We start from the raw sequence: 143,104 nt of genomic DNA, 5'->3' as shown, positions 1-143,104 counted from the left end.
CACAGCTTTACTACATTAATCTACAGGAAAATGATCTTTATTTGAATAGTCTAGTGTTGGTTTCTCATCTTTCTTCCCTGCAATATTTTTATGCAAGTGGTGTCAACTTTCAAAGGGAAAAAGAAAAAAGTTTCAGGTAAATCAGCTCCCTTTTCTTTTTCCGTTATGGTCATCTTAATGCCAACTTTATGACATGCATTGATCCCTGAAAATGTCAATTTTCTATCCCTTGAAGAGCTTAATCTTTCCATTTTTTTTTTTTAATAGTTATGACAATGAGAGATTTGAACCCTAGATGTCTCCGTAGGAAACACCATGAGGTGTCAATTGAGTTACAAAGCTCTTGGCTAATCTTTCTATTAATCATTTTAGTGCCACAATAATAATTGGTAATAAACTTTCAAACCTGTCCTTAGACTCCAGTAATCTACAACGCTAAGTATCGAGTACCAAACCAAATTTTTGCAACCTTAAACATGTATTTGTCCAGCAGTCAGCTGTCTGGGAAAATCCCAGATTCCTTAGGTCATTTTAGGCATTTTGCTTAAATTTCTTTCTATATACAACAACTTCTTGTGTAGTCCCATCCTGAATCTCTTAGAAAATTATTAACATTGTGGAAATTACATCTTCACACTCTATTGTCATGAATGTAAGCCCTAATGGGGCTCCTACTTTTGAACTCATCATAGTGAGTCCACACTTCCTGCATGGTTACCAAAACAGAAACCTTAAGCAGTTAGACATCTCACAAATAGGAATTTCAGATAGTTCTAAATTGGTTCTAGGTACATTAATTGATTAATCTCCCTAAGAACAAACTTGATGGCAAATTGGAAATGTATCCAAGGTATTGCTAAATTCTGAACTCATTAACTGAGCTCCAACTGTTTCAAAGGTCAGCTACAACGATCATCTCCAAATGTTACAGCTTTGAATAATGCTTTTCTAGAACAAGATCCTCATTTTGCGCAAAAACATGATTAGAAATATGCCTGATAGTTCTTGACATATCAGATAAATCTCTATCCGGAGAACTTCATCATTGACAGATGCATTGACTATTTTTGACTGATTAAACTGGGAACAATAACCTTTCAGATGTGATTTACAATCACAACTCATTGGCTCCCTTATATAAGCTTGAACCCTAGTGCTAGAAAAACAATAACTTCTTCATAATTGTACCTTTTTCATTACAGAACTATACACATTGTGGGCTCCTTGACCTAGACCGAAATATGTTCACAGTGAATTGTACCAAGTTAGATGGTTGAAATGATACTTGTCCAAACATATGGCAACTTGCTTCTTTTTTGGTATTGGATTTTTGCCAATTATAGCCTCAAGACATTGACCAAGTGTTCGAATGAACTTGAACCTTACATTTACATTTACTTTCTTTTCTCTAGAACTTTTTAAGTGTCTTTTATTATTCCATATTTGTAAGGAGCATATATGATATACCTTTCAAGTAACTCCCGTATCAGTTTCCACTAAGGTCTTACTGGATTTTGTTTCTTGAACTCATCTCAAAGTTGTTTGATGGGAAAGATACTCGAAAAAGTCGAAAACATAATATTGTTGGACTTCCCAAATTAAAGTTGAACTGGTTCCTTGAAATATTGAGTGAGCTGGTATATAAGTTCAAGTCATCATCTTCTACATTCTAGACTTCAAAGATATGTCCTCAATGATAGTTGTTGACGTTAGAATGTAAGTAAAAGGAATCATCTTCTATGAGATATACTCCTAAACATTATGTCCTTAAACAATTGTTTGGTATTGTTGATGTTGTAGGCACTGCACTGCAAATGTGATTGAATTCATATCTAACTTTCTATCTTGTGGGTTTTTATTTCAGATATATGCTGATACTAAAATGAGGCCAATATTTTCAATTTCTAGTATAGTTTTGTTGACTATTGCCATATGAAACAGACTAGGCACTATAAGGAGTTATTCTTCGCACATTTGTATCGTACACTTTTGTACTATAACGCACATGTAACAAGCTAAAAGCTTACTGTTAGGACATATGTGATTCACTTGCTAGGAACTATATCACTATTTTATGTAATTGGCTAATTCTTTGACAAAACACATTACTTGTAATTAGGTAGATCTAGCTGTCGAGAAATCTTGTTTCAAGTTCAAGTGTTAAAACCATGCAAGTCTATCCAAGATTCAAGTGCAAAAAGTGTTGTTCATTAACGCTCGACAGCTAGCATCTATCGAGACCAGTAGAACTGTTCAACCCCATGACTCAACAACAGCTCGATAGATAGGCATCTGTTGAGGTTTATGAAGTTCTATTTTTTAGGATTGTTTTGACTCCAATCCATGATTATATGTTTGTACTTTCTTTTCTCATAACACTAAACATATAAAAGAATTGTGTAAGGTTGAATTTTATCAACCATCTTGTTGGCTTTATTCCGTGCCAAATTTGCTTGTATTTTAGCAATTAGTAACCCTGTATTTAGGTGAGAATCATGTAAGGGTAGTGAGTGAGAGAGTGTGAAGAAATGCTCAAGATTGTGCAAGAATGCAGAGACTTTTGGCTGGAACTCGCAGCTGACTCATGACTGACAAGCCGCCAAAGCTGGCACACGTGTGAAGCATGCAAGGGAGCTGAAAAGTCATGCTAGCTATTGCACTACAGGACAAAATTCTCAAGCTAGATAGGCTGTTAGCTCGCGACTTGAACTCACGACTCAGTCCAGTCGCAAGGCCAAGTCGCCAGACCACCCTGTTTGGGAAAAACTGACTCTTCACATTCCTTTCTCACCCCACTATATATAGGCCATTATACCCACGAAACATAGAGAGCTTTCAGAGAGAATTTTGAGAGAGAAATCCTAGAGAAAAACAAGATTTATTCATTCACAATCTTCACATAGAGACTCTTCAAATTCCTCTACTCTCTTCCTCTCCATTGTTACATCCTTGAGAAGTACATTACCAAAACCTTTTCTCACCATATCCATATCTGTGAGAAGGCCATTTGGTGCTTTGGGAAGTATTTAAGAAGGGACCAATTTCATATTGGTTGATGCTATGGTCAAGTAGTGGAATCCGATAAACTAAAGAAGAAATAGGTTTGGCGTAACCTCGTTGGAGTAGGAGCTTGAAGGGCTTAGATACATTGGATAGATTAGGCTTGGAGGGTCTTTTACTGTTCATGTATCCCAACTACATTCTTTAGTAGATTATTTACCGCTTGAAGGGTGGTGAAGAGGTTTTATACTGAGGGCTTCGATTTCCTCTTCGATAACACATCGTGTGTTGTCCTTGTATTTGCATCTCTCTTCCCTTAATCTTTGCCATTTAATTTCTACTGTGGATGTAATTTTATTTGGTTTAGATTGTTTATCAATTCTGTATTAAGTTTATATTCATATTCCGCACATTAATTGTTTGATATTAAGCTTGAATTGGTAATTTGTAAATTGGGGGTCTAAACGTTCATAGTGTTTTATACACTAATTGAACTTTCAGATTGTTTTAAGGGCTGTTAAAGGTGGAACAAGTTGCATAAGGGTTAAGCAAATCTTGTTCAAGCGAATTGTGACTGGAGACAGAATTTGCCCTAATTCATCTTTCTTGTAAAGAAACTGTTGTGTTTGTGCATCGTAGGGTTTTGTAACCAAGGAGCTCCACAATCTTCATCGTGTGATGAACTGAAGAACTTTGCAGCCAACAACCTTCTCTAGTTAGTGATTGAAGCCGCGTACTGGGATTCGCGCAATTGATTAATCACGTACTAGGAGCCGTGCATTATAAGGAGAGATTGTCACTACAGAACAAGTTCAATTGGATATTGGGGTAAGGGTTCAACTGTAGGTTGGTATAAGGTAATGAGATTCCTTTACATGTAACCATTTGTTTTGATAATAATGGATTCTCGGGAGTGATGACCTTAAAATCACCCAATGGGGTTTTTGCCATGTTGGTTTTCCTCATTCATAAACAAATCACTGTGTAAATTTATTTTCAGCTGTATATTTAGTTTATTGGTGATTTGTTTGTGCTACCACGCGTTTGCATGTTAATTTGATTAATTAATAAGCTTGACTAATTAATCAATTAATTTATCACAAGGGGTTAATTTGTTTTTGGCCTATCACTTACACTATGGCAATAATATTGACGATTGCAATTCTTTGTTGTGCATGCTTCGGAAGGTAGCTCTAGTTCATGCTTTTCAAGCGGCCAAAAAGATTAGTTTAAAATTGTAGTAGGTCTTGTTACCTCCTGAATTTGTTTTAAACTGTGCTTGAATAAATTGCTAAGGATTATGATTTCTACATGTGATATGTACAAACTATTTATAAATGTAGTGGAAAGTCATTTCACTTTGCATAAAAAAGAATAGAACATTAGGTTATTTGTTTATATCTTTCCAATTTTAAGTACGTTTGGAGACAAGTAGATTTACTTATCAATTCCTCAAAATGGGCTACTTCTTTTTCCCCCTTTTTTCTAGTCAAAGGATGGCTAAATCCCTGGTTAAGGGGTGGGGGGAGGGTTGGGGGTGAAGTTTTTGATGTGCTAGCAAACATGATATTTTTGACAAACAACCTAAAAAGTACTAATCAGTATAGGTGAATACATAGTGTGACATCATACTACAAGTTTAGTATAACCCCATACAACACTACAAAATAAAACAGTTCAAAGGACAAAAACAATGCTCACATAATGTAATTGTGTTTTGTAGTTGATAGGAAGGGCTAAACATCAGAAGGGTGGAAATGAGAAACAATTAAAGTGCTCGCCCTTTTATAATGTCAAGGCTCGTTTCACTAGGATCTGTTGCTTGCAACTCAACTTGAATGCGGTTAGGATATATGTGATTCAATGTTAGGAATATATGTCAACATTTTATGTAATTGGCTAATCTTTTGACAAAACGCACTTTACTTGTAATTGGGTAGATCAAGGATGAGTTTAATGCTTTAAGAAATAAGGTTTCAAGTTCAAGTGTTAAAGCTATGCAAATTTGTTCAAGAATCAAGTCAAAAAGTGTTGTTTATTAAAACTCGACAGCTACCATCTATTGAGATTTAAAGAGAGTTGTTTCAACTCGTGGCTCGATAGCTAGCTCAATAGATGGCTATCTATCGAGGTTTATGAAGTTCAATTTTTCAGGACTATTTTTCATCAAATCTGTGAATGTATGTTTGAGCTTTCTTTTCTCACAACCCTAAACATATATAAGGATTATTTTAAGGGCCATAAAAAGGTGACGCAAGTTGCACAAGAGCACAATTCCATAGTGTGAAGAAGAGTGTGACTGGAAACCTAGTTTTGCCCTAGTTCATCTTTTTCTTGAAGAAGCTACTGTGTTTTTACACCGTAGGGTTTTGTGACCAAGGAGCTTCTTGATTGTCATCGTCTGGATGAATTGAAGAACTTTGTAGCCAACATCCTTCTCAAGTTGGTGATCAAGCCACATACTGGGATTCACGCAATTGGTTAGTCACGTACTGGGAGCCGTGCATTAAAAGGAGGGATTGTCACTACAAAATAAGTCCAATTGGGTATTGGGGTAACGGTTCAACTATAGGTTGGTATAAGGTACTGAGATTCCTTTATTTGTAACTGCTTGTTTTGATAATAATGGATTCTCGGGAGTAGTGACCTTAAAATCACTCAGTGGGGTTTTTGCTGTGTAATTTTTCCCTATTCGTAAACAAATCACCGTATTAATTTATTTCCCATTGCATACTTTAGATAATTGGTGATTTGTTTGTGCTACCACGCGTCTTGCATGTTAATTTGATTAATTAATAAACTTGGCTAATTAATCAATTAATATATCATAAGGGGTCAATACATTCTTGGCCTATCAAATGCCATCCATATCCCTCTTGAATCTATCCTTGGAGCTAGCATAGACCATCTTACTTCTCACCTTTGATGTATTAGGTGACTTGAAAAACAAAAGAGGTGAACTTTCTTAGGCACCATTACATACTAAATTGTTTATTGTTTTGGCCTTCAATATAATCGCATGCCTCCAAAGATATGGCCTCAAGCCAAATATAAATTGGAATCCAGTTTCTAGTTTCATTGTGTCATTAGCATTTTGAGTACTTTCATTACATGGGAAGCAAATTTTCCCGAGTGTTCTTTGAGTGCTAATCAAGATATAATACACATGGTACCTTTATTCTTTATTTCAACACGCTACTATGTACACCAAAGGAGAAACAATAATCTTTATGCATATAGACTTGTTTGAGGAAAAGTAGAATTACCATGCAATGAAAAAAATCTTGCTTTTCTGGCAATTCTCATCAGTGATGAAATCAAAATCATAGACAGCATAGCGGCACTCATTGGTAGGCAGATACTCAGTAAAGTCGTCATAGGTTTCATCTAGGCTTCCTAGTTTCTCCACCACCACTTCTTGATCCTCAATCTTGAAAATAATAAACCGGTAATTCCTCTTCGCTTTTGACTTCACGAACTTCAATTTACATTTATCATGCACAGCCATTCCAAATGCTGCATTCGCCTAACCCAAAGATTTTATTTTGGTAGAAGGAAAGAAAGATATGTATCAATGATAGAAGGCCTAATAGAAATCATCATGCATATTATACAATAAAGATAATAGGATTTATTTGTTTCAGATGAAAACAATATCAAGAAATGCATAACAGCACTTGGTTTAGTATATTGTGTCATAATTTATTGGACAAAGCATATTGTCATTACTAGATTGCATCACAAACAAGTGGACTAGTTTTGATAGTGGCATTAAGTATAAGAGATGATAGAAATAGCTACCTTCTGTCCATTTTGTAAAAATGTTGGCACCATGGAATGCAAATAATTTTACTCTTCCATGCAGTGTGTACAGGATGTGATCAATAAGTTTACATGTCTAGAATATTTCCAAAATTAAAATAACAGGAAGCAGCCAGCAATGTTCATTTTGGAGAATTAGAGTACATCAATCAATCTATATCTATCTATCTATATATATATCTAAAAGATGCTCATTAGAGTAAAAAAAAAACAAATATTTTAGGTTTTCTGTGAATCACTATTGTGGGTTCACCTTCCTAGACACGAGATTGTTGCCCAAGAAGTAAGCCTTTGCCAAATGGACTATAGTCAAAGAGTTTGGAGTCAGCACTTGCTTTAGGTCTAGGAACTAGCTTTAACGGCTTACAAAGGTCTACGTACCAAATATAGGTTTGAAGTTAAGGAACGTCTTGAGAAGGTGTTATAACAACTAACAAACAAGCTACATGAGCTACTAGATACTGCCCATAAAAGAGCAGAGAGATCAGGGGCTTGCAGGTGGCATACGGAGGAGAAAGGGACTTTTAAATTCTCATGAACTTCTCCTAGTACCCTTAACCCAATCCAGGTATCCTTAATTGGATTATTCCAACCTTTCACCAGAAGATGATTTATCGTCACGATGATAAGGTTGACACTTTAGTCCATATTTATTTTTCGTTATTTTCTTTTCCTAAAGTCATTTTAGTGGCCAAAGGGATTAGTAATTTGACTTTTAAATCTATAGTGATTGTGGTTCAAGATCAATGGTAACAAATCGAGTATGAAAAGGCCCAATCGAATGAAAGCCCCAGGTGGAAGTACAAGATTCGAAAGAGTTCAAGAATAAAAACCTTGGATTTATCCTCGTTTTCTCTTCATTTCAATTCACATTCGCTTGCTTTCGTTCTCAATAATTCATATATATAGTCAACCAAATTCATCTGGCCCGTGGCCGACCACTATTAGTTTTTCTACTAGACTATATATTTAGATAGGAATTTAATTATTAAAAGAGTCCTAAATCCAAATCATGCATTTATTTCATTTTTAAAATGACATACAATGAAATATCAATCACATTAGATTATAGCACATAAGGGAGAAAGTTATGTATGCATAGACATGAATCAAGTTCCAGGTTGGGCCAAGTCGACCGATATTTGCCACATGATTTTCTTAATTAAAAAAAAAGTATTTGCCACCAGGTATGTCATGCAACAAATAATTACTTGATGTGAAATGTATTATTTTGAATTCACTACCCATATTAAGAAAGAATTCTGCTCAACAAATTGATAGTTGTTTAATAATTATAAAATATACAAATCCCAACATTACTAACCAAAACAAAATAGCACAAACACAAAGGAGTTTAGTCTACCATTTAAAATTTTAATTAAAACAAACACACAAGTTTCACTTCTACACAATATCAATGTCAAAAACAAAGAACAAAATTACAAATTCTCCATTGGATAGCTAATTTGAAAAAAATAAAAACATATAAAAAATTTACACCCTTGAAATCGAATTTCATAATTTAATATTTTGAAAAATAATCTAATAATTGTATTTAATTTTACAGTGCACTATATTTGGCACTCTATTTCAATTTAGGAATATACATCAAAGTTTGAATGTTTACTTAGTTATACATGGTTTCTTTTATGAGGATCATGTCATTGTTAAATAACACACACTAAACATCATCTTTTACTTTTGGCTATGGACTATTAAAAATAGTCCTAAGCATCCATAATTTATGTTAATTTCATTGATATACTTTGGTTTCACTTTTTTCACACTTATGATTGCTTCTCATAAATGTCTATAATTTCAAATATATGTTTTTGACTCTACTACAACCAAATTATTTTGGCAAGTATTTTGTCATTTGATATCTAAAAATCTTTATTATTGCATTATTCAAGTGAAATTAATGTCACAATCATTCATCTTTCAAGTCGCTTGCATATAACTAGATAAATGTCTCACCACACGAGGGTGTGGCTTGATGGTAGAAGTCCTTATTCCAACACCCAGAGTGGAGTGGTTCGAGTAATAACTTCAGCAAGACCCATGTGGTACACATAGTATTATCCATTGTTGTTATGTAGATGGGGTCAATGAGTCCACACCAGAAACCCTTTTTTTTAATTAGTAGGAAAAAAAAAAAAAACTAGATAAATGTCTCAATTGTTTTCTTGAGACCATAGTTTTTGAATAGCGTCGTCCAAAAATTATTAAAAATTGAAGTTAAAAAATAAAAAAATAAAAAACATAATAATAATAATAATCACGTGACACAAGAATTATATTTGTCAAATGAGTTTTTTAGTTGTGCACTATAATGCCAAAAATAAACAAGTAAACTAATTATGTCTTAATTTAAAAAATAGTTTTAAAAATTAGGTTGGATCACAGGTTAGCTGAATCAGGTTGGGTTGTCGAATCCCAACCCGTTTTGCCAAGTCCATATGCATATTGTCTCAGAAACTCAGTTTTTAGGACTCTTTCATATTCATTTAGATTCACATATCTTTTAACTTGTTCAAACGACTCTTTATCTAAAACAAAATAAAACGCAACAAATTAATATTAAAACAAATCAAGATCTATTTTACCTGCATAAATTCTAAAATTTACTCAAGAGTAATAAAACACAAAATAGAGCATGTTCATAATTATCCAATCCGAAGTAAGAGTCATGGGGAAGACTTTTATTGTTTGAAGATATATCACAAACTTGCAGTTCTTTAACCGTCCCCCAGTGCCTACACAACATGACTAGATTGAGATTGCAAAAGGTTAGATTGAGACTGCAAAGCAGTGGCGGCGCTACACTTTGTTAATGGGTTCAAATGAACCCCCTCACTTCAATTTTTTTTTATATATATAATTTTTTTTTTTTTGTTAGTTTAATACTTTAATTTATTCTTAAAAATATTATTTTTGCACACCCTTGCCTAAATTTTATACACTCTTATTACAAATATTTCCAATTCTAAAAGTAAGAGTAAGTGTTTATGGATTGTAAGTGACACTCTTTATCATAAATTTATATTAGAGTAATACTACAACCACAAACTATTTTACAACTTTTTTACAAAATGTTGATGTGGCCAATCTCTTATTGGTTTTCATCTAGACCCACCATTAATATCACTTTTTTCATTTACTAATAATCACTTACCACATGCATCAACAGTTTGTAAAAAAATTTGTAAAATATTTTGTATCTCTAGCATTATTCTTTATATTATGTGTGTGAGTGTATCTAATATTAATTGTGTGCATTACTTTTTGATATAATGTTATTTTTGTAAATAATGATGTGTGTGGAAGTTTGTGTATACAACATAAAATATAAGGGAAATGTTTTGACAATACTTTCATGGGAAATATAACAATTACCCTAGGGGTATCTGTAAACATGACCCTAAATATAATATAATTTTATATAATTTAGTAATTAGGAAATAGAGATGGTTTGTTGCATGTGTGTGTATTGTTATCATGTTATAATAACTTTTTGTTATAAAGTCAGAAAAATTTAAGAAAAAAAATTGTAAAGTTAGTGATTGTTCAAGTATTTGATTGGTTAAGCAGATATATTATTTATGTATGAATGATTGTAGTTGTGTGCGTCAATAATTAATACAAAACCAATTTGTTGAGTTCATTCATTTAGTTTAAAATATTGTTATAGAAACAAAGACAAATAGATAATAACAACTACATAAAGATAAAAATGTTAGACAAACTAAAATGGTCATAGCTACCAACAATATGGTATTAAATACTCATAATGAACTATCATATAACAATTCAAAATTTGAAAACTTGTAGAAGGAAATTGTAAAACTTCAATTTTTTTTTTTTTTTTGTCAATAACTTGATATATTCAAGTTCTCTTTTTATTAATTTTTTTTTTTCATTTAAGTCTTTTAATGACCGACCCCCTAAACAAAATTCCTAAAACTGCCACTATTGCAAAGGGAAACTGAAGCATGCAATAGAACTTGGATGATAAAAAATTAAACAAAATTAAACTTTCAAACTAAAGGAATGGCTTAACAAGAAGCTCCATCTCTTTTTCACTCGAAAGCTTTCTTGAGCACTTGATTGCTTTCTATTTTGAGTGTTTCATACTAAGGACTCTTATCAATAGACAAGGCAACTAGTGAGAGTAAAGAAATTTTTAGAAGCTTTCATACCTACTATTTGTTTATGATAATGAATCTATTCAACAACATATTGTAAAACACACATTTATACTTATATATCTGAGATTGGTTAGTGTGTGGATATATATATATATAATTAATTAAAATATTTAAAAAACACACACAAAAACACAAACAAAAAAAGGGAAAACAAAAGAAAGAAGACTTATCTCAAAGCAAAGAAGAAACTCTTGAAGTTTGATTGGTCCCCTCGCTCTTTGAGCAGTTATTCTCTCAAACAGAGCACAATCATCTTAGGGAACTTTTAGAATTAAATATCATCATCCGCATAGAATGGCAAAAATAAAACTTTCAAACTAAAGGAATGGTTTAAAAAGAAGCTCCATCTCTTTTTCACTCAAAAGTTATCTTGAGCACTCAATTGCTCTTTTTTTTTTAACTGTTTCATACTGATGAAAATGACCTACTCTTATCAGTATACAAGGCAATAACTAGTGAGAGTAAAGAGATTTTTAGAAACTCCATACTATTGGAAATAGCAAACCAAAATGTGTCTCTTGCTTTTCCATAACTGTTTGTGTCTATTATTGTTCCGTAACATTTGTGTCTTCCACATCCTAGAATTTTCTGTTTTGAATTGAAAAGTCATTAGAATAAAGACAACTCCTATAATTTCACTTAGTTGGAAACTATGTAAAAAGGAGGTAAAGGTATGGTGTGAATGTGATGCAAAAAATTACCCTAAGTGTAACTTAAATCTCACCTCATCAATTTCATGTTAATTGGATATTTTTTATTATCTAATTCATAAACTCATGCTTTGTATATATTAAAATTAAAAATACTTGAAATTTTTTTTTATGATAAAATAGTTGTTGATCTCTGATCATCTTGATATTTGTAAGTATGCAAAGTATAGCAAAACTATGTAATTCAAACATTGATTTGTCGAAATATTCCTTAAAAAAAATTGAATGAATGATATAACATGTAGTAGGACTTGTCGGTAAATTAGAGTCCATACACGGAGGCAAAGTCATAAATCTAAATAAGGGTAAATAGCAAAGTAAACTCCTAAAGTTTAGGATTGCTCAGATTTTATACCTTAAAATTTACCTCTATTAGCAAAAGCAACCCCTTCATTAGTGGGCTGGCCTACATGGCAAAAAAAACTACACATAAGACGCACATTTGACAGCCACATAAGCGAGTCCACTAATGAAAGAGCTGTTTTCGCTAACGGAGGAAAACTTCAGGATGTAAAATTCAATTTTTCAAATTTTAAAATGTAAAATTCAAACAAACTCAAACTTTAGAACTATACCTTGCAATTTACCCAAAAAAAAAATATTTAGAACCGCTGGAAAAGCTTCCTTTGTATAGACAAATTATCCTGGATCTGTAGCTCTATTGGTCGTTTTGTTTAACGGAATCCCCATTGCTTATCTACTGGCCGGATTGATTTGTGCTAATCATTTTTTTAGTGGAAAGTGGATTTGTAAGCTTCAAACTTTGCCAAAGATTCAGACATTCAAGTGGAAATGTTATTCATCTCAGTCATCCTGTCAAATCAGTCTTGGCTGGGAGAGGGTTGCATGGAGATACTTCCTGTGATTTCTGTCTAGAACTAGAGATCATTATGCATGTGCCTTAGGGATTTTCAGACTGCAAAGGAATTTTGGCTTGGGTCTGGGTTTTCACCTTCTTTTCCTCCAGCTTAGAGGTACGGTTACAGAGTAATGCTTGTGATGTATTACTTGGTACAGGGCCGGCCCTAGGCTTAGGCCCTGGGGCCCCCTTACTAGTGAAGGCCCCAAATGTGGGGGCAAATTTTTTTTATTTTTTTATATATAAATATTTTTGGGAAATATTAAAACATTTTAGTTTACCTTTTTTTTTTCATTATTAAGAAAGTTCAAAGAATTAAGTAATGTTAGAAATAGAGATAAGACAAATTTAAATAAATAGATCTTACAAATAGACTTGTTATTTTTTTTTTTGAGGAAGAATAGACGTGTTATTAATCACAAGTAATTCAAATAGGAAAATATTAAAAATACTATAAATTTTACTGCATAGCTTTTATTTATTTATTTATTTGTATACAAAATAAAAATTCTACTATAGCCTACTCTAAGTGTATATGTGTGCAAAACTCTCTTCTAGAAACTTAAATCTCGGTCATTGCCCCCATACCTCACAAGAACTTATATTTGTGAAGTGATTACTGAACCAAAGGTGCGTGGTGGTCACCATAACTTTTATAATTTGATGTGACAATGAATATGATAGATGGATTTCAACAAACTATTGAATACATTTTTGAATGAATAATTGTGATTGGTAATATATTTTTGTAATTCTCATGTTGTAAATTTTATAATATTTCTAGTATTTTTGTAAGCTTCAAGTCATGTCATTGATCACATTTATTGCAACACTGATTTGTAGTTAAATTTGTTATAACTTTAGCATTTTCTCAACAAAAAAAAAAAAAAAAAAAAAAAAAAAAAAAACATATTAAAAAGTAAAGAGAATGGATTTTAAAAAAAATATTATATAAAATGCTAGTTAAATATCATTCAAGTGATAACATAAAGGCCCCATTTGAAGATTTCGCCTTAGGCCTCCAAAACGCTTGGGCAGCCTTGACTTGGTACAACTTTTTTCTATTTTGGTGTCTGGCTGCTTTGGCTACAAAGAAACAAAAGAGTATTTCAGCAAGTATAATCTAATCCTAAACAAAACATGATCAAGGTGTGGTAGTTAAACAGGTCAGGCGGGAAAACCTAAGCATGTGATGGTTTAAGTTCAATTCAAATGGCTCGGCTATTGATAACTCAGGAAGAGCAGGTAGTGGGGGCCTCAATAGGATTCAACAAGAGGAGTGCTTAAGAGGATAATTTCTCAAGGGAAATTGATTTTTGCTACTAGTTTTGAAGCTGAATTATGGACTCTTAAAGAGATGGATTAACTCTGTGTTTAAGGATTCTGTAGTTTCTAGGATTTCGGATTTTGCAATAATTTCATAATGTTGGCCTCTTGTTAAAATTATAATCATGCGATCTTTCTGCATGACCATCATGTGTTTTGCCTACAGTCATGAATCAAGTAATAAAAACTAAGTGGTGAGGAATTTGCTTGAGCAGTGTTGAGCATTGTTTAATTTTTTTTTATTCTAACTTTTCTTGTTTTATTATTAGCTTCTCTAAATTTGATTGTGATCTTCTTATTTAGGCAATCTGAAGAATTGGTTGTGTTTGTGTAACTCGATTCTGATGGACTTAATGGTCAAGTACTTGTACTTGTTAGCATGACTGTATGAGTCTACAACATTCTATATATATACCTTGATGAAAGGTCCTCGTCTTTGCACCATGGTCTCCAATCACAATAGGTTTACATCAAAGTTTAACTTTAAAGTTTACGCCATAAGGGAATTGAATCATAGGGTTTCCTCAAATAAATAAATAAAAACCATAGAATTATCAATCCACATAGACCTAATAACAAATATAATTCAATAGAATTATGGGCTATTCGACGTGGGCTAACCATGATATGGAAATTGGGCTATAGGAATATCATCTTAGAATCTGACACTGAATTATGTGTGATGTTAGTATGTCTCACTAGCAATGTAAATTATGTGTGATGTTATAATTTTTTTTTTTAAAGAAATAATGCTTGCTTAATTAGTTCAAATATAATAAATAAATAAATAAAAATTTAAGTCTATCCTACCTATGTGATGCTTGAGAATTTAGGAGCCGTCTGGTAATATTATTCTAGTAACGTTGTTTGTATTTTTTAGAAATACATGTGAGTAAAAAAATGTGAAAATATGTGTAGGTGAAAAAGTGTGAAAATATGTGTAATGTTATTTAAATACTAAAAACTATTGCTCAAAACACCCTACAAAATAGCCCCTTAAATTCAAGAAAACAAGGATTGTTAGTCCATTGTCTTTTATTTATCTATATTATGTTTTGTCTTATGCATTTAGTACTTTTTTTAGTATTTAAAAAGGTCATGTGATTTTTTTTTTCTTTTTTTGAGAAACAAAAGATCATGTGATTTGGTTGCATTGGCATTGGCATGAGACTTTTGATGAAGTGACTATTGATGAAGTGGGATGGTTACAATTTAATTGTCAAATGCATGATGAAGGGAATAATTTCTCTATTTTAGCCAACATCAAGTCACTTTTTTCACTTTTACATGCATTTGGATTCCACTTCTCCAGCCAACGTTTAGCTTATTTTGCGTACTGTTTGCGGAGCCCACATCACTATTTTTTTTTTTTTTTGTTCTTTGATTTAAGCCTACCCTTGTTTAGAGCATCTCCAACAGTTTAACCATATTTTGGTATTATTTGGAGAGTAAACAATTATTTTTGCCTTTTCTCTACATACTTTTTATAAATTTACTTTCTAACAAACTCTCTATCATTCCCATCAACTATATTGATAAAAGATAGAAAGAAGTGGACAGAGGAAAGAGAAAATATTAGTTCTTTAATTCATCTTTACGAATTTTTAAGCCAAAAAATTTGTTTACTCATCTATAGTAACCTCCAGATAAAGAGTGATTGTAGATGAACAAAAACAATTTTCCTAATTTGCAGATACTGCTAGACCTAGTTTTTAAGGCTTCACTCTCTACTTTGCCTATGATTTTGGTTTTAGCACTTTTATTGGAGACGCTCTTAGCTCTCTTTTTTTTTTTTTTGCATTTTTGTTCAGGTCCCAAGCCAATGATGTCATCGAACGGTAATATCTTTGTTTCTTGCTTAATATATCTTTATTATCTCTTTTAAATTTTTGTTTATAATACTTTTAGCAAAAAAAAAACAATCAACTTGTTTTATTTTGCTTTTAGCTTTTATCTATAATACTCTTAACAAAAAAGCTAAATAAGCGGTATCCAAATGACACTTTAATTGCTCACTTTCAAAACACATCCTACATGTTATTTTCTATTTTACACTATTTCCACTGAACCAATCTATTTTCAACACACATAGCAACAAACCACCAACCCAGCTCATATCAAACCTCGACCCCAAGCCGCAGCCACAAACCACTATGTCGCACTGACTCATCAAATCGCCCTGCTATAACTAACTTCTTCATTTTTAATTAGCATATTTATGGAGGAGACTCAACTCAACAAGATTCAAATGTAATTAAGGATGAGGTTGAGCAAAATTGAGAGATGTCAATCAAGCAAATTTGTAACGGAAGTGTAATTAAAAAGATCTTTGTTCTTCTTCATGCTCATTGTAATTGTTTAGCCAATAGAACTCCTTTCAGCTGCACCACTCATACACACGGATCTTCTTATGTTACATTTATGTTTGCAATTTGTTGAAGTTGAGTTAGATGCAAAAGTAGTGGTTTCATTGATCTCTAACACAACTGAAACTGGTGGTGAGATCTCTACTCTTGTTGAAGATTGCAAGTGATGCTGCTCTAGTTAGGAGGGGAGTGAATTTGCAACAGGATTTTGTGGTTTTTGATCATCCCCCTATGATATTTTGTTGCTTTAAAATCGAGACAGTTTCGGTCTGTATGTTGACAGAACTTGTGATGCTAGGCCTTCTAGCTCCTAATTTCTAAAAACGAATTCTAGTTTAATATATATAAGATTCATAGTGCGAAAATTATAAGAACAAAGAATCTTTAATGTTCAAAATTCAAATACTTAGAAGAAAATACGCTTTTAATATTCAAAAATGCAATAATAAATTGATTAAACATATTTTCCGTACTATATTTATAAAAAATAAAAATAAAAAACTCAGAATTTAACTTAACATTGATATTCCTATCGCGCTCCTTTGCTTAAATTGGAGGGCTTGGCAAGCCTATCTAAACACATAAATACAAGAACGACAAATATACATAAGAGTTACAACAAGACCAGCCCTTAAACAATATTCACTATGCGTGTATATTTTTTATATCAACATAACCCTGCAGGAGACGTGGGACAACAATCCATCAAGGTGGATGTGTGTCAAATTTGGCTGACTAGCTTCTTTCATCTCCCACCCAATTGTTCTTTTCCTTGGGCCCAGTAGGACCTTCCTCTCTAGATAACTCAATAGGTAACTTATCAAATATATTCTCTACTGAATATCTGAGCATCACAGGCAAAAGATTAATTAGCTTATTCAGCTCAGTTCTTGAATCATACACAATAGTTGGACCCCATTCTCTCATAAAATGCAACCAAAAAGGCACTGTAATAACCTCATCTCCAAGATACTCTGCTGCAACAAGTTCATAATGGATGCTTGAATCCACATACAAATTACTCCGAGCACAATCATTCCTCACTCCAATCCCGAGCTTTGCAGACCCCTGGAGATACATCCCAGGATGAGGGTAACTTGCATGTCCACTCTTTGATGAGTAAACAACAGCTTTATTTCCCTCTATGTACTCTAAGTCATAAGCTTCCACCCATTGACCACCACTATGCTGTGAAAAATATATACTCCAAAGCTCACCAGTGAAGTTGCATATACGAAGTGTGTAATGCTCCCAATCACCCACATGCTCCCCAATCTTGCTAAGAGCAATATTCAATAATCCAACTTTCAGTGTGGCAGGGCCATTGAAGGGGCAGAAAACCCACATTGCAATGTCAGTAAAAGTACCGCCTAGAGCTGGCTTCACATGAACAACAAGTTTTGCACTTTCTAAGTTCCCATGTTTGACAATCTCTCTGCGATCATCACTCGGCAAGTCAATCCAAAATTCCCCATCATTCATTCCCCCACCTGGCAAATTTGAGCCATTTGCATCAATATCCTCACCATATAGACTGCCAGCTTTGAACAATTGTGCTCCATTTTTGAAAAACCATGTAACAGAAGATGGCAAGAAGATCTCTTCAGGATGAAAGAAAACAGTGGGTCCATAGTGGTGGATAAGTGCGTGAATCTGATCAAGATTTGGCATTGCAGGTAGAGTAGGATTTAAATTCTTCAAGCATGCAATAGGCATATCTTCTCCAGGAATCCAGTAGCTACTGCAGAAATATGTCCCCACAGGAACTCCTTTCCCCTGCATGCCCCGGTGATGGGGTCTAATACTCCAAACTCGGAACGGCAAGTTTGGAAATTTGTACCCGACATCAAGTATGAGGCGGTAAATTTCACATTCATCTGTTAGGTCACTTCTGACACATCTCACCTCATCCAATTCAGGCTTCTCTGGCTTGTTGGTAACCAAATAGCCCATGGGCTTGTAACCCTCAGGTGGTTGAGGTAGCCAAATATAACCACAGTCACCATATATTTCATCACCCCCATCATTAGGACTCCACACTAATGTATAATCAAGAGGCACTTGAAGGGCCGGAGGCTTAATAGGGTCACAAGTATGAGCATTTTCTGGTGAATAACTAGGTACTTCCCTAGCCACAAGAACAAAACCTCGTAACGGCAGGTTGTTAGGTTGGCAATAGTGACCAAGGCAATAGAATCCGTCTGGTATTCCCACTGGTTTGTAAAACGTAACACCTTTCTTCTTGTCTTGTGATAGGTTGTAGCCCCAAATGAACTCGAACTTTGTGATCTTGATAACTTGTATTTCTCCAAGACTTATTCTTCCAGAAGCAAAACTTTCACCTGAGAAGGCAATCATACAATTAAGTAATTTATATGAAGAAGCTGAATTCTCATTCTAAAAAGAGGAAAAAAATGCATAATAACCTTTAGACATGAAATCAATATATATATATATATATATATCTGTGTGTGTGTGTGTGTGTGTGTGAAACATTGCCTGTAAAGCACAATAGATACAAAAGAGCCCCCCCTGTCCTAGCATGACATTTTTCCCCCTTCTTTGGAGTCACTTAAACATGAGAAGTACAAAGAAAATATAGTACAAAACAAGCAGAAAGAATAGTCATTAAACCATTAATTCAAATACTGGAGCTCTGAGGCTAGAAATCTATACACAGAAAAATACAAAACCAAGATTATCTAGATTCTTAAAAAGCCACCTATCTCTACAAGCTTTGACAAACCAATAACACCCTCCAAGGAACTTTAAACAGAATTTAAAATGGAAAAATATAGGAGTACTTAAAAATTTTTAAATATATATATACATGAGCACACTAAAGAAACTTGACTTTACATGACCTCGATTATTACTTCTGATAGAGCAGAAAGAATTTATACATGTGTATATATATATATATATATATATATGAGCACACTAAAGAAACTTGACTTTACATAACCTCTATCAGAAGTAATAATCATATTACCAAGTTGTCCATGCTAAGAATTTAGAATCACCCGCTGTTCCAAAAGTACAAATTGTAAGAGCAGAAAGAATTTATCAACACTACTTTCACACCCTTGGTCTTGTCATCACATTTCATAGAAGCATACAACTGATCGGATACTCAACTTTGAATATCTTTCCACAAAGTACACACTTCAACAGCAACAATTGAAGTCACAATAATGGTAGTCTATGTGCGTAGAATATTGAGCAAATGAAATGGCATTTACTTTCTTGTTTCTTTTCCCTCACAACAAAGTAGCCTCCCGACAAAACAATACGAACCACCTTACCAAAGAAAAGGAATACAGACAGCTGGAAATTGAACAATTAATAAGGGCCCCTTTAGCACAAATGTAATATTTTTCTCATAGTAAGGAGTAAGGTAAAGCTACACAATCAATCTCAAATTGAAACAATCATTAAACTGTCCACAAGAAATCAAAGAAATTTGACATATTTGATAAGTTCAAGCTCTTTCTGCAGTACAAATCTGATTGACCACACAAACAACACAGAAACATTGACAAAAACAAAAACAACAATAACCAGAACAAACAAACATAACTAAAAAAGAACTTTAACCAATAACCCATCCCTACAAGCCATAATTCAACAATCCAGAAACACCCATTAACCAGAAAAACAAAATCTCAATCAAAACGATATCTTCAGCAACAAAACCCACATACCCATCAACCAAAAATACATAATTTACACAAGAAAACCAAAAAAAAATTCAGAACCCAAATTTTATTTTCAGAAAACAAACAAACAAATAAATAAATAAAACCCAAAAGCCTTTACCTTCAGGCCATTGAGGAATGGGAGCTGGCAGTGAATAGGGTTGGGGCTGAAAAGGCTGAGAGAAATCGGAGGGTGTGTTCCAATAAAAGCATTTGCACCCAAACATAATCGCAAAAAGCTCTCTCACATACAATAAAATGGCTTTCAAAGCTTTGATCTTTAAGGCGTCTGAGACTGAGAGTATATTTGCTTTGAACACCCTCAGCATATTCCAAGAACTCCTATGAGATTGGAGGGTGGGTTCACGTAGTTTGAACCTCTTACACAATTATTTGGTTTTTGATAGTGATAGAGAGAGCGAGATCTCTGTTGTCTGTGTTGAAACTCTAACCATTTTGAGGGTGGAGGAGTAGTATTTGTCGAAAGGGGTAGACATGGAAATGGCGTGGAACATTTGGAATGAAAAGGTTGGTTTTGTTAGGTAACTGAGTTCAAAAATATATTTATTAATAAAAAAAAAACTGTCCTTTTTGTGGGTGGTGAGTCACCATGCAATTTTTAATGTATTTATATATATGGCCATATGGGTGCAATCAAATGGGTTGGGTTGCATGTTTTTTCACGCTTAAGTCAGTGAGTGGCCAAGGCTAGGAGGGACATGGAGAGCAGGGCCCCTCAAGTTTGAAAATTTGGTTCATGTTGTCTACACAAAAAATAGAATTAAAAAAAAAAAAAAAAAGTTGCAGAGATATTTTCCTCCAAGCCTAAACATAAGATTTGAAAAAAAGTATTTATATATATTTTTAGAGAAGTACAACATTTATAATATTTTTTACAATAATTTCATAATAAATTTTAAATAATAAGTTGTTACAGATTATTATTGATAGATAATAAAAGTAATTTGTATAATAGTCTTAAATTAGAACTAGTAATAATTTGCCACTTAAGATTTGTTAAAATTATTGTGAAAATATTATAGATGTAGAATTTCTCATTGTTTTAATCATGTCATTTCTTAATGAGTCATGTGACTTATTTAAATAATACACACAGATAACCTTATTAATCATCATGTTATGGATTAATTAGAGGAGATAATTTCAAATTGGTCTGAAACTAAACTTTGCCCATTCTCTCTGGGACAAATTTGTAGCCAAAGACCACAACTCCGATTAAAAAAATTAACATGGTTACATATTTTAATAATTTAAACGTTAAATTACATGTTTTTTATGTTCTTAACACATATCAAATTTCATGTCAATTGGATATTATTTACTATTTAATCTATAAACTTGTTTTTTATACATAATTTTAGACTACAAAATTTTGAAATTTAAACATTTAATTGATCGCATAGTTATTAATTTTTGATCTTCTAAAAATTTATAAACATGAAGGATATAAAAAGAAAACATGATCCAATGGTGAATATGTTAAAATTCATATCCAATAAAAAAAAATATCCAGTGGATAGCTAAACTTTGTCATTGTTTTTGGGTGCTAAATAAATACTAGCCAAACTATGTCAAATTAATTTTTTTTTTTTCAAATTAAAAATGGGAAAGAAACCAAATAAAATGAGAAGTTTTTCTTTCACCTTCATCTTTCAACTTCATTTTTACAATAAATTACCCAAAAAAAAAAAAAAAATAGTACCTCTCAATCATTTTCAAAACGATGCGTTACTATCTTAAAAGAGTCTTACATGCACCTTAAAATTCAACAATTCTATCGTCTAACACCGTAGGGTTTACCTTCTTCTTTAAATTTTATTCCAAATTATAATTTTTTCCCCCCTAAAGAGGGGATACTTGTATAAACAATCAAAAATTAGTAGAAAATTAATTTGTGAAAGTAGAAAAACAGAGGAGCTGAGAGCAAAGAGAGGAGTGGCTAGGAGTAGAGAGAACTAAAGAGAAAAGAGGGATGTAGGGTTTTTTATATATATGAGCACACTAAAGAAACTTGACTTTACATAACCTCTATCAGAAGTAATAAGCATATTACCAAGTTATCCATGCTAAGAATTTAGAATCACCCGCTGTTCCAAAAGTACAAATTGTAAGAGCAGAAAGAATTTATCAACACTACTTTCACACCCTTGGTCTTGTCATCACATTTCATAGAAGCATACAACTAATCGGATACTCAACTTTGAATATCTTTCCACAAAGTACACACTTCAACAGCAACAATTGAAGTCACAATAATGGTAGTCATGTGCGTAGAATATTGAGCAAATGAAATGGCATTTACTTTCTTTTTTCTTTTCCCTCGCAACAAAGTAGCCTACCGACAAAACAATACGAACCACCTTACCAAAGAAAAGGAATACAGACAGCTGGAAATTGAACAATGAATAAGGGCCCCCTTAGCACAAATGTAATACTTTTCTCATAGTAAGGAGAAAGGTAAAGCTACACAATCAATCTCAAATTGAAACAATCACTAAACTGTCCACAAGAAATCAAAGAAATTTGACATATTTGATAAGTTCAAGCTCTTTCTGCAGTACAAATCTGATTGACCACACAAATAACACAGAAACAATGACAAAAACAAAAACAACAATAACCAGAACAAACAAACATAACTAAAAAAGAACTTTAACCAATAATCCATCCCTACAAGCCATAATTCAACAATCCAGAAACACCCATTAACCAGAAAAACAAAATCTCAATCAAAACGATATCTTCAGCAACAAAACCCACATACCCATCAACCAAAAATACATAATTTACACAAGAAAACCAAAAAAAAATTCAGAACCCAAATTTTATTTTCAGAAAACAAACAAACAAATAAATAAATAAAACCCAAAAGCCTTTACCTTCAGGCCATTGAGGAATGGGAGCTGGCAGTGAATAGGGTTGGGGCTGAAAAGGCTGAGAGAAATCGGAGGGTGTGTTCCAATAAAAGCATTTGCACCCAAACATAATCGCAAAAAGCTCTCTCACATACAATAAAATGGCTTTCAAAGCTTTGATCTTTAAGGCGTCTGAGACTGAGAGTATATTTGTTTTGAACCCCCTCAGCATATTCCAAAAACTCCTATGAGATTGGAGGGTGGGTTCACGTAGTATGACCCTCTTACACAATTATTTGGTTTTTGATAGTGATAGAGAGAGCGAGATCTCTGTTGTCTGTGTTGAAACTCGGCGAAAATGGATAAATACCCGTTAAAAACAAACTATTTAGTTAATAGGATCCGTTTACAAACTATTTATAATTTTAGCAACTCGAGTCTCAGAAACTCGATTTTGGGCCCCTAAATCGACTCTTAGAGGCTCGATTTTCATGGGTTGTTCCTGTCTGATGTGGCACTTTTCCCACGTGGCGCCTACATGAAAATCGAGTCTTAGAGACTCGATTTACATTTAAAATGAAAACAAAAAAAAAACCACAAGGGCAGCAGGAAATCCACAGCAACGCGTTCATCAGAGAAGAAAGAAAAAAAAAAAAAAAAAAAAAACCAGAGAAGAATGTTCATCAGAGAAGAAAAAACCAGATCGCACCGCGAAGAGAAGAAGAAAAAAAAAAAAAAAAAAAACCCAGATCGCATCGCGAAGAGAAGAAAGAAAAAAAAAAAAAAAAACCCAGATCGCGGTGCGACCTGGGTCGCGCGGCGACCTGGGTCTCGCGGCGACCTGGGTCTCGCGGCGCGACCTGGGTCGCGCGGCGACCTGGGTCTCGCGGCGCGACCTGGGTCGCGCGGCGACCTGGGTCTCGCGGCGCGACCTGGGTCTCGCGGCGCGACCTGGGTCGCGGTGCGACCTGGGTCGCGCGGCGACCGCGGCGACCTGGGTCGCGGCGCGACCTGGGTCGCGCGCGACCTGGGTCGCGCGGCGACCTGGGTCTCGCGGTGCGACCTGGGTCGCGCGGCGACCTGGGTCGCGGTGCGACCTGGATCTGTCTGTGTCGCCATTCCTTCTTCTTCTTCTCTTTTTTTTTTTTTTTTCTTTCTTTCTGCTTTTTTTTCCGCTGGTTCTGCATTTTGGGTTGTGGTCATTAATATTTTATTTTTGGGTTGGAAATCGAGTCTTAGAGACTCGATTTCCATGTAGACGCCACCTGGATAAACTGCCACATCAGACAGGAACAACCCATGAAAATCGAGCCTTTAAGAGTCGATTTAAGGGCCCAAAATCGAGTCTCTGAGACTCGAGTTGCTAAAATTATAAATAGTTTGTAAACAGACCCTATTAACTAAATAGTTTGTTTTTAATGGGTATTTACCCATTTTCGCCGTTGAAACTCTAACCATTTTGAGGGTGGAGGAGTAGTATTTGTCGAAAGGGGTAGACATGGAAATGGCGTGGAACATTTGGAATGAAAAGGTTGGTTTTGTTAGGTAACTGAGTTCAAAAATATATTTATTAATAAAAAAAAAACTGTCCTTTTTGTGGGTGGTGAGTCACCATGCAATTTTTAATGTATTTATATATGTGGCCATATGGGTGCAATCAAATGGGTTGGGTTGCATTTTTTTTCACGCTTAAGTCAGTTAGGGCTTGTTTGGTTTAAAAAAAATGGTCACTCATCACTTATCACTCAGTTTTCATCATCCATCACTCATCATTCATTATTCATCACCAATCACTTAAAATACCCAAATTTCCTACCCCACCTGTTTGGCATATTTTTTCAGTTTCTCATCACTCAATTTTTTTTACTTTTTATGGGACCCATGCCTGAGCAACATATCATAAGTTCTGTTAGCCTACCCGCCTCATCCTCACTCTCTTCAATTCATTTTCTTCCCCTTCAGTCACCATTGCCCTGTTACTCTCAATGAAGTTGTCCTCTTTCTCTTTCATTTCTCATGTACACACACATCAACAAGAACAATCCTATCCCAAACCTACGGCCAAACCATCATAAACATACAAACACAAATGAATACAAAGATAAACTCATAGGTACCCACAGATGTTAAAATCAAAACCCACAAATACCCAAATCAAAAATCACAAATACAGACCTTATGCCCAAATCAAATCCAAACCCACACCTCAAATCCTCAACCCATTTTGGCATTTCGGACCTAGGCATCTCAAAGAATCTCTCCGGAGATGATGACGACAACGATGATGAGTTTCTCTGGTGCCGGTCTACGGCTGCGTCGCTCCAGAACTCCACCCATCTCGATGTCCTTGCTTCGGCCGATCCACCTTGGTCCAGACTTCTCCGCGAGAAATTGGACGACAAATCGGCCGATTTCTCGCTCACGGATCTTTGCCTTTTGAGAATTTGAGGATTGGACAACTCAGAGCTCCGGAACAGAGACTCGCGCTCAAAGAAATCGGATAAATCCAAACCGCAACAAAAGATCCAATTCTCGTCCATGAAGAAAATCGGGTTCCCGGCTAAAGATGGGTTACAAGGAATGTAGCAATGGTTGAAGATAGGAATCAAATGCGGAGCTCTCTTTAGATCGTAGAGCCTCTTCTGGGTGGGACGGTCTAGGTCCCCAAGACTTCGACCAGATCGTATTCCGAGCGATATTCATTTAATTCTTCATTTAATGTGAGATGCAAAGGGAAAAGTACAGATAGAGAAGAGAGAAAGGAGTAAAAAATTTATGAAGAAATGTTGGTTTGTTGCTGGGAGAAGGAGAAAGGGGAAAGAAGAAAGAGAAAGGGGAAAGAGAGAAAGAGAAAAAGTCATTGGTGCTTAGGACTTGTCCCTGACACGGGTCCCACAAAGATGCATGTATTTACATTATTGCCACCGTCACTCGTTTTTCAGAAATTGAAAACAACTGAAAGTTGTTTTCAATTTCCGTGACTCAAACTCAATTTTTTGAGAATTGAGTCACGGAAATTGAGTTAGGAAACTCATCCAAACAAAGCAAGTCTCTGTGGGGCCCACAAAATTCAGAAACTGAGTGATGAAAACTGAGTATTGGATGATGAAAACACTTAAACCAAACAACACCTTAGCGGCCAAGGCTAGGAGGGACATGGAGAGCAAGGCCCTCAAGTTTGAAAATTTGGTTCATGTTGTCTAACCAAAAAATAGAAATAAAAAAATAAAAAATAAAAAGTTGCAGAGATATTTTCCTCCAAGCCTAAACATAAGATTTGAAAAAAAGTATTTATATATATTTTTAGAGAAGTGCCACATTTATAATATTTTTTACAATAATTTTATAATAAATTCTAAATAATAAATTGTTACGAGTTGTTATTGATAGATAATAAAAGTAATTTTTATAATAGCCTTAAATTAGAACCAGTAATAATTTGCCACTTAAGATTTGTTAAAATTGTTGTGAAAATATTGTGGATGTAGAATTTCTCATTGTTTTAAATTTTTAATCATATCATTTTTTTAATGAGTCATGTGACTTATTTAAATAATACACACAGATAACCTTTTTTTTTTTTTCAATAGCACAGATAACCTTATTAATCATTATGTTAAGGATTAATTAGAGGAGATAATTTCAAATTGATCCAAAACTAAACTTTGTCCATTCTTTCCAAGACAAATTTGTAGGCAATGACCACAACTCCAACTAAAAAAATTAACATGGTTGTATATTTTAATAATTTAACCATTGAATTACATGTACTTTATGTTCTTAACACACATATCAAATTTCATGTCAATTGGATATTATTTACTATTCAATCCATAAACTTGTTTTTTATGCATAATTTTAGACTACAAAATTTTGAAATTTAAACATTTAATTGATCACATAGCTATTAATCTTTGATTTTCTAAAAATTTTGCAAACATGAAAGATATAAAAAAAATAATAATAAAAAATGTGAGAAGAAGCTAGTACTGTGGGTGCATGAAAAAAAACACTCTTGGTGAGAAGAGTCTGCATTTTTCTTGCAAATGTCTTTGAGAAAAAGAGAAGCTTTCACCATAATAGAGCAAATGATGGGACGTTACCTCTGCAACATTTCCACTACACAACAATCATCAAGTGATAAGCCCTATTTATAACACACATGACACCTTAAATTTGTTTATTGCTTTTGTGAAAGGAAAATGAAAATGTTAAATCTACAAAATTATTTTACAAACTCCTGATGTGATGAGTAATTGTTAGTAACTAAGAAAGTGATGTTATTAGTAAACCAAGATGAAAATTAATAAAAATTTGTTACAAATGTTATTGTTAGAAATTGGGTTGGTTTTGGTCCAACCCATAAACCATGGCCCATGGATCGTCCACATGGGTTATCTGATAAGTAAGTTTAAATTTGAACTTAACAGATATTGATATGAGTTATCAATATCAGTAGTGGAGTCATTTAAATTTAAAAGATGAGATCTTTTAGGGATCACATATATCTGATAGTAAGTGAATCTCTGCTAATATTTAAATACTCCTACATCAGTCAAATAGGGGTTAGACACAGTAAGTGAACATACGTATAGTTTTGAGTGCTCTCTCAAAATAAGTCATCTCTCTAGGACATCATCTACTGTTCCCTAGAATTTGGAGCGTGGAAAATAGGAGAGACTCTAGTAGCCTTTCCTGCGACTTGGAGGTGTTCCATAAAGGAGATCGTGAGGAGTTCGTAAAGCAAGCAAAGAGAAAGATCAGGCAATTTGGTGATCTGTTCCACCAAAGGTATGTGTCTACATGACCTCTAGTAAAGTATATATTTATTCAACATTGGTATCAGAGCCATTTTATGCCTGTTTTCACTCTTGAATGATGCCATGATCTTTGAAATATATAATCCTATATGCATGCTAAAATTAAAAGTTTAAGTAATTTTTTAATTTTTTCAGATCTGTAATTTTTTTAATTTTTCAGATCTGTAATTTTTTAGGCATGTTATGGCATGTAGAGAGAGAAATAAAAAGCTGTAATTTTTTGATTGTTTACATGTAATCCGAAATTTACAGGCTTATTTTGACCCATTAAATCTTGTTTAATGTCAAATATTTTTTAATGATTTGAAAGTACATTCCATAAGCTTTAAAACGACAGTTTACATGCTTAATTTAGACTTTAAATGAGAAAGTTATGGTCTTTTAAAGATTATGGTTGTATTTGATAAAATCTGAAAATTTGATATCTAACGTGGAAGACGATGAACAATAAAAGGAAAATTGTTTTTGTTATGGTGTACCGTGCGGGCTCCACTAACCACTAATTGTTTGAGTGGTTATCTAATATAATAATAAAAAAAATTATTAGAGCCCCACGTTGATGTTAGTGTGTTAGTTACACTAGAAGTCTATAACACTATCCTTGTTTCAGATACACACAAATATAAGGGCCCCACGCTACTGTATTAGTTACACCTTGATAAAGATAATGTGCATATCACATTGGTGTATCACATATTGTTGTTGTTTCCTTCAACAAGGAAACTGTGCAAGCGATAAGCCACATGCAAGTGGCTGTGTGGGTTTGTAACATTGTTTACAAATACTGTGTGAGTTTATAACATAGTTACAAAGGAATTGAGTTAAATGAAAACTTAATATATTACTTGCACAGTTAATCATAACTCGTACAGTGGGCTTTTTTTTTTTTAATTTATAGTAAAACTATATATATTCTTAATTTTGTTTAGACCACATTTTTTCTTATGTGACATATGTGTAGTTGTAGTGGCAATTTTTTAACTGTGATGTTAAAATATAATTGTGATAACATGAGAAAATTGTGAAATTAGTTTTCTAATTTTCTGTATAATTATGCATGTTTTTAATTCTTTGAATTAATTTATGATGTCCTTTTAACATATTGTGATATGATTGAATTGATATTATATGAATGCATAATGTGATGAATATGTATCCAAAGGGTTTATGAAACTCTTTGGCTCATCTCTATAGTTAAAGATTGTATTGGTAATTTATGCAACATGTATATCTTTATTTATTGTTATTATGGATGGATAAGACAATTTTGAAATTATTTGGTAACGTGGCATCCCCAATTTTTTTAATTACAAATAGAATCGTTGTAATAGGATACTTGAATATGTAATTTTTTGGGCCAATGTTTTTTGGCAATTTTTTGGGCCATTGTTTTTGGCAATGTAATTTAAGGCTATGTAATTTAATTTTGGAAGCCATGTAAGGGGATGTGTTTCACGGTTACCTATAATTTTCAAATTTTGTCTTAGCATGTTGTATGAAATTACCAATAGGGCTTAGTGGAGCCCACGCACAATGTGTTGTGCACAAAAATGTATGGACACATGTTATATGTATGATTTAATATGTGTATGGTGTGATGTTTTATTCTTCACAAAATTTTATTTAAAAATCAATTAGATATGTTATTCCAATTTACATAGTGAGAGATGATTATGAGCTTAGCGAAATTTTTGATCTTACTATGTAGAAAGGAATATCATGGTCGAGTTGGATTTTTTGGAAATAAAATCTAAAAATGTATGCGCTAATGTCAACTTGTGTAATGAATGTAGTGAACATGGCCACTAAGAATGTAGTTGCAAAATCACTCCCACTATCTTTGGCGATTTCAGGATGAAGTTGTGATTCTCCACCCTCGCCCAAAGATGGTACGACATTTTCAAGTTCTTGCAGCTCATAAAGCTGAAGATCTTGTATTGCTTCACTGATGCTTGGAAAATCATCTTCAATGAAGTTATCACGAGACTCTATCTTTGTCATTCTACCATTAGAATGTTCACCATACATTACATACCCCTTTGAGCTTTTTGAATATCTTATAAAGATTTTCTTACTTGCTCTAGGGCCCAATTTCCCATACTTATGGGAAGCACTGTGAACAAAACCTGCACAACTCCAAGGCCGCAAGTTCTCCAAATTGGGTTTTGCACCAGTCCATAACTCATATGGTGTTGTGGGAACTGACTTAGAAGGCACACGATTAAGAATGTAGGCAGCAGTCATTAATGCATCCCCCCAAAACGAAATTGGAAGGTTGGCTTGCGCCATCATCGATCTAATCATCTCTAATAGAGTACGATTCCTTCTCTCCGCAACACCATTTTGTTGTGGAGTACCAGGAATCGTCAATTGCCTACGTATCCCTTTTACCTCACATAGTTCCTGAAACTGTTTAGACAAATATTCACGACCCCTATCAGATTGAAAAACCTTTAGGTTTCTTTCTTTCTGATTCTCAACCTCTGCCACAAAGCGCTTAAAGCAATCTAATGCTTCAAAGCGAAGAGAAATCAGATAGACATAACTGAAACGTGAATAGTCATCTATAAATGTGAGAAAATAAGAGGCATCATGGCGTGCCTTAACATTCATAGGTCCACATATGTCCGAATGGACGAATTCCAAAGGATGAGTTGCCCTTGGAGCCTTACCAAAAGGCTTCCTACAGGCCTTTCCAGCTAGACAAGGTTCACACATAGGTAGGCTTACATTAGTGATAGACCCCAATAGGCCTTCTCTAGCTAATCTAGCCAATCTATCTTTTCCTATGTGTCCAAGTCTAGCATGCCACATTACAGAATCAGAAATATCATCATTATGAGCAATGAAAGAAAAAGAGGAATGATCTAAATCCAACATAAAGAAATTATTAGATAAATAACCATGTCCATACAAGGTTTTATTTAAATAAAAATTCAACTGAGAACCATCAAAACGGAAACTAAATCCAAGTCTAAGCATAGTAAGTCCTGAAAATAGATTACATTGGACACCAGGTGCATGAAGCACATCATGAAGAAGTATCGTACGTCCCAGACGCAATTTGAGTTGGTAGGTTCCAACTCCTATGACTTCTTCTTGAGCTCTGTTACCCAAAATAACGTACTGCGTGCCTGTTGGTATCTTTTTGTAATCCACACATCGAACTCTATCTCTGGCTATATGTTTGGTTGCTCCTGAATCTACAATCCACCCAGGAATAGTATGAGCAAGAAAAACATGTGTACAAACATAAGTAATAGCAGAGTTGTTAAGAATGGATACCTTCTTCGGCTCAGTGCACTCACGAGCGAAGTGACCCTTCTGACCACAGTTGTAGCACTTGATCTTTGCCTTGTCCTTCTTCGGCTCAGTGCACTCACGAGCGAAGTGACCCTTCTGACCACAGTTGTAGCACTTGATCTTTGCCTTGTCCTTCTTAGCACGCTTGCCCTTTTGGCGCTTTGCTATCTTGCCTTCTTTAGGCCTAAGGTTACCAGCTCCTTTGGCATTCCTCCCTTGTCCTTTGCGTTTAGGCCTGAATGCCTTTCGCTGCCCAGATTGGGTGACAAGGAGGGTGTTTTTGGTGCGCCCCCATGTGCTCTGCCTCAAGCTCGAGATGACGAGAAATATCAGCAAAAGTCTTGATATTCTCACTATGTGTCAAAACAAGCTTCATTTGCCCCCAAGTAGGTTCAAGCAGTGAACGTATCACCGCTGTGACCTGTTGTTCATCAGAGAGATTATTACCAGCAGCCTTTAGGTCAAGGATCAACGCTGACATTGTCCTTAGATGTTCAGCTATGCTATATTTTGAATCCATAACATATTGTTCAAACTTCAAAGTAAAAGCTCGCAACCTAGTTGCTGAAGTCCCTCCAAAGGCAATCTTAAGCTGGTTCCACATCTCTTGGGCATTTGGGTAGTTCTCAAACTCCCCAATAAGATCATTGTGCATGCTACTTAGCATAGTGAAGCGTGCACAACGATCTTTCTTAACCCAAGACTCATAGGCCTCTAAGTCACGGCAATGTTGGGCAGTATTCCCATTTTCAGGTTGCATCATCACATTAGTTAGGGTTTCAAGGACCTCTTGTTCATTAAGCAAATATTGAATTTTTCTATGCCACATATCATAGTTGGTTCCATCTAGTTTCTCACCCTTAGTTAGATCAGCAACTACATTCTTAGTGGCCATGTTCACTACATTCATTACACAAGTTGACATTAGCACATACATTTTTAGATTTTATTTCCAAAAAATCCAACTGGACCATGATATTCCTTTCTACATAGTAAGATCAAAAATTTCGCTAAGCTCATAATCATCTCTCACTATGTAAATTGGAATAACACATCTAATTGATTTTTAAATAAAATTTTGTGAACAATAAGACATCACACCATACACATATTAAATCATACATATAACATGTGTCCATACATTTTTGTGCACAACACATTGTGCATGGGCTCCACTATAAGCCCTATTGGTAATTTCATACAACATGCTAAGACAAAATTTGAAAATTATAGGTAACCGTGAAACACATCCCCTTACATGGCTTCCAAAATTAAATTACATAGCCTTAAATTACATTGCCAAAAACAATGGCCCAAAAAATTGCCAAAAAACATTGGCCCAAAAAATTACATATTCAAGTATCCTATTACAACGATTCTATTTGTAATTAAAAAAATTGGGGATGCCACGTTACCAAATAATTTCAAAATTGTCTTATCCATCCATAATAACAATAAATAAAGATATACATGTTGCATAAATTACCAATACAATCTTTAACTATAGAGAAGAGCCAAAGAGTTTCATAAACCCTTTGGATACATATTCATCACATAATGCATTCATATAATATCAATTCAATCATATCACAATATGTTAAAAAGACATCATAAATTAATTCAAAGAATCAAAAACATGCATAATTATACAGAAAATTAGAAAACTAATTTCACAATTTTCTCATGTTATCACAATTATATTTTAACATCACAGTTAAAAAATTGCCACTACAACTACACATATGTCACATTAGAAAAAATGTGGTCTAAACCAAATTAAGAATATATATAGTTTTACTATAAATTAAAAATAAAAAAGCCCACTGTACGAGTTATGATTAACTCTGCAAGTAATATATTAAGTTTTCATTTAACTTAAATCCTTTGTAACTATGTTACAAACTCACACGGTATTTGTAAACAATGTTACAAACCCACACAACCACTTGCATGTGGCTTATCGCTTGCACAGTTTCCTTGTTGAAGGAAACAACAACAATATGTGATACACCAACGTGATATGCACATTATCTTTATCAAGGTGTAACTAATACAGTAGCATGGGGCCCTTATATTTGTGTGTATCTGAAACAAGGATAGTATTCTAGTGTAACTAACACACTAACATCAACGTAGGGCTCTAATATTTTTTTTTATTATTATTATATTAGATAACCACTCAAACAATTAGTGGTTAGTGGAGCCCGCACGGTACACCATAACAAAAACAATTTTCCTTTTATTGTTCATCATCTTCCACGTTAGACATCAAATTTTCAGATTTTATCAAATACAACCATAATCTTTAAAAGACCATGACTTTCTCATTTAAAGTCTAAATTAAGCATGTAAACTGTCGTTTTAAAGCTTATGGAATGTACTTTCAAACCATTAAAAAAATATTTGACATTAAATAAGATTTAATGGGTCAAAATAAGAATGTAAATTTCGGATTACATGTAAACAATCTTTCGGATTACATGTAAACAATCAAAAAATTACAGCTTGTTATTTCTCTCTCTACATGCCATAACATGCCTAAAAAAATTACAGATCTGAAAAAATTAAAAAATTACTTAAACTTTTAATTTTAGCATCCATATGGGATTATATATTTCAGAGATCATGGCATCATTCAAGAGTGAAAACAAGCATAAAACGGCTCTGATACCAATGTTGAATAAATACATACTTTACTAGAGGCCATGTAGACACATACCTTTGGTGGAACAGATCACCAAATTGCCGGATCTTTCTCTTTGCTTGCTTTACGAACTCCTCACGATCTCCTTTGTGGAACACCTCCAAATCGCAGGAAAGGCTACTGGAGTCTCTCCTATTTTCCACGCTCCAAATTCTAGGGAACAGTAGATGATGTCCCAGAGAGATGGCTTATTCTGAGAGAGCACTCAAAACTATACGTATGTTCACTCACTGTGTCTAACCACTATCTGACTGATGTAGGAGTACTTAAATACTAGTAGAGATTCACTTACTATCAGATATATGTGATCCCTAAAAGATCTCATCTTTTAAGTTTCAAATTGCTCCACCACTGATATTGATAACCCATATCAATATCTATTAAGTTTAAATTACCCCACTACTGATATTGACAACTCATACCAATATCAGTTAGTTTAAATTTAAACTTATTTATCAGATAAGCCATGTGGACGATCCATGGGCCATGGTTTATGGGTTGGATCAAAACCAACCCAATTTCTAACATCTCCCACTCGTCCACACTGGGTACTACAGTCAAAACTGGTTCCTCTCAATCTCTTGTCCAATCCTCTCTTTATACAGAAAAATGAAGTGTGTGACCTGACGAGAAGGTGTAGGGTAGAAGTACTATATTAAGTCACCATCTAAACTAACATAGTACATCACTTATAGTATCTCGTCTATGCCCCAGATTATTTGATCACACCTGATCAAGTTTCTTTAATCCCTCATGAGTTCAAAACTCAAAAGCAAAACTTGATCCAATACCATATAATATGCTCATGATTATTTTGAAAAACAAATTCCTCATAATCGACCGGGCTATGAGCCATAAAATAAATGGTGTGTTCCAAATAATCTTCCCCAGACACTCATGTCAATTCATTTACACTTGACCGCTTTCCGAGACATGCTCCGCGAGACCGTATATATCATGGCCTTGAGATGACATGCTAAAGTAGCGACATCAAACATTCACTTCATGACATAGTTCTAGGTCGAAAAAGGGCACAGAATGGACCATATAATGGTCGACTAGGGCTCACATAGTGACGGAGTAGGGATCTTTCCAATCACTCCCTTAATTGGTCGGCTATAGCACATACAGTATAATTTGTATGCTACGGTGGAGCTCCCACTCAACTGGGCTTGTCACACTCAAACACCGTACAAATCTTAGTCCAATTGCCACAAAAGCAACCAACCTGAGTTTCTCAGCACAGTTACACATCAAGTTCCTGTCCAAGATCTCACATTTGGCTTTATTCAAGCTTCATGAAGTTGTGGATAAACTTCAAGTGCGACTCCCATAAGTCTCATCTTAGCCTAGCTAAGGCGACATTCATTATATTATCTTGCACGCCTCCCTAAGCGTCAAGGTGATCACTTACTTGATTTACAGAAAAACAAAGTGATCACTATGTCTCATCCTGCTCGCTACTCAAGCGCTAGGGTGATCGTCTATGTGAGTAGACCGATCTAAGCCTGGTGACATATTTTCAAATAACGTGTGCTTAGTATGCAATATCAATTACATCACAAGATGAATAAAAATGAATAACATCATTATTGCATAAAGTATGAATAAACATAAATGTCCATAAGGTATCCAAAAAACATATCAAATCCTATAAAGTCCCAAACTCCTAACATGAGCCTGAAAGGCATCGCTAGCAATGGCTTTAGTAAGTGGATCAGCCACCATCCTGCTAGTGGAGATATGTTGGAGGATCACCTCTCCTTGTGTAATAGCAAGATGAATGTAGTTATAACGAGTCTGTATGTGTTTGCTTTTGCTATGATACTTAGGATCTTTAGCATGAGACAAGGCTGCCATATTATCACAATACATCTTTACAGCTTCATCTGCAAGAGATGTCACCCTAAGGCTTTGGAAAAATCTCTTTAACCAAACAGCTTCTTATGCTGTTGCTGAACAAGCAACATATTCAGACTCCATTGTGGATAAAGCAATACAAGATTGTTTCTTACTGCACCAAGAGATAGCTGCACCACTAAGTAGAAATGCATAACCTATAGTGGACTTGCGCTCATCTCTATCACTGGCCCAGTCAACATCAGAATATCCTCTCAATCTCAAATCTCCACCCTGATGGCAAAGAATGAGATCCGATGTCCCACAAAGGTATCGAAAAATCCTCTTAACTGCTTGCCAATGAAGAGGTCCTGGATTACTTCGATAACGACTAACCATACGAACTGCAAAACAGATGTCTAGTCGAGTACACAACATAGCATACATCAGACTTCCAACTGCACTTGCATAGGGAACTCTTGCCATTTCTCTCTTTTCCTTTTCTGATTTAGGGCAATCTTCAAGGCTTAATGTATGTCCCTTCTCAATTGGAGTGTCTATGGGTTTGGAATTATGCATACGGAATCGCTCTAAGATCATCTTTATGTAAGTTTCTTGAGACAAACCAAGAAGCTTCTTTGAGCGATCCCTGAAGATCTTAACTCCAAGCACAAAATTAGCCTCTCCCATGTCCTTCATTTCAAAAATAGAGGACAACCACCTTTTGGTGGTGACAATCATCTCCATGTCATTTCCAGCCAACAAAATGTCGTCCACATACAAAGACAGGATAAGTAAACTCTTTCTTGATCGTTTGACATACACACAATGGTCTACTTCCATCATTTCGAAACCAATCGAAATAATAGCCTTATGAAATTTGATATACCATTGTCTAGACGCTTGCTTTAGGCCATAAATGGAACGTTTAAGGCGGCACACTTTGCGCCCTTGTTCCTTGACCTCAAAGCCAATAGGTTGATCCATATAAATCGCTTCGTCTAGTTCTCCATTGAGAAATGCAGTCTTTACATCCATTTAGAAGAGTTCCAAATCCAAATGTGCAACAGTAGCCAGAATAAGGCGAATAGAGACAAATCTCACTACCAGGGAGAAAGTCTCTTCATAGTCTATCCCTTCTCTTTGGGTATAGCCTTTCGCCACGAGACGAGCCTTATATTTGTCAATCGATCCATCTGCCTTGCGCTTTATTTTTAACACCCACTTGTTTCCAATGGTCTTGCGCCCAGGCGGAAGGTCAACCAACTCCCAAACTTGATTCATTGCCATAGAATCCATCTCATCCCTCATGGCAACTATCCATTCATGTGAAGCAGGTGAAGCTAATGCTTCCTCATAGGAAGCAGGCTCATCAAGGTCCAGTGACTTACATATAAAGGATTCCCCCTAAATCTCAAAATGACGACGGGGAATAGTTCCACGTTCACTTCTACGTACCTTGGATTCTTGTGTGTCACTATCTAGTGGTTTGCTCCCACTAGGAAGTGATGATCTTGACGCTTAGAGAGGCGTGCAAGATAATATAATGAATGTCGTCTTAGCTAGGCTAAGATGAGACTTATGGTAGTCGCACTTGAAGTGTATCCACAGCTTCATGAAGCTTGAATAAAGCCAAATGTGAGATCTTGGACAGGAACTTGATGTGTAACTGTGCTAAGAAACTCAGGTTAGTTGCTTTTGTGGCAAATGGACTAAGATTTGTACGGTGTTTGAGTGTGACAAGCCCAGTTGAGTGGAAGCTCCACCATAGCATACAAATTATACTGTATGTGCTATAGCCGACCAATTAAGGGAGTGATTGGAAAGATCCCTACTCCGTCACTATGTGAGCCCTAGTCGACCATTATATGGTCCATTCTGTGCCCTTTTTCGACTTAGAACTATGTCATGAAGTGAATGTTTGATGTCGCTACTTTAGCATGTCATCTCCGGGCCATGATATATACGGTCTCACGGAGCATGTCTAGGAAAGCGGTCAAGTGTAAATGAATTGACATGAGTGTCTGGGAAAGATTATTTAGAACACACCATTTATTTGATGGCTCATAGCCCGGGCGATTATGAGGAATTTGTTTTTCAACATAATCATGAGTATATTATATGGTATTGGATCAAGTTTTGCTTTTGAGTTTTGAACTCATGAGGTATTAAAGAAACTTGATCAGGTGTGATCAAATAATCTGGGGCATAGACGAGATACTATGAGTGATGTACTATGTTAGTTTAGATGGTGACTTAATATAGTACTTCTACCCTACACCTTCTCGTCAGGTCGCACACTCCATTTTTCTGTATAAAGAGAGGATTGGACAAGAGATTGAGAGGAGCTAGTTTTGACTGTAGTACCCAGTTTGGACGAGTGGGAGATGTTAGAAATTGGGCTGGTTTTGATCCAACCTATAAACCATGGCCCATGGATCGTCCACATGGCTTATCTGATAAATAAGTTTAAATTTAAACTAACTAATATTGGTATGAGTTGTCAATATCAGTAGTGGGGTAATTTAAACTTAATAGATATTGATATGGATTATCAATATCAGTGGTGGAGCAATTTGAAACTTAAAAAATGAGATCTTTTAGGGATCACATATATCTGATAATAAGTGAATCTCTACTAGTATTTAAATATTCCTACATCAGTCAAATAGTGGTTAGACATAGTGAGTGAACATACGTATAGTTTTGAGTGCTCTCTCAAAATAAGTCATCTCTCTAGGACATCATCTTCTGTTCCCCAGAATTTGGAGCGTGGAAATAAGGAGAGATTTTAGTAGCCTTTCCTGTGACTTGGAGGTGTTCCACAAAGGAGATCGTGAGGAGTTCGTAAAGCAAGCAAAGAAAAAGATCCGGCAATTTGGTGATCTGCTCCACCAAAGGTATGTGTCTACATGACCTCTAGTAAAGATCGCCGTGACTTAGAGGCCTATGAGTCTTGGGTTAAGAAAGATCGTTGTGCACGCTTCACTATGCTGAGTAGCATGCACAATGATCTTATTGGGGAGTTTGAGAACTACCCAAATGCTCAAGAGATGTGGAACCAGCTTAAGATTGCCTTTGGAGGGACTTCAGCAACTAGGTTGCAAGCTCTTACTTTGAAATTTGAGCAATATGTTATGGATTCAAAACATAGCATAGCTGAACATCTAAGGACAATGTCAACGTTGATCCGTGACCTAAAGGCTGCTGGTAATAATCTCTCTGATGAACAACAGGTCACAGCGGTGATACGTTCACTGCCTGAACCTACTTGGGGGCAAATGAAGCTTGTTTTGACACATAGTGAGAATATCAAGACTTTTGCTGATATTTCTCGTCATCTCGAGCTTGAGGCAGAGCACATGGGGGCGCACCAAAAACACCCTCCTTGTCACCCAATCTGGGCAGCGGAAGGCATTCAGGCCTAAACGCAAAGGACAAGGGAGGAATGCCAAAGGAGCTGGTAACCTTAGGCCTAAAGAAGGCAAGATAGCAAAGCGCCAAAAGGGCAAGCGTGCTAAGAAGGACAAGGCAAAGATCAAGTGCTACAACTGTGGTCAGAAGGGTCACTTCGCTCGTGAGTGCACTCAGCCGAAGAAGGTATCCATTCTTAACAACTCTGCTATTACTTATGTTTGTACACATGTTTTTCTTGCTCATACTATTCCTAGGTGGATTGTAGATTCAGGAGCAACCAAACATATAGCCAGAGATAGAGTTGGGTGTGTGGATTACAAAAAGATACCAACAGGCACACAGTACGTTATTTTGGGTAACGGAGCTCAAGAAGAAGTCATAGGAGTTGGAACCTACCAACTCAAATTGCGTTTGGGATGTACGTTACTTCGTCATGATGTGCTTCATGCACCTAGTGTCCAATGTAATCTATTTTCAGTACTTACTATGCTTAGACTTGAATTTAGTTTCCGTTTTGATGGTTCTCAGTTGGATTTTTATTTAAATAAAACCTTGTATGGACATGGTTATTTATCTAATAATTTCTTTATGTTGGATTTAGATCATTCCTCTTTTTCTTTCATTGCTCATAATGATGATATTTCTGATTCTGTAATGTGGCATGCTAGACTTGGACACATAGGAAAAGATAGATTGGCTAGACTAGCTAGAGAAGGCCTATTGGGGTCTATCACTAATGTAAGCCTACCTATGTGTGAACCTTGTCTAGCTGGAAAGGCCTGTAGGAAGCCTTTTGGTAAGGCTCCAAGGGCAACTCATCCTTTGGAATTAGTCCATTCAGACATATGTGGACCTATGAATGTTAAAGCACGCCATGGTGCCTCTTATTTTCTCACATTTATAGATGACTATTCACGTTTTAGTTATGTCTATCTGATTTCTCATCGCTTTGAAGCATTAGATTGCTTTAAGAATCAGAAAGAAAGAAACCTAAAGGTTTTTCGAACTGATAGGGGTCGTGAATATTTGTCTAAACAGTTTCAAGAACTATGTGAGGTAAAAGGGATACGTAGGCAATTGACGATTCCTGGTACTCCACAACAAAATGGTGTTGCAGAAAGAAGGAATCATACTCTATTAGAGATGGTTAGATCGATGATGGCGCAAGCCAACCTTCCAATTTTGTTTTGGGGGGATGCATTGATGACTGCTGCCTACATCCTTTAACCGTATGCCTTCTAAGTCAGTTCCCACAACACCATATGAGTTATGGACTGGTGCAAAACCCAATTTGGAGAACTTACGGCCTTGGGGTTGTGCAGGTTTTGTTCACAGTACTTCCTATAAGTGTGGGAAATTGGGCCCTAGAGCAAGTAAGAAAATCTTTATAAGATATTCAAAAAGCTCAAAGGGGTATGTAATGTATGGTGAACATTCTAATGGTGGAATGACAGAGATAGAGTCTTGTGATGTCAACTTCATTGAAGATGATTTTCCAAGCATCAATGAAGCAAAACAAGATCTTCAGCTTTATAAGCTGCAAGAACTTGAAAATGTCATACCATCTTTGGGCGAGGGTGGAGAATCACAACTTCATCCTGAAATCGCCAAAGATAGTGGGAGTGATTTTGCTCCTAGTGGGAGCAAACCACTAGATAGTGACACACAAGGATCCAAGGTACGTAGAAGTGAACGTGGAACTATTCCCCGTCGTCATTTTGAGATTAAGGGGGAATCTTTTATATGTGATTCACTGGACCTTGATGAGCCTGCTTCCTATGAGGAAGCATTAGCTTCACCTGCTTCACATGAATGGATAGTTGCCATGAGGGATGAGATGGATTCTATGGCAAAGAATCAAGTTTGGGAGTTGGTTGACCTTCCACCTGGGCGCAAGACCATTGGAAACAAGTGGGTGTTAAAAATAAAGCGCAAGGCAGATGGATCGATTGACAAATATAAGGCTCATCTTGTGGCGAAAGGCTATACCCAAAGAGAAGGGATAGACTACGAAGAGACTTTCTCCCCGGTAGTGAGATTTGTCTCTATTCGCCTTATTCTAGCTATTGTTGCACATTTGGATTTGGAACTCTTCCAAATGGATGTAAAGACTGCATTTCTCAATGGAGAACTATACGAGGAGATCTATATGGATGAACCTATTGGCTTTGAGGTCAAGGAACAAGGGCGCAAAGTGTGCCGCCTTAAACGTTCCATTTATGGCCTAAAGCAAGCGTCTAGACAATGGTATTTCAAATTTCATAAGGCTATTATTTCGATTGGTTTCGAAATGATGGAAGAAGACCATTGTGTGTATGTCAAACGATCAGGAAAGAGTTTACTTATCCTGTCTTTGTATGTGGACGACATTTTGTTGGCTGGAAATGACATGGAGATGATTGTCACCACCAAAAGGTGGTTGTCCTCTATTTTTGAAATGAAGGACATGGGAGAGGCTAATTATGTGCTCGGAGTTAAGATCTTCAGGGATCGCTCAAAGAAGCTTCTTGGTTTGTCTCAAGAAACTTACATAAAGATGATCTTAGAGCGATTCTGTATGCATAATTCCAAACCCATAGACACTCCAATTGAGAAGGGACATACATTAAGCCTTGAAGATTGCCCTAAATTAGAAAAGGAAAAGAGAGAAATGGCAAGAGTTCCCTATGCAAGTGCAGTTGGAAGTCTGATGTATGCTATGTTGTGTACTCGACCAGACATCTGCTTTGCAATTCGTATGGTTAGTCGTTATCAAAGTAATCCAGGACCTGTTCATTGGCAAGCAGTTAAGAGGATTTTTCGCTACCTTTGTGGGATATCGGATCTCATTCTTTGCTATCAGGGTGGAGATTTGAGATTGAGAGGATATTCTGATGCTGACTGGGCTAGTGATAGAGATGAGCGCAAGTCCACTACAAGTTATGCATTTCTACTTAGTGGTGCAACTATCTCTTGATGCAGTAAGAAATAGCCTTGCATTGCTTTATCCATAATGGAGTCTGAGTATGTTGCTTGTTCAGCAGCAGCATAAGAAGCTGTTTAGTTAAAGAGATTTTTCGAAAGCCTTAGGGTGACATCTCTTGCAGATAAAGCTGTAAAGATGTATTGTGATAATATGGTAGCCTTGTCTCATGCTAAAGATCCTAAGTATCATAGCAAAAGCAAACACATACAGACTCGTTATAACTACATTCGTCTTGCTATTACACAAGGAGAGGTGATCCTCCAACATATCTCCACTAGCAGGATGGTGGCTGATCCACTTACTAAAGCCATTGTTAGAGATGCCTTTCAGGCTCATATTAGGAGTTTGGGACTTTGTAGGATTTGATATGTTTTTTGGATACCATATGGACATTTATGTTTATTCATACTTTATGCAATAATGATGTTATTCATTTTGATTCATCTTGTGATGTAATTGATATTGCATACTGAGCACACATTATTTGAGAATATGTCACCAGGCTTAGATCGGTCTACTCACATAGACGATCACCCTAGCGCTTGAGTAGTGAGCAGGGTGAGACATAGTGATCACTTTGTTTTTCTGTAAATCAAGTAAGTGATCATCTTGACGTTTTTGTATCCACAACTTCATGAAGCTTGAATAAAGCCAAATGTGAGATCTTGGACAGGAACTTGATGTGTAACTGTGCTGAGAAACTCAGGTTGGTTGCTTTTGTGGCAATTGGACTAAGATTTGTACGGTGTTTGAGTGTGACAAGCCCAGTTGAGTGGGAGCTCCACCGTAGCATACAAATTATACTGTATGTGCTATAGCCGACCAATTAAGGGAGTGATTGGAAAGATCCCTACTCCGTCACTATGTAAGCCCTAGTCGACCATTATATGGTCCATTCTGTGCCCTTTTTCGACCTAGAACTATGTCATGAAGTGAATGTTTGATGTCGCTACTTTAGCATGTCATCTCAGGGCCATGATATATACGGTCTCGCGGAGCATGTCTAGGAAAGCGGTCAAGTGTAAATGAATTGACATAAGTGTCTGGGGAAGATTATTTGGAACACACCATTTATTTTATGGCTCATAGCCCGAGCGATTATGAGGAATTTGTTTTTCAAAATAATCATGAGCATATTATATGGTATTGGATCAAGTTTTGCTTTTGAGTTTTGAACTCATGAGGGATTAAAGAAACTTGATCAGGTGTGATCAAATAATCTGGGGCATAGACGAGATACTATAAGTGATGTACTATGTTAGTTTAGATGGTGACTTAATATAGTACTTCTACCCTACACCTTCTCGTCAGGTCACACACTTCATTTTTCTGTATAAAGAGAGGATTGGACAAGAGATTGAGAGGAGCCAGTTTTGACTGTAGTACCTAGTGTGGACGAGTGAGAGATGTTAGAAATTGGGCTGGTTTTGATCCAACCCATAAACCATGGCCCATGGATCGTCCACATGGGTTATTTGATAAGTAAGTTTAAATTTGAACTTAATAGATATTGATATGAGTTATCAATATCAGTAGTGGAGTCATTTAAATTTAAAAGATGAGATCTTTTAGGGATCACATATATCTGATAGTAAGTGAATCTCTACTAGTATTTAAATACTCCTACATCAGTCAGATAGGGGTAGACACAGTAAGTGAACATACGTATAGTTTTGAGTGCTCTCTCAAAATAAGTCATCTCTCTGGGACATCATCTACTGTTCTCTAGAATTTGGAGCGTGGAAAATAGGAGAGACTCTAGTAGCCTTTCCTGCGACTTGGAGGTGTTCCACAAAGGAGATCGTGAGGAGTTCGTAAAGCAAGCAAAGAGAAAGATCCGGCAATTTGGTGATCTGTTCAACCAAAGGTATGTGTCTACATGACCTCTAGTAAAGTATATATTTATTCAACAGTTATAAAATAATTTGTAATTATAGCATTACTTGTGATGTAACATTAGCAGTAATGAATTTTACACACAAGTTACAGGACTAATTAGGCCAGTCATGCCAAAACACAAGAATAAGCCAGAGTCCAACAACTAGCTCATAATCTTGAGCCCAAGATGGCCCATTAGCATAAAATGATCTATCTAGAAACAAAAGGGTTTGAAAATTGAAACAAACTTATCACGCCAACATGATCTATCTAGAAGCATTGCAAAAGGTTAAAATAAAGTCTAGAATGTAAAATCATGTCATTCCTTGGTATTGGAAAACAAAAATATCTTTACGCATAACTTCACAAGCATTTATATTTGTGAAGTCACTATCACACGTTGTCTCTTTTTTTTTTTTTTTTTTAACTCAATTATGGTGATCCAAGAAAACGTGTGAGCTACAATGATTAAGGGATACTCATTATCGAATCTGCCCTTGTTCACTCACACCGTCACACTAGACATGGCAAAACGGGCGGGTCGGGTCGGGTTCGAGTCGGGTCACGGGTCACGGGTCAAAAACGGGTCATTTTAAGCGGGTTGAAATCGGGTTCGGGTCGAGTCGGGTTGGGTCGGGTTGACCCGTATTTTTCACATGAAATTTTTTATTTTTTATTTTTTTTATAAAGAAAACAATATGTATTTGCCATTTGGATAGTTATGCAACATATTACTTGATGTAAAATGCATTATTTTGAATTAACTACTTATATCAAGAATAAACTCAGTTAAACTTATTAATATTTATTCAATAATTTTAAAATTTTACAAATCCTAACATTGCTATCTAAAACAAAACAACACAAAGATAAGTAAAACAAATATACAAGTTTTATTTTTACACAATATCAACATTCCAAAAAAAAAAAAATTACAAATGACTTATTGAATAACTCATTTGATAAAGAATAAAAACATATAAGAAAGTTACAATTTTAAAAATTAATTTTATAATCTATTATCAATTGTGGTTGACACTCTATTTCAATTTGAGATATACATTAAAGTTTGATTGATTACTTATTTATACCTAGTCTCTTTTATGAAGATCATATCATTGTTAAGCAGCACACACTCTAGGAAATATCATAATTTATTTTGAAAAGCTGTTTATTTTGAACATAAATTGTTAAAAAATAGATCTAAACATTCATAATTTATACTAATTTGATATTTTGGCTTTACTATTTTCACACTTGTGAATGTGTCTCACACATATCTACAATTTTAAATCTGTTTTTAACTTTACTGTAACTAGATTATCTTAGCATGTACTTTGCTATTTGATATCTAAAAATCTTTACTCATTACAGAATGCTCAACCATTTATTTTTCAATTAATTTGCATGCAGTTATGTAAATGTATCAATTGTTTCCTTAAAACTCACAATAAACAATTAAACCAATATTGTCTTAATTTCACTATTTTTTTTACTCAAAAAAAAAAAGTTTTAAAAAAATGATTCGGGTTACGGGTCAACCCGTTTTTGCTTCGGGTCAAAAAATCGGGTTCGGATCAGGTATTTTTCGGGTCGGATCGGGTCGGGTCAGAAAATTCTGACCCGTTTTGCCATGCCTACGTCACACGCACACACCCGCATACGCATGCAAATATAAAAACTCTAAACAATTGTGAAGATTAGTCCAATCTTACCTCAACATTTGCCACCTGTGCGGTTCTCATTGAACATGCACCAAAACCAAACAAGCAACATATCGCCCAGAAATTTAAACGTGTCAAGAAGAAAAGGACTCAGGGTCAAAACTGTCATGTCAAAGTATAATAGAGCGTGGTCCCACGCGCCTCATCTTCGGATGCAGATACAGGCTGTTAAGGTCCTTATAGAATGGTCTCCCTCGTGGACCTTTTATTAAAGAAAAGAAAACAAAATTGATATTTTTCTCCCTCTGCCTAGCTACATTGCACTCTCTCCACCATTCAAATCAAATCTCTATCTCCTGAATTTTCCTGAGAACCAAACAAAAGCTAACGCGTGATTCACATTGCCCTCCTTTCTCTTTATATATAAATATATAAAGGGATCTGTAAAGGACTCATTGGTTCAGTTTCTAAAATCTATGTTCTTTTCTTGTCCACTTCTTTGGTCATTGGAAGAACTCTCTTACTACATCTCAAAAGAGGTAAATTTTCATTCTGTTTCTGCCACCTTTCCATTTTTTTCTGCAATTTTTTGGAGCTTATTCTGATATGTTGCAAGAATAATGTCACATCGATGAACTACTTTTTAATTCATGAATTGTGTTCCTTTCCTCTCCTTCACGATACCATATTTCATGAAGGATGACTCTCTATATGCTATTGCTCTTTTCTTTTCCTTCATGAATTGTTTCCTATGTTCTCTTTGGACTGATGTGTTCTTATTTGTAATTTAAAAACTATTTCAATTTTGTGTGTGGTTCAAGTTAGCTTAATTGATAATCCTAGAATTAGGAATCTAAAATTGAATCCTCTCTTTTTTAATAGTGAAGGGTAATCATTATTGTCGAATTAAGAATCCAAATTTGAATCACATCTTTTTATTATTATTATTATTATTAAATTTTTTTTTTTTTTGGTAGAGGAAAAATGGGGGCCTTTATGGCTATATTATACCCCGGGTAGGGTGCCGTTTTGACATAAGCTCCAACCGTTCTTACCAAACCGTGTGGGGGGTCAACCCCACCAAGGATGCCTACCAACAATTGGCTGTGGAGGTGATTCGAACCCAAGCTTGACAAGCAGGGTCACGAACTCTTTACCACTAAACCAACCAACGTGTTGGCGAATCACATCTTTTTAATAATAAAGAGTAATCATCATTATAGAACGAATACCATAAATTCACCTCTTATTATAATTAATGTGTATACACATACATTTTACTATTTTAAGGTAAACGGTTGGTGTTACCATGTAATTTTAATGTGATATTAGTTAAAACCAAATACATAAAATGACACTCATACCCTTGTGAAAAAAAAAGGGAAATTTTATTAACTGCTCTTGGTAAATTAATAAGATAACTACACTAATCATTCTATTCCTTTTGCCTTGTCTCCATTTACATTTTCCTTTATGACAGTCTCAACTCTCAACCTCTTCCTTTCTTTTCTCCACAGGACTTAAATATCCAAAACAAAAGCCTACCACTAGAGCTTTATATTGTCAAAGAAAAATGCTGCTAAGAAGCTCTTCAACACCAGTTCTTGGATCCCTCCTTCCATCCTTCTCAGACAGTCCCAACCACAACAACTGCAATCACTATGAAACCAATAACATCATCATCAAGCACCCACCACCTACCATTCCCCAAAATCACAACAACAGGTTCTCACTTCACCAAACTGGCCCTCTCAACCTCTCCCCATTCTCATGCAATTCCTCTCCAATCTCTCCCTCCATTGCTGACCTCGATCGGAACAAAGGCTTTCGAAGAGCTCAGTCTGATGGAAACTTGGAAGGACTAGCCTATGCTTCTTGCAGCACCAATGAAGACCAATACATTGAAACAAACCTACCCAAGAAGTTTTCAGCGAGACCCAAGTGCACCATGTTGCAAACTATACAATCTTTCTCATTTTATAATTCAAAAGGTGAATATGAGGATGAAGAAGATGAAGAAGAGAGTGATAGAGAGGATGATGATGAAGAAGAGAGAGAAGAGAGGGTCATGGCTATGAGAGCACAAACTCTAAGTTTGGAGAACAAAATGAACAGCATGATTTTGACTGAAGAGGTGAATGTTAAGGATCAAATTTGGAATATGGGTATTGGAGATGAAAAGGAGCTTCTTGGTCAAGGGATGTTTCTTGCAAGAGGGATTGGCATTGGTGGTGCCAGTGGTGGTGGTGGTGGTGGTAATGGTGGTCGAGGACATGGTGGCGGCAGTGGAGATTTCAACTCAGGAGAGGACAACCAAGGAGTTGAGGAGTATTATAAGAGGATGGTGGAGGAAAATCCTGGCAACCCTTTGTTTCTGAGAAATTATGCTCAATTTTTGTACCAGGTTAGTTTTGTTCTTTCTTTGTTTACCCATTAGTTTCTTTTCTTGTTGATTAAAACTGATGCTAAGATTTGTGCTTTTCTTAAATCATACCAATATAGTTACTCTGATGATAATATTTTTGCAATTTTTGTTAAAATGATGAACATTTTGCTTCCATTGGACATATTGCTTTTCTTAACATTTGTAATGATAACGCATATCAATATAAAAGACATATTGCAATGATGGATAACTGGATACTAAAGAAGCAATTATCATATCACAAGCTAGAAGAACCTTTTTAGAAGCTAAAGCTAAATTTTGACGAGGGAATGATAAAATTTATAAATGATACTCTGCTTCACTGGGGCATTGTTACTAGTTAGTAATGCTTAACACATTATTTTGACAGTCAAAGAGGGACCTTCAGGGCGCCGAAGAGTGCTACTCTCGTGCTATCCTAGCAGATCCAAAGGATGGTGAAATTCTATCACAGTATGCTAAGCTAATATGGGAGCTACATCATGACCAAGACAGGGCTTTAAGCTACTTTGAACGAGCAGTTCAAGCTTCTCCTGAAGATAGGTATGTGTACTCCATTGAATAAAAAAATTTACATACTTTAGGATGCTATTTTAATTTTCTTGTTCAAGTACTTGGTATGCACTTTGCCACACTATATAACCTGTGATTTTTGGTTTTCAGCCACGTTCAAGCAGCATATGCTAGCTTCCTCTGGGATACAGAGGAATATGAAGAATATGATATGCCAAAAGATGTTGAAGCCATGCCATCACAATTCCATGGAGCCGTGGCTTCTGCGAGTGCTTAAATTGGGGAGAAAAGCAACTGGACTGTGATAAAGCATCAAGCCGTTGAAGCCATATCATTGGTTGACAGGAAGAGATGGGTTTTCCAGGATGATCTTGCCAGTGGCTTGTAAATCAAATGAAGGTGTTGGGTAGCTATAGTTTGAACACGATGTAAACTATACGGTGCTAATGACCATTTAGCCATACCAGTGATTTACCCCAAAAAAACACTTATCAAGAAGGGAATCTACCAAATGAACGAAAAATACAAAGAAAATAAAAATTATCCAGAATTCTTCATTGTCATGATTCAAAGTTTATGTGTGAACAAAAAAATCTAAATAATACCTGAGTTACTTTCTGCATTATATCCTCTTCTAGAAAACAAAGATCTCTCTCATCACAAACAAAGTTTCTCTCCAAACTAATTTCAAGAGAGACCTTTCAAACTCTTAATATATATTTTTATTAAGTTTGAATTTTAAAAATCCAACCATTAAATTGCATTTAATTATGTTCTTTACATGCATAGCAAATTTCATTCAAATTGAATGTTATTTACAATGCAATCAATAAACTTGTGCATAAAACTTTAGATCACAAATACTTAAAATTTAAGTATTTAATTGATAACATAGCAATTGATCTTTGATATTCTTGAAATTTTGCAAGCATGAAAGATATAATAAGAACATAGGTTAGATTTTTCAAATTCACACTCAATGTAAAGATATATAAGGAGTTCGAAAATTTTCTCTCCAAACTAATTTAGAGAAAAACCTTTTTTCCTTACCAATGTCCCATACAAGCAGAAGCAGCTGCATCATTTTGGGAATTCCTGGACACACGACTTGGAAGCACAAAATTGTTGAATTTAAAGTCAATCATGGAACCAACCAAAATTGTTGTACCAGCTGTTTAGAAGATCATGACAATCAACAAGAGGAAACAAGATTGATATCAGATTGTTCACTCTCTAATAAACAACAATGATATTTTGATATAAGAGAATCTAGAAGAGTAAAGTAAGATTTCTAAGATCAGAAAGTCATTCATTAAGCACTTGTTTTCCTGAAAGCATGGGACATACAATGCCAAAAAATTTCCCACTTGAATTGCATGATAAAACCCAATCAAGGGGAAAAACAACATAGCTATACCCACACAAGAAACAACACAAGCAAGTCTCTCACCACTGCCATTCATGTAAAATTGCACACCTCAAAAAAGTACAACATATTTTTCCTGAAACCATCAGAAGGAAAACGCTTTATCGGCAAAGCTTATGAGCCTAAATAGCTCAAATCACCCATCAGATCAGACTAGTAGCTTTGACCCACAGATAGTTCTGCCCTCAAAAAACTTCTCCCCATCTTTAGATGCTTATCGCCTAAGGATTTTCATCTCATCGTGAACCACGCTGATAAAAATCATTGCCTCTTAGTCTGTTGTCACCACCATCCTGATAGCTTCCCCTGCCCAGACTCCGTGAACCAAAACGCCCCCTTGGAGCCTCTGTTTGGTAACTGCCTCTTCCTCTTCCCCCACGTCCTGGTTATGGCAATTCAAAATGGATGTTAATATACACAAATTCAGCGTCATTTCAACACTACCACAACAACAAAACAGACGAATAATGGCTACTCCAAAAACACCATGCCACAAGGAAAATAACAACCATAAAAGTACGAAAGTTGAATTAGCTGCAAACATATGTAAGATCTAGTTTGGCCCATAAATTTTTCAGTATCAATGAATCCAATAGTCACTATTTTGTTGGACATCAACCTTAAGGAAAATAATTTATTAGAGTAAGAATTTGATCCTAATAGACAGCAGATATTACCTATTGTGAAACGAGGCGTTTGCTTGTTACTACGATAACCATGACTTGTTATCATGATAACTACCACACAGCAGAAGCTAATAACCACTACTTCATCACCATTGTGTCAAAAATGCCAATGTACCGCAATAAAAATTTCCATGTCCCTCTCCTTTCTAGTCTCTTTGTTTTTGGAACAAACTTTTTTTTTTTTCAAAAATATTTTCGCGCATAACGTAACAACTATATATAAAAATCTAATCTGTCTTTTCTAAGAAAAATAATTCTGACAGTTGCTCTTTATATTCCAAAAAGATTTTTTAGGTAAGAATCCATGCGGCCCATATAGACTAATCTGTTAAGAATCCAAAGCCAACCCCAAAAAATTTGGGAATAAAGCACATTTATCCTTAATATTCAAAAGATTTTTTTATATAAGTTGATTTATTTTAAAGATATAATTTCAGCCAAACTGACATAAAAGCAGTTAGCAATTCAACATTTGAAACTATATAAAGCATGTGATCAAAGAACAAATAATCCATAAGAAATACATTTGTTGGAGTACAATTTTTAAGACATCTCCAACTATGCCTGATTTTTTGATAATACGAATTAGAGGAATAGATAAAAGGCACATACTTCCACCTCGAGAAATGCCACTGCTGTTTGGTCTCCTTTCCTCAATGTAGACTTGCCTTCCAGCCAACTGTATCGGAGAGGCCTACAAAGATAAACAAATTTAGGCCCAGCTAACAGTATTTTATAGAATTGACATTTAAAATATAATTCATTGCAAAATTTTTAAAATATAAATCATTGCAAAATTTCAGTAGATTATTAAAGATAAAAAATAAAAAAATAAAATAAAATTACAGCACATAAGACAGGCTGTGGTTCTTTCAGGCACCATAAAATATAAAGAAAAAATGGATTAAAATATTACAACTTTCAGGGAATAATAATCAAAATCCCAATTTACTGTTCTATTCACATTGCATGGAAATAATAGTAATAACAAATTCCGGAAGTATTAAAAACATAGTTTATTTAGTTTTTCGTAAGCTTCAATAGATAAGATACCTGATACGCATCCATGTTATATTCAAGTTGTAACACAAAATATCAATAAAATATTACCAAATACTTAGGATATTCACTACAACACCTTGAAGACTTTTTCAAATATATTTAAAGATTAAAAAAAAATAGAGAGAGAAATACAAACCTTGAGTGCATTTTGAACACCAATAAGGTCTTCGAACTCAACAAAGGCATAGCAAACTCCAACTTCCTGTACAAATCAATTGCTATTTTAGCTGCTCACAAGGTCACATACAACGAAGTCACTATCAAGAAAGAAAATCCCACCTTGCGTAACCTAATAAAGACACCATCAGGTATGATTTTGCCAAAGTCCTTGAATTCCTGCTCAATTTCTTCTTCAGTAATCGTAGGAGGCAAGTTTCTCACATAAACAGATTTCGGTTCATCTGGAAGGAAGATGAAGAATCAACTTAATGCTTCAAAAATGAAAATGCTCAAGCATATCAACTTAGTTACATGAGATAACCTTCCAAGTCTGAAATTCAAATACAAGTGTACTCTCATAAATGGAATCCTCAAAATTTCATGTGCAATATTGGCACATCACACAACAACTATTGGAATTTGAACCAATCACATGGTCCCCAAATAACATATATATAACTTTTTTTATAAGTAAATTATTATTTGGACAGGAGGACCCAGCCCATATGTCCAACTAAATATTACTTAAACAAATATTATCTTTGATAAATCAATAGTTGGGATTGGGGGTGATGGGAGTTGAACACTAGATGTCTCTATTGGAAACACTAGGAGATGCCAATTAAGCTAATTAAATGATACATTGTAGAATGCAATAACAGGGGAAGGACAAACACTACAGAGTACAGACAGCCCAAGACCAGCAATAAAGTTAATGCTATAATGTCATCAAAACATAAATGATAAATTTTAAAAACATGTATCAATAACTAGACCTTCTTCCATTGTCAGACCCTCCTCCACTGCCTCTGCCGCATATTCAGGCACATATGACAATGCAGAGTTTGACTGCTGAGCAGCAGGCTGTGGTGTATGATTCCACTCTGAAGCAGTCGGGAAACTTCTATTTAAAGATGGCTGGCCAACTGCTGATGATGCAGGCTGCCCTCTAGAAACTCGCAGCTAGCAAGTTCCAACCATTAAAAACACAACACGTAATATATAAGTTAATTAAACCAACAGAAACTAATAAATTCCAAATTTCAATTAATGATGGATCTGGTTTTAGTAAAGGTATATATATATACACAAACACACATACAAAAAACAAACAAAATACATATCAATAAAGGTTCCAGTCCTCCCATGCACAAATCTGAATCAATGGAAAACACCCAATTCTTCTTGTGTTAATTCCCATGCATGGTCCCATTGCTTCTTTTTATTTATTTTAAATTTGCATATATCTTCTCCAACCCCAGTTTCTCTCTGACATAGATGCTTTTTACTAATGAATCCAATATTTTTTCCCCAATTGATTAATGAACAAAATGTCTTTTGATCATGTCAGGTATATGAAGAACATACAAACATGTGCAAACCAAACTCGCATAAACCTTCAATAAAGGAAAAGTAGCTAATCCAAAGGCACTTGCAGGAAACAAACACATCCTGGGACATAATGGCAAAACAACAATGCAGCAGTACATTTGAAAATGAAAACAGAGTGGCACATGTGTTAACCACCCCCCACCATCCACCACACACACACTCCAGAGTAACAGAACAGGTACATACAATAGAAGCATAAGTTTTCTTCAGTGGCTCTCCCACAGGCTCCTCCACAGCTACAGCTGGGGCTTCATGCACAGTGTTTACCACACTTTGAAGTGAAGCAGATATCTCCTCTGCAGGAGCTTCATCCACCACAATTTCAGTTTCATGATCCTCTTGCAGCTGTTGCTCTGGGAGACTATATTGATGTTGTTGCTCTGGGAGACTATACTTATCAACTGGATCTTCTTCTATATGGATTGAATCAACATAATCCCGGGCCTCTTCCTCCAAAACATAGTCGGAAACTGCTAATACCACTGGGTTAAAATAATCCCGCCCTCAAAAAAAAAAGACATGGAAAAAAATAAAAACAAAAATGCAACACTTCTCCTACTAAACAATCTAGAACAGCCACAAGTTGATGATTTCAGGGAAAAAGGAACAAGAAAATTACTCAGTTTATAAACAACTTTATTTTTTCAACCAAGAATTTATGAAAATATCTACGTTACATGACAACAAGGAAATACATGCACACACAGTTCACCAAATAAACTATGCTTCCTCAACTAGCAATATTACTGACGACTTGATAATGCGCCTTAAATAAGTAAAGACAAAAAGAATCATGATGGTATAACTAACCCCAACACTTGCATGGGACCAAAACACAAATTGATCCTTTTTCGTTCACATTAACTGTGACATGCCAAGTCAATTTCCATAGTCTAAGACTGGGAAAAGCTTGGATGAGTTCAAACACCCAAGAATAGGAAACTAGAAACTTGTTGGCTAATTTAAATAGACATCTACACTGTACAATCAGTCCCATATGCATATAATTGTTTAAACTCATGGTGGAGCCATGCAAATTGCATATGAAACCTACTGGGCTCAAATTTCAAATATCTAGTAATTAACAATTCTCATAGCAAAGCAGCTGCATTACCTGGCAGCTCTGGAAGAGGGCTAGAAGCATTCAGTTGTGTATCAAACTGGTGTTCTGATGGAATAGGTGCTTGATGTTGATAGATAATTTCTTCATCATCATTGAACTGGAAAATATCATTAAGAACAAAGTAACCTGTCTCTTGAGGAGCAAGAAAAAAGGTCTGAATAAATTTCCTCCGTCCACTGAATTCCCTTGCTTTAACCAATCCTGAAACCATTACCAGAACACCTCGATTCCAAGAATCAAAGGAATTTAATGTCTTGACCTCAATTGAAGTGAAATTCAACGACATGATGAGCGTATGAATTTCCTGCAGAGGGGGGAAAAATTATAAATTAACATGAAGAAGAAACAAAAAAATAAAATAAAATAAAATAAGAAATGTATCAAGTCACAAAGCAAAATACACACAGTTGGCAACAGAAAAATTTAAGGGAAGTCTGATTGCATCTGAAAAGATCAACCACCAAAATATATTATAGATCATATTTCCACTAGAAATAGAATAATCCAAGAAAATTGCAATTTGGTGACATGTAAATTAAAAAAAATTGATGAGCATTTCATATCTTTTGCTGATGACACCATTTTATTTTGTGATGCTTCTAGGGAACACTTGCTATACGTCAAAAGATGGATCTGATTTGTTTTGAAGCTGTTGGTAGCTTAGATGCGTTAACAAGTATTATTTGTTGCAGAGTGGATAGTTTAACAATGAAATATTTGGGAATGCCTTTGGGTGCTCCATTTAAGGAAACTTCAATTAGAATCCCATTTTGGAAAGGATGGAATGGAAACTCTCTAGTTGGAAGATACTTTACTTATCAAAGGAAGGTAGACTCACTTGGTCGAAGAGTACTCTGTCAAGTCTTCCAACATAATACTTAACTCTTTTTACCATCTTGAAATCTGTGGCAGATAAACTTGAAAGAATTAAGAGGAACTTGTTGTGGGGGACTTCAGAGAGCAGTTTAAATGCTCCTTGGTGGCAGGAGATAAGGTTTGTTCACCTATTGAGGTTGGTGGCTTGGGGTACAGGAGGATTGTGTTTTAATCAAGCATTACTAGGGAAATGGTTATGGAGGTTTGGGCATGAAGCATGCCATTTATGGCCAAAAATATTGGGAAGACAATATGGGGGCCCAAGTACCAAAGTTAGTAGGGGGCTCATGGGTGTGGATTATTGTGTAATATAAGAGCAGGGCCGGGATATAATGACCTCACCTCGATTGTGTAGATATTTTCTGCTTTGAATCCTAGATCCTCAAGGTTTTGTTCTCCTCCCAAAGTACACAGCAATCGAAGAAAAAGCCTCTACACATTGAAGAGAGATCACCCCTTATAAGCACATCTGGGATAGATTCTCTTTCCATGTGGCTTTTGAAGTTGGAGTGGGTAATCGTATTCAATTTTGGCATGATCGTTAAGCTGGGGATATTCCTCTTAAACTTCTTTACCCCGTTCTCTTTACATGCTCAGCTGATAAGGAAGCTTTTATCTCTAATGGTTTGGGTCCCCGAGTGGTGTGGGGATTGCACCCTTCAAGAGGCATTCCCAGAACTTTATAGCTTTAGACATAATAAGGAGTCCTCTATAGTGGAAGTCATGCATTTTCCTAACCAATGCTGCATTGGGACATACAATTTTCTAGAGCTATACAAGATTGGGAGTTGCAACCTTTGACTGCTTTTATCGACCTTATATATTCTATGCCACTTAAGGGTGAGGGACATCACATGACAAACTTTGTTGGAAATCAGCACAACGTAAGGGTTTTAAGGTGCGTGAGTACTATTTCTCCCTTTCCTCAACTCCTGGCATTCTTTTTCTGTGGAAGCCTGCATGGCGCTCAAAGATCCCTCCTAGGGTAGCTTTCTTTTCTTGGACTGCATCCTTAGGAAAGATTTTGACTATTGACAACTTATGGAATAGAGATGATACTGTTGTGGATTGGCACTTTATGTGCAAAAGGAGTGGAGAGTCGGTGGAATTTGTTTGGTCTTCTATGGGCTATGCCAGTGTCACTGATTTATTCTCAACTTGGCAAGGTCCTTTTGGTAAACATCGAAATATAGTTTTCTGGAGGGTTGTACCGCACTGTGTTCTGTGGTGTCTTTGGCAGGAACGGAATGTGAGATGCCCTGAGGAAATGAACGGTCTATCCTCAAGATTAAATCTCTTCTTCTTCACTCTTTTCTGGATTGGAGTACTGCTTTTAATCTTTTCCCTATTCAAATTTATTAGATTTGTTAGACCTTTGTAATTTGAGAGATTGATGTACTGTTATTCAAGTACACCACCAGTGTACCTGGGTTTTCTCATTTTTGATTAATAAACTTTTGTTACTTATAAAGAAAAGGTGGATGGGGATAATAAGAGTTGGAACTTGAGGTTTCATAGAGATTTTCAAGATTGGGAACTTGAGGCAGCCTTCTCTTTTCTTCATCATATTTATTCTCTCGGGGGATGTGTTTCCAATTGGGGTCCATTGGGTCATGCCCAGGTCTTTGCAAGCTTATTGTTTGGTTGGAGGAATTGGTTCGGGAAGCATGGCTCTGATGTTTGGAATTTGGTAGTTGATACTGGGTTGTTTGACGTGCGCTGTTTGAAAGGATCGGAATTGTAGTTTGTTTGAGGACACTAAAGTCTCTTAGGATCAATTAAAAAGAGTATTTCACCACACTGTTTTTTATTCGTCCAGATTTTGGGGTTCAACTCATTGCTTATCCATTCTTGAGTTTCTAGCTTCACTTAGACTGTCCACATGATACTTTTTGTATTTTTGCTCCTTTGTGTTAATCATCATGAACTCAAAAGTTCTTCTCTCTAATTAATAAAAGTGCATTACTTACCTATCAAAAAAATATAAAGAAGAGAGGAGACAAGGGGCATCAGGCCAATCAAGAAGTTCCACTTTGCACCTCTTGTCACACCAAATAACTGTACCAAAGAACAGATACACAACAAAGATTGGGAAATGTAGCATAATGAAAGGGTTGACTAATTAGGGGAATCCTCAGAAAATAGGTTGTAGCAATTTTTATCAAGTATAAAGTAGCAATTTGTATCAAGAATAATGTAGCAATTTGGGAAAATACATGCAAAGACAACCGTCCTCTTAAAACTGATAAGTTTAGAGAAAGTGGAATACAATGATGAACTGCAATGTATAGATAAATTTCCTAAGAATGAGACAAGATTTTAAGGTTATATCATCCACGAGTTTCCTAGTCAAATTTTGGACTATATTCTGGGACATGAAGGTAAGATACAAGAAAACGAGCTTACAAGGTCATCTTTTTTCCTATTTCTGATTTTCCTGGTTTGATTTATTTATCCACATTCCCCTAAAATGATTATTTCACAATCACAATTTTTTTTTAAGTGACTTAATTGTTCAAGGAAAGTGGTTCTGGCAAATACCTCAAAGCTAGGTTCTATGAAATAATCTCATTTCTGGAAACTAAAATCCCCAAAAGATGGGCATTCCAAAATAAGCACTTTCTTACCAATTATAATCATAATTGTCAAAACATGAATGTGAAACGATTTTTTTTTTTTTTCTATATTGTGTATCGTAAGATACACAAACACCTAATGAAATTTATAAAAATAAAGATAAAATTATAGATATACATAAAAAAATATATTCACTATAAATTTAAAATATATTCAACTAATGACTAAGTTAATCATTACTCATGTAATAATATTTAACAAAGCTAACTAAATAAATCAAATTAACATGCGTTTATAACATATACATTCATTTTTTATCAAACTCAAAAGTGGACATGAGCCAAAATAATAATTTCTTCTAATCATCTTACCTAATCAACTCCATCTAAGTTGATGTTATCATAATTTCATCATTTTGTGAAATTATTGTGCATTCACCTATCAAAAAGAAAAGGTATATCGTGCATTTGTTAACAGCTGAGACACTTCATAAACCACACCTTTGATTTTGGTAATGTTTAAATCAGGAATGAATTGATTAGGATCGAATAAATTTATTTAGAATGATTCCAAAGTTAATTATGCAAACTTATTCTAGCATGAACATCAAAGAACTTCAGTAATGTTTCCCAAACTGTATACTTAATCATAAAAGAATTTCTCTTTTCTCCCCCATCTAGATTGCACTGTTTGACACATTTGTTTTCAAAATTAAACTACTTGAATGTATTAGCCACATAATTCAAACCTACAGTACCACCCAACTTTTTTTTTAAATAAGTTTTCGCTTAAGGGAAGAGGGAAAAGGAGATTCGAATTAATGACCTCAGTTTAATGAGGAGTGATCCCCAACCAACTGGGCTACCCCTTGGGGTATAGAATTCCACTCAACTTATACAAGAACTGAAGAGAATGAATTGATCTGTAGTACCATGGCTTATGTAAATTAGTGAATGCTAAGAACTTCTTGGTGAAAATCTTGCTTGCAATGCTTGGGGGCATGTCATTTAGTTCCAATGTTGATTTGTTGGACCTAATGAGTCCATGAGTGATTCTTTAAGGGATCTTGCATTTGAGCAATCCTTGATTCTAATAAATTATTCTCTTAATTATCAAAAAGAAGAAAAACAGTGAAGATTCTCGAGTGCCTTTTGTGCCCATTAATGCTATATGTCATCTCAAAACCATCCCACCCAAAAAAATAATTTCAACATAGCCTTTCTGTTTAAAAGAAGAGTCAAAAAGTCAAGATGTACATATGTCATTTTGTGCTCCTCTCCAGAACCACATGCCAATTTTTCCAATAATTATACACATGAACAAGAAAAAAAATCTGGAATTAAAACAGCCTATGCAAAGCCAAATAGATGAGAAATCTATGATTTGCACAGATCTGCCACCACCAAAAATTTGGCACTTCTGAACATGACACTCATATTAACCCATTTCAGAAGCTTGTTTGGATGCAGATAAAAAGAATTCACCCTAAATACCAAAACAAGTGTAGTAATTACAGGAGTGTAAATTGTTCTTTATCAATATTCCAAAAACTTATAACATTTGTTATATGTATTAACTTTTTTTTCCAACCATGGATCTCAGGCATGTAAACCAATACATATGATTTTGTAAATTCTAAAAGATAATCCTAGTGTCCTTGTCCACAACCACAGAAGAAAATCCATCAAGTTATCTTGTCTAGTAGTAGAAATTGTTATCACTGACCCCGAATCCCTCCCCCACATTCACATCACATGATTAAGCAATACCAAAAAAAAAAAAAAAATCTAAATTAACCACCACAAAACAAAAATAGAAAAAGAAATATGCACCAACTTTTTACCATAAAAAGAAAATTAGAATATCAACCTACCAGCCCATAACATGATTAATCACAGCTATAAGCATTTATTTACCTTCCTTTTTTTTCATTCATTTTGATTCAATCCTAATTGAAACCAAGAATCCAAGCTTCATACAAACACAAACCCAAGTGAGAATACTTTTACCAAATCCGATTTTCACATTTCCGCAAACAAAATGAAAAAATAAAAATAAAAACCCACAAGAATCAATCAAACCACAACTAGAATGCACATAAATAAAATCGAACATGCAAAGAAGGAACATATATATTATAGTAAATAGTTTAAAAGAAAGATTCGTTTACTAGGATTTCAGAGGCTTTCTGGGTAGAATCTCCATCGACCCGAACCATGATGCTGTCAGCGGAGTAGAACTGGTGAGCAAGTTCAGGCTGTTGCTTAAGAATCTGATAGTACCTTGTCACAAAGTACGACCCCACCTGTATATACATGTAATACACAAAAACCATTAAAATGCACACAACCTTAAACAAAAACAAACACATATAAATATATATATTATAATATAAACACCTGAGCAGCAGTGACAGGGCCTTGATATGAAGAGGCCATTTTCCACAGTCACTTTGTAGATTTCAAACCCTAATCTACAAACAACTAGGGTTTTGGATGAAACTGTAGCTTCTTCTTCTTTTTTTTCTGAGCCTAAGAAAACACAGTTCAAAGAAAAAACCAGTGCTTGGAGATTTTTTTTCAGATAAAATAAAATAAAGAAGATTAAATTATGTTAGAGAGAGAAAGCAGAACAGAAAAAGAGAAATGAGAAGACTTGTTTGGATTGAAGATAGATCTGCCAAGAGAGAGAGAGAGCTTTGTCTGTCTGCTAAACTGGTCTGCTTTGTATGCCTTTTTGTTTCGCTGGTTTTATACCATGTTGCTGGGGAATACTATAGGAAACCACAGTCGTTTGATTAGGATAGTGGCACTCTTTAGAAAGACCTACCCACATCACGACCGTCCAAATACATATTCAAAGAAAGTTGGCATCAACGGCTGTGGCTTATCTTAAAAGAAGAAGAAAAAATGGGTATCAATTTTTTTTTTTTTTTTTTCTTGAGGATATGTGATAATAGAATCAACGGCTGAGATTTGATGTTGAAGGCGGACATGATCTGACGGTGGTCAAGTAAGACACAGCATGGATGGTATTGGTACTTAAACTGGGATGTTTTTGGTGAAGTGGCCAACAGAACTTGGTGGGCAAGATTTTGTTCTGACTCAGAAGTTGAAATCAGGAAACTGTGGTTTGTGTACTTTACCAAATATAAGTAGAAATCTTTATTTTTGCGTTGGCAGAGTAACTGAGAGTCTGAGACTGAGACACATACATGGTTTTTGCTAAGCAGAGAAGGGAATGGGAGAAGTCAATTTTGGTGTCCTAATTTGGACAAGAGAGTACTATAGGGTGACAATTAGCATATAATAATAAATAAATAAAAAGAGGTAGAATTTTGGTTCAAAAAAGTATATTAATATATATATATTATTATTATTATTATTATTATATATGTATCAAAAAGGGAAATGTCAAATGTAGTTTACATGTGTGGTGCTATTCATCACACATCCTTGGACTTGAATGGACAACAACAAATTATTCACAAATCATAAGGGTAGCAATTGTCCAGAGAGTATATGATCAGGTGCTATTCAGAGCACTGGTTGATTTTGCTATTAAAAGAATTAAGATAAGAATAACGAATGACACTGCCTGCCAATTTGGGGCGTCATATTTGCAGATTCCGGAAATGGATATTGTCAACATCTTCAGCACCTTTTTTTGTTTCTGAATTTAACTAATTCTATGCCACAAGTTCGGTATTTTTTTTTTTACCTCCTCCTTTTTTATTAGATAAGTTCACTATTTTTTTTTTCTTTTTATGGGAGTCAAATTTACTACTCATTTAAACGTATATAAAATAGTGGCCTTGTTATTGTTGAAATTGTCGGATAATTAAGTCACATTTTAGGTACCAAAATTTAAGTCCGATTGGATGTAACAAAAATTTAAAACATCAAAGTGAACCATTGTAGGGTTTCCCCCCCTTTTTTTTTATAGATCTCGTTTTGTTATCTTTTCTTTCTTTTTAGTTTGCCATCATTCTCTAAACACAAACTCAGTGTCTTAGGCTAAGGCAATGTCTAGACGAACCACAGCAGTGGATCAACTCGGCTCCTGTGACAGCCTAACAGGGAATGTCAAGGTTAAGAGCTACTACAGGCTCATAGGAGTAGCATTAATAGCAGTTATTAACTAATCATACTTTCTGTCTCTATTCATTGCAACAAGAAAGAGGAGCAGAACCCAGGCACGTCAAAATGACATAACATGGGTTTAGGCTTAACCCAGAGCTAATTGGCTTGTACATATTATTAGGTGTCATGTTCAAATAGCAAACGTTATAACTTTCAAGCACAACTAATTTTGACAATCTCTACAATAGGGCAATTTATAGACCCAACGTGGAAAATTGCACAACACAAGCACAAAATTCTACTAAAATACATGAAAATATCGAAAAAAATAAACTTAGTAAAACCTAAAATTACAATTGCCGGTATCACAACTAAAACAGAGTCGTCTCTCCCCTCTTCTAGTTAGCTACACCATACCCACGACTAAAAAACCCAAGGTACGGGTCAGGTCTGTATAAATAGAGACCAAGAAGTTGAAAAGAATAGATTACACATGGCAAAACAGTGCATAAATTGTCTCGCCAAATCAGTAGTAACTCCCATAATAGCCCTGAGGAACTGAAGCAGGTTGCTGGGGTTGCGCTTGGGCTTGGGCTTGGGCTGGGGCCATTGTCACAGCTGCTGTAGGTTGCGCATAACTTTGCTGTGGGAAGGCCTGCTAAAATTATAAACAAGGTTTATCAGCTCTAGATATAAACAGGGCACAAGAAAAACACTTTTCATAGTCCCAAAAAGTGCATAACCATACTAGGAGTTCTAAAGTACACAAAGGCTTTGCAGTCTATGTATTAACATACTGCAAATTACATACATAGGACATGGAATACACGTGTCCGAAGATATCAATCATTCTAAAAACTCAAGTCCCTTTGTCAAATGTATGAAAAAACAAATAAATCAGGCCATGTGTTTATGCGGTACCACATTAATCTAACTGAATTATGCTGAAGTTTTCGGTCTTCTTTTTTTCCTTTCTTGATTTTCAAAGTGTAAGAGAGGTAAAAAGGTTCAATACTGGAAAACAAGAAGTATACAAGACAAGTTTAAATAGTTATGCTGCCCTCAACGACAGTAAAATAAACCAACCAACAAAATAGTGGTTGCCACCATTAGGTGGCTACAGATTGTAGGCAAAAACCAGTCCGAAGGATAAACCCCCAATTGTACTTTTATGGGCAACAATAGATTCCATATTTTTCTTGAATAGAGAGTTCTTTAAAAAATACAAAAAACAGTTCCAGCATGCCTAGTATAGAAACTGTTAAATTACAGATTATCCCAAAAACTTAAGCTATTAGGATATAGTAAATTTAATCATTTAACCACACGATTCTAACAAAAACCATTCCCAGAAAAAAAAAAATAAAATAAAATAAAAATAAAACAAAACAAAACAAACAAACAAACAAAGGGGGACAAATGTTTTTTAGAAAAAAAGTCAAAATCCAAAACAAAACCAATTCCAATATAATATCAAATGTTTTTTAGGTACCTGGGCTGGATATGTTGTAGGATAAGCCCCATAAGCAGCAGTTTGTGGCACTGACGTTGGCATTTGAGGATTTGTGTAATTGCTTCCATAACCACTATATGCACTGTATGCAGCCTGCTGCAATATTTAAAGGCTCATTTTTAGCAGTAATAAATGTAGGTCTTTCAAGAAGATTTGGACTAGCTGAAACAACCTTGCATATGCACATGCAAACCCCCACAGAATTTTGGAGAACTACTAAACAATATTACCAAATTTAATCTAAAAATCAGGAAGCAATTCTCACAATTATAAATTATCTCGGGTTATCCAGAAAGAACCAATTTCACAGTTCACATAGCAGTCTCTGGTACATTAAGACATTCTGAACTACCAAAAATCTTGATGCACTCAGGACATTGAAACAACAGTTTAACACAATGGCTATTTTTTATCAAAGACGAGATCAATTCTTTAAGATATTTGAGTACAATGGCGATGAGTTTACAGGAGTTTTAGTACAGTATTGCACTGCCTAGAAAAGCACAAAAGAAATAACATCTTTTCCCTGATCTAAATGCACTACCCACTTCATATATTAGTTAGCAAACCTCGTAACCAACAAAACCCATCAATGAGAAAACCAGAACTAACCATGAAATAGGAATCCTTGTAATGTTAGGACACTAAAAAACTATTAAAAGAGTTTACTCAGTGGGACCCATGATAAACAAGTATAAAGCATACAATTACATGCAAATGAGATATTATTAAGAAATAACAATCAACCTGTTGTGTATAGCCAGGGGCCCACTGTTGTCCCTGTGCTTGTGTAACTGGTGGCCAAGTTTGAGGCTGTACACCATAACCAGCTGTCCACTGGTTTTGTGCACTTGGATATGCCCCCATCAAGGACTGTGCAGGTGAAGGAACAGAATAGGACTTAGCTATCTTGGCTTTATCTGATGCTAGATAATCCTCCGCATGGCGCTTTTTCAGTTCTGAGGTGCTCCTATGGGGTAAGAAAAGCTTGGCATGCCGATCCTCAGCCTTCTTGATAGATTGTACATCTCCAAAGACATTCAGAAACTGAAAATTCCATTTGAGCACATGAGATTTTGGAACCAAATATCATTCTTAGAACTGTCTATGTTTAAAGATATTCAACTTAGATGCATACTAATTCCTAAACTGCACATTTATATTCAAATATGACAATAATAAGCAATGTATGAATAAATTCCATTACAAGAAGAAGAAGTCAATTACTCAACAGAACAAGATAATTGTAATGGACTCAAAATCGTAGAGGCTTATGCCAAAAGAAGACACATTACCATTCAACCCAAACCCAACCTACTTATACCCAATCAATAACTCAGTATGCAACGAAAAAATTAAGATATCCCCCATCAAAATTTAAATAGAAATAAAAGATTTAACAAAAACGTAGAACTGCTTGTTGAAATTCCAGACATCTGGAAAAGAATTTTGGTAGCTTCAAACAAGGAAAAAAACTGCTTCAAAAAAAAAAAAAAAAAAGCATTTCCAGATTTTGTTTTGCTCATATAGCAACTGTCAAATCTTAATCTTACAAATTCTCAAACAGGATTTGCACCATTATTAGCAAAGAGTTTTCAGTGGTTAATGTCCCACAGTTAATTCAAAAATACTTCTTGAATCTTCATTTTTTTTTTTTTACCAAGATTGGTTTAGTTACAATGCAACCAATGGGCCTGCAATCAACAACTTCACCCTCAATTCTAGTCCTTTTAGGGAGAAGAGGTGCCATTAGAGCTAGACCTTAATTCAACCTCCACTTTGCTGTTCAAATTTTAGTTTCTCATAAGAAAAAAGGATGCTGAAAATTTTCCAATCAAGATCTTCAATGACAAGACAAAACAAAACAAAACAAAATCCTCTTTTCCTGTTTTCAACTCAACAAGTCATGTCTATGAATCAATAAACTACATTTGTCTTACTGCTAAACAATATACCTCCAAAAAAATGCAAGAGAGCTCTTCCCTATCAGCCGCACTAGCAACATTGGGGCTCTCCAAGTCAGGAACTATGAACTTAACAACCAATGAATCTAAATAATCAATTTGCTTTGGTAGGGACTGAATTGCCTCAAAATGTATTAAAGCCTGCAAGCATCATGGAAGAACATATTAGAAAAGAGAACATTATTGATATCTTATTTAAAAAACAAAATGTGGCTGCAAGGATATATATACAAGAGAGAGACCTCAAGAAGTGGTTTTGACAATTGCACGTGCTCAAGGGCTTGGACAAGAATTTCCCTAGCTTTCTCTGCATTACCAGAAACCTACCAATATAATTGAAAGAAACAAGAGACATCAGCTATAACATATAGATTTCAGAATAAAATCTATGATCAATAATATACTTCAACAAATAACTAAGGGGAGAAATGAAAGGATGAATATAAAAATTGATTTCTGGGGACTAAGAAATTTAGTTCATTAGAACTCCATGTTATAAGAAAACATGTGTGCCTTGTTTTCATTTATAATATGACACAATGAAGGAACAATCAACATCTAAATAGGCAAAAATAATATAAATAAGATTATTTGAATTGAAAGACCAAAATATCAAGTCCATGTAATTTCATTCGCTAAAGTTGAAACCCCAAAAAATATCTTTTGATTAAACTTTTAATATTGTAAGCAGTAAGATAGGAACAAAAATAAAACATAACAACAAAAGATGAGAAAAAAGGGATGTATATCATAGTTAATCATTAATCAAAGCATTATATCTGTAAGCTAACACACAACAAAACATGTGCAAAATCATGTTGCCCAACCTACCATGTATACAAACCGAGAATATTGCGCATACAGCATCGGTAATGTTTGTGAATGTTCTTTTCCTTTTTCAATGGCAATTGCCTGCTCATACAAGGAGTAGGCATCTTCAAGATTTCCCTGCAATTAAAAAAATAATTATATAAAGAGATTACATAATTACCAGAAATTTGAACTTTAAACAGCTTTTGCAGACCAACATACCAGCCGATGTTCCATATTTGCATGCCTAATAATTGCTTCAAGAAGTCCAGGTGAGATTTCAGTATGTACAAGTTGATAGGCACCTTGTGCACCAGGTATATCCCCATTTTGCTCTTTAAACCGAGCAGCAAAAAGGTGAATCTCAGCTTGTCTCTGTTATATATTTGGTGACAAACAAATAAATCATGGATAAGGAAACTAATTATAAAAAAAGGAATACGACAATAACGGTAAATGTTATATCATGTGGCTCAACACTTACATCAGAAGATAAGAATACATGCCAATGTAAGATTCATTTGAAAATAACATTAACAACTCAAAATATCATGTTTTAAATACTGAAATGAGCAGGAAAAAACAGGGAAACAAATTAAAAGATAGGATCATTTCTTGAAGGGCTAAAAACAGTATCTGGTTAAAAGGGAATTCCAAACTATAATCCGTTCATTAAAAGAACAAATAAGGGAAAAAGAACACAAAAGGATAAAAAGTGGCAGAAGGGAAAAAGTGATGGGAGCGGGAAAGCCCTTTTTGGAAGGAGGTAGAAAGGGAGAGGGGTAGGTGTAACCCCTCTAGGAAAACCAAATCCAAATTACCCAAAAGTGGTTGATCGGAGGAGGAAGTTGGTTTCTTAACAAAAAATTTGAAACATATTTTCCACCATTTTTTAAACCATTTAAATAATGGCATTACACTAGAATTTAATATCAATACTCTCTTTCCCTCCCTACTAAGAACAACAATGGGAAGCTGGGAAGTAAATTCCACACTTCTCAATCTTATCATCAAGGCTTCTCAGAAAAAGGATGATAATAGAGGAAAGCTATAAAATTTCATGTCCCATCAATTTATATTCAGGGCTGCTGCTGCCCTTTACTTCTTTATTTCTAAGCTAACTTCCCAATAAAAAATATTCGTATCAGAAATTTCCTACCTTGACAAAGACTTGGGTTGCACGAGCAAGCGCGTTATTTGAGAGATCCAAACTTCCACTAGCTTCCATGCATAAAATATAGCGTATCCAGTACTCAGGATAATTGGCACATGCAATCAGGCATCTTTCATATAACTTGACCACCTGATTCACATTTTAAAAGAAATGGCATCACCTCATACAATCATATTCACCTTAAATTAATTAAAAAGGTAATACAAATCACAAAGGAGAAGGAGATATGCATAAGAAATACTCCATTAGCGGAACAGAGAGGCCCCTCAAATACGAAAGGAGGGACCCTCCTTGCCTGACAGACAGATGGTTAGGAAGATAAGAAGACACCTGCATGCATAACATTGGAACTTTAAAACAGATATAATTTACTAACACATCATCAACCTGGAACGTCCACTGACAAATGAGGGTTTGAAGTACTTAGCCTTAAAGAAACCAAATCGAAGGTCCATGCTTAGTCTCAGTTCAATTTCCCGTTTAAAAAGTTGCTTCATCCAACGGTTTAGCCAATAAAGAATATGGGGCAGCAAATATTACTTAACTGTGAGTCAAAGTGTAACAAGGAGGGCAACTAAAAACTACAAACCAGAGAAACTGAAAACAAGCAAACTCAAAATACCTTGTTAAAGTCACCTTCCCTTTCCACAAAATCCAAATAGGCATGCCAATTTTCAAGCTCTGCAACATTGAGGGGCCGCACATGAAAGTATGGCCTCCTAATAGCTGTTTCAAAACCAATGATCTTAGAATCGAACTCTTTAGCTTTCCTATACATCTCTTCTCTAATGGCGATATACTTCTGCAACTCCTCTGCTTCTGTTAAGCCAGCACTTACAGGTTTAGGAGATTGTTCCACTGCATCAGGATGAACCTCTCCCTCGTTTAACTGGACACTAGCCTCCGAAGGTGCACTTGCTGCTGCTGCTGCAGCCTCCTCAGCAGTCCTTAATTCAGACAAAGGACGACTTCCAGCTAACTCCTTGAAGCTGTAGCACCATTGGCACAAGGGACATAAATAAAACTTCAAAGGGGAAATTACTTATTAAAAAAAACAAAACTTCAAAAAGGAATCTATTACGCAAATAACAGAGAAGAGGTGCACTAAACCCTATGTCAATAAATAAAGCATGCGGAAGCACAAAGAGATATTGGAATATATGACCAGGGACACAAAATTCACAGCAACTAGAAACAAATTTGAAATCTTGAGGAAAACAGGGACTCTTTGAAGTAGTTCAAAATTAAAGCATATAAACTGAAGATCAAAACAAGTAAAGTGCAAATTATAGTCATAAATCCAAGGATATCAAGTTTGGCATCAAAATGTTCTTTCAAAAGTAAATAAAAATAAGCTAAATCCTCATAGACCGCAATTAGGGAGTGAGAAAAACACTGGTCTCTCCAACCACAAAAAGATTTCCAAACCCCACTACAAACACATTCAGCCACCCATATGCTCCTCAATGCAATACCAGACAAAAGCAACACATTTGTGGGAAACATAGAGCAAGAAACATAGAGCAAACTTGAGAAACTCAAGCCCAAAACAAAAGACTGAAAGGTAAACAAATAAACATATGGGCAATGTACAAGGAATTACCTGTTAAAATACCGATCCAATTGTTGATTTGGATACTCCAAAATCCTGGTGTAAATCAAAGCAAGGCGGCCCCACTCCTGCTGCAAGTATTCGTATTCAATATATTTATCCCAAAGGGTGAAAGACAGATAATCCGTTCCAACATAAGCTAATCCTCGCTCAAAAAGCCTGAAATACCATAAAAATAGAAGGTTTCGTTATCCTATATGCATAAACATCAACTCAGGTAATGCAAGAATATCCATTAATGGGTGACTGGCACTAATGTCATGGAGAAGAAACAATTCACTGTTAACAGCATATCACTTCCAAACGCTGCATTTACCTTCCTCAAAAAAAACCATACTATGTCCGTGAAATGGAGCAGTGATAGAGGCCATCTTAGCCCTTAAACTGACGAGATCTTCCCAGCAGCAATTTGCATATTGATGCACCTCAGAGTGTCAAAGTTAAAGATAGCTAAAATTCAAAGATAACTACATGACTATGACACAGGCTTTGGGAAAAAAAAGGGGTATAATGAGGCAAAGAAATTGAATAAGATCCTAACAAATTTCAAACAACTACCCTGTATTAGTAGCATCAAATCAAGGGTTTGCACATCAGAAAAAAAAAAATAACTTTTCTGAAGTGCATCCTATCAAACCTTTCCGCCATAAATGTGAAGAACCACTGTAGCAGGCATATGGAAATAATGTTAGCAACAAGAAATCACTATAGCCTTGTGACTGAGGGAACCATGCAATCATGATCTCCCAACACTGTCTAACAAAAAGAGCTAAATCAACGCCTATTACCTTCGGATGGTGTCTGGATCTTGATATGCGCCAATAGCAAATATGCAATAATGCAACCAAATGTCCACCGAATAGGTCACTCCTTGAACCGCCCGTTCATAAACTTCCACAACTTTATCAATAGAGCCTAGATGAGCCTCATGGTCAGCATACTTTTTCCAATAACCATAACACAAAGGAAATTCTGCCAAAAAAGCATCATAAACTTTTCGGATTTTCAATATGTTCTCCTGCATAAGGAGCATAGATGAATCATTAGTTTCACCAGGGCCAGCTTTTCAAAGTGTAGAGAAAAAAATAGAAAATAGATATTAACACCAGTTACGTAATCAAAGGGTAGGAATGTAGAAAGCAAACATATGAGAAGCCATGTCTCTAACCCATCCACAAGGCACTGATACAGTTCCATAATTATTGCCACCACTATATTACTTATTTTTATTTATTTTCTGTTCTTTTCTTTTTTATAATTCACTTGTTACAACAAGTGGGGCAAGGGGGGATTCAAACCTTGGTTCTCCTCATCAAGGAGACTAGGCAATGCCATTGAGCTACAAGGCTCTTGGCATTATTTTTTATTTTCTTAGTTGTACTTTGCCTATTTGGTTTGGGTCAACGGTCTATAATATTCTAGGAGTAATTTTAGTTCCTTGTGGATTAAGGTTTTTGAGTACTATATAAAGGCGTAGATGACATATGGTTATTTTTTATTGGCAAGTTACACATGCACATATGGTTATTTTTTATTGGTAAGTTACACATGCACCTAATAGGTGTTGAACCCATAACATCACCCTCCACCTAGAACTTATAAGCGGGGGAGGAGGTGTTAGTTGAGCTAGCACTCATTGGCAGATGCATGGCTTTTATCAACTTTGAATAAAATTCCTAAGTTCTTCAGAGGCTAATCACCCTCAAAGTGATTATTTGGAAGCCCAACCCCCTCAAAGCAGTTGTTCACAAAAGCAAATCAAAGCAAATCCTTGCAATATTGAAACAATTTCAAATAAGACTGGCAGGGCAGCAACATATCCAATCTCCCCAATAAAAATCACCCAACCCCCCCTTTGCAAGCATAATAAAGTTACTACAGCATAACCTGAGTCTTATTATCTTGTATATAAAAGCTATTTTCTTTTTCTTTTTTTCTATCAAATGTATTTTTCCTTTATTTTATTTTTATAAGTAAAAAAAAAAAAAAAAAAATGATAAGCATGTATTTTTCCTTTATCCCATTCATAGTTTTGCTTGTATGATCATAGGCAAGAGGAGGGATGCCCCCAAACTCCCTAAAATGTATCTAATTGATCTTTAAGGTTGTCTACTTTCCTATACATGCCCCCCAACCACCCAATGGAAAACAAAAGGGGAAAATCAAAAGACAAGTGTCTTTCATTCAACCTAACTTGTGGGGCTTGCACTTTATATTCTAAGTTATGTATTAAAATCATAATACAGAGCATATATGAAAACAAACATCGTATCCATAAACTCTACCTAATTGGAAAAAGATACATGTTACTGTTTAAAAGTTAATAGAGATTAAGACTTACATTAGTTTCTCTAAATATATTGGAATTAATAGATTCTTTAAATATGTTTAATAATCAAAAACTGTGTACTTAATGAGTGGATTTTTTTATTGTGAATTTTGTTACAAATAAAAGCTTTCTTTCGGTTACTTACAACAAGTGAGGGAGGGGCAATTTAAACCTATGTTATTGTTTATTGTAAATTATGATGTCATATTACTATATTTACACATTTTCCTACAGCTTAGAAAATGGAAATGAAATATTCTTTTTAATATAAATGTTTAGTCAACCTTAGTTTTACAAATTTACTACACATACCCCAAATCCTGGCTCCACCACTAGTGCTAGATCCCAAGGATTTGTATTTTTTAAAGCTATCATTCATAATTTAAATTTTTTTTGGTAAGTTGTAAAAAATTATTAGTAAAAGAAGAAACCCCAGTAAATGGGGTTCTTAACAGTTTCTATTCTTGAGAATTTAAAATACAATTAATAAAGAAACACTAAAAAAATTAGTTTGGACTACGATGGAACTTGTCACAAACTTTTTTTTTGAGAAATAATTACAATATACTGCTAAACCCACAGCTCGAACCCTTTCCCCCCTAGACCCCCAAGCACTTTGTGCATGGGGAGGTGCCAATTCAACTACAAGGTTTATCTGCAAAAGTGCCACTCCCTTTCACATGCCATGTAAATAGAGAGATCAATGAAACAATTATTATATGACATATATATTACAAAGATTTGTCATTGGGAGGTAGACAAATTAATATGGGTCCCTTCTAAAACTCAAGGTTTCCAAGTGAAAAGTCATTACAAGTTTTTGAGAGGCTGAGGAAGTAATTTTCCTTCGAGAGCATTTGGAATGCTAGGTTTGCCGCCAAGGGTGGCTTTCTTCGGAAACATGGGATAATTATTATGAACTGGTGCTTTATGAGTAAATGACAAGGAAAGAGTGCGGTTCATCTCTTCCTTCAGTGGTGTAGTGGCTCAAGAACTAAGGTCATTAGTTTTTTGCTTGTTCGGTGTTTCTTGGATAATGCCATACTCCATGATGGAGCTTCTCTCATGTTTGAAAGGACAATTTGCTAAGAGAAGTAATGGGAGGATATGGAAAAAAGCTCCTTCATGCTTGATGTAGTATCTTTAGAGGGAAAGAAGTGATTGTTGCTTTGAAGGGAAAGAACAAAACTTGATTAATTTGAAGTTCTTATTTTTGAAGACCCTTTAGGACTGGACTTCAAGCTCCACCACATTTTTAACTATGGACTTTCTAGGGTTCTTGAATTCATTGAACTTTCATTAGTCATCTTTGTATTTGTTTGTACAATGTCTTTTATTTTTTATTTTTTGGGCATTTTCTTTGTATGCTAATTGAGTTTTATTATTTATCAAAACAGAATAAAAGAATAAAAAAATTTTAAAAAAATAAAACAGAGGGGGGACAAAACATACTAAGATACAAGTACATTAATATACTAGGGTGTTTTAGAAAGCAATAATTTACATAACTACTTGCATACATATATATATATATATAGAGACACCCACAGATGAATATATGTGACATAATGTCTTTCTCAGGTGACATTGTTATTAGATGCGTAGATTAATCAACAAGAAGAAATCCATGTATCATGTCAGACAGATTCAACACGTGCCTTTCAAATTGCACAACATCTTGCAAAACTAACATGTAAATTTGACAAGAACATGCTGATTTGTTGATAAGCTTCCTCACGGTAAAATAACAAATATAAAAACACAGAGAGGATGGCAAAATTAACTGAATAATTCATCATACATTTGAAATTAATGCTGACATACCTGAGCCACCTTCTCAGTCTCTTCAATCAGGGAAGTCCAAGCATTAAAATCTAATGAATTAGCCCTCACAATGTTCCACAGTCTATCTTCTTCAGCAGACATAGCCGGTACTACAAATAAAAAGGAAAAGGATTTGAAACAATCAAGATGTTATTCACTTAGATCTCTTATAGAAGTGTGCAAGAATAAGAAGAATAAAACTAGCAAAGGGAAGGGACACATCAAAAAGGGCGTCAGATGTAGAAACATTGAAAGATGGGAGTGGTGTACAAAATTTTCAACATGTTTATATACTAGTCCAATTTATGTGTATTTGAGGTAAATAGTAAGTATTTATCTAGGAAATCTTCAGTACATAGTAAATTAGAGCAGAGGGAAGGGACACATCAAAAATTACATATGGGAGTGGTGTTAAAATTACATAGTAAGAAGAATTACATCAGTAAATAGTAAATTTTCAACTAGCAAAGGGAAGGGGGACATCAAAGAGGGAGTCAGATGTCAACATGTTTATATATTAGTCAAATTTATGTGTATTTGAGGTAAATAGTAGTATTTAATATCTAGGAAATCTTCAATACAAAGTAAATTAGAGCAGTAAGGTAGATTTAATAAAATATCTGATGCTCTACCATTCATCTCAAAAAAAAAAATATATATATATATATATATATATCTGATGCAGGACCTTTTAATTTCAGACCAAACTGCCAGGAATAAGAATTTTGAAGCTGGCTTAGGAAAAAAGAATAGGATTGTTTGCAAGAAAAGGTTAGGCTCTGGTGATATTTACTATTTAGGGTGAATAATGTATAGCAGACAGAAAGAGAGAGAAAAAAGACAAAAAAAAGGGTAAATTATAATATAGGCCCCTGGGGTTTATCCCTTTCACAATAGTCCATAAAGTTTCAGTTGCTACATTTTAACCCTCTAAATTTTGGTCTAAAATGAAATTGTTAGGGATCCATCCAAATTCAACCTTTTTTTTTGGACGTGGGACGTGAGCGATTTTATGGGATTAGCTTTAACAAAATACCCCAAACAGAACCAACAACATTCCAAACTCCAATTTTCCTCAAGAAAGAGTGATAAAACAACAAAAGCAAATAATAATAATAAAATAAACAAATGAAAAAAAAAAAAAAAAAGGGAGGAGATGAACCAAGTGTGGAAGAAGATGAAGATGCTGTCATGGCTAGGAAGACCAAAGGCCATGGCCATCCTCTCCTTTTCCCCTCTTTTCTTTTCTGCTCAATCCGAGCTCTGAATTTTAATTTCCTGATTGCTATTGGGCTAGTACCAGTCTATGGCATTTCAATTGCAAGAAATTTGAGGGAATTAAATATTCCCAAAGCTTCTCCCACTGATGCTTAAAGATTTTAGTAAAAGGATATCGTTTCTTCTGGCTTTTGACTCTGCCAAAATTTGTTGCCTCTAACCTTCTCATTAGTTGTCTTTGGTCTTATATTTATGCAAAATTTCCCAATTTGTGAAACTATTTCTCAGATTTTTCTATAAAATTCAGTGTTTGAGGTTATATGTGTGTGTGTGTGTATTAACTTTCAATTCATTTATTGGGGAAAAAATTCTTAATCTGTCCCTTCAAATTTTTTATGTTGGAATTTAGCTTTTGGGCCATGTTCTTTTTACATGAATTATGATTTTTGATGTGAGGATCTCACGGGAAGGGGGGGAGCTGATTATGGCATTGGCCCTTTGATGTAAACCAGCTCAACCAGCTAGGTGTGATGCAATTTCTGAGGTTAAATTGTTTTGATTCTTAACAATTTTGTTCAAATTCTTCAATTTACTCCGAATTCTCAAGGATTTTGATTATGTTACGGCTAAGAAAATTCATATTTTTCTACTTTGTATTTGCTGCGATTTTTTCTTCAGATTGTGCTTTTCATGCAACCCATATAAAGAAAGTATGGGTTGATACCCTCACCAGGAGTACTGGGTTAATTGAATTTTTCTGATGATTAAATTTTGATTCTCCTTTATTTTGGATTAGATATTGAAGGAAGAAGAATAACAAATGAGAGTAAATCAAGGGGTAAATTTGTCCATAAAATACAAAATCTGTTAATTTTGACAAAACTCCTACAGTTTCATTTGGATCCAAACTTAGGGAGTTAAATGTAACAATAAAATTTTGAAATGGCCAAACTGTTAAATTGTAATTTACCGAATAAATAATTCTAGTCATAATTGGGAGCCTAGGCAGCATACCAATGAGAAATGCATCACACATCAAAAAATATATATAGAAATTAACTTAGTATACTTTTTCAACTCCCATGAAATATGCCCTTACAAAAATTATATAAAAAAACATATATATTCTTAGAGACTAGTGCACTTGAAAAATATGCTAGCAAACTTGGTAGGAATGCCTTAACTGGACCAATCAAGATCCTCTTGAAAATCAATTAAAAAAAAAAATGTAATACTCTTGTTTTAGAAACTCAAATGTTTTTCTATTTCAAACAAAAACTAAACCAAATAGAAAATTCTCTAGAGAAGTTCCAAGCTGACCCAGCATTGAAATCAAATCATTTTGAAGAATAATCGAATGGAGGCACAACCCATTTCATCTACAATCGTGGCTCATAAACACAAAACCTAAAAGTATGCAACTTTGTTCTAAAAGCCAAGGAATTCATGTTAGTATATGACTTACCAGAAATAAGGGCCAACATGAAAACGAAAAGGGAGTTGGAACCCCAATTATTACACTTCAGGCCTATCAAGGCCCATAACTATAATTGGATAAGCAAACTACAATGCACTTCCATGGCATTCTACAGCAAGATAACTCACAAGTAACTTTTTGATTTCCAACTAAATGTACAAAATAATACTTCTATATTATGATTCAAAATGAGAAAGCCCTAACATGTGAATGCACATATGCTTGAAAGTTGACAAATTTTCCAACAGAACATGAGATACCTAATATTTACAATCCAATTAGCTCTAGGTCAAATGACAACTCCAAGGAGAAGGGGGTGGAGGATAAAGTTGTGGGTTCAAGAAATATTGGGCGCATGTGTAACTTACCAATCTAAACAAAATTAATATGAACATTACTCTCACTACCAAAAATTTTGAAAAAAAAAAACTATTTTTTTCTGTAGTATGCTTCCTGTATACTGCATACTTCATTTTTCATCTTCAATGAAATTCTTACATTTTTACTGAAATGTAAATAAGAATTGGATCCATGAATCTATTTGTTTTAGCTTAAAATGCTAGCTTATTTTCATCACCAACTTAAGTACAATTTTTTAAGTCTCACTTTTTCTAGATACAACAATACTTTTACATAGGTTATTTTTCAAACAAATTTAGCCAATGAAAATAAGCTCATCCGAAAACAAGTGTTCGTTAGGGAACAACTTATTTAGCTTTTTGCTGAAAAAAATTCTGCTAAAAGTGTTTGTTTTAGCTTAAAATGCTAGCTTATTTTCATCACCAACTTAAGTACAATTTTTTAAGTCTCACTTTTTCTAGGTACAACAATACTTTTACATAGGTTATTTTTCAAACAAATTTAGCCAATGAAAATAAGCTCATCCGAAAACAAGTGTCCATTTGGGAACAACTTATTTAGCTTTTTGCTGAAACAAAAAATTGCTAAAAGTTTTGTACTATCAAAAAGGTTTTTTTTTTTTTTAAGTGAGGTTTTAAAAAACTGTACATATAAGCTAAAAAGCAAAAAGCTAGCTGATAAGATAGTCCCAAACACACACTATATTATCTGCAAAAAAATTTTCATGTTTATTACAATTCAAGCACTTAAAATACTTCCCCTAATATATCTAACCCCAAAGGATAGCACAATCGGATAGAGACTGCTTCATGAAGAGGAGGTGACTAGTTTGAATCTCTCATTCCTCCTCCCATTAGGGCCAAACTTGTCCAAAAAAGAATCTATAATATCTCTCTATTTTTGCTTCTTAAGTATCCATGAACAATGAATTAACAATTAAGAATATCATGTACCAGCTTTTCAAGTATGAAATATATATATAGATACCAAATTAAGAATGCCATATACAAATGAAAATCAACACCTATGATGCTACACAACCAACACTTGGATTATACTGAATTTAAACCTATGGTCCTCTACAACCAACACTTGAATTTATATATATATATATATATATATTACTGACTAATAGTATTAAATATGAATAAAAAACTAGGAAAAAAGAGCCAAACAATCAAAATGCTTCACATAGGCACATGCACAAAAACAGGCTGAAAAAAACCCTATCAAAGTAAGAGGATACTTTCCACTTTCACGTAATCCAGATTGATATGCAATTAAAGATGAAAAAGATCATTGAGAGGATAATGATAGTAAGCCTTACCCCAAATTCTTTTTAAAATAAAATTAGGGTTTATTGTTTTTAATTTCTTTTTTTAAACAAAAAACTAAACTAACTTGAGCTGTTCCCAATTATGAATGTACGAGTATGTACGAATGTATAAATATCTTAGGCAGTTACTGAATAAAGGTTTCAATTCTATGTAGACCAGCCTGCATTAGCTAATTTAGAACTAACAAGAAAAAAATTAAATTAAATAAAGTGCCTGTGTCCATTGAAAAAGAAAATGCTATTTCAATTAAATAAGATTGTATAAATAGTTTCTATGAATTTGCAGGAATCAGTTTCCTCTAGCAAATCAACAACCATTTACTGATTCTCAAATTATGTACCAACAACCATTTACTGATTCTCAAATTATGTACCGAGTATTATGTGCTCATGAGTTAACATGAAGATAACACTATGCAATATACAATCTTAAAACACCCAAATAAAAAAATCACAACCTCCTTGCCCATATCATATTAATATAACAAAAATTGCAGAGAAAAAAAAACATACCAAAACCATCAAACTGTTGCTCATCAGCAACTCTCCCCACATTCTCTGAAGCAATTCCATTCTCCACTGCCAGATATCCAGTTTCAACAACACTTCCATTCACAGAAGAATTATTACCAGCTGATTGTGAAAGCTCTGTTGCTGCATTTTCCAGACCAGTAGCTTTCTCACTAGTATTAGCAACTCCAACATCTGGTTTAGTCTCAAATGTTGTATCAATTTGAGCTTCTTGCATGACCAGATTAGGTTCCGTGCTATTTATATTCCCATCTCCTGAATCAGATCCGCCTGGAACAGTAGAATTTGCATCAGCTGGAGCAGCAGAAGCAGCAAAACCTCCAGTAGCCTCAGAGGGGGAAGCACCAGTGTCAGGAGCAACATTTGAGCTGGCCTCAACATAGCCCGTGGAAGTGTGGCTCCCAGATGTATAACCCATCTCTGCAGATGTTTCAGATAGTACTGTTTCACTGTCTCCCATACTCGATGAACAGATTATTAGTCGGTGGTGCAAGCTTCAAGACTTCAAAAAAAAGAAACAATACAACTACTTATCAAAAAAAAAAAAAAGAAACAATACAACTATAAAATTTTGAAAAAATCAGGAAAATTATGCATGACATAAGAGCAATATGTATTCAAATGCACCCCTAATGCATTTTTTGCTTCAATTCTTTACAAACAAAATAATTTCTGTGACAATCCAAAAAATATTTACCAATCACAAAACAAATTCAAAAAGATTGATTTAGCAAAATATGAGAAGGATGTTGGGCAAACATGTTTGGTTTATGTAATATGTAAAGTGGCAAACCAAACAAAGTAGCTCAAGGTAGAGTTCTTAAGTCACTTTTTCAACCCCGTTTTGCTAAGCCAAGAGAACCAAGCTTGAGCTAGAATTTTAGGCTTGTTCAAAAAACAAGCAGAGCCCAAGAAATGTTTTGCGCATTTTGAAGAGCATGCAGGTACAATAGACTATTATAAAACAAGTGACTTAAGTGAACAACAATTGAACACGTCATTCTATAGGGTGGTGAATGAAAAGTATTAAACTGCCCAAATTATCACCCACTAATATTCTTGACCAATGTTATTCTTAATTACAAATTAAGGCATCCAAGTATTAAACAGTGAACGAAAGCAATGGATGTTGGTAGAAAATGTATCATGGGCATGTTTATCATCGCCATTTTTCACTGTCTGATTAAAAGCTCAAATATTATTGTAAAGTGGGAGGCCAAGCAACTTAGCTTGACAGTATTGATGTAATATAATTTTCTTTACACTAGGACAACTCTGTCGACATATAATGCATATATGAGGACAATGACCCATTAAATCTAACAATGGTATGGTAGCTTCAAAGGGACCAAAGGAGGTGGCAGTGGTAACACATTTAAAACATAAAACTAGTAATCCACTGGTTTCCGTGGGTGTGGTGAGAGTCACTCATAGTGAAATTGACTAATTCTAGTGGCATTTGTTCACATTAAGAGAGGCAAAGCAGCGTTTGTGGCAGCAGAAACAACCAGGCAGAGGTATAGGAGCAGTGGTAGGGATGGTGTTATCGCTTCAGACAGTACATAAAGTCTTTTTTCTTTTTAATTAATAAAATACACACACATGTGGCTGACCCTAACTAATTTGTTGAGAATCCATAATAGCTGACCCCAAAAAATTTTGAACTAAGGCTTTGTTGTTATTGTTGTAAAATACACATGTACCCAATGGGTTTTGAACCCATGACCTCGCACTTAAAAGGAGAGTAGGTGCCACTTGAGCAAGAGCTCATTGGCTTCACACAGTCTACTTTTAAGTTCTTGAAAATTTTAAATTATAGTTACAATTTATTCTAATTCAATCTATACTCGTGTCATAATCATATAATCATGTTGTAACCCGTGTCATGTTATAATTTTTCAAAAATTTCTCATGTCGTACGACACAACACCCATGTCCGTATCCATGTCCTTGCTTCCTAGAATTCAATTTTTTTGCAAATATGGTGTACTAAACAAGACCCATTTAACAGTGAAATCTATTTTCTAATCTACTTTAAACTAGAGCAAAAACCTAACCTAACGAAAGTCTTGCCCAAATAAATAACCCAACCATCGAAAAAATCATGTGCTTGCTTGTTCTTCAGCATTTCACGCACAGAAACTACTAAAACTCTTCAAGTTTAGAATCAGTCTAGTAACAAAGCCAAAGCAATGATTACAATCTCAATTTACAACTGACAAATTACTCAAAGCGTGAATACTGTGAACTAAAAACCCCACAACAAATTGTACCAAACAAAAACCAAAGCAACACAACACTAGCACCAACAAGAAAAAACCAATAAGAACAAGAGGTTCAGATCCATACACAGAATCAGAGAACTAGGTTTTCAGCTTTCACAGAGATAACGAAAAAACCATGAACCTAGGGTTTCGAAAATGCGAGAAACTGAAACGAGAGTACTTACCTGAGGAAACAGAAAACGGCGTCGTATTTCGGAGAGTTCGTGGGTGGGATTTGGGTTTGGGAGGCTTTTGTAAAAAGTGTGTATTTGCAGTAGTAGTGGATGTGGATGGAAGATTTTTTTATATCTGTGGGGGTGTTGGGTTTGGTTGTTGGATCTGGGCCGTCGGATATGGGTGATTGTTTGATCTGGGCCGTCATTTCACTGTTCACTTGACTCGTGGCATCGTGTGCGACTCCATTCGTGGCTTATGACGTGACATGACTCAATACAATCCATGGTATAAAATGATAAATTTTTGTTATAAACTTGTCGTAGCTAATAATTATAGCTCCTACTTTTAAAAAAAAAATTAGCGTTGTAATATATTTTAAAATTTTAACTTTTAGATCTCAACTTTTTTATGTACTCAACACGCATTTCAAATTTTATATCAATTAGATGTTATTTATTATTTAATTTATAAAATTATTTTTTTATGCATAATTGTAAATTACAAAAATTTAAATTTAAATATTTAATTGATTACATAGTTATTAATCTTTGGTTTTCTAAAAATTTTGCAAACATAGAAGATATAAGAAAAAAATGCAATCCAATTGTAAATTTATCAAAATTCGCATCTAATAAAAAGATATTAATAAGTTGAGTTATAGTCAAACTTTGACCGTATAAAATACAAATTTTTCTTTATAAAATTCAGTAGGATTTGAAATTTATGATGTTCCCTACATGATGAACCAAAAGTTTCTTTTTAAAGCATACAAGATTCAAACTAATGCATTTGATTTCATGACAAATAATTTTATTGGTTGAGGTTTTTTTTTTTTTTTTTTAAGAAACAAAAACACAAACACAAAAGGAAGAGAAAAAAAATTCTAACACAAAAGCATACTTAGCCATAGTTGCATAAGCTATAATGCATGATTTATAGTAATAATTTGTTGTATTGTTGTGAAATTGTTATTTCTATAATATTACTCTTTTTACTTAAGTCGCTTTCCGAGTTTGGGTGAATTTTGGTGAAGTCTAGCATTAACACTATGATTGTATATTTTATTCTAGTAGATTTGACAAACCTAGACTTGCTTCCAAGGAAAAGTATCAAGGGTGATGGACTTTTGGACTTTTTAATTTATCCTACTCTTACTGTTTTAAACAACAAGCAACGAACATTCATTTCATGAGTACCAAACACTAGACTTTTATTTATATTTATTATAAAATAAAATTTTTAAAAAAAATGATAGAGATTACAAAACTTGAGAATACAAAATTTTGACTATAGTGAGTACCAAACACTAAAAAAAAAAAAAAAAAAAACATAACTATCATGGTATTTTTCTCTTCTTCTTTTTTTCATTAGAAGTATACAAACCATCATGTCATACAATGTTTTCGAACATTGGTAAACTCAATTATTGACGTATAGAGAGTGTGGCCCCCAAACTTGTGCGAGCTGTTGTACTAGACAAAGGATTGGAATCCCAATTTATTTATTTATTTGTGGGTTTCTTCACAATCCTACGGGTAGTTGCTTCAAACGTAGCCTTGACAGTCCAATTTCTGTTATCTCTTTGATTTTAAGTCCAACACCCCCTTATCCTCTAATTTTTCCTCTTTCTTTCTCACAACTTTCTCCCTTTCACTCCTTCAATTTTCTCTCACATTTTTCCTAAGATTTTCCAACCCACCATTTGTCTGCCCTCACTCCCCTTATATAGTCCCTCCTTATTAGGGTTCAAATCATTACTTTTTCCCTATTTCCCATGCAATCCCACTTTTACCCAAAATCCCTAGAAACAATCATGTCTTTTGAAGATTCCCTCAAAACTTGCTCCAAATGCCAAATGGTGTTCAACAACAAACTCCCCAAAGGCACTAATAGTACTCGAGAACTGACCTAAATTTAATCATTTCATTGTGTATTTCCCATTGTCTTATCAGTCAGTAATGGGCCTAGCTTGGCCCAAACGCTGTGGTATTCCTTGAACGATACTTTCTAGGTCTTGACATACTTATCATTGGGCTGGGCCAATTCCTACAGGGTTTGGGCCTAGCTCAATCTTTTGATCCAGCGTTAGCTACTCAGGCTAATCTTTGGGCCTAAGTTAAGTGGGCTGGTATTGCTTACCCGGGCCCAAGCCCCCTAATAGAAAAATACAATAATGGTTAATTAGAAGCATTAAAGAGACATGCATTATATTTTATTTTGCATGTTGGGTTCAACTTATATTATGGATAATATATATTCTAAAGTTTTTTCAAATTTAAAAAAAAAAAAAAAACATATTTTATTTCCCAAATTTTTTTTTTTTCAAAAACAATGGCATTTAAGATTATGATATAAAAGTCAAACTAGATTGACTGGTCTACTAGGTCAACCATGATTCGACCACCAATTTGGATTTAAAACCCATAAAACCGGAAAATATAAACAAAAAAATGGCTTAAAAAATGTTTAAACTATGGTGAGACTTGTTTGGTATTGTTGTTTAAATACCAGAACACGTATTTTCACAACACTTTTTTATCCACACATATTTCCACAACACTGTTATTAGAAATCTCTTACCAAACATGCCCTAATCAATCTAACATGTATTGGTTTTTCTTTCCTCCCTAAAATCAAAGCTAATAATGTACATTCCAAAATTTATTGGATTATTTCTATAAAAAAAAAAATTTTAACTTGAGAATAATTATGGGATGGGCATATGAAATAATTTAATTATTGTTTGTGATTTTTTTTTTTTCATTTTATAAACCTTTTATATTGGGTAATGAGGTGACATGAATTACCTAGTTCTTATATTTATTTTATGAAGAGTATTTGTCACAACCTAAGAAAGTGCTTGTCACATTTGCACCTATACCTCAAAAGGATTAGTCATGTTACAATTAGGGCTCCCATAATTAATTATATAATCTAATTCAACCCAGTAAACAATATGATGTGAGATTAAACACACACTCGCAAAACAAAGTTATCCAATCCAATCCACATAATTTAGGGCATCACAATCCCCTTCATTTAAGTTTCCGACTATTTTTTCAGGGCTTACGTTATGCAATAGTGCCCTTGAGCCACATGGCATACCATGTTGGCTATGAGCCCATGATACCATTTGTCACAACCTCAATAAACACTAATCACATTTACGTTATACCACAAAAGAACTAATCAAGTTACCATTAGGATTCCTTATAATCAAATATATAGTATAGTTTGACCTAATAATCACCTAATATGAGATTTGGCACATGCACATACAACATACCTATCCAATCTAATCAGTATAACTCAAGGTATAATATTATATGTATTTATAAATATACAAACACATTAGAATTGAAATATTCCATTCCAATAACCAATATCAAAAAACCTCTGAAATAGTATTCAAAAGATCGATCTTGTCACCAGTAAAAGTGGTTGGTGGCAGATTGTTCTTGTTATGTTATGAGTACTGGCTTGTTTGAGATTTGCTCCCCCCCACCACCCCCCTTTTAGCCTTAAAAAGGGATGTAAAAAGGGATGGTAAAGTCCTTGCTTTTTACTAATGTTTTTTATTATAAATTTTTTTTAATTTATTATATATTACTATTTTCTATTTGCCTTGATTCAGTTCTTTTAATTTTAATTAATCATTATATCATTATGGTTTGATCTCCAATAAATTTCCGGTCTAACCTCAAAACCTTGAACAATTTCATGTTCTAGTTTTTTATTTTATTTTATTTTATAATGGTAAGGTCTTTAAAGTACTGATTAAGATTTTAGCATCATGTTAGGAATGACTTCTAAATATATAAGAATTTGGGGCTATTTCAAAATTAGGAAAACTCTAGATGCCACTTTTATATTTTGCCACAACTCTAAATGTATAAATTTGGAGATTCCCAATTTGTGGTACCATCCTTGCTCAGAGGAATTAACAATTATTAAAGTTAAAAGACAGACAATTCATTATATATATATATATATATATATATATGTATATATATAAAATGATAATTAATTTATGATTACAACAATATGCATGGTGAGTACTGAGTTCTTCGACTTTGAGAGAGAGAGAGAGATTTGGCCCTTTTTTTAAGGTATATTGCCCTGTTGTGTATGACTATATATGTATCTTGGAAATTAAATTATAAGCAATCGAGAAAAATTGGAGAAAAATAGGATTCAAGGTGCGAGTACAATTCAAAATGAAGTTTCTCAATACTTATGTTCTCAAAAGCCTTATAGGGTACTTATACATTACACATGAAAAGTTGAAGACCCAACATCATGAAGGGAACAAGCCATTTGGCCTATTCAAAACATGAACTTTAAAATGCATAATACTAAAAGCAAAAGTACAAGCATAATGCAGCATTTGGTAGAAATTTACTTTGCATTGAGGCTTGATTTTCCTTCTCTAAAACGGGGCTTCTGTTTTTGGATTACAGGTTCATGAAGTTTTCTTTGCTTAGGGCCACTCTTGTCATCTGATACCCCATGGGAGACTTTTTTTGGTGTTTAGAGGCCTTGCTGCCTTTACCTGATTATGCACAACCTTAGTTTGGGCTTGCATCTTCTTTGTTATACTATAATCCGAAGATTTTTCTTCCATTAATTTGTTCTGACTTCCAATCATCCCATCGTTATCTTAAAAAAGGGGAAAAAAAAAAAACTATCAAATTTGGCATGAAAAAAGCTATAAATGAAAGTGATATGATCTATTGTGATTAGTGCATGATAAAGTCATGGACCAAGATGAAACTGATGTTGCTATATCAGCTGTTCAAGAAACTTTATGAAAATGTTATATATGTAGCATTACCCTTCTTATATTAGAATTTAGACATTTATATGCAAGTTCAAAAGCTACCCCCAAAAAAAAAAAAAACTCAATTTTGCATTTTTTTTGGGGGTAGAAAACTCAATTTTGCATTATACATTATTAACTCTGTTAAAAACATGATGATGAAGTTAACATTAAAAGCAATCAGATAAAAGGGAGGAAATAAGATATAGGAAACAAATTCTAACTAGCAAAGAAAATGGGAAAGGTTTGGGTAAGTTTGAATTTTATACATTTTATGATTTTATGAGGTTATTGTTATATTACTTTAGCCCCTTTTTTGCTGAATTACTATTTTAGCCTTAGTTGTATATATTTTTTCTATTGGATAGACAATCTCTTATAAGATTATTTTGATAATTCAAAACATGACACCAAAATTTTGGAATCCATGCACAACCCATACTCATGCAAATGCAATAAAACAATCTGATTACCCGGACTGGATAGGATAGCTCGTGGGCGTGGAGCTGAATTAGCTCTATTCTGTTCACCACTCTTATCAGCTTGTTTGTTGTTTTTCTTCACCGTTCCTGAGAAGTAAGTTATTTATCTGACAAATTAAATAGGGTAATATACGTAGAATAAAGTTTAGTTACAAAATTAGCTGTAGTCTAAAATTATAACCTTATTAAAAAAATAATCATTACTCCATATTTTGAAAATCTAATTGTTGAATTGCGTGTTCTTTACGCTCTTAATTCACATGTCAAATTTTGTATCAGTTAGATATTATTTACTATATAATCTATAAGCTTATATTTTATGCGTAATTTTAAACTACAAAAACTTGCAATTTAAACAATTTATTAGTGACATAACTATTGATCTTTAATTTTCTAGAAATTTTATAAGCATAGAGGATATAAGAAGAATATGTAATCGAATGGTGAATTTATCAAAATGCACACCCAATAAAAAGATATTGAGTAATGTTGTAGACTTAGGTTAAAACCAATTTTGTAACTAAACTTTACCCATACCTATATATATATATATATATATATATATGCATGAAACACTCATTACCTACTCCTCTCTTTTTATTAAGTTATCTAGAAAAGAAACTGAAAACAACAATCAATTGTAAAAAAAATTACAGAATGAAAACTTTACCTTTGGACGTAGAAATCAATTGTGCTGAGAAGTTTGGGACACGAGCCTTTGTGACTCCAGCAATAGATGAAGGGAAATCAATCCGATTCTCCTTTGCTGCGAAAATATAATCGATCAAGGATTAAATTACTATGTGACCAATTTAAGCTTCATTGCCGGTAGCTATGACAATATTATATTCTTATAAGCATTCTATTAGCATTCTATTGTGAGTGTGTTTTATTTTTTAATTCAATATATAGTTGAGGGATGAGGGATTTAAAACGTGAATATCTCATTTAAAAACATTAGAAGGTGCCAAATCAATTAAGAATAATAATTAAGTAATAAAATTTACCATTTTCTATTTGCTTAAATTTTTGAGACAATTAATTGATAATAATTTATCATATTACATTAAAAATGAAATTATCAATTTCAACATTATAAAGTGCTTTTTCAAGAACAATTTGTATCATCAAACCTTTTAAACCAAACAAAAAGTATTACTTCTTTTTCCTTTTTGGATTAGTGGAAAAGCTTGGCCAATCAAAGATATATATATATATATATATATATATATTGCACATCCTTCTAATAAATATTTTATTCATATAAATTATAGGTATATCCTGTAATCCAATTCAAAATGAATATGTCTAGATTTCCCTTCACACAATAAATATAAATTCTCTGGAAATAGATAGGCAGACAAAAAGCTCAATTGTATGTCCAATAAAAAATGAATCCATGACATTCCTATCAATAGTTACAATATTAATATAAATAATAAGTATTTATACATAATATTAAAAGTCTTGTAATTCTGTGATATTACTAGCTATTCTTTATAAAAGGAGATTAAACCCCTTCTTCAGTATTAGAACTATCAAATATATAATATATACCTTGGATGGACAGGGAATCCATAGGACTTAAAAACAGCATTGATCCATTATCATGATTTCTGGGAGGAAACTGATCATCTTGTTCATTTACCCTCACCTTCACAGTTGGATACACTTCAAAACCCAAAAGCAAATTTAAAGAAGGTTAGAAATCACCCCAAAAGACAAAAAGCTAAAGACAAAAATAAATCCAGAAAATGCAAAGAACAGAAACCCACATGCAAATATTCACTTTGGGATCTTATTACACTTCAACATCAAAAAGCAACGAAAGGTAATGGAAAGATTAATTTGAGTAAGACAGAATCAGACTTTAATTTGTATTCAAATTCTAAAATCAACTTGTAATTAAAAAACATATTATTATAAGAAAGAAGAAAGAAGATATAAGTATAGAACAAACGCTAATAATGGAAGAAGCATAGATTGGTATAAGATGGGGCTCACTTGTGTGGTTTCTTCTTGAAAGCTGAAACAAAATACAATGAAAAACGAATTAGATGCATGTATATATATATATATATATATATATGTATGTATGTATAGTTGAGGAACAGAGTTAAAGAGTTGAACAGAAGCAACGACCGCGTGGGACTGAAAAGTGCCATAATTTGGCATTTTCCATTTCTTGACTTGAAAACCAAGAAGACAGGATTCTCAAGCTGAAACTTGTCAGTGAAGGGCCCTTTGGATGTTGGATCTCTACCGTTGATGAATGATATGATAAAAGATGGTTTGATTTAAGAGACCAGTAAAGGATTTTAAACCTCTTTGTTTAGATTAATTTTCATGAAACTTATGCAGTAAATCTGACTGTAATGTTTTCCCCGCGGTTGAATTTAACCCCAAAAAAATAAAAAATAAAACTTATCATATTTTTTAGAAGTATTATTTGTTCTAATTTGAACCCACCATCAAATTTTTTTTTTTGCTTGCCACTTCAGACTTCTGTAAAAATATTTTAAACAAAGCATTTTTTGTTTTTTGTTTTTTATTTTATTTTATGAACAACCAAACACTTTTAGTTGCCTCTTTTTCTTTTTCATTTTTAAGAACTTTTTTTTAACTCAATAGTTACAATGAAGGAGAAAGAATATAAATCAATAATGTTTCCATTGAAAATATCAAGAAGTTCCTACCAATTAAACTATAAGGCTAACGAGTCATGACCATCATCACATACATTATATTTAATTATTAAAAATAAAGCGCTTTGGCCCAAAAAGAAGGGCCTCGCTACTTCTTCTTCTTCTTTTTTCTTTTTTTTTTTTTAACTTTAGACGATGCCAAAAATCGTCAGTGAGTCGCACAGTCCTCACGTGCTCTAGACAGAACCTACGAAACAGAAACAAAGAAGACCTTGCAAAGAGTACCGGTGTGGTACCGGCCAAATACCCTCCGAAGGTTAAGTTAGAAAACTTTTTACAACTCTAGAGTGTTAGACTTGGGGTAAATTATGCATAGCTTGATTTGTGAGGGTTTTGGGATTTTTATAGTAGTGTAGAGCTAACCTTCGTTTCTTGGTAGAGAAGATATTTCCTTGTAGGGAAGATCCTTATTAATGCACGTACTTTGCGAGATCCTTTCCTTGTAGAGATTCCTTTGATTAGAGTTAACTATGGGATACAAGAAATTTCCTTACATAGATGTCCATGGGCTCAAGTTAAGCCAAGATGGACCCGTCGGCCTCTTTAACCCCGTCGGTCATCTGCTCCGTCCTAGCATTCCCATTGGCCTATGGAGATGCCTACCAAGTATCCTTTGTGGGGTCGTCTTGTTTGGTGTCGTCGGCTTGACTCCTCCTTTGGTTTCCGTGAAGCTGACGAGTATATGGGTGCTAACGACCTTCTTGCGCAATGTCTTGGGGGTATTAAATTTATAGCTAAAATATCCCTATCAGCTGCCCCCTACTTCGTGGTACTGTCAGCTTTAGTTGACGGGCCACAGAGTATTAGAATATTTATGACCATAAATTAGGTGTTTTATTGGCAAATGTGTCATTAAATGGTGTAGGCATCCTTAAGCTTAAATGTCAGGTGACACATGGCACTCGCTGGTTGGCCTCGTTTCCAATCACAAGCATTGCTTCGTTTCTCGTGCCTCTTTGCTCTATAAATAGTTCACCATCTCTTTTCATTTTTCCTTATTTCATCTTTGCAAATCTTGAGAGAGAGCTATCATTTTGCCATTTTTGTTGTAGTTTACTTGCTAATCCCATCATCTCTACAGACTCGTCTATTAACCTTGTGAGTCCTCTTCTCTTTTTCATTCCTTTTTTATTTCCGTTTTTCTAGTTGGTCATTACTTCTATAGAGAGACCCATCAACTAGGTTCTTAGAATATCTCCGTCGCTTGTAGGTGAATAGATGTCAGGAGATAGTGAAGCGACGAAGGATCACTCATCGTTAGTCCGTAAGGGAGCGGGCTATGATGAAATCTTCCTGTCAGGTCATAGGCTCGAGGAGGGCTTGTCCTAGTTATCAGAGAGGGAATGGTCTGCTCATTCTCCTATTGACGAGGAGGAAGATTATGATAGAGAGGAAGTAGAGGAAAGAGAGGGAGATAAGGATGAGTATGACGGGGGTGAAGGAGAGAATGAAAGGGAGTTCGAGAGAAAAGATGACGAAGATGAGGGTGAGAGTGACAGGGGAGCTTCTGTGGGGGAAAGTTCAGGAAGCCCAGGGGATGGTCATAACCGTCCTTTCATCCTTCCCGCAATATGGACCGTCAATGATTTTAAGCTGATGATGACGACCAAAATTTTTAATAACTTGAGGGATTGTTATCAAATCTCTAATAACATTCCAATCTGTCTGCCTGGGAAGTATGAAAAGTGCAACTATGGGAAGACTGCGAACGTCAACATGTATGATGCCATGTTTATGGCAGGATTGAGATTGTCTCTGACGGCACTACACCGTTAGCTGGCCATTTTCCTTGGTTTGCTCGTCAGCCAAATTGCCCCAAACGCTTGAAGGATATTCATAGGGGCTGAGATCTTTTAGGGTCGTCTCGGTGGGGGGAACCGTCAACTTACACTGGACGAGTTCTTCTGGTGCTACAGACCTCTACATATCTCCTTGTCTTAGGGGATATACCATTTTGCAGTGAGGAAGAAGACACTTAGGCTTGTGTCTGACATGCCTAACTCTAATAGAAATTGGAAAGGTAGATACTTTTTTGTTCAAGGGACGGACTGGGTATGTCGTCGGGAAGAGTGAGTGACGATGCCTCATGGTATTGACAATACTAGGGGTATTGCCAAGGATTTAGGTTTAGTACCATTTGCATTTTCATTTTTTGTTTATTTATTTGTTCAAGTGTCTAACGTCGTCTGCTTTTTTCTTCATCAGCTAGCGTTCGTCCGTGCATGACCGACGAGCAAGAGGCTTTCATCTGTCGGGTGCTTGAGATCTCCTTCAACGAGCAGAAGTGCAGGGACCTAATCACCCTCGACATGTTGCATGCCTACTGCAGTGGTCCTGAGCCAACGCCTATAGCTCATAAATTGAACATTATTCTTGTCGATGTAAGTTATTACATCTTAGTTCTTTCCTTCTGTCTGCTACATACTTACGCCTGTTTGCATAACGTTCGTCTTTTACCCTTTGCAGAAATGGAGGCAGCTAAGCAAAGGGCTTTAGTAAAGGTGTCAGCTACGGCGTGCAAGCAAAAGGAGAAAGAGGGGGCCTCCTCGTCAGCTCCTAAAGGCGTCACCAAAGGGTCGTCCAAGCGAAAGAGTGAGGGGAAGGATGACTATCCGCTTAAGAAAGGACCGGCCCTCCCTACAGGTGACAAACCAAAGAAGTTGTCGCCTCCCAAACCTAGCTATAGAGCTGGCAAGGGTTTAATGACGGCGACTAGTCCCGTCATTCAGGGAGCCGTCCGTCGTCTCATCACGCATAAGGAACATGTCGTTGAGATGGTTGAGTCAATCATCAAGGACATAGACTTGGATCCTTATGCCGAGCAGATGACAGAAGAGTTGGGGGCATTGGGTCTTTTTGACCTTTTTAGGGTACGTCTTTTTTTCAAACTTTCTTTTACTGCTGTTCATTCACCAGCTGACAGTTTTCTTGTTTTTAGGCGCTGGCGCGTATAAAGGCGCTTCAAGATAGGAGCGTCGCTCAGGAAGGGATGATCAGCAAGCTTCGTAAAAGTAATGAGACCCTAATTAACGAGCAAGAGATATTCAATGGGGCCCTCCTTACTCTCGACAAGAAGGTGATGGCCTTGACTGAGAAGCTGAAGGAGGTAGCCCGTCTCTAAGAAAAGGCGCAAAAGGCCAAGAAGAACTTGAAGAAGGAGTTGATGGCCCTTTGTGAGTAGGTAAAGACGGCCAGGGCTAATGCCATAACAGAGTTCAAGGCTTCCCAGCCTTTTATTGATGCCTGTGCCATCTATTATGGTGTTGGGTTTGAGAATTGCCTGAAGCAGGTTAGGTCCGTTTACTCAAACCTGGATCTATCCAAAGTCACCATGAACGACCCACTGCCAACGACCCTTGCACGCGGTGACACCGTCAATGAGGAGATCGACGACTCCACTAAGTCAGAGCGGGATCCGAAAGATGACAGTGTGGTTCTTGCTTAGCCTGCTGTTGAAGGGCTCGTTGCTCCCTTGGCCCTATCTACTGATAATCCTCCTTTTGACCCATCTACCCAGGATACCCAGAATCCTCTTGCCAAAGCTGACGAGAACCCTCCTTCTCAACACATCCAGAACCTTTTAGCCTAGTTTTTGTTTGTTTAACTAATGTATTTTATCTTATTTTCAGATGATGTTATGCGCCCTTCTTGTTTTTGGGCCACGTTGTAAACACTTTCTTTTATTTATGGCGTCTATTTAACATTTTTCATCGGCCACTTTATGCTTTTGCTATGTTTTGATCCTTATGCATATGTCTGTTTATCTTTGTGCATATATGTTAGGATGCACTTGTCCCCTAAAGGACTTGGTAAATAACTAAGATGAACCCGTCTACTTTGGTGTACTCGTCCACCTATAGACTCAACAATGAATTTGTCCACTTGTGAACCTAATAATGAGCTCGTCCACCTGGACTTAATAATGAACTCGTCCACTTGTGGACTTTAATAATTTCATGGCATCCCCATGAGATGAACTTGTCCACTCGTAGACCTAATAATGAATACTTCCACTTGTGGACTTAATAACAAACTCGTCCATTTGTGGACTTGATAATTTCAAGGAGTTCCAATGGGATGAACTCGTCCACTTGTGGACCTAATAGTGAACTTGTCCATTTGTGGATTTAAATAATTTTAAGGTATCCCCATGGAATGAACTTGTCCACTTGTGGACTTAATAACGAACTCGTCCACTTGTGGACTTGATGATTTCAAGGCATCCCCAAGAGATGAACTCGTCCACTTGTGGATCTGATAGTGAACTTGTCCATTTGTGGACTTTAATAATTTTAAGGCATCCCCATGGGATGAACTCGTCCACTTGTGAACTTAATAACGAACTCGTCCACTTGTGGACTTGATAATTTCAAGGCATCCCCATGGGATGAACTCATCCACTTGTGGACCTAATAGTGAACTTGTCCATTTGTGGACTTAAATAATTTTAAGGCATCCCCATGGGATGAACTCGTCCACTTGTGGACTTGATAATTTCAAGGCATCCCCATGGGATGAACTCGTCCACTTATGGACTTAAAAATGAACTCGTCCACTTGTAGACTTAAATAATTTTAAGGCATCCCCATGGGATGAACTCATCCACTTTTGGACTTAGTCACAAATGTAATTTTGTAGAGACACATATATACACATATCATATCTGAATAACTCCTCTTATTATAATAAATGTGTGCATAAGTAAAAAATTGTCCTTGAAAGAATAAAAAACTGCCTTTATGGCTTAAAAAGTACTGTAGATAGCAAAAATTAACTAAAAGGAAGTAAACTAGAAATGAGGAGTATTGTTCTTCGTGCCATTGTCTACTGGTAGTATATCTTCAAGTGTTCTGTGTTTCATGGGTGAAGCAACTTTTGTCCGTCTAGTGTCTTCAGGTGGTAAGTGTCTTTCCTCTGCCATGAAGCGATCCTGTAAGATCTTTCCCAATTAGGTCATAGCTTTCCCTGGGAGGAATCTCTTGTAGCGCCCATCACTTTTCTCAATACAAGATCTCCAGCCTAGAACTCTCTGTGCCTGACTCTTGAGTTGTAGTGCTTGGCCATAAGGTTTTGGTATCGCGCTAATCTTTGTTTGGCCGTTGCTCTGACCTCATCCACCAAGTCAAGCTGTAAGCGCATAGCTTCATTGTTCCTGCTTTCATCATGTTTTCCCACTCTGTAGCTTGTGAGTCCGATCTTAGCTAGGATGATGGCCTCGCTCCCGTACGCTAGCTGAAATGACATTTCTCCTGTAGGTGACGCTGTTGTCCTGTACGCCTATAATACATTTGGCAATTCTTCTAGCCATATACCTTTTGCTCTCTTGAGTCGAGTCTTGATGATCTTGAGCAATGATCGGTTTGTAACTTCAACCTGACCATTGGCCTGAGGGTGGGCGGGGGAGGAGTAGTGGTTCTTGATCCCTAACTGTAAGCAGAATTCCCTAAAAGAGTCATTGTAGAATTGCTTTCCGTTATCGGAGACCAAGACCTTAGGGATTCTGTACCTACAAATGATGTTTCTCTAGACGAAGTTTCGTATGTTTTTTTCTGTGATGTTAGCCAAAGTTTTGGCTTCTACCCATTTGGTAAAGTAGTCTATGCTTACTATTAGGAACTTCAGCTGTCTCATTGCTATTGGGAATGGGCCCATGATGTCCAATCTCCATTGAGCGAAAGGCCATAGGGCCGTCATTGGGGTAAGCTCTTCTATCGGCTATCTAATGACGTTGCTGAACCTTTGACATTTGTTGCAGGTTTTAACATAAGCCTGAACATCCTTCTGCATAGTAAGCCAGTAGTATCCAGCTCGAATTAGCTTGTGCACCAAGAATCATGACCCTGAGTGGTTCCCACAAATCCCTTCATGGACTTCTCTCATGACATAGTCTGCTTCTTCGGGGCTTAAGCACCTTAGGTACGGGTGGGAGAAGCCTCTCTTGTACAAGATGTCCTTTATCATAACGAATCGTGCAGCTTGGACCTTCAACTTCCTTGTGACTTCCTTACCGTCTGGTAATGTGTCGTCTTTTAAGAAGGAGACTAATGGTGTGGTCCAGTTGCTTTCGGAACCTATCCCTTGCACATTGATGACATCTATTAATGGTGAAAGCTGAACAGAGGAAAGTACCTTACCAGGGATGATCATGTGTTCCGCTAACGCGACCTTGGCAAGATGGTCGGTTTGCTTATTCTCTCCCCTTAGGATTTGAACAAACTTGGCCTGTAAGCACCTTAGGTACAGGCGAGAGAAGCCTCTCTTGTACAAGACGTCCTTTATCAGAATGAATCGTGCAGTTTGGACCTTCAGCTTCCTTGCGACTTCCTTACCGTCTGGTAGTGTGTCATCCTTCAAGTAGGAGACTAATGGTGTGGTCCAATTGCTTTCGAAACCTTTCTCTTACACATTGATGGCATCTATTAATGGTGAAAGCTAAACAAAGGAACATACCTTGCCGAGGATAATCATGTGTTCCACTAACACAGCCTTGGCAAGACGGTCGGTTTCCTCTCCCCTTGGGATTTGAAAAAACTTGGCCTGTAAGTCGTCCACCCTTTTCCTTACTTACTCTAGGTACTTCTTCATCCTCTCCCTCTTACATTCGTAATCACCGTTCACTTGGCTTGTAACCACCTGGGAGTCGTAATGAATAACTACACTTGTGGCCCCTACTGCTTTAGCAAGATCCAATCCTGCAACCAGAGCTTTGTACTCCGTTTCATTATTGGTTGTAGGGAAGTCGAGACAAACTATGCATTCAATTTCGTCCCTTTTTGGAGAGTGAAGTACAATACTTGCTCCGCTAGCCTGTTTGTTGGATGATTCGTTCATGTGGATATTCCACTGAGGATGCTTTTTTGCCCCATGTCCTTCCGTATTGGTGAATTCCGCAATGAAGTCAGCAACCACCTGTCCCTTTATGGCAGTACGTGAACGATACTGTATGTCAAACTCGCTTAACTCTATTGCCCATAGTGTCATCCGTCCAATAGTTTTAGGGTTACTCATTGCCCGCCGTAGAGGCTTATCTATCTGAATGACCACAATGTGGGCCTAGAAGTATGGCTTATTCTTACGGGTTGCGGTAACTAAAGTGAAGGTAAGCTTCCCCATCGGTGGATACTTTTCCTCCACGCCACGGAGTGCTCGGCTAGTGTAGTATACGGGTTTTTACACCCTGTCTCCTTCCCTGACTAAGGCTACGCTAACGGCAGCCGAGGATACAACCAAGTAAAGGAACAGTTCTTCCCCTGTTTTGGAGGGACTCAGCAATGGCGGGGAAGAGAGGTAGGCCTTCAGATCCTCAAATTGCTAACACTCGGCAGTCCACTTAAAAGGACTTCTTCAGGGTGTGGAAGAAAGGTAAACACTTATTTGTTACCCTTGTTACGAACCTATTTAGCACAGCTACCTTGCCGTTGAGGCTTTGAACTTCTTTCACGTTCCTTGGTGGCATCATTTCCATTATAGCCCGGATCTTGTCTGGGTTGACTTTAATACCTCTCTAAGACGCGATGAACCCCAGGAACTATCCAGTCGTCACTCCATACGCGCACTTGCCCGAATTGAGCTTCATGTTGTAAGAGCAAAGGGTGTCAAAAGTCTCCCTGAGATCGTCCAAATGGTTGTCCTCCCTTCGGCTTTTTACTAGCATATCATCGACGTAGACTTAGACATTCCTTCCAATTTGATGTGCAAACATCTTGTTCATGAGCCTCTGATATGTTGTGCCCGCGTTCTTAAGATTGAACGGCATTACTTTGTAGCAGAAGAAGCCCTGGTTGGTGACAAATGAAGTCTTCTCTTGATCCACTTCTTCCAATTTGATTTGTTTGTAGCCAAAAAATGCATCCATGAGCCTCTGATATGTTGTGCCCGCGTTCTTAAGATTGAACGGCATTACTTTGTAGCAGAAGAAGCCCTGGTTGGTGACAAATGAAGTCTTCTCTTGATCCACTTCTTCCAATTTGATTTGTTTGTAGCCAAAAAATGCATCCATGAAACTTAGTAACTAGTGTCTTGCTGTCGAATCTACCAAGACATCAACTCGTGGGAGATGATAGCTATACTTGGGGCATACCTTGTTCAAATCCGTGAAGTCCACACACATCCTCCATTTCCCGTTGGCCTTTTTGATCATTACTACATTAGTCAGCCAGTCGGGTAGTATACTTCTCTAATGAAGTTTGCATCTTGTAGCTTGCAGACTTCTTCTGCTATAACCTTGTCCCACTCCTGGGTGAATACCTACTTCTTTTAACTGGCAGGGCGAAAAGTGGACGACACATTCAACCTATGCACCATCACTAAAGGATTGATCCCAGACGTGTCTTCATGTCTCTAGGCAAAGACATTCAGGTTCTCTTTAAGAAATGTCTTGAGCGCTTAGCGAATCGGCGGACTAGCAAGGGTTCCGATCTTAGTCGTTCGATTGGGCTTGGAGTTATCGAGAAGTATCTCTTCAAGTCCTTCAACAGGTTTTGCAACTGTTCGCTATTCTTTTATGCTCATAGCCTGTTGATGGTCATCCATCTCCAACATTATTATGTAGCATTCGTATGTAGTCACTTGGCCCCTACGTATCTCTCCTACTTCGTACTCGGTGGGGAATTTGATCATCAGATGGTAGATCAAAATTACAGCCTTCCACGAGTTGAGGGTAGGTCAACCCAAGATGGCATTGTAGGCAGATAAGCAGTCGACAACAAGGAATGTAACATCCTTAGTAATTTGCTAGATGTAGTCACCGACCGTCAAGGATAATGTGACTGCATCGAGGGGGTATACTCTCGTCCCTCCGAACCCGACAAGTGGTGCATTGGTTGGTATGAGTTGCTCTCTTTTGATCCTCATCTGTTGGAACGCTGAGTAGTAGAGGATGTCAGTAGAGCTCCCATTGTCAACTAAGACCTGATGAGTGTTGTAGTCCCCTACCCGTATGCTAACAACAAGCGCAACGTCGTGTGGGTGGTGGAGACATCGAGCATCGTCTTCCGAGAATCCAGTTATAGGGTTCTCGATACGCTCCATCTTTGGGACAAACCCCGTCAGCTAAACATTCTGAACCATCCTAAGGTAAGTCTTATGGGCCTTCTTAGATGAACTAGAAGTTGTGGTACCCCCTACAATCATTCTTATGTCCACTATGGATGGCCTAAGACGCTCGTTTATTCTTCGGGCAGCTTGTTCTTGTGGCAGGTCCGTTCTTTTCTTACCAACGAACCTTTGTAACTTTCCTTGTCTAATAAGAGCTTTTATCTGCTGTTTTAAGTCGTAGCAATCAGATATATCGTGACCGTGATCACAGTGAAAACAGTAGTACTTGTCTCTGGACCTCTTACTGGGGTCTCCCTTCAGTTTACCAGGAATGTCAAGGCTCCTTCATCCTTGATCTGCATCAGGACTTGATCGATCGGGGCAATCAACGGGGTAAAGTTTAAGAACCTCTTAGTGGGGGGTTTGGAGCACCTATCCTCCCGTCAGTCTCCAATCCTTGTTGTCTTTCGTACCCTGTCCTACCGTGCCTTTTCTTGTCTTTCCCTCTTCTTGGGCTTATCTTCTCGGGCTAGCAGCACGTCTTCCGCGTTCATGTACTTAGTAGCCCTATAAAGTACGTCCGACATGGTTTTTAGGTTGTTTTTGTATAAGGAAAACAGAAACTTTCCTTTCTGCAGCTCATTGGTAAATGCAACCACTAGTATCTTATCGTCAGCTTTATCAATCGAGAGGGCCTCTTTATTAAAGCAGGTAATGTAATACCTCAGTGTCTCATCCTCCCATTGCTTGATTTTCATTAGGCATGCAGTGGACTTCTTATACCTATGCCCCCTAATAAAGTGCGAGGCAAACTATGCGCTCAACTCCTTGAAGGTAATGATGGAGTTTGGCGTCAACTTGCTGAACCATATCCTTGCAAGACCATTCAGCATAGTTGAAAATGCTCAGCACATGATCTAATCTGCCACGCCTTGCAGGTGCATCAGGGTTTTGAAAGACTCTAGGTGATCTAAGGGATCCTTAGATCCATCGTAGGCCTCTACCTGCGACATGCGAAACTTTGGCGGAAGTGGGAATGAAGTGACAGATGCAGTGAATGGTGAATCCATTAGATGGACCAACTCGTCGAGATCGCTCGACACCTGTCCTCTGAGGGCGTTTATCATAAAGTCAATCCGTTCCTTCATCATTTGCATCTTTGCTACCATGTATGGTGGAGCCGTCTCAGTGGCGGATGGACGGCTTGTATCCTGTCGCTCTGGTCTGCTTGGGGCGTTACTACCTTCCGGCCTTTCTTGGTCCCTTCTCTTAGCACTAGTGCCTTCTGGTCCTCCTCCTAAGTGTTAGGCTTTGCATTCTTTTGGCACAGTTGTTCCTCTAGGTTATGGTTTTACTTGGTAAGGCATTCCACGGCCATGGCGAGAGTCTGAACCTATCTCTTGAGGGCGGTGGTACGTGGTTCGTCTCCTTGGTTATTGTTGGAGGTAGCCATAGAACGAGTGAGTACCATATAACTCTTTGTCTGGGAAACGGTAGTATGGCTAATTGATTTCCCACAAACGGCAGCAACTGATGATGCCAAAAATCGTCAGTGAGTCGCATGATCCTCACGTGCTCTAGACAGAACCTGCAAAACAGAAACAAAGAAGACCTTACAGAGAGTACCGGTGTGGTACTGGCCAAATACCCTCCGAAGGTTAAGTTAGAGAACTTTTTACAACTCTAGAGTGCCAGAGCTGAGGTAAATTATGCATACCTTGATTTGTGAGGGTTTTTGGGTTTTTATAATAGTGTAGAGCTGGCCTTTGTTTCTTGGTGGAGAAGATTTTTCTTTGTAGGGAATATCCTCATTAATGCACGTACTTTGCGGGATCCTTTCTTTGTAGGGATTCCTTACATAGATATCCATGCGCGTCAAGTTAAGCCAGGCTGGACCCGTCGGCCTCTTTAACCCCGTCGGCCATTTGCTCTATCCTAGCATTCTCGTCCCGTATGGTGTCGTCGGCCTGACTCCTTCGTTGCCGACGGGTATGTGGTTGCCGACGACCTTCTTGTGCGATGTCTTGAAGGTATTAAATTTATAGCTAAAATATCCCTATCAGCTTCCATGTTCCTTTTGTTGGAAAAATGAGGTCAACTTTCTTTTTTTAATTTTTGTCTCACTTTTTATCAAACAATGCATAAATGGGATGTGATTGATTAATTAGATTATTGATCTGGAGGATTATTTTGGTTATTGAAAGATTCATAAAGAAGTAAAAAAAGACAATTGTCTAGTAAGTTAGAGAGTGATGCGATAAAATTGCGGGATGGCATAACCATTTTTTTTTGGATGGGGGAAAGCGGGATGGCATAACTTAAGAGAGGTTAGTTTTGTGACCTTTGTCCCCTTTTCTCATATGCCGCTTTTAATAATCACGTAGTACAATTGTACAAGGCCTAACTTACCATTATAAATTTAGATTTGTTGTTAAGAGAACAAATCATTTGCTACTTCTGGTTCTAGATGGTTTAAGCATTAAATTGAGTAAGAATTTTTTTAATTAGTATTAATACTTTTAGATCAGGAGTGTTAGTCCAACTAAGGGAGGAAAAATCTGGCGGGTGTTTATATATTTTAGTTTTTTTTAATTATTTCAATATTTATTATAATCTTTAGTTGGAAATATTGTGTTTAAACTATATTGTTTCACGTACTCTTACATATCAATAACAATAATTATATGAAAATTTTTAATTTTCTTTGGAGAAACTATAGTACTAAACTTTCAAGAATTTTCAAATTGTACTCTAATTAGAACTTTAATTGAAAAATATAAATTTTATTGACTCTAAAACAAAATATAATTTACACATTCTAAGTTTAAATTTTGTCATTTTAGTCCATTAACTTTAGCAACATTGTCATTTAGTCATTCCATTTGTTGTTGTTTGAAGTATGTTTTAACTCTTTAAAATGGTTTAAACTATTTTTTTTTCATCTAACAAATGTGAAACTGTGTTGTTTTGAGAATATTAAAACAAAAGTTATCAAACTATCAAATGATAGTGTTCTCAAAGTTAATAAAGTAAACTAACAAAATTTAAACTTTTTTTTTTTAATTTTTTTAATTTTATAGTTACAATGAGTTTCCGTTAAGAATACAAAGAGGTATCAATTAGTTTATTTAGCTATAAAGCTCTTGCCAAAAAAATTTAAATTAATTGCACTAATTATTGGTAATTTAAAAAATTTAGAATGTATTTTCCTAAATTTAATTTTTATTTATATAAAATTTTAGTAATTTTTTATAGTTTAAATTATATTTAACTAACACTCTATTTGTTTCGATGTAAAATATTTGTAAAAGTAAAATATTTTACTGAAAATATTTTCATTTTACTGTGTTTGGTTTGTATTCCTAAAAATGTAAAAAAAAAAAAAAAATGTTTATTTTAAAAGAATTTTAACAATCTTACAAAACAATTTTGAGCAAGTCCAGGTCCACCCAAAGACAATCCTTAAGGGTGTCAATGGTTTTTTTTGGAGGAATATCAACAACTAATGGCTACATAGGTTTGAACAGGCTGGGTATAATGTTTTTGGGGTTGGGTTTTCCATTGCATTTCGGTGCTTTCTCTAGGGACACCACTCCCTGTAGTTGTTAGTCACTAGTTTTACATGTAATTTCTTCAGTTTAATAAAGACTTTCTATCTTTTTAGCTCAAAAAAAAAAAAAAAAAAAAAAAACAATCTCACAAAACCAAACCACCACCACTCCACCATCCAAATCACCACTAGATCGGCACAAACCCACCCACCACCACCCAACACTCCACTAACCACTCAAATCCATAAATTGGAGAATGAAAAAGAAAAAAAAAGAGAGGCCAAAGCCAGGCAACCACCCACCACAACCCATAAACCCAATCCTCACCATGGCCCATAAACCATTCCAACCACCCAAAAACTCAGCCATCAATGGACCTACAAACTTTTCAGCCACCCAAAAACATAGCCATCAACGGACCTATAAACATCTCAGCCACCCACTGCAACTCAAATACCCAGCCACCCACCACAACCCATAAAACCAGCCAAAAGGCCCAAATCAATAAACCCATGCAGTTGTAAAAAAAAACTAGATCTGAGAACTGGTGGGTGAGTTGATGAAGGTGGAGGTAGAGCCGGTGTGATGGTGGTAAGAGAATTGGTGGAGTAAGAGCTGGTGTATGGTCAAATCAAAAAAACAATCGATGGGTTCGAGTGGTTGAACCAAACTTGGTGGGTGGAGGTGTGGAGGCGAGTTAGGCGACGATGGCAGAGGTGGAGCCGGCGATAAGAGCTGCCGGAGATGAGTGGCGCCGACGAAACTGAGAGTGGCTTGGTGGCTTTGGTTTGTGGGAGGGAGAACTTGAGAGTGAGAAGGGAGAGAGCATGAGAAGGACTGAAGAGTGAGGTCTGATGGAGCATCGGGATGAGAGCTTGAAAGAAAATGTAAAATGTTTTACCAAAATTTTAAGCGTAAAATATTTTACATAAATTTTCCTAATTGATTTGATTAACTGAAAATATTTTACTTTTAACTAAATATTTTACTGTAAAATAAACATAGTAAAATAGAAAACTATTTTTTTGAAAATATTTTACGTCCAAAACAAACAAAGCGTAAGTGAGTTTTCCTTATGCAACCTTTAAAAAATAACTATCGAGTTTTTAGTCTATTAATCTATTTCTATTAACTATATAAAAAGAGGCAATGCCTCTATAGTGTCATTTTGGTTTATTGAGCCACTATGTCTTCTTTCTTCTTCTTCTTCTTCTTCTTCTTTTTTTTTTTTTTTGAACATTAGCTACAACTTGTTTTTTAGTCTTCCATTTGTATTTTTTTTCCCTTTTATATATATTGTTATAATGACATAACAAATTTCACAATTATTGAGGTGTCAATTTCTTATAAGTTAAAATAAAATAATAAAATATGAAATTGTGACTAACCACAACTGAAAATAAATGTTTTGTGAAAATGTTGTGACATTTGTTAGGTGAATGTATAAAAATTACCGTACTTTTGGTTTATTCAATATGTACCTTTTTTTTTTTTTTTTTTTTTTTTTTTCTAGTCGTCGATTTGTGCTTTTTTCTACTAATTATAATAAAAAGAGGCAATGCGTCTACAGTGCCCTTTTGGTTGTAGTGAGCCATTTTTCCCCCCCAAGTTTGAACAGTTGCTCAATGCCACTGTAGCTTAATAGCTACAATGTTTTTTTTTTTTTTTTTTTAGCCTTTCATTTTTACTTTTTCTTTTCTTTTAAATATTTATAAGAATCCGCATATATATTGTTATACTGATACAACAAATTTCACAATATTTTTACAATTATTGAGGTGTCAATTTCTTATAAGTCAAAATAAAATAATAAAATATAAAACTGTTACCAACTACAACTGAAAATAAATATTTTGTAAAAATGTTGTGACACTTGTTGGGTGAATGTATAAAAGCTACCGTACTTTTGGTTTGTTAATAAGTACTGTTCATCGCTTTTTTATTTTATTTTATTTTATTTTTTATTATTTTTTTCAGTCATCGATTTGTGCTCTTTTTTTCTATATATAAAAAGAGCGAATAGGCTCGTCAATAGTGTTATGAACAGTATTTTTGGTTTAGTGACTTGCATTTTTCCCCCTTTTTTTTTTCCTTCAAGTTCACCAACTTGGTTTGAGCTTTTTTTTTTTTTTTTTTTTTTTTTTTTTTTTTTTTTTTTTTTAAAGGATTTTATATGTTTATTTTTACTTGTAATGTAAGTTTCCATTTGTATACACATAAAAAGTAGCAAACATTATATACATTTGCAAAAAAAAAAAATTGTACAAATTTGCAATGTGTACAACATTTACCAATTTTTATGTGTTACAAATTAATTTACATTATAAGTGTATTTATTTCTCTCTCTCTCTCTCTCTCTCTCTTATCTCTCTCTCTCTATCTATATTATATATATATTATATAAAAAGAGTGAATGAGAAAAGTTATAGTAATTCGTTACAGTAGTTTTGATTTGTTTTAACTTTCACTGATTTGCTTGCCCTCTTTTTTTTTTTTTTTTTTTTTTTTTTTTTTTTTGTGAATGCATAAAGTTGTAGTATATTTGCTATATTATTTTTGGTTTGTCCACAATAATTTTCACAACACTTTCATAACAAATCAAATATGGTAAATTGTTATTGGTTCTAATTCAAACTTACCAATAAAACTACGTTTTTGCCTACCAAGAACAACTTGTAATAATCTATTACTTATGATTTTTTGTGAAAATGTCGTAGACATAACATTTTTTTGTGTGAAAAATGTTAAGACATCTTGATGTTGTCACAATATTTTCAAAACTCCTGAACTGTCAATTCTTTACAAGTTAAAATAAAACATAACAAAATTATAAAGGTATTATGAAAATGTTGCATCATTCTGTTGTGTTTTTAGAAATTTTTTGTTGGTTTAATAAACTTTGTTGAGTCAAAATTCACTATTCTACATACAATTTTCTTAGGTTGAATTTTTGTATATTTTTTTCTTTACACACTATTTTAAGTAAAAACACATAGTTTTGCACACAAAAACAAAAACAAAAATTTAGGAAAAAAACACTTTTCATCCTTTATGTTTGGGGTAGTTTACAATTCTTCTTTAAACTTTAAAATCAAGTAATTTTTCTCTTAATATTTTGGAAAAGAGCAAATATGTCATATTGTTATTCTTTCAGTTAAACCCTAATGAAAACTTATGATTCTTAAAATATTTTATTATGTAATGTCTAAATTACTTATGCTAAATTTTAACATTCTAAAATTTTTCTTTACATATTTTGAGTTTTAAATGATAAAAATTCTTAGAAAGTTAGAATGATGATATTAGATGACACAAGCCTTTTGCTATCTTTTTCTTTTTCTTTTTTTTTTTATAGCAAAACTCAGTTGTTTATTGTTGGAAGATGATGATATTCGTTATCATTCTTAGAAGTTTTTAGAGAATAAATATATTGTCTTTAGCAAGTATGTACTAAAAAACTATTATAGTTAAATAAATATTTATATGTTAAATAGATACCATAACTTTGTGGTTGATCAAAATTCTTAAACGAATAAGATTAACTTTTTACAACATAATTATCAAAATTCTTAAAATTAATGTTTCTTTTGATTAATATAAATCTCTATATACTTTAAAAATCAAATAATTCATATCTTTGTTTTGTAATACAAATAAAATCTAGAATTGACTTTAATTGCTACAATACTTTTTTTTTTCACGGCAAGCACGTGCTGCCCTAACTAGTCTATATAAAAAGTGCCAACGCCCCTATGGTGCTACTTTGGTTTACTAAATCTCTATTTTATTTTATTTTTTAAAGTTTTGAATAGTTCCTATAATGCCACTTTGGCTTGTTCAAGTGGCACTGTAGCTATAGCGTTTTTTTTTTTTTTTTTTAATTCTTTCATTTGTACTTTTTTTTCCTTTTAATTATTTATAAAAACCCTCATATATATATATATATATATATTATTATACTGACACAACAAATTTCATAATATTTTCACAATTATTGAGGTGACAATTTCTTATAAGTCAAGATAAAATAATAAAATATGAAACTATGACCAACCACAACTGAAAATAAATGTTTTGTAAAAATGTTGTGACACTTGTTGGGTGAATATTTAAAAGCTACAACACTTTTGATTTGTTCAATATGTACCGTTCATCACTTATTTATTTATTTTTTTTTTCAGTCATCAATTTGTACTTTCTTTTCTATATATAAAAAGAGCGAATAGGCTCATGAATAGTGTTATGAACAGCATTTTTGTTTTAGTGACTTGCTTTTTCCCTTTTTTTTTCTTCAAGTTCACCAACTTGGTTTGAGTTTTTTTTTTTTTTTTTTTTTTTTTTTTTTTTTTTTAAATGTTTACTTTGTACTTGTAATGTAAGCTTACATTTTATACACACAAAAAGTAGCAAATATTATATACATTTAATAAACTCTACAATACACATTTGATTTATTGAGTCTTTATCTTTTTTTTTTTCAAGTTTTGAACAATTGCTACAGTGCCACTTTGGTTTGTTCAAGTGGCATTGTAGCTACGATGTTTTTTTTTTTGTTTAGTCTTCTGTTTGTACTTTTTTTTTTCTTTTAAATATTTATAAGAACCTGCATATGTATTGTTATACTGACACAATAAATTTCACAATATTTCCACAATTATTAAGGTGTCAATTTCTTATAAGTTAAAATTAAGTAATAAAATATGAAACTGTGACCAATCACAACTGAAAATAAATATTTTGTGAAAAATGTTTTAACACATGTTGGGTGAATATGCAAAAGCTACAACACTTTTGGTTTGTTCAATATGTACTGTTCATTGTTTTTTTTTCCCCTTTCAATCATCAATTTGTGCTCTTTTTTTATATATAAAAAAAGCGAATAAACTCATGAATAGTGTTATGAATAGTATTTTCAGTTTAGCGACTTGCCTTTTTCCCTCCTTTTTTTTTCCTTCAAGTTCACCAACTTGGTTTGAGTTTTTTTTTTTTTTTTAATGTTTACTTTGTATTTGTAATGTAAGCTTACATTGTATATACACAAAAAGTAGCAAATATTATATACATTTAATAAGCTCATGAAACAATATTTTTGGTTTAGTGAGTTGCCTCTTTTCTTTATTTATTTATTATTATTTTTTTTAATTTCTTCAAGTTCACCAACTTGGTTTGAGTTTTTTTTTTTTTTTTTTTTCTTTTAAAGGATCTTTATACATTTACTTTCAACTTATAATATTGTATACACACAAAAAGTAGCAAATATTATATACATTTGCCAAAAAAAAAAAATTGTACAACATTTGCCAATTTTTATGTGTTTACAATATAAATTTATATTGTAAGTGCAATGCATATTTCTATATATATATATATATATATATATAAATAGTGAATAGGAAAAGTTACAGTAATTTCACTACAGTAGTTTTGGTTTGCTCAACTTTTATTGTTTTGCTGGCCGTTTTTTTTCTTTTTGGTGAATGCGTAAAGTTGTAGTATATTTGCTATATTATTTTTGGTTTGTTGAATTCACGCTATTTCACATTATAATAAAATATTAACACCACAAAATGGCACAATATTTTCACAATTATTGAGATGTTAATCCATCATAGGTCAAAATAAAATAATAAGATATTATACCAGAACCAGTTACAACTAAAAATAAAAGTATTGTGAAAAAGAAGTGCTATATCCACAATAATTTTCACAACACTTTCATAACAAATCAAATATAGTAAATTGTTATTGGTTATAATTTAAACTTACCAATGAAACTACTTCTTTGCCCACCAATAAAAACTTGTAGTAACCAACTACTTATAATTTGTTGTGAAAATGTCATGGACATAACTTTTTTTGTGTGAAAAATGTTAAGACATCTTGATGTCATCACAATATTTTCAAAACTACTGAGCTATCAATTTTTTACAAGTTAAAATAAAATATAACAAAATTATAAAGGTATTATGAAAATATTGCGTGATTCTACTGTGTTTTTAGAAATTTTTTGTTGGTTTAATCAATTTTGTTGAGCCAAAATTCACTATTCCACATACAATTTTCTTGGGTGTACTTTTTGTATATTTTTTTCTTTACACACTATTTTAAGTAAAAGCACATAGTTTTACACATAAAAACAAAAACAAATTCTTTGGAAAAAAACATATTTCATCCTTTATATTTTAGGTAGTTTACAATTTTTTCTTAAACTTTAAAATCAAGCAATTTTTCCCTTAATATTTTGGAAAAGAGCAAATATGTCATATTGTTATTCTCTTAGTTAAACCTTAATGAAAACTTATGATTCTTAAAATATTTTATTATGTAATGTCTAAATTACTCCCACTAAATTTTAACATCCTAAAAATTTTCTTTTTGTATTTTGAGTTTTAAATGATAGAAATTCTTAGAAGTTAGAATGATGATTTTAGGTGTTTTATTTGTTCTCTAAAGAACATTGATTTTCTAGGTTTAAATTTTTAAAACTTATAATTTATCTAATGAAAAATTTGATGACACATGCCTTTTTTTTTTTTTTTTTTAAGTTCTTAGCAAAATTTAGTTGTTTATTGTTGGAAGATGATGATATTCGTTATCATTCGTAGAAGTTTTTAGAGAGTGGATATATTGTCTTTAGCAAGTAGCTATTAAAAAACTATTATAGTTAAATAAATATTTATATGTTAAATAGCTACCCTAACTTTCTAGTTGACTAAAATTCTTAAGCGAATGAGATTAACTTTTTACGACATAATTATCAAAATTCTTAAAATTAATGTCTCTTTTGATTAATGTAAATCTCTATATACTTTAAAAATCAAATGATTCTGTGGGGCCAAAGAATTTGACAACCCCGACCCACTTTATACTGAGCTCAAGACCCATGCTGAGGAGGGAGAAATGACCGAGAACGAACAAAGAAAGCCCAAATAGCCTAGAAACGTTGCCGAGGACGATCCTGTCCTCGGCATCCCAAATCCCAGGAGGAAAGAACAGCACGCCGGCAAAGGTAGCTTCCCAGAGCGCTCCCAGGAGAAGGACAAGTACAGTAGGATACCCATGGGCGTATGGTGTAGGAACAATTCAAGGAGAAACTGTCACCTCCGCATTAAATGCACCCAACTAACGTTCTGGCCGCATTAATGAGGAAATGACCCCTGAACAGTGCGGTCTTGGTTTTCGCAACTCACAGAGGGTTTGGGAAGGTGGCTGATGGGACGAGCACTCGAGTAATGACTTGCATGATCAACAGATGGAGGGCCAAGATCGACTAGAAAGAAGTATATAATGTGAGAGACCCTCCAAGAATGGGGGATCGCAAAAAGAAGAAAAAAGAAAGGAGAAGACAGTAGCAATTTGCATGACTTTGGAAACCTCTGTAACCTAGTACTGAAGAAAGAAGAAGAAACATTAAGTTCCTCGGACGAAGAGCCCGAGGACACAATTTCATAATTTAGTCTATATCCTTGCTATCCAATCCATACATAACCGTGTCGAGTTGTTGTAATCCTGACTAGGACCTAGTTCTTAAACCCATTATCTACAAAATTTATTGTATTGGGCTAGTTGGGCTTGAGGCCACTCATCCAACAGAAGAAGTACCCGAACCCAATCCCTACAATTGGCACCGTCTGTGGGAAGAATTTGTGTGTTAGTAAGGGTAACATTTAAGCATGGTAAGATCAGGCTCTCATCAAGCAGGCTCCCACCAGCCTGAACCTGCCAAATCCCAATAACAGGGTAACTTTCCTAACCCTGAATGTGATCGAAATGAAGAGAATGGAAGGTTTCGAGAGGGAAGTGTAAACACCACTTAAACCAGCAAAAGCTACTAAACGGTGCAAAACTGCAAGTGCACAGTATCGTAGTTTTATAGTAAAGTGATGAGAAGAGTATCGTCCTCAGGGATTGGTAACTTACTTTTGACAAATACCAAAATTATGCTAATCTCGATTTTATCTAGAGAAGTCACTAAGGTTTTTGTAATTGGAATTCAAAATAAAATCAATTTAAATAAAAGATACACAGAGGAAAAGAAAGATGTTGCTTGAAAATCAACTTAATGAGAAAGAAACTTCTAGGAAATCGATTTCACCTAATACCTCACTATGCTTTACTCATCTAGCTAATTGAATTTAATTCTCTCTGTTTGTTAGCAATCTCAAACTCATCCAAAAGCCTCATTCGATAGTCAATTGGAAACAATTTTGTTCATTATTTTACACAAGAGTATACAATTTAATAAAGCAAGAAAACATTAAGACCAACGATTTTAATACTACATAGGTTCATACAAGTCTTTCAATCTCTATATTTACCTATGCTGAAATATTCAAGATCTATCCTATAATTCTCTCTTTCGACAGCAAATCACAAGATTAAAATCATTTAATTAATGGCCAATTAATTAGAAGCAATAAGTTTAGAATAAATCAGACAAACATGAAGAGAAATTGTTCAAATTAACATAGAAAAACAAGCATAGTTCGGAACTAGATTACATCGTTTTCCTAGAATAAAGAAAGTTTAGTTCATGCTAAAAATTAAATCCAACACAAACGAGTTCACCATAATTTTTTTTCTGAGAAGATTGGAAAGAAAATAAATGCTAAAAAATTCTCTGTTCCAGCCCTCTTCCTTTTTCTGCTTCAGTGCCCTTTCTTTTTTTCTTCCTTTCTGGTTAGCGCGCCGTCTCTTTTCTGTTCAGCCCTCTTTCTTTCTTTTTTGTTTCAGCACCACTTTTCTTTTGTTTCTTTAGACGTGTTGCCCTATTTTTTCAGCCCAAAACCTTTTTTCAGCCCAAAACGTTTTTGCCTCAGCCCAAAATACTTTTTCAATTCAGCCCAAAAATATTATATTCAGCCTAAAACGTTTTTTTCTTCAGCCCAAAATACTTTTTCAGTTCAGCCCAAAAATCTCTCCCTGTTTGTGGTTTAGCACCTCCTTCTTTTTGTTTCTTTTCTTCCTGCCTTTCTTTTCTACCTTTAGCCACTACGTATTGCCCTTTTTTAGCCCAAGTGTTCAGCTCAAAACCTTTTTCAGCTGCTTCATGTCTCTTTATTTGAGTAAATCTTCATTTTCTTGAAATCTGAAATAAAATTTAAATAACAATAATGAAGTCTAAAATCAACAAAAAATAAATAAAATTAGACTAAAGTTTAAAGTTGAGAAGTGATAAATTACACTCAATTATGCAAGTCATCAGTTACTCTCGCGTGGGCAGTCACGTGCTTTGGAGACAAAATAACAACCGAGCCCCGCAACAAGAAGAAGTTAGGAGCCATATATCTCAGAAACAGAATGACAAGCGGGCCATGCAGTGAGAGATAGACGATTTGAAGATAAAGCTGCACCATGCACACCAAAGGCAATCTCGTTCTAGGCCTGATGTACCCTCCAACGATGAAAGTGACGATGACTATAGACAAAGATCGAGGACTCTCCCAGGTGAGAACTTTTCTCACAAAGAAAAGTGGAAAATGGCGGGTTTGTGTGGACTTCACGGACTTAAATAAAGCAAGCCTAAAAGACCTGTTCCCTATGCCTTGGATAGACCAACTGGTGGATGCAACGACAGGCCATCCTCGGATGAGCTTCTTAGACGTCTTTCAAGGCTATCATCAAATACCACTAGCGCTGGAGGATCAGGAGAAAACAACCTTCATAACACCAACTGTGAACTACCACTACAAGGTGATGCCGTTCGGTTTGAAGAACGCAGGGTCCACTTATCAAAGGATGATGACAAGGATGTTCGAGCCGCAGTTGGGCAAGAGCATCGAAATCTATGTCGATGATATGGTGGTGAAGAGTAAAGTGGTGTTTGAGATTTAGGGGACCTCGACAACACCTTTGGCGTCTTAAGGAAGCATAAGTTGTGCCTAAATGCCTCCAAATGCTCATTTGGCGTGGGATCAGGCAAGTTTTTGGGCTACATGGTTACTCATAGGGGAATTGAGGTTAACTCCGACCAGATCAAGGCTATAAATGATCTAAAACTACCGCAAAAAGCAAAAGAGGTCCAAAAGCTCACTAGGATGATCGCAGCCCTTACTCGATTCATTTCCAGGTCGGCGGATAGATGTAGACCGTTCTATCTCTTGATCAACAAGTGGAAAGGGTTTGAGTGGTCTGAGGACTGTATTGTGGCCTTTCAGCAACTCAAGGAATATCTATCTCGGCCACCCATCATGTCCAATCCCGAGGCCGATGAGATCTTGTATGCCTATATTGCTGTGGCCCCCTACACTATGAGCTTGGTGCTAATACGGGATGACAATGGCCTTCAAAAGCCAGTCTATTACGTGACCAAGTCACTGCATGAAGCTGAGGTCAGATACTTACCCCTAGAGAAGGCCATACTGGCTGTGGTCCACGCTACCCGAAAGCTTCCCCATTATTTCCAAGCCCACACAGTGGTTGTTCTAACCCAACTACCCTTAAAGTCTGTACTTCGAACCACTAATTACACTGGAAGGATTGTCATATGGTGCACAATTCTGAGAGCTTTTGACATTAAGTACATGCCTCAGACCTCTATAAAGGGCCAGGTCCTAGCTGACCTGGTGGCCGAATTTGCTGAACCACCAGTAGAAATAGCAGCAAAGAAGCGGAACATGGATGGAAAATCGGTTGGAGTAATCTCTACGCTAGGACCTCCGTGTTGGAAGGTGTACGTTGATGGCGCGGCAAATCAAAGAGGGTTCGAAGTGGGGCTAGTCCTAATATCCCCTGAGAAGACTATCATAGAGAAATCCTTGAGACTTGGGTTCTCGGCCACGAATAACGAAGCCGAGTATGAGGCCTTACTGCAAGGAATTGCCATGGTGCAGAAAATGGGAGGAAAAGTAGTGGAGATGTTCTCGGACTCGAGACTAGTAGTGGGCCAGGTGAAGGGAGAGTTAGAGGCCAGAGACGCAAGGATGTAAGAGTACTTAAGCCAGGTCAAACGCTTGTAGTCAGACTTCGATCTTTTCAGCTTGTCGTACGTTTCCAGAAGTGGAAAAACTTATGCAGATTCACTGACCACGCTTGCCACCTCCTCGGCAGGAGGTTTGCCTCGAATTATTCTTGTCGAGCATCTGGATAGAGCAAATGAAGCAGCCAAAGGCATGGTCCATATCCAAGAGGTTAGAGTGGGCCCTAACTGGATGGACCCTATGGTGAGGTTCCTCAAAGATGATATCCTGTTCGAGGAAAAGTCAGAGGCTGAAAAGATACGAAGAAAAGCTCCTCGGTTCTGGTTGTCCGAGGACCACAAATTGTACAAGCGCTCTTATTCCGGGCCATATTTACTGTGTGTCCACCTTGAGGCATCAAAACTACTGCTTGAAGAGCTGCACAAAGAGATCTACGGGAGTCATACAGGAGGAAGATCTCTGTCGCACCGAGCCATTACCCAAGGATATTGGTGGCCGGGGATGCAGAAGGAGGCCTTGGAATACGTTAAAAAGTGTGACCAGTGCCAAAAGTTTGCCCCAAATATTCATCAGCCAGGCGGGGTCCTCAACCCTTTGTCCAGTCCATGGCCGTTCGCCCAATGGGGCCTGGATATTGTAGGCCCTTTCCCAAAGGTAGCAGGAAATAAGAGATATCTACTGGTCGGCATAGATTACTTTACCAAATGAGTCGAAGTTGAGCCTTTGGCAAATATCAGAGATGTGGATGCTAAGAAATTCATCTGGAGAAACATTGTTACACGATTCGGGGTCCCTCACACCCTCATTTCAGATAATGGACTCCAATTTGACTGCAAGGCCTTTAGAAGATACTGCTGCGAGCTGGGGAACTGAGCAGACCGAGGCTGTCAATAAGGTCATAGTCAGTGGGCTTAAGAAGAGACTGGATGACGCCAAGGAAAGATGGGTGGAAGAGCTGCCGCATGTCTTATGGACTTATCGGACTACACCATGGCGGTCAATAGGAGAGACACCTTTCGCCATGACTTATGGGGCCGAGACTGTTATCCCTTTAAAGGCAAACTTCCCAACGCTGAGGACGAACTCCTTCACCCCAGACAGTAATGATGAACTATTGAGGAAAAGCCTAGATCTAATTAACGAACGAAGAGAAAAGACAATGATCCAGTTGGCCTATTACTACCAGAAGCTCAAACAGGGATATGATGCCAATGTGAAGTTTAGACCGCTAGCACCAGGAGACTTAGTATTGAGAAAAGTTGTGGGCGCTGCCAAGAACCCATCCTAGGGAAAGCTTGGACCCAATTGGGAAGGACCATACCGAATTACTTCAGTAGCAGGAATATGAGTATACTACCTAGAAGACTTAGATGAAAAAGCTGTACTTCGTCTATGGAATGTAAATAACCTGAAAAAGTATTATTATTAATAGAAGCATTTCTCTAGTTCAGATTTTAAGTCTAACATGATTATATGTCTTGCATTCTAGCAACCATCTAAGTACTGGATAGAACCGAGGTCTTGCATGGTCCTCGGACTTAAACTTATGGGGAAACTAGCTACTTCAAAGAAAAATCTAAGTACTAGATAGAACCAAGGTCATGCATGGTCCTTGAACTCAAACTTATGGGGAAACTAGCTACTTCAAAGAAAAATCTAAGTACTAGATAGAACTAAGGTCTTGCATGGTCCTCAGACTCAAACCTATGGGGAAACTAGCTACTTCAAAGAAAAATCTAAGTACTAGACAGAACCAAGGTCTTGCATGGTCCTCGAACTCAAACCTATGGGGAAACTAGCTACTTCAAGATTCGTAAAAGTTGTGAACATGGCCTAAGTACGCGCTCGGTGCCTCGGATCTTAAACTCGGCCCCAGCCCCCTAAAATGTCGGTAGACACAAACTCAGCGTCCCCCTAATGTCGATAAGTTAGAATTTAAAGTTTTAATTTCGAGCATGATACGTACACCCGGTAGCAATCGTGTATATATAGAGCTTAAAGTTTAAATTGGTAGAATCGTTTCTTTCAATTTTAGGCTTACCTTCTCTCATATCTTTTGTCAAGCAATTCACGGATGGGTGGTGACGTTTTATTACCAATTGCTTAGTTCATTTTTTTGATAATTGGGATTGTAAAGCTGTTCATGAACAAAGCCATTCTTACCCATTAGGGTAACCAATTCATGAGGCACAAGGTTCACAGTAATAACAATAGCATTAATAGCAGTAAACACATAATGTTAAAAAAAAAAAAAAAGGGGGGGGGGGGAAGAAAGGAATTTCATACATGTAGTCAAAAAATGTTAATTACAACAATTCCAAGCTCCTTAAAACAAAAAAGAACTAACTAAAAGAAAAACTAAATTAGAGCTAATACAAAAATTGGCCGGGTCCCCTACTTCTTCAACTTTATCTTAGCCCCTTCCTTGGGGAGCTGAGCAGGAGTAACCCCGGGACCCTTGGAGACATTAGACGAGGGAACGGTCTGAAGGGGTTAAACCAAGAGAGCTGGCTCCTCGGCATGAGAGGCCTGGGCACCGGCTATAGATTCGGCAACCTCTTGGGGCGCTTCAGGATTCAAACTTACGTGTGTTTCTGTCGCCCTAGGAAGCTCACCCTCCTCAGCTGGCTCATTAGGAGTGGCTATGGCCAAAGCAGCCTCAGGCCGAGCAGTCTCAGCCTCCTTTGGAGCACTTTCAGCCTCGGAGTTGACAAGGGCGGTCTCACGGATCGCTGGAGGATAGTATACCTTCTCCACTTTCCACAAATCGGATGAAGCCTCAACCCCAGCCTGTTTGAGGGCTTTATTCTAGACCTGGGAGCAGTAGAGCCTGCATACTCCAGGGACTTGAGCCTTGAGAGTGGCCTGAGTCTCAGCCACCCCCAAGTCATAAGCCTCCTCCTTGGCTTTCTCCTTGGAGCTCTCGGCCTCTGTCCTAGCAAACTCCGCCTTTGTCTTAGCCCTCAAGGCATTATCCCTGGCCCATTCCGCGACGCCTTTGGTCCCCTCTGCCTCAGACAGTTTTTTCTTTAAATTGTTTATCTGCTCCTTGGCAATTTTCAATAGTTCCTCGGTTTCGAGTAAACGCCTCGTCTGGTCCTCTGCCTATTTTTGGGCACCAGCTAGGCCCGCTTTAGCACTGTCCCTGGCCCTAGTCATCATCTTTAGCTTTTCCCTGGCCTTCGAGAGATCAGCCTTGGAGTTTTGAGTTTTTGAGGGTCCGTGTAGCGTCCACGCGCTTGTTACGCTCAAGCTCCAAGGACTTGCTCTGCTCCTTAGCCTCATCCTCTAGCCTATAAGTGGCCTGGACGGCCTGCCAATTGGAACAAACACACGATAAATGGGAAATCAAGGAGCAAAAATCAACGGAGTCACAAGTGTTAGAAGCCTTACCATACCCAAATACCTCTTGATGTTGAGGAAGACCTCCTGCCTCCTCAGATTCCCCAACTCGGCCATATCAGTGGGGAGCAGCAGGGTCCTCTCCAGTGCGTCGGCCACATAAATGCCTTCACCGCCTCGAAAGTCCCTTAGGAAGGCGTTATCCATCAATGGCTCCCTATGGAGCATTGGGGTAGGAAGCTAGGCCTGGGGCGTAGGTTGAGCATCAACTTCTTTTCCCTAGCTTTGATACCCAATCTTCAATTGTTTTGAAGCTCGTGGGGCTTCGTCTTCCTCCCGAGAGGAGCGAGATTTCCCCTGTCCATGGGCTCCTTGCCTTTGGCAGCCCTCTTCCTTTTTGGATTGGTGGGCTCAAGCCGAGGAGGCAGAGTCAATTGGTGGGGAGGAGGAAGTCCGGATCGTGGGGATGATTGCTGTAGTTGGGCGGAAGACGACCTGGTCTATGCAGGCTGAGGCTAGGGTGGAGGAGGAGGAAGCTTGGATTGTGACTTCCCCAACGCATCCTTCCCCGGTTGACCCTCAATTAGGTCAAGTAGGCTGGTCAGAGGTTTCCTCTTAAAGCCCATTTTAGCTTGAGAAGATGTCTTAACTGGTAGGAGGTCCGCTTCAGTCAAATTGGGATCGCCCAAGTCACCAAAGGGATCCTCGGATGGACTAGCTTAGTCAAATACGCCAAATTCTTCCTTGGACGGACCCAAGTTGCCCTCAACCTTCGCTGCTTCGTGGGATGAAGAAAGGTTTGCCAACGGGACGCCTTCCGGGACGGGAGATCCTTCGGGAAACACAAACTTGTGCTCTGCTACGGTGATTTGTTGGAGCCGAGGGTCGTTAGCTCTGATCACGTACTTCGGAGTGGTGAACGATTTTTGGATGGGATCGTACCCTAGGATCTTGTGAGTGGCCCTGACTTGGTTGTCGGCTTCGTTTACAAAAACCTCTGCCTTGAGAATAGTTTCTAGGTCTCCCTGGTAGACTAGGTGAAAGTGTCGTTCAAAGGCGTGTGGATCTGCAAAAAGAAAACACATTCACATTAGTAACCGAACGATGCAAATCATAATGGCACAAAGATTAGCCCTCTCCCACTCTCAATATCCCACCTGGTTCCCCCTCCACTGTTAGGCAATGAAGGCCATCGTGTCACTCCCCAGATACAATGAGAAAGTCCTTGTTCAACCCTTTGCTGGTCTCAGGGAGGCACTAAATAAGCCGAACCTTATTGTCCCTCATCTTCATATAATAGGATTTACCCCTCAGGTTTTGGAGTTTATAGCACCAATTTACGTCGTGATGGGTTAACCTCAGCTCCATTTTCTCGTTTAAAGTATCCACACAACTCAGGATCCTAAACACGTTGGCAGCACACTGGGTGGGGGCTAGTCGGAAATGCTAAGGTAATCCCTCATCACTGGACCCATAGGGATTCTCGCACCACCTTCTATAAAGGCAATTAGGGGAATCACTACTTCGCCCTCATTTCTCCCAAAATGCCACTCCCCTTCCTCATAATACCTTAAACCTACATTAGGGGGTATCCTATAATCGACAATGCATTTTTCCATTGCCTCTTCGGCCTCAACCAACTTTTTTAATTTACCCATCCCTAGAAACGGCTAGAAAGACTCAGGGAAGGACGAAGGAGGGAGAGGAGTAAGAGGAAAAGAAACGTAGAAGAGAGAAAACGTGAGTCAGAGAGAGAAGAAAACTTACAGAGGTGAGGAAAAGCTCCTCGAACAGGCTTTTTATGCTGGAAAGAGACTTGAGTTTGGCTGGAAGTTTGACTGAACTTAGGATATGTGCACAAAAACTCTTGAGTGCAAAAGTAAATAGGCAAATCAGTTCAAATGGGTATTTATACCTCCCATAAAAAGTAACTGTGCGGGTTTTCCCGCTCATGAAGGTAAGGAAATTCCCACCGTTAGATTACCATCGCACCGTTGAACGTGGGGAGCACAGAGCCGCTAGAATTTAATGAAGACGCGCTTCATATACCAAGGCACTAGGAACGTGCCTCAGGCAAGTGAAAAGGCTCTGGCATGGATGGAGGATAAGACTTGACAAGCCATGATAAAGGCCCGAGGACACCAAAACCCTCCTCTCCGTTTGAGGAGCCGGACAACAGGATTTTGAGGGGCTATTGTGGGGCCAAAGAATTTGACAACCACGGCCCACTTTATACTGAGCCCAAGACCCACGCCGAGGAGGGAGAAATGGCCGAGGACGAACAAAGAAAGCCCAAATAGCCTAGAAATGTTGCTGAGGACGATCCTGTCCATTAGGATACCCATGGGCGTATGGTGTAGGAACAATTTAAGGAGAAACTGTCACATCCGCATTGAATGCACCCAACTAACTTTCTGGCCGCATTAATGAGGAAATGACCCCTGAACAGTGCGGTCTTGGTTGCCGTAACTCACAGAAGCTTTGGGAAGGTGGCTGATGGGACAAGCACTCGAGTAATAACCTGCATAATCAACAAATGGAGGGCCAAGATCGACTAGAAAGAAGTATATAATGTGAGAGCCCCTCCAAGAATGGGGGATCAAAAAAAGAAGGCAAAAAGAAGAAAAAAGAAAGGAGAAGACAGTAGCAATTTGCATGACTTTGGAAACCTCTGTAACCTAGTACTGAAGAAAGAAGAAGAAACACTAAGTTCCTTGGACGAAGCGCCCGAGGACACAATTTCATGCTTTAGTCTATATCCTTGCTATCCAATCCATATATAACCGTGTCTAGTTGTTGTAATCCTGACTAGGACCTAGTTCTTAAACCCATTCTCTACAAAATTTATTGTATTGGGCTAGTTGGGCTTGAGGCCACTCATCCAACAGAAGAAGTGCTCAAACCCAGTCCCTACAGATTCATATCTTTATTTTATGATACAAATAAAATCTAAAATTGACCTTAATTTCTACTTTTTTTCCATGGCAAGCACGTACCTTGCACGTGCTACCCTAACTAGTTATTTATAAATAATAATAACTAGTCGCTAACCCGTGCTATGCACGGGAAAGTTCAAGAAATTTATTTTAATATATTATATGTTTTTTTTTTTTTTGCCTTTATTAAGCACTAATAAATAAAATTTGTATATTTGAACAAATAAATCAAGGTTTATAATAACAATTTCCACATTAAAATTGCAATAATATAATATCAAAAACTTACATACAAATAAATACAAAAATAATTTGTTTATGCTTATATGCTCCCACTTCTCATGGCTGGAAATCTTCATTATTGTATACAATTGTATCTTTGTATGATGTAACATAAAGTTAGAGCAACATAAAGTTGTTTTCAGGCCCCCGGCAGTGTTCTTTCTTTTCCATGGTACCCTAGATCTCCCAAAAGTGCAACTTATATGCCTTGAAAAAGAAAATAACTTATTAACTTCCTTGACAATAACAAAGACCACCACACGAAAATGTCCACTTAACAGAATAAGAATCATATTATTTAGTTTCACTAATCCACCATTGAATTTCGTAACTCACATTAAAAATAACACCAAAGACTTTAAATCACATACAGTCCATCGTTTCCATCATGAAAATCAAAAGATATGAGCATGTGGTTTGAAAATCATCTTCTAAAGCATTGCATTGTCAAATAAGAAAAAGAATATATCAAGCATTGAACACACACTTAAAATGGAATGTAAAACACTGGTCCTTTTTTAACTTGATAAGTGCAGCTCTTTTATCTAACTTCAACATTAAAATTTGCAAGATAGGAATTTAATATTTTTAAAAAAAAATTATATCCCTGAAATTATTATTTAATGGGCAAAGAGAAAGCAAAGAGTTAAAAAAATGCTTTCACATCTATCTTCGACATGAGTCTTTTCTACCATCCACACAAAGTCAATCACAAAGCTATCATGCATGAAAATGTTTGTGGAGTGGTCTCACACCATTGGCATAAATGATATGCATTTCAAAGTGTTTTGATTATTCAACCTTCCATCAAACCCCATCTATTCTATAGATCATCATGTACAATTCAAATTCCCATTCTCACTACTTTAAAGTAGCATCACATCAACAATAACAATATTAAAAAGTTAAGTGATATGGTTATGAATCTTTAGTACTCTTCTCAAATACTACCAATATGCATGAGTATTCATTCATCTGATAAATAATTTAATATGCATATGAGTAATCAAGTCAATATGTGGAAACTTAATATGACATTTTTAATTTGGTACGTGCAAACATGTAAATATGACATTTCAAGTTTAATTTGCATTCAGCAGCGTGTGATTGCAGAATCCTTAAAAGTGATGTGCACAACTTTTCTTTTTCATTTTTCTTTTCCAGCTAAATGTGCATTACCGTTCTAGAATTTTTGCAAAGTATATTAGAAGATACTATAAAACTGGAGGAAAAAAAAAACCAAAAAGAAATTGAAAGAAGTTGGAAACACACAACTAAAAAGAACCGTCAATTTGATAAATCACTCATTATATATTTATAAATTCATGATCAACTGTCTATTAATTGTAGATATCAAGAAGCCAACTCTATCTCAAACTGACAAGTCTGTCTTTGTGTGTTTAAGATTAGAGATAGATTTTTTATTCTAAGATAACATATCTACTCGTTATAATTAGCACATAGCTAAAAGGAAAGTCCAATTGTACCCTTATGGCCTGCACAATCCTGATGAGTAATGCCTACTTAAGATCCAAAAAACTCAACTTCAATTTCTTTACAATTAAACCTAATAGTAATCAAGTAATTGAATAGCTTTGAGACAAAGTATACCTGTAACTGACAGTCTTAAGACCTGTAAAACATAAATCACATCAGAATATACCTAATTAATTATACAAAATGATCCACGATTAATGAATGCACATAATATCAAAAACAACAATGAGGATAGAACCTCTGTGTGGATGATCTGGAAATCCAATGGAAGGAGTCATTGCAATCCATATCAATAAAAGAAATTTGAAAATTTAATACCCAGAAGATGGAAAGTCAAGAACAAAATAACCATGAATCAAAGTTGAAACCAACCAACTGATAAAACAAATAAAATAGCTATATAAAGATTCTTGAATCCCAAACACACTAAATAAAAACCCAAAATTATCTATAATTTGAATCCTACAATTTCTCACTGACCAAACAAAAATCATTATTATTATTAAATACCAAAGCAATAACACAAAAAGAGAGGGATGGGATGGAACATAAATTTGAACATCTTCTTTGAGCTACATGTTTTATGTTAATTTAAAATTTCTAAGATTCCTTGAATTTCATATGAAAAGATGCTAGTCTCACATCAAGGAATTTAGGATTTTGAACATGAATAACACAAAAAGAGAGAGATGGGATGGAACATAAATTTGAACATCTTCTTTGAGCTACATGTTTTATGTTAATTTAAAATTTCTAAGATTCCTTGAATTTCATATGGAAAGTTGCTAGTCTCACATCAAGGAATTTAGTATTTTGAACATAATGTTGTAATAATGTACTGAAAATAGAAATCATGAAAATGAAGATAACTCACCTTGCACAATTAGCTAACATTACAGCAACCTTATTTAGCTTGGCTAGAATGAAATTGAATTTCCACTAATACAATCCTAGCAACAGAGTATAAAATATTAAAATATCAGCAACTAAAAAGTTCATAGCTTTAAAATTTGGAGTTAGAAGATTGCATAGCAAAGATCAGCTGCTAAAAATAAAAATGCCAACCAAGAAGAAACTTAAGAGGGAGATCATCACTAAGCCGCCCCTCTTTTAATGAGCTAAACTTTGAACATGACTTCTACCTTATGTGCAAAAGGGCTTTTACAAAGTATAAAATAATTAACTTGAGAAGGATCTTAAAAATAAAAAATAGGAATGAAAATACAAGCAAAAACACCTCAAACACCTCATATGCACTATGTAGAATCCCATATGCAGAATCCCACTGCAGACATAGCATCAAACACCTTACAGGCACTATTATAGACTCTTTTTATCATTTTGTCAAATAAAGCAAAAACTGATATTTAAATTGCCACAATTAAAAGCACAACCACCATTCCAAATTTGAGAGATAAGTAGGATAATTAATCGATATTTAGAGTTACCCATGACTGGATTAGACTTCATTGTTTCAACAGGGTATATCAATAGTTAAAAAAGACGTTATGTCTCTATTGAGAATAATCTAAAATGTCACTGTTATACATGCACAAACTGCTATTCAGCAATCCCTTTGCTAAACTTTAAAGGATCAAATCTTGGCAAAGTAGAAAGCAAAATTTGAATATTTTGTTGGAGAGAAAAACAGAAAGGAGAAGATTCTAGGAAGGATGGTAACTTGGAAAATTAGTGCCAAACACTGATGCTACAGTCAAATATTATAAAGATCAGTCATAAAAGAACACAACTCTTGCGACATCAAAAGACAAATAGTTTCTATTTGGGGGAGCTATCCCTATGATGTTAATGATTGGGAAATTAAAACAACTATTCGATGACACCAAATCCATACTATATGTAATCCTTTTCTACTTGGGTTGTGAGGAAAATTCACTATACCATTCAATTAAACATCTTCAGAAAACAACGGTGAAAAAAAGGGGCAAGCTTTTTCATCATATATAGCAAATTTAATAAAACAATTCGTCAACAGCAACATAAATCTATAATATAAAGAGATAGAATTTCCCAATTCAATATAATTGAAGAAAGAAAACCTTGGATTTGAAGTGCAACCGCTGGTCAGCCTTGCAAGCCGTCAAGAATTCTGGCTTCTTCATCATTGTACCAGTTTCCTTTCCTTGGTTTCCGATCGGCTTTTCCTTCTTTCTCATCCTAAGTTTTGGATTTTGATTTTGGATTTTTGGGGGAAGGAGAAGGTTTTGATTTTTGGAGAGAGAGGGTTTCTGAGGAGAGAGAGGAATGGTCGTATATGTTGCCCATGGTTTTGCTTTTGCCGTGGTTTTGATTAGAATTTAGGTTTTTAGTTTTTTGTATTATCGGGCTTTAGGAAAAAAATAATCAGAACTTTTTTTTTTTTTTTTTGGTTTTGGTTTTGCCGTGGTTTTTATTAGAATTTAGGTTTTTAGTTTTTTGTATTATCGGGCTTTAGGAAAAAAATAATCAGAATTTTTGTTTTTTTTTTTTAAATAATGCTGATGTGGAAAATTGTGAGAACTTAAAAAGCTTCGGTTTTATATATATATATATATAGATAATAATAATAATAGTAATAATAATAATAATAATCATTGAATGAAATGGAAATAGGAATGGGATATAGCTGCATCTCGTTAAATTAAAGTTGTTGCAATTCTTCCGTATAAGCTACTTCGAAGAAAGATTATTAAAAAAAAAAGCTACTTTGAAGAAAAAGACAGATATATGAATAAGAATTCTCCCAAAAATGAAAAAGAAAAAGAAAAAAAGAATATGATCCACGGAAACATAACTGAGTCAAAAGTTTAAAGCAAGATTTTAATATTAACGAGTATTACTATTTTTGTGTGTGTTCTAATAAGTATTACTGTTTATTTTAAAAAAAATGGGGATGTTTATCTTACATTAGTTGTGTGTCTTTAGTGTCCGTTGTTTATAACTCTAGTCTACAACTATAAAGGTTAGACCATTTCTGTAGTTGTACTTTGATTATGTAATGTATTATAAACTCGGTTTAAAACACTAATATTACTATTTTCTTGTGTGTTCTAATAAGTATTACTGTTCACTAAAAAAAAAATGACTCTAGTTCGAGTTGGTGGTATCTATGGGCTTACCCAAGTGTACCGTGGGGTGTGGGACAATGATTGCCACACGAGAGTCCCTTTTTTTGTTTCTAAAAACAAAAGGTAGAATTTTAATATCAATATTTATGGACAATGACTTCGTATTTTACTAATTACTTTCCACCTTACTAGATGGATTGATTAGGTCAATAAATATTGATATTTTTCTATCTATTGTCAAGAAGAAAAAGCTATGGTTTGAACTTTGAATACAAAATTGGGAAAAGAAAAATGAGTCAATTGACAAGGCAATGCTTCTCAATAAAAATAAATTTTATAAGGCAATGCCAAGCACTATTAGGATCACAAAAACTTATACAACTTTTATCGCAACTCGTTATGTGGTGAGTTGTGAGTGGTGAAAAAAAGTTTTGAGTTTGGAAAAAATTGTGTAAGTTTTTTTGGTCTTGCATTTTTAGGCAATGCCTTCGTTTTGTTCGGACTCGGAGGGGTTTCTTTTGGTTTTTATTACAAGAGATTTCAAACTTGAGATTAGAAGCAAAGGCACACAGGGTAGTTCTTTGCAAATAACCACGTAAATCTTTTGTATTATTTTTTGTGTTCTACTTTATACACAACTAATAACAACTCGATGTGTATGTCTTTTTCTTTCTTTATAAAAGAGTAATGCTACATTTATAACATTTTCATAACAAATCCTCTTGTCCCACTTTTTGTATTCCACTTTGTGTTCCACGATTCCATCAATTAAATGAACACATGACAAGTTATGATTTGTATAGCATTAAGTAGAATACAAGAAAGTGGAACAAAGAATTTATATGGCATCCGCTCCTAATGATAGTTCTTCATCATTAGACCAAGACACTAATTTATATTATTTTTTATGTTCTACTCTATACTCTACTAATAACAACTCGATTTGTATGTCTTTTTCTTTCTTTGTAAAAGAGTAATGCTACATTTATAACGTTTTCATAACAAATCTTAGGTGACAAATTATTATTGGTGAGTAAAAGAATTATGTCAATGGTTGGCCCGTACAAATCCTCTTGTCCTACTTTTTGTATTCCACTTTGTGTTCTATGGTTCAATCAATTAAATGAATACATGACAAGTTATGATTGTTAGAACATTAAGTAGAAAACAAAAAAGTGGAACAAAGAATTTATATTTGTAGCAAATATATATATATATATTTAGAGAGAATTTTAACTTATGACATCTGCTTCTGATGATAGTTCGGGGATTGAATCCCAGATCTCTTATTCAACCATCAAAGACTTTACTAACTGAGGTAACTAATATACATACACACACACACACACTCACAATGATTTTCTTGTTTCCTGTCCCGCGTGGCTGTGATTTTGCTCTCCGTTGTATTCTTTCTATTTCTTTTGTGTTTGTGCTTATTGGAAGTTATTAGCTTATCAAATACCAGATGAAAAAGAGGAAAGAAAAAATAAAAACAAAAGGCTTGCGATGATATTAAGTGTGTGTTTGTTTACACTTTTAGAGTCCAAAACGCGCATTTTCAAGCTCAAAATCTAAAATGCGTGTTTGGTAAATTATTGCCATCGCGCGTTGTCAAAAAACAGCTTTTCCAAATGCGAAAAATTATCGCGTTTTGAAAACAGACCTTGAGACAGATTAATGCATTTTGAAGTAAAATATTTTCATTAATTTTAGGTATTTTTTTGTTGTAAAATATTAATTGGTAAAACTGTAAAACGTTTTCGATCAACTTAAAATTAAAAACTCAAGGAAAACAACGAAATCTGAAGCACATTTTACAAAATAGCCTATAGGTTATGAGGGTAGAGATACCTGAAGAACATATTAGATTTTGATAATTAGGCCAAATCAATTGCATCTTAAATCATTTTGTGGTCAGTAACTTGATGCAAGTGAGCTAAGCCATAGCTACAAAGCAAACTTTTTTAGTTTCAGTACGTCCAATTAATTATCTATTCTTTTGCAATAAAGAAAAAATGAAGGTATATTAAGTCGATCTGAACTATATATAAGTAATTATGGAGAACTCAGTTGACAATAGTTGCTAATTCTATGGGTATATCAACATAAAATAACTTGTGCAAATGTTGCATGGGTTTTTAATTTTTTTTTTTCACTTTCAACTGTTTGTACACACTCTCCCAGAAGTTCAAAATTCCAACAGAAAAAGTTAGCTTACCCAAGGTTTATAATTTCTTTTCTACGCAAAAATCTCTTTCCAAAGCATCACCGAAATAGACTAAAATAAATCGAATGTCGGAAAGGACCAAATTGGACTGAAATATTATGCTGACGTGGCTTCAATAAGAACATAACAACAATAATTACTACGCTTTATATTTTACATATATAGACACCCTATTTTGCAATTCACATTTAATCTCACTTGTATTGTATTGCATATCATTACCATCTCTTGTCTCTAGGGCAAGACTGTAATTTCGGTCATTTGACCTCCTTGAAATGAATCTTGAGATCATAACAATCAAAATAACAGTTTATGAGAATTAATTGGACCATTGAATTAAAAGATACCAAAGAAACAAATTTTAACAGTAAGATGTACTTGCATAAATCAAGTCCCAACCATACGTGATTATGGTTTCTTAATTTTAATTGCTCTATTCTTAGTCCAATTTAAATTAAAAAAATGCGTCAAAATCCCATTGGTCTATTTTAAGGGTTTATGATAAAGTTGCATGCACCCAATTTAATCCAAAATCAAATATCTATTAATTCCTAACATGTTAGAGGATCTAGGACCAAGTGTCGATTAGTATTTGGGTATGATCCCCAGATTTTCATCCCTTTTTAGTTCAGCTTGCTCCCAACTCTAGTTGACTTTAAAAAAAAAAAAAATTAATTACAATATGCTGCTAACCCCGCAGTTTGAACTCATTCTCCTAAACCCCAAGTACTTTTTGATTTTTATGTTTTTCTTAAAAAAAAAAAAAAAAAAAAACTTATTTTTCAAAGTCCCACGTTGCCTAGAAACTTATCCCTAGCTTCCCCACATCTAGTTTTTACTCAAGCGTGTTGGAGTCGGAGAAGGGCTCTTTGCCTCTTCCCCTTATAAACCCAAAACCCTCCCGAGTCTTGAGTTGCTGAGTCCTATTCCGTGCCTTCTTCATCCATCAACTCTTTTCAAGTTTCCATGGCTTCCCAACCACGAAAAGGCGGAGTCTCCTTGCCAGAGAGTCGAGTCCCCATGAAGAACAAACCCAACGTCAACAGCAGCATAATCTCGAAGCTGAGAGAGTCCACCATCGTCTCCATGGTGTCGTCGAGAGGCAGAGAGGTCGCCACCGACGCCATACTCGTAACTCAAAAGCTCATGAAAAGCACTGGCAAGGCGGCGTGGATCGCCGGAACCACCATCCTCATCCTCGTCGTGCCTCTCTTGATCGTGACAGACCGCGACCAACGGCTCAACGAACTCGAACTCCAGGAAGCTAGCCTCCTCGGCGTCCCACACCCACACCCATGAGAGAGAGTTCTTATTCTTTAAGGATTCATTCTTTAGTTTCTAGGATTTCGGATTTTACAATAATTTCATAACGTTAGCCTCTCGTTAAACTTAGAATCATGCGATCTTACTGCATGACCATGTGTTTTGCCTATAGTCATAAATCAAGTAAAGTAATAATAAATAAGCGGTGAGGAATTTGCTTGAGCAGTGTTTTAAATTTTTTTTTTATTCAAACTTTTCTTTGTTTTATTATTAGCTTCTCTAATTTTGATTGTGATCTTCTTATTTAGGCAATCTGAAGAATTGGTTGTGTTTGTGCATGTAACTCGATTCTGATGGCCTTAATGATCAAGGACTTGTTAGTATGAGTGTCGTATGAGTCTACTACGTACATATATACCTTGATGATAGATCCTCCTCCTTCTTGCACCATGGTTTCCAATCACAATATATAGGTTTACATCAACGTTTTTCTCTTTTCCTTTTTAGGAAATTACATCAAAGTTTAACTTTAAAGTTTACGCCATATAAGGGAATTGAATCATAGGGTTTCCTAAAAAAAAAAATCAGCAGAATTATGGGCTAGCAATTCGACGTGGGCTAACCATGGTATAGAAATTGGGCTATAGGATTAGGAATATCATCTTAGAAGTTAGAATCAGACACTGAATTAGCAATAAAATTACAAACTAAAAGGGAGGATCCTGCCAGGTCTCTCTTCTCCAGTTTATGATTGTAGGGTTCTCCTGTGGATGGTGAGGCTAGCAAAGAAAGGCAGGGAGCCAGGGACAAAAAGCTTGGCTTAATATATATATGACTTTAAGGGCATTGGGACTATGCTAGTATGCCCTACTAGCTATGTAAATCATGTGTGATATTATAATTTTTTTAAAAAAAAGAAACAATGCTTGCTTACTTTTAATATAATAAATAAATAAAACTTTAAGTCTATTTTACTTATGTGATGCTTTTTTTTAGGGGGATAATTATGTGATGCTTGAAAATTTAAATTCAAGGAAACAAGGATAGTTATTTGTTAGTCCATTGTCTTTTATTTATCTATATTATGTTTTTTTTTCTTATGCATTTAGTATTTAAAATTGGTTGCATTGGCATTGGCATTGGCATGATACTTTTAATGAAGTGGGGTGGTTACGATTTAATTGTTAAATGCATGATGAGGGATGAGATTCCAAGGTTAACGAAAAAGAGCTATTATAATAGTATTCATATCTGGTTGGGAATAATTTCAATATCAAGTCACTTTTTACATTTTAGTGCATGTTTGGATTCCACTTCTTTGGTCAATTTTGACTTATTTTGTGTATTGTTTGTGGAGCCCACATCACTATTTTTCTTTTTCTTTGATTTAAGTCAATTCATGTTTAAAGCATCTCCAACAGGCTAGCTTTATTCTAATACTGGCTGGTGAGTAAAAAATTATTTTTGCCTTTTGTCTACACGCTTTTTAAAATATAGTTTCCAATAAACTCTCTAATCTCTATTATTTTTCTATCTCATTTAAATATTATTTCTTCATTTCTTTTTAAATATTTTTTATTCATTTTCATAAACTATATTGATAAAAGATACTAAGAAGTGGAGAGAAGAAAGAGAAAATATTAGTTTTTTAATTCATCTTTACAAAATTTTTAAGCCAACAAATTATTCTGCTCATCTACAGTAACCTTCGGATAAAGAGTGGTAGAAGATGAGCAAAAACAATTTTCCTAATTTGCAAATACTGCTAAATCTGGTTTTCAAGGTTTCACTCTCTAATTTGCCTATGATTTTGGTTTTAGCTCTTGTATTGAAGATGCTCTTAGCGCTTTTTTTTTTTTTTTTTTTTTTGCTGGCCGTTTTATTCGGGTCCCAAGCCAATTAAGTCATCAAACGGTAATATTTTTGTTTCTTGCATAATATATCTTTATATCTCTTTTAACTTTTTGTATATAATGCTTTAAGCAAAAAAATAAAACAAAAAAACAATTACCTTGTTTTATTTAGCTTTTAATTTTTATTTATAGTATTTTCAACAAAAAGCTAAATAATCGATTCTCAAATAACACTTTAATTGCTCACTTTCAAAACACACTACATGTTATTATCTATTTTGCAATATATCCCATTGAAATACTATTTTCTACACACATGACACACAGCAACAAACCACCAACCTATCTCATATATATATCAAACCTCGACCCAAGCTATCACCGCAAACCACCATCTCGCACTGACTCAGCAAATCGCCATACTATAACTAACTTCTTAATTTTTAATTAGCATATTTATGGAGGAGACTCAATTCAACAAGATTCAAACGTAAGGATGAGATTTCTCAACCAAAAAAAAAAAAAAACACCCTAAGGATAAGGATGGGCAAATTTGTAATGGAAGTGTAATTAAAAAGATCATTGTTATTCTTCATGCTCATGGTAGTTGTTTAGCCAATAGAACTCCTTTCAGCTGCACCACTCATAAACAAGGATCTTCTTATAAAAGAAGGTTGACCTTTAGACAGTCTTTTTTTTTAGCCCACTAACATTGTTTTAAATCCACTTGAGGTTGATGCAAAGAGTGTGATTTATCCACACTATTTTTCTAACGATGTTAATTTAGTTAGTGTTAATTGTTCCTTCGAGGGAAAGGGAAAAAAGATTTGGAAAATTGAGTGGGTGAAGGAAACTCGGGACAAAAACAATATTGACACTAGTGCATTATATTACTATGTTAGCATAAATAAAAAAAAGGCACCAGTGCATTAAGCAAGGCTTTATGGCTTAACATATTCAATGCTTTGAGCTATCCAACAATGTTAGAACATATCTAATTACACACTTAATTCTACAACATGTTTAAGTGTCATCTTATGATTGGTATTCAAAATCTAAAATCAACTAGTAAATCAAGGCAGTACTGTGGATCATCGGAACCACCATCGTCGTCCTTGTTGTGCCTCTCTTGATCGTGACAGACCGCGACCAACGGCTCAATGAACTCGAACTCAAGGAAGCTAGCCTCCTCGGCGTCCCACACCCACACCCATGAGAGAGAGAGAGAGTTCTTATTCTTTAAGGATTCTGTAGTTTCTAGGATTTCGGATTATACAATAATTTCATAACGTTATCCTCTCGTTAAACTTAAATTAAATCATGCGATCTTACTGCATGACCATGTTTTTTGCCTAGTCATAAATCAAGTAATATAGTGGCGAGGAAATTGCTTGAGTAGTTGAGCATTGTTTAAATTATTTTTTTTCTAACTTTTCTCTGTTTTATTAGCTTCTCTAAATTTGATTGTGATCTTCTTACTTAGGCAATCTGAAGAATTGGTTGTGTTTGTGTAACACGATTCTGATGGCATTAATGATCAAGGACTTTCTTAGTATGAGTGTATGAGTCTACTACGTACATATATACCTTGATGATTGATCCTCCTCCTTCTTGCACCATGGTTTCCAATCGCAATATATAGGTTTACATCAAAGTTTTTTTGTTTTTTTTTTTTTATTTTTTATTATTATTATTATTTTTAAATAGGAAATTACATCGAAGTTTAACTTTAAAGTTGCTTTCAAAAAAAAAAAAAAAAAACTTTTTAGTTTACGCCATAAGGGAATTGAATCATAGGGTTTCCTCAAAAAAATAAAAATAATAGTAATAATTCAACAGAATTATGGGCTATTCGACGTGGGCTAACCATGATATAGAAATTGGGCTATATGAATATCATCTTAGAATCAGACACTGAATTAGCAATAAAATTACAAACTAAAAGGGAGGATCCCGCTAGGTCTCTCTACTCTAGTTTATGATTGTAGGGTTCTCCTGTGGATGGTGAGGCTAGCAAAGAAGGGCAGGGAGCCAGGGACAAAAGCTTGGCTTAATATATATATATTTATATATGACTTTAATGGCATTGGGACTATGCTAGTACGCCCTACTCGCTATGTAAATCATATGTGATATTATAAATTTTTTTTTTAAAAGAAACATTGCTTGCTTAGTTTTAATATAATAAATAAATAAATAAAACTTTTAAGTCTATTTTACTTATTTGATGCTTGAAAATTTAAATTCAAGGAAACAAGGATTGATATTTGTTAGCCCATTGTCTTTTATTTATCTATATATTTTTTTATGCATTTAGTATTTTTTTTTAGTATTTAAAATTGGTTGCATTAGCATTGGCATTGGCATTTGGCATGATACTTTTAATGAAGTGGGATGGTTAAGATTTAATTGTTAAATGCATGATGAAGGGATGAGATTCCAATGTTAACGAAAAAGCGCTATTATAATAGCATTTATATTTGTTTAGGAATAATTTCTCTATCAAGCCACTTTTTACACTTTAGCGTGCGTTTGGATTCCACTTCTCTAAACAGTTTTGGCTTTTTTTGGTGGAGTAATTCTTAAGAGCCTATTTGGAATAGGCGAGTTTTGGATCATATCACTCAGTTTTCATAACTAAGTTCTCAAAACACACGGGTCCAACAAAAAAATTCTTGTTTGGCTTAGTTTTCAACCCTTGTTTCTATCACTCAAAACTCAAAAATTTGAGGTTAGAGTGATGGAAATAGAAAACAACAAATGGGTATTTTCAGTTTTTGAGAATTGAGTTTCAATGGCATTTTTGTAAAATTAAGCAAAGAATGGGACCCACCCATATGAGAATTGAGTTTCAATAATCTCGGAGTACGAAGAATGGTATTTCCTTCTCTCACATTCATGGTAGAGTCCACCATGAATGTGAGAATAGAGAGCACCATTTCTTCGTACTATGGAAGTACCTAAGAATTTTCCTATTTTGTGAGCCCACCACATCACTATTTTTTTGTTTTGTTTTTTGATTTAAGCCAATTCATGTTTAGAGCCTCCGACAATTTAACCATATTTTGGTACTGGTTGGAGAGTAAAAAATTACTTTTGTCTTATCTACATACTTTTTAAAATACAATTTCCAATAAACTCTTTAATATCTATCATTTTTTACAATTTCCAATAAACTCTTTAATATCTATCATTTTTTTTATTTAATTTAAATATTATTTCTTCATTCGTTTTTAAATATTTTTTATTCATTCTCATCAACTATATTGATAAAAGATACTAAGAAGTGGAGAGAGGAAAGAGAAAATATTAGTTTTTTAATTCATCTTTACAAATTTTTTAAGCCAACAAATTGTTCTGCACATCTAAAGTAACCTCCAAATAAAGAGAGTGACTGTAGATGAGCAAAAACAATTTTCCTAATTTGCAAATACTGCTAGATTTGGTTTTTAAGGTTTCACTTTCTAATTTGCCTATGATTTTGGTTTTAGCTCTTTTATTGAAGATGTTCTTAGCTTTTCTTTTTTCTTTTTTTGCCTTTTTATTCGGGTACCAATCCAATTAAGTCATCGAATGGTAATTTTTTTTTTCTTGCTTAATATATCTTTATATCTCTTTTAACCTTTTGTCTATAATGCTTTCAGCAAATATATATATATATATATATATATATATATCAGCTTGTTTTATTTAATTTTTAACTTTTATCTATAATACTTTCAATAAAAAAACTAAATAAGTTATTCCTAAACGACACTTTAATTGCTCACTTTCAAAACACACCCTACATGTTATTATCTATTTTGCAATATATCCTATTGAAATACTATTTTCTACACACATAGCAACAAACCACCAACCCATCTCATATCAAATCTCAAACCCAAGTGGTCGCCACAAACCACCATCTCGCACTGACTTAGCAAATCGTCATACTTTAACTAACTTCTTAATTTTTAATTAGCATATTTATAAAGGAGACTCAATTCAACAAGATTCAAACGTATGGATGAGATTTCTCAAAAAAAAAACAAAAACAAAAACTAAGGATGAGGATGGGCAGAATTGAGATGTCAATATAATCAAGCAAATTTGTAATGGAAGTGTAATTAAAAAATCATTGTCTTCTTCATGCTCATGGTAGTTGTTTAGCCAATAGAACTCCTTTCAGCTGCACCACTCATAAACACGGATCTCCTTATAAAAGAAGGTTGACGTTTAGACAGTCTTTTTTTTTTTAGCCCTCTAACATTGTTTTAAATCCACTTGAGGTTGATGCAAAGGGTGTGATTTATCCACACTATTTTTCTAACGATGTTAATTTAGTTAGTGTTAATTGTTCCTTCGAGGGAAAGGGAAAAAAGATTTGGAAAACTGAGTGGGTGAAGGAAACTAGGGACAAAAACAATATTGACAATAGTGCATTATATTACTATGTTAGCATAAAAAGAAAAGGCACCAGTGCATTAAGCAAGGCTTTATGGCTTGTGAGTTGTGAATGGCGGCAGCCCACTATGCCCTAACATATTCGATGCTTTGAGCTATCCAACAATATTAGGACACATCCAACTACACACTCAATTCTATAACACGTATAAGTGTCACCTTATGATTGGTGCACCTAATTTTTTTTTCCTAGCAAGTACCCATAGTGCTCCCATATGTAAGTGCTGAAATCTAATCACAAATTGACACCCAAAAATGTTATGAAATTAGATGTGAGCTTAGGTTTGTCTGTAAGATTTGCTTCTTCCTTCATAAAAAATTATAGGACCACAATCAATTGCACATTTATTTCACAACTATCCAATGTGGTTAATTATGAGTGATGGAAAAAGAAAAAATAATGATCCATGTGAAAGTGATTAGTAGCAATAATCTACCACGTAGGATAGTTGTGAAAATAAGCATGGATTAATTGTTTGTGGTCTTAGAATAACTCTTACTTCATGACTTAGCCTCTGTGTGAACATATTTTTTCTTGATTTTGACTTTCTAGAATGCAATCCTTGCACATCATATTCATATGAGCTACCCATGACATCAAACCACGTCTGCATGACCACGGGTAGAGAGCCAAGAGCCCTAGGCTCTGCCCTTACAAAAAAAAGAAAGACAACTTAAAACATCAAGAACGTAATTTAATTTAATCATAAATTAATTAAAAAATTGTAAGTACTTAGTGATTACGATGCTTTCTTGTTTTTGTTTTGAAAAAAATGCAAAATATCTCAATGATTGACACAAAGTTGTTCTTTAATGGGAGAAGATGACCGTTTCATCACGAAACTGTCTATTTTCTACTTCTCAAAATGTTACCCTAATAACACACAAGAAAAAGAGAAAAAATAACATAAAGAGATTTATCATATGGCCCATTTCTCATTGCTTAATTGTGAAGAAATGAATGAGATAACAATCTTGATGAGAACATCTAACAATCCAATCAAAAAATGCCAACCAAGAATGGGAAAGACATGAACATTTAATGATATATCTGGCCACTAATTTAGTTGAACACTAGAAATTTCTTGAAATATTTTGCGGAACTTTGGGCTCAAAATTGACTATATGGATCTTAGTGGATAAGGCCACACATGAAACCATGGACCCCAAATCTACGTGACAGGCAACCAGTACTTGGATACAGAATCCTAAAAATAAGAATAAATAAAATCGGAAATAAAGTTTCTTAAGTCTAAAAAAATCATGACTTTTCTTAGTGAAAGCTGCTCCATTGTATGATTAGTCACCAAGCAACGTGTGCTGGAATGCGTGGCGCCCAAAGGAACAAACAAACCACTCAGAAAAAAACTAAAATTACTATTAATTTTATTTTATAAAAATAATAATAAAGTGGCCTAGCAATAAATATGATTACTTTCAATCATATCAATAACATAATGGCAATGGATACATATTTGAATTACTTTTTGACTGATATTATATCATAATAAATAAATAAAATTTAATTAGTTGTTTATGTTTAAAAGTTAGCATGCCAATTTCTAAAGGCTTACTAAAATTTGTAATATCGTTTCAACACTTTTCTATACTTGGCTAGAATTGAAGACGTACATAAACATTCAACAGAAACAAAATGATGAATTAAACAAGTATCTAATATGTTTCTGTTTGCAGGATCAAATATAAAAATACTAGCTATTTCAGATTGGAACATTTTAAGTTCCAACTTCCAAAACAATGGCTCTGCTTACCAGAAGCCTGCAGCCAATTAAATGCAAAGGAAGTAATTCTTTATTTTATTTTTATTGATAAATTTGATAGTTACAATGGGAGAAGAAGAATTTACATCCCATACGTACATCTCCATTTGAAACAATAAAAGATGCTAGTTAAGCTAAACTTACTTAAAAAGTAATTTTTAGCAAACAAAATTTAAAGCAGTTTCCAATGCAAAATACTCTGATTCAAAAGTAGAAGTTTCATTCTATGGTTATACATGCAAAGTTGACCAGTTGAGAGGTAACTAAAACTGCAAGCAGGGAAGTAAATATTGTTATTCACCTTTACTATGGCTATGAATGTACATCATAAAGAAAATGCAAGTCTGAAACTAAATTTAGTAGTATATATATGTAATGTGGGGGACAGGTATCTTTTCTCTTCACATTCCCCAAAATTCTGCCTAACGTTACTTTCTCTATTCTCTCATATCATATCATGTCAAAACTAAAGCTAATGTCAAAAAAATTAGACCAACCACCTGGTCCACCCATCTTTGTAAAGCATCGCAAACTTCAACAACCCTCTCCTCTCCTCAATGATCTGCACAAAAGGGCATAATTCTCAATTATTGGGTAATATGCATACTGTGATAAGATATAAAGCTTAATAAAGATTCAGGAAAGCTAACATACATACTAGCAATCAAACCCTCAGCCTCCATGCTTACCACCTTTTCTCTTCAACACCGACTTAAGACACAACAAACAAACAATAACAAATCCAAAGGCCGCCAAACCTCCAACTGCAATGGCTACTGTCCTCTGCGTGTGTTGTTTTCCAGTTCCTACACAATCCAAACATGTCACATGTACAATAGGCTTGGCTCTATATGCAACAACCATAAGAGTAAATGTAGAACTATCAAGGACCCACCTATCCCAATCACTCATAAAGACCAATTTCTCTCTCTTTCCACTAATAATCGATTGGTTTTTAATTTTTACAATAATAAAAAAAGAAATCACCCAGGCCCTCCCTTAATTCACGTCTCCCTTAATAAAAGTGTTGTGTGTAATTGGACCTATTGTATTAATATTTATGCAATTGAATCAATTCTTTTAAAAAAACAGGTGGGTTTTATATTGTTCAGTGTCTCTCTCTCTCTCTGAAGTGACTTTTCTGGATTCCAAACTGGGCATAAAAACAAGAATATATCAGATATGTGCATCTCTAACTTTACCTGATGATGACTCTACGCGGGGGACACCATTTGGATAATAGCTATAGCTAATATAGCACTTGTGGAGATACTCTTGTCCAGAGATAGAATCACCACAATCAGCTTTGACTCTCTCCAAAGCTGTCTTCACACAATCCTCACAATCATCACTGCCCAAATCACCCTCACACTGCCCCAACACATACACTGACTCATAGCTCCCTGTGTAAAACAAACCCCCATCACCACTACCACCACTCTTAACCCCACTCTCCACCATATCAAAAGCTGTGTCCCTCTTCTGCTCAAACCCTGATTCACTTGCTTGAGTTGATCCACACGTCTTGTACAACAACTCAGTATTAGGCACTTGTTTGAACCCAACAACCTCATAACGCAAGTAACATCCACTGAGTTGGATTCTAGCTGCTATAGCTTGGCCACAGAGCTTGTCAGCTCTACTTATGATCATGCTCACACAGCTGTAGCAGTCAGGGAGAGTGAGGTCCCCTCTGCATTGATATAGACCCATCATGGCATTTTGGCTGTCACCACTGGTGGTTGTGTAGAAACTTTTCTGTGAAGCTTGTGAAACTAGAGAAGACAATAGGGTTTTGAGGTTTTGTGAGTAAATTGGGTCTGGGAAATTTTGTTTTGCACAGCCCTTGTACACCAAGTTTGTGTTATCTGCAGCAATTGTGACATAGGGGAAGAACAAAAAAATTGTGATGAACGAAAGCAGAGAAAGATAAAAGAGAAAGAAAGGTCTTTTGTGCAAACCCATTTGGAAAAGTTTGAAACTTGTTTCTAAACCATGGGTGCTTAATTTGTGAAGGGTTTGGAATAGGAGCTTCCAGAGATGGGTTTGGGTTGAAATCAAGGAAAGAGTAATTCAAAGTTTTTGCAATATAGAGAGAGTGTGGGGATTTGGGTGTCCTTCCTGGTGGGGTTTGGAAACTTTTTGGGGAGGTTTTGTTTGGGTTGTTTTTCTCTTTTTCAGTGCCTTTAAATGTTTTGTTTGCTAGCTCCAACTTAGTTGTTGCATTAATAGTAATTGGGAGAAGATCATTAATGATATTTGATGAGTAGTTAAAGAAATAATTATTTCATTGTCAATATATTGAAAGTGAGAAAATTTAGAGTTTAAAATGTTAACTATAATCTATCCTCAGATTATGATAGTGTGTGTGTGATGATAAAGGGGATATGATCTGATTTTATTCTGTTGCAGAGTTGGACCAAGAAGTGCAGGAAGTGTTTTGACCAAGAATTCAAAGGTGGGTCTGACTGGTTTTAAGGGTTGGGTACTGTCTTGCTGTCCAATTAACCTCTTTTCACAATTTTTATTTTTTTATTTGTTTTCACAACTTTGTTGAGAAGTTGCGGGGGAAGAAACAGTCAATACAAAAGTAAGAGTAAGCTCAAAATAATTCAAGATTATAAATTGAGAAATTTTTTGCAGACAATCGTATTAATTCAAAGTTGAATAATCTGTCTTGCTGTCCAATTAACCTCTTTTCACAATTTTTATTTTTTATTTTTTTATTTGTTTTCACAACTTTGTTGAGAAGTTGCGGGGGCAGAAACAGTCAATATAAAAGTAAGAGTAGGCTCAAAATAATTCAAGATTATAAATTGAGAAAAATTTTGCAGACAATCGTATTAATTCAAAGTTGAATAATTTGGTTTTAAGAATTAATTCAAAGCAAAATAAACTTGGGGTTTTTTTTTTGGGACATTGAAATGAAAATGACTGTTTGGTACATGTGTTTAAATACATGTTTTTAGTTTTTAAATAACATTACATGCATTTTCATATATTTTTTCACCCACACTTATTTTTTTAAAAACTGAAAACTGTTATTTTTAAAAAAACTGAAAACTGTTATTTAAACACACATACCAAAAAGACCCAAAGCTTTCTTAAATCTTCCCTTCCCCCAAACAGACCCAAAGCTTTCTTAAATCTTCTCCTCCCCCAGGTAAAATCCTGAAAAGTGATAGCCATCCTTGCATGGGCAAGTGTGAACGGATTGAAAAAAAGAGAACTTGTTAATTATTAAAAATATAAACAATTTTTTTTAAAGTAACTTTCCAATCACCTAGCTTTGTTTTATTATAGCAACCAATCACACAAAGCCTTAGCAATGAAAACAAATAAGTATTTCTTTTTTGCTGGAACAAATAAATATTTCTTAAGATGGGTAGACGAGAGCCTTAATGCCTTATGTTTAAGTCATTATGTGGTATTCCAATTGGGGAATCAGGGTTTGGAACTTTGAGAATCCCTCTCCTATCAGCACTTTCTTTTTTATACACTTTTAAATAAGTGGGAGAAAAGCAGCAAGAAATGTTATTAACAAGTCACTGACAAGAACAGAAATCTCTTTAAAATGGGGTAAAGCATAAAAAGTGAGTGATCTTGAGTCTTGACAGCCAATTATTTTGTGGTTGCTATGTAGAATAGGGTTATAAAGGGAATAATTATGCCACCAATAATGCTACGCAAATCACAGTTTCAACTTGTCCTAAAACAAAAATCTCTTAAAAGATGTTTTTTTTTTTTTTTTCTTCTTCTTTTTTTGGTGGGAGGGGGAGGAGGGTCATTTGCATAAGAGTTATAATATTCATTGGTTTTATATGTAAATTAATTGTACATTTGGTATTAATAGAATTTTGAGCAGTTTAGGAAATGTTTTCTAATCTCTTACGCTCAAGGTTTTCAGACCCGGACCGTTCATTGAACCGTAAAAGGGAGAGGTTCAAGGGTTTTGAAGTCGAACCGTGATGACGTCATAATTAATTTAATAATTATTTTAAATATATATAAAACATTAAATTAATAAAAAAAAATTAACTAGAATAGTCTAATTCATTTAGAGAATGAAAATGTTGTTCACATTCCCCTATATATCAGTTGTGTTGTGCAATCCAAATGAACATTGTTATAATTTTGTCAAGCCTGCATTTACAAGTATGTGAGAAAATAAATTAAGATAAGAGAGAAATCATTATTCTTGAAAAATGCAATCCTTAGATAGCACTTAAAAATATAAGTGGGAGTTCAGAGTTTTAATAGGCTACAGTTTGCCAACAATGTAAACAATGCTTAACTTAAGGTTTAAAATCGTAGAAAGGAAATATTAAAATAAAAAAAAACCTTTTAATAATAAAAACCTACAACCACAAGTATACGAACTTTTATATAGAAAACTTAAAGCCACTTCCAGGTATCTGTGCAGAGTCTTTAGTTAATGATTGTTGAAACTTTCACTAAATAGTAAAGCAGCATTTACAGCATAAATTTCGCAACTAATATTTCCATAATTAACTACACCAAGAAAAATTCTCACAATACCTTTTAAAACAGAAAAACAACTCCAAAACTAACCATAAGAACCCTCATGAAACACCCTTAAAAAGCCCAAAGAAACCAACCAAATCCCTTTGTAAAACCCAACCAACCCAGGAAATTTCACAACCAAAATCCCAGCAAAACCCACTGAATATATCACCAAAAACAGCCCCCATGAACCTAGAAAAATTCACAACCAAAATTCCAGCAAAACCCACTGAATATATCACCAAAAACAGCCCCCATGAACCCAGAAAAATTCACAACCAAAATCCCAGCAAAACCCACTGAATATATCACCAAAAACAGCCCCCATGAACCTAGAAAAATTCACAACCAAAACCAAAACCAAAAACAGCCCCCATGAACCCAGAAAAATTCATAACCAAAATCCCAGCAAAACCCACTGAATATATCACCAAAAACAGCCCCCATGAACCTAGAAAAATTCACAACCAAAACCAAAAACAACCCCCATGAACCCAGAAAAATTCACAACCAAAATCCCAGCAAAACCCACTGAATATATCACCAAAAACAGCCCCCATGAACCCAGAAAAATTCAATTAAAACCTCATTGCAAACATAACACGGGACACAAAATTCTTAGCCAAACACCATAGGAAATCAACCAAGAAAAATTCTCATAATACAACTACATATTTTGTACAACTTTGTTTCTCATAATAATGTTTTCCAAGTTACAGTACACAAACATAATACAAAATATAAAATACATAGAAATTATCTCTAAAATGTTACAGTACACAAACAGAATACATAGAAATGTTTTCCAACCTTCTTACAAAAAGACATAGAAATTATCTTTAAAATACAAAATATAACTTCAAAGTTCAAACAGAATTATTATGATCATAAATCATCAATGTCATGATGGTTATCATGCTCATCATCATTCCTTGGAAATCCAGGAGGAGGGCCAACAGGATGTCCAAATGTTTCCAAATCAATTCCTTCAACAACACTGCTATCATCTACAAATTCTACACACAAGTTTGAACAAAATAAAAAGAAAAATCATTATAATGTTTACACAAGCTTAAAAAAATAAAAATAAAAAGCACTATAGGTTATCAAATTGTTTACATATAAACTAACGTTCAATATTAGAAGAAGGTCCTGCACTTGCTGGATATGCACCCTCTTCATAAATTGCATTCTCCAACTCTTCATAATTAAGATATGGGTCTTCCTCTTCCACAAATACCCAAAAATCAGTTTTGTCGATACTTGCATAATCAATGGGGTCAAAATTAAATTTTTTGTTGTAAAGCCGGCATCATAAAATGTCATGCTCATTATTGGAATTTGAACATAATTAGTAACTAACAATTACATTATATAAATGACTTTTTAAAAATTAATATAATGACAAGATATTGCATTTAGTTACCTATATTTCAATCGCAAGTTATGATGAACAAACAAAAGATCATTGAGCCTTTGATGCTTCAATCTATTTCTCCTCTTAGAATGTATTTGGTCAAATAAACTCCAACAAAGCTCACATCCAGAAGAGGCAGAAGTTTGGCTAAGGATTCTAATTGCCAATTTTTGCAAGTTTGGAGTATCAGCACCCCACAACTTCCACCATTCATCTAATTTTCATAACACAACATAATCTAATATTAATCAACATAAACATATAGTCCAAGACTAGATTCTCAACATATAGTATTAAAGTAATTAGATTCCCAACTACATTACTTGAATGCAGCACTATATCCTTTACTTGAATGCAGCACTAATTACTTGAATGCAGCACTATATCCTTTAATAAACATATAGTATTAAAGTAAACTAATTACTTCTCACCTGGATGAGTGGTTGTGCTTGTTGATAATGCAAGATCTCTATCAAAGCTCCCAATACGGTCTCGAAAATATTGGGTTTCCTTAATTACCTTTTCTTTGTCACCATCATATTTTGTCCCAATGTAGTCCAAAACAACCACATGTACTGCTGGTTTCCGACAAAAATTCTCCTCATCATATTGAAAAGCGGGATTTAACCAATATGCAGCAGCATGAAGATCTTTACGCAAATGTTTGTCCCAACGGTTTTTTATAGTTGAGGTGTATGGCTTGTACAAGTGCTTCTTCATTCGGAAGATCTTCTTGATTCCCAACCGTGCTCCATGCATGCCCTCATACACATATCCTATTGCAGGCCTTTGATCAGAATCAACAATCCGTAACAAACGAATGAGTGACGATGAAATCTTGACAAGAACATTAATATCATCCCAAAAAGAATTATCTAAAATGATAGAAACTACTTCTTTTGCCTTTGACTCTCTTGCCAATCTATTGTCCACAAAGAACTTGCTAGTCACTAAGGCTTGTAAGTCATGCTTATGCACATGAAGACTTCCAAATGAAAGGAAAGTAATAGCAAATCTTGTTGCTCCTACACGTACAATATCTGTCCAACCAGGTCTCTTCCTCAACCAAGCAATCAAAGCCACATGATTATAAATAAAAACTGTAACTTTGGATGCACGTTTTTTAAGTCTCTCCACATGAGGCATGTCTCCCATATCCTGCAACACAAGATTCAGGCAATGTGCTGCACAAAGAGACCAACTAATAGTTTTATACTTTTCACACAACAATTTACTAGCAGATACATAATTGGAAGCATTATTAGTAACCATGTGAACTATGTTTTTTGGACCAACCCATGTAACTACTTCATCAAACAGTTTAAATAAGTTTCTAGTACTCTTCACAATATCTGAGGCATCAACTAATTTTACAAATACCATTCCCCTAGGACAATAAATAAGGAAATTAATCAATGACCTATGTCTAGTATCTGCCCAATGCCTACGTTGTGACTCAACCAACAACTGAACCTCTTTCCTTTGATCCCTCAACAAAGGGACCCGTACAGCATGATAAGATGGACCTTTGTAGCCAGGACCAGCAGCAGCTACGGCATCAATCATCTTTTGGTAGTACACTGAATTCACTACATTAAAACGAATGCAATTGTCATACAGAAATCTTGCAATAGCCATATCAGCTTGCCTCACCCTTTCTTTACTTTGGAACACACTTTTAAGACCAGGTTGAGCTCCTGGAGTAGTTCTTGGAGCAAAGAAATTATCCACCGGATTTGTACCCTTTCTTTTACCTAAAACAGGTTTTTTAGGCAACCCACTACTATATACTTCTTGAACATCTTCATCTTCTTGCATATCACTATTTGTGGAAGGCACACTAAACATTTCTTCTTGACGTTGTTTCTCAGCTTTTTTCTTCAACTAAAACTCCTTCACATATTCCAACATTTGGTATCTCACATCATGAGAAACCTTTTTACATGATCCAATATCACCTTTTATCTCCGCAAGGTGTTTTTTCATCCTATTAATACCCCCACCTTTATATGTTTGCCTACAATACACACATGTAAAAGTATTTCGTCCTTTCTCATCCGCCCCAAGGCTAAAATGTTCCCAAGCCGGATCAACATTTTCCCTTACTTTAGAGCTAGACTCCATTACATTGGAATCAACTTCATGTGATGGAGTAGACCCGGTCTCTGTTTCCATTTTAATCTAAAAGACTAAACAACCAATCAAACATGCATAGACCCATCAATTTTTGAAATACAGATAGTCAAAGAATCACAACTTCATACACAAAGTCAAATTAAGAAACTAATATACACAAAGTCATAGAGTCAAAGAATCACAAATTGATCTATAGGTGATGATATAGAGAGAATCATAAACTTCAAGCACCTAAAAAATATTAATGTTATTTTGCAGGGCCTAAAATATTGTAAAAAGTAGGCGTAAATGCACTTTTAGTCCCTACATTTTGGCTTTTTTCCATTTTAGTCCCTACATTTTATTTTTTCCACTTTTAGTCCCTAAACCAATTAACGCGTTCCATTTTGGTCCTTTCCGTCAGTCAATCGACGAAAATAGCTGAGGTGGCAGCCGGAGGAATAAAATATTATTAA

General features: G+C 35.2%; 10 protein-coding genes across 20 annotated transcripts; 3 read left to right on the top strand and 7 right to left on the bottom strand.

The window, feature by feature from the left end:
• Positions 1-4,768: 4,768 nt before the first annotated feature.
• LOC115960853 (actin-depolymerizing factor 7-like) lies at positions 4,769-6,529 on the bottom strand. The gene is made up of 3 exons (XM_031079852.1): positions 6,267-6,529; positions 5,863-5,939; positions 4,769-4,842 (listed from the first exon to the last, which is right to left on the bottom strand). Exons 1-3 carry the CDS (start codon positions 6,506-6,508, stop codon positions 4,769-4,771), a joined length of 393 nt encoding a protein of 130 aa, XP_030935712.1. The 5' UTR covers positions 6,509-6,529.
• A 10,168-nt stretch (positions 6,530-16,697) lies between these two features.
• On the bottom strand, positions 16,698-23,210 carry LOC115959929. 2 transcript variants are annotated; one of them, XM_031078601.1, is made up of 2 exons: positions 22,890-23,210; positions 16,698-18,633 (listed from the first exon to the last, which is right to left on the bottom strand). In XM_031078601.1, exons 1-2 carry the CDS (start codon positions 23,095-23,097, stop codon positions 17,027-17,029), a joined length of 1,815 nt encoding a protein of 604 aa, XP_030934461.1. In that variant the 5' UTR covers positions 23,098-23,210; the 3' UTR covers positions 16,698-17,026. The 2 variants fall into 2 exon arrangements, with proteins under 2 accessions (XP_030934461.1, XP_030934460.1); XM_031078600.1 differs by lacking the exon at positions 22,890-23,210 and adding an exon at positions 20,111-20,532.
• A 22,528-nt stretch (positions 23,211-45,738) lies between these two features.
• Positions 45,739-49,018, top strand: LOC115960421. Its single transcript, XM_031079318.1, has 4 exons — positions 45,739-45,994; positions 46,973-47,859; positions 48,251-48,423; positions 48,544-49,018. Exons 2-4 carry the CDS (start codon positions 47,029-47,031, stop codon positions 48,668-48,670), a joined length of 1,131 nt encoding a protein of 376 aa, XP_030935178.1. The 5' UTR covers positions 45,739-45,994; positions 46,973-47,028; the 3' UTR covers positions 48,671-49,018.
• Positions 49,019-49,669: 651 nt separating this feature from the next.
• On the bottom strand, positions 49,670-60,526 carry LOC115959753 (nuclear transport factor 2-like). Of its 3 annotated transcripts, none has more exons than XM_031078289.1 (9): positions 60,094-60,526; positions 59,865-59,999; positions 54,233-54,545; positions 53,305-53,588; positions 52,503-52,689; positions 51,847-51,968; positions 51,704-51,769; positions 51,124-51,199; positions 49,670-50,201 (listed from the first exon to the last, which is right to left on the bottom strand). In XM_031078289.1, exons 1-9 carry the CDS (start codon positions 60,130-60,132, stop codon positions 50,056-50,058), a joined length of 1,368 nt encoding a protein of 455 aa, XP_030934149.1. In that variant the 5' UTR covers positions 60,133-60,526; the 3' UTR covers positions 49,670-50,055. The 3 variants fall into 3 exon arrangements, with proteins under 3 accessions (XP_030934149.1, XP_030934148.1, XP_030934150.1); XM_031078288.1 differs by having other exon boundaries at positions 51,118-51,199; positions 60,094-60,517; XM_031078290.1 differs by lacking the exon at positions 60,094-60,526 and adding an exon at positions 57,088-57,175 and having other exon boundaries at positions 51,118-51,199; positions 59,865-59,952.
• Positions 60,527-61,921: 1,395 nt separating this feature from the next.
• On the bottom strand, positions 61,922-80,481 carry LOC115959752 (pre-mRNA-processing factor 39). 4 transcript variants are annotated; one of them, XM_031078284.1, is made up of 14 exons: positions 80,374-80,481; positions 77,907-78,426; positions 73,003-73,112; positions 69,638-69,867; positions 68,841-69,008; positions 67,860-68,226; positions 67,223-67,366; positions 66,286-66,438; positions 66,085-66,201; positions 65,496-65,576; positions 65,245-65,394; positions 64,037-64,336; positions 63,269-63,385; positions 61,922-62,434 (listed from the first exon to the last, which is right to left on the bottom strand). In XM_031078284.1, the coding sequence occupies exons 2-14, from the start codon at positions 78,382-78,384 to the stop codon at positions 62,303-62,305; spliced, it is 2,547 nt and encodes an 848-aa protein (XP_030934144.1). In that variant the 5' UTR covers positions 78,385-78,426; positions 80,374-80,481; the 3' UTR covers positions 61,922-62,302. The 4 variants fall into 4 exon arrangements, with proteins under 4 accessions (XP_030934144.1, XP_030934146.1, XP_030934145.1 ...); XM_031078286.1 differs by having other exon boundaries at positions 61,922-62,431; XM_031078285.1 differs by having other exon boundaries at positions 63,269-63,382.
• A 4,091-nt stretch (positions 80,482-84,572) lies between these two features.
• Positions 84,573-89,701, bottom strand: LOC115960855. 3 transcript variants are annotated; one of them, XM_031079855.1, is made up of 6 exons: positions 88,735-89,701; positions 87,671-87,692; positions 87,224-87,337; positions 86,337-86,432; positions 85,658-85,753; positions 84,573-85,024 (listed from the first exon to the last, which is right to left on the bottom strand). In XM_031079855.1, coding segments are annotated over exons 2-6 (471 nt in total). In that variant the 5' UTR covers positions 87,672-87,692; positions 88,735-89,701; the 3' UTR covers positions 84,573-84,860. The 3 variants fall into 3 exon arrangements, with proteins under 3 accessions (XP_030935715.1, XP_030935714.1, XP_030935713.1); XM_031079854.1 differs by having other exon boundaries at positions 88,866-89,701; XM_031079853.1 differs by lacking the exon at positions 88,735-89,701 and adding an exon at positions 87,809-88,020.
• A 21,192-nt stretch (positions 89,702-110,893) lies between these two features.
• Positions 110,894-112,585, top strand: LOC115961752. The gene is made up of 2 exons (XM_031080676.1): positions 110,894-111,882; positions 111,955-112,585. The coding sequence occupies exons 1-2, from the start codon at positions 110,894-110,896 to the stop codon at positions 112,583-112,585; spliced, it is 1,620 nt and encodes a 539-aa protein (XP_030936536.1).
• Positions 112,586-112,616: 31 nt separating this feature from the next.
• LOC115961751 lies at positions 112,617-113,165 on the top strand. The gene has a single exon (XM_031080675.1). It carries the CDS (start codon positions 112,617-112,619, stop codon positions 113,163-113,165), a length of 549 nt encoding a protein of 182 aa, XP_030936535.1.
• A 21,667-nt stretch (positions 113,166-134,832) lies between these two features.
• LOC115959382 (plasmodesmata-located protein 1) lies at positions 134,833-136,828 on the bottom strand. Of its 3 annotated transcripts, none has more exons than XM_031077744.1 (3): positions 135,775-136,828; positions 135,262-135,378; positions 134,833-135,134 (listed from the first exon to the last, which is right to left on the bottom strand). In XM_031077744.1, exons 1-3 carry the CDS (start codon positions 136,535-136,537, stop codon positions 135,127-135,129), a joined length of 888 nt encoding a protein of 295 aa, XP_030933604.1. In that variant the 5' UTR covers positions 136,538-136,828; the 3' UTR covers positions 134,833-135,126. The 3 variants fall into 3 exon arrangements, with proteins under 3 accessions (XP_030933604.1, XP_030933602.1, XP_030933603.1); XM_031077742.1 differs by having other exon boundaries at positions 135,227-135,378; positions 135,775-136,827; XM_031077743.1 differs by having other exon boundaries at positions 135,231-135,378; positions 135,775-136,827.
• Positions 136,829-139,981: 3,153 nt separating this feature from the next.
• On the bottom strand, positions 139,982-142,361 carry LOC115961750. Its single transcript, XM_031080674.1, has 4 exons — positions 140,945-142,361; positions 140,523-140,727; positions 140,228-140,358; positions 139,982-140,112 (listed from the first exon to the last, which is right to left on the bottom strand). Exons 1-4 carry the CDS (start codon positions 142,359-142,361, stop codon positions 139,982-139,984), a joined length of 1,884 nt encoding a protein of 627 aa, XP_030936534.1.
• Between the last annotated feature and the right edge of the window lie 743 nt (positions 142,362-143,104).

The sequence above is a fragment of the Quercus lobata genome, chromosome 9 (genome assembly GCF_001633185.2).
Source record: "Quercus lobata isolate SW786 chromosome 9, ValleyOak3.0 Primary Assembly, whole genome shotgun sequence".
NCBI classification, from domain to species: domain Eukaryota; kingdom Viridiplantae; phylum Streptophyta; class Magnoliopsida; order Fagales; family Fagaceae; genus Quercus; species Quercus lobata.
Note: the sequence above shows the minus strand (reverse complement) of the source record. Positions and strands in the feature narration are given on the sequence as shown.

Excerpts from the sequence above, each read along its gene's own strand:
- LOC115960853 (XM_031079852.1), bottom strand. The coding sequence starts at position 6,508 with ATGGCTGTGCATGATAAATGTAAATTGAAGTTCGTGAAGTCAAAAGCG. Across the intron at positions 5,940-6,266 it reads AAGATTTTTTTCATTGCATG|GTCACCTAATACATCAAAGG; the intron begins GTAATTCTACTT and ends TTTGTTTTTCAA. Across the intron at positions 4,843-5,862 it reads ATTCAAGAGGGATATGGATG|GCATTCAAGTTGAGTTGCAA; the intron begins GCATTTGATAGG and ends TATATCCTAACC.
- LOC115959929 (XM_031078601.1), bottom strand. The coding sequence starts at position 23,097 with ATGCTGAGGGGGTTCAAAACAAATATACTCTCAGTCTCAGACGCCTTA. Across the intron at positions 18,634-22,889 it reads CATTCCTCAATGGCCTGAAG|GTGAAAGTTTTGCTTCTGGA; the intron begins GTAAAGGCTTTT and ends TTGCCTTCTCAG.
- LOC115960421 (XM_031079318.1), top strand. The coding sequence starts at position 47,029 with ATGCTGCTAAGAAGCTCTTCAACACCAGTTCTTGGATCCCTCCTTCCA. Across the intron at positions 47,860-48,250 it reads ATGCTCAATTTTTGTACCAG|TCAAAGAGGGACCTTCAGGG; the intron begins GTTAGTTTTGTT and ends TTATTTTGACAG. Across the intron at positions 48,424-48,543 it reads CAAGCTTCTCCTGAAGATAG|CCACGTTCAAGCAGCATATG; the intron begins GTATGTGTACTC and ends TTTGGTTTTCAG.
- LOC115959753 (XM_031078288.1), bottom strand. The coding sequence starts at position 60,132 with ATGGCCTCTTCATATCAAGGCCCTGTCACTGCTGCTCAG. Across the intron at positions 52,690-53,304 it reads AGAAAACTTATGCTTCTATT|CTGCGAGTTTCTAGAGGGCA; the intron begins GTATGTACCTGT and ends GGAACTTGCTAG. Across the intron at positions 51,200-51,703 it reads GTGTTCAAAATGCACTCAAG|GCCTCTCCGATACAGTTGGC; the intron begins GTTTGTATTTCT and ends TTATCTTTGTAG.
- LOC115959752 (XM_031078284.1), bottom strand. The coding sequence starts at position 78,384 with ATGGGAGACAGTGAAACAGTACTATCTGAAACATCTGCAGAGATGGGT. Across the intron at positions 69,009-69,637 it reads GATCCAGACACCATCCGAAG|GCTTTTTGAGCGAGGATTAG; the intron begins GTAATAGGCGTT and ends ATGGTATTTCAG. Across the intron at positions 64,337-65,244 it reads TCTCTTGCATTTTTTTGGAG|TTTCTGAATGTCTTTGGAGA; the intron begins GTATATTGTTTA and ends TGGAATTTTCAG.
- LOC115960855 (XM_031079853.1), bottom strand. The coding sequence starts at position 87,841 with ATGCCAAATTATGGCACTTTTCAGTCCCACGCG. Across the intron at positions 86,433-87,223 it reads GGATTCCCTGTCCATCCAAG|CAAAGGAGAATCGGATTGAT; the intron begins GTATATATTATA and ends ATATTTTCGCAG. Across the intron at positions 85,025-85,657 it reads AGCTATCCTATCCAGTCCGG|ATAACGATGGGATGATTGGA; the intron begins GTAATCAGATTG and ends CCCTTTTTTAAG.
- LOC115961752 (XM_031080676.1), top strand. The coding sequence starts at position 110,894 with ATGGTTACTCATAGGGGAATTGAGGTTAACTCCGACCAGATCAAGGCT. Across the intron at positions 111,883-111,954 it reads GAGGCCAGAGACGCAAGGAT|AAGTGGAAAAACTTATGCAG; the intron begins GTAAGAGTACTT and ends GTACGTTTCCAG.
- LOC115961751 (XM_031080675.1), top strand. The coding sequence starts at position 112,617 with ATGTGGATGCTAAGAAATTCATCTGGAGAAACATTGTTACACGATTCG.
- LOC115959382 (XM_031077742.1), bottom strand. The coding sequence starts at position 136,537 with ATGGGTTTGCACAAAAGACCTTTCTTTCTCTTTTATCTTTCTCTGCTT. Across the intron at positions 135,379-135,774 it reads CCGCGTAGAGTCATCATCAG|GAACTGGAAAACAACACACG; the intron begins GTAAAGTTAGAG and ends TGGATTGTGTAG.
- LOC115961750 (XM_031080674.1), bottom strand. The coding sequence starts at position 142,361 with ATGTTTAGTGTGCCTTCCACAAATAGTGATATGCAAGAAGATGAAGAT. Across the intron at positions 140,728-140,944 it reads AAGCACAACCACTCATCCAG|ATGAATGGTGGAAGTTGTGG; the intron begins GTGAGAAGTAAT and ends TATGAAAATTAG. Across the intron at positions 140,113-140,227 it reads ACCTTCTTCTAATATTGAAC|AATTTGTAGATGATAGCAGT; the intron begins GTTAGTTTATAT and ends ACTTGTGTGTAG.